At 38.1% G+C, this 144,179-nt stretch overlaps 10 protein-coding genes, 2 long non-coding RNA genes and 1 other non-coding gene across 18 annotated transcripts in view; 5 read left to right on the forward strand and 8 right to left on the reverse strand.

The window, feature by feature from the left end:
- The first annotated feature begins 9,277 nt into the window (after window positions 1–9,277).
- LOC110885425 (leucine-rich repeat receptor protein kinase EMS1) lies at window positions 9,278–12,859 on the forward strand. The gene is made up of 2 exons (XM_022133120.1): window positions 9,278–9,474; window positions 12,112–12,859. The coding sequence occupies exons 1-2, from the start codon at window positions 9,278–9,280 to the stop codon at window positions 12,857–12,859; spliced, it is 945 nt and encodes a 314-aa protein (XP_021988812.1).
- Window positions 12,860–20,262: 7,403 nt separating this feature from the next.
- On the reverse strand, window positions 20,263–21,211 carry LOC110901833 (protein IQ-DOMAIN 14). The gene is made up of 3 exons (XM_022148610.2): window positions 21,125–21,211; window positions 20,566–21,006; window positions 20,263–20,490 (listed from the first exon to the last, which is right to left on the reverse strand). The coding sequence occupies exons 1-3, from the start codon at window positions 21,209–21,211 to the stop codon at window positions 20,368–20,370; spliced, it is 651 nt and encodes a 216-aa protein (XP_022004302.1). The 3' UTR covers window positions 20,263–20,367.
- Window positions 21,212–24,095: 2,884 nt separating this feature from the next.
- On the reverse strand, window positions 24,096–24,179 carry TRNAL-CAA. The gene has a single exon. It is a non-coding gene; the product is annotated as a tRNA-Leu (tRNA).
- A 1,636-nt stretch (window positions 24,180–25,815) lies between these two features.
- LOC110909683 (trihelix transcription factor ASIL1) lies at window positions 25,816–27,666 on the reverse strand. The gene has a single exon (XM_022154510.2). It carries the CDS (start codon window positions 27,175–27,177, stop codon window positions 26,005–26,007), a length of 1,173 nt encoding a protein of 390 aa, XP_022010202.1. The 5' UTR covers window positions 27,178–27,666; the 3' UTR covers window positions 25,816–26,004.
- A 1,851-nt stretch (window positions 27,667–29,517) lies between these two features.
- On the forward strand, window positions 29,518–33,475 carry LOC110909671. The gene is made up of 5 exons (XR_002575529.2): window positions 29,518–29,848; window positions 29,920–31,294; window positions 31,556–31,652; window positions 31,969–33,116; window positions 33,220–33,475. It is a non-coding gene; the product is annotated as an uncharacterized LOC110909671 (long non-coding RNA).
- Window positions 33,476–35,546: 2,071 nt separating this feature from the next.
- LOC110909649 (nuclear pore complex protein NUP50B) lies at window positions 35,547–39,303 on the forward strand. 2 transcript variants are annotated; one of them, XM_022154494.2, is made up of 2 exons: window positions 35,547–35,700; window positions 37,810–39,303. In XM_022154494.2, the coding sequence occupies exon 2, from the start codon at window positions 37,833–37,835 to the stop codon at window positions 39,108–39,110; it is 1,278 nt and encodes a 425-aa protein (XP_022010186.1). In that variant the 5' UTR covers window positions 35,547–35,700; window positions 37,810–37,832; the 3' UTR covers window positions 39,111–39,303. The 2 variants fall into 2 exon arrangements, with proteins under 2 accessions (XP_022010186.1, XP_022010191.1); XM_022154499.2 differs by lacking the exon at window positions 35,547–35,700 and adding an exon at window positions 35,716–35,845.
- A 2,807-nt stretch (window positions 39,304–42,110) lies between these two features.
- LOC110909629 (centromere protein C) lies at window positions 42,111–53,284 on the reverse strand. Of its 2 annotated transcripts, none has more exons than XM_022154484.2 (12): window positions 52,979–53,284; window positions 50,622–50,800; window positions 49,597–49,685; window positions 49,400–49,493; window positions 49,159–49,322; window positions 47,805–48,400; window positions 46,889–47,041; window positions 45,358–45,457; window positions 44,417–44,502; window positions 43,707–43,791; window positions 42,611–42,718; window positions 42,111–42,499 (listed from the first exon to the last, which is right to left on the reverse strand). In XM_022154484.2, exons 1-12 carry the CDS (start codon window positions 53,117–53,119, stop codon window positions 42,366–42,368), a joined length of 1,929 nt encoding a protein of 642 aa, XP_022010176.1. In that variant the 5' UTR covers window positions 53,120–53,284; the 3' UTR covers window positions 42,111–42,365. The 2 variants fall into 2 exon arrangements, with proteins under 2 accessions (XP_022010176.1, XP_022010181.1); XM_022154489.2 differs by having other exon boundaries at window positions 46,889–46,996; window positions 52,979–53,281.
- Window positions 53,285–60,307: 7,023 nt separating this feature from the next.
- Window positions 60,308–61,170, reverse strand: LOC110885413. The gene is made up of 2 exons (XM_022133106.1): window positions 60,589–61,170; window positions 60,308–60,469 (listed from the first exon to the last, which is right to left on the reverse strand). The coding sequence occupies exons 1-2, from the start codon at window positions 61,168–61,170 to the stop codon at window positions 60,308–60,310; spliced, it is 744 nt and encodes a 247-aa protein (XP_021988798.1).
- Window positions 61,171–114,918: 53,748 nt separating this feature from the next.
- On the forward strand, window positions 114,919–116,809 carry LOC110901824 (auxin-responsive protein IAA1). The gene is made up of 3 exons (XM_022148599.2): window positions 114,919–115,393; window positions 115,493–115,607; window positions 116,173–116,809. The coding sequence occupies exons 1-3, from the start codon at window positions 115,006–115,008 to the stop codon at window positions 116,276–116,278; spliced, it is 609 nt and encodes a 202-aa protein (XP_022004291.1). The 5' UTR covers window positions 114,919–115,005; the 3' UTR covers window positions 116,279–116,809.
- An 814-nt stretch (window positions 116,810–117,623) lies between these two features.
- LOC110909601 (ABC transporter B family member 29, chloroplastic) lies at window positions 117,624–125,631 on the reverse strand. Of its 2 annotated transcripts, none has more exons than XM_022154471.2 (10): window positions 124,907–125,631; window positions 124,093–124,179; window positions 123,463–123,570; window positions 122,651–122,908; window positions 121,871–121,954; window positions 120,496–120,712; window positions 119,460–119,545; window positions 118,898–119,085; window positions 118,034–118,163; window positions 117,624–117,936 (listed from the first exon to the last, which is right to left on the reverse strand). In XM_022154471.2, the coding sequence occupies exons 1-10, from the start codon at window positions 125,480–125,482 to the stop codon at window positions 117,790–117,792; spliced, it is 1,881 nt and encodes a 626-aa protein (XP_022010163.1). In that variant the 5' UTR covers window positions 125,483–125,631; the 3' UTR covers window positions 117,624–117,789. The 2 variants fall into 2 exon arrangements, with proteins under 2 accessions (XP_022010163.1, XP_022010167.1); XM_022154475.2 differs by having other exon boundaries at window positions 118,898–119,072; window positions 119,456–119,545; window positions 124,907–125,618.
- Window positions 125,632–128,469: 2,838 nt separating this feature from the next.
- Window positions 128,470–130,775, reverse strand: LOC110909579 (pentatricopeptide repeat-containing protein At2g36240). 2 transcript variants are annotated; one of them, XM_022154460.2, is made up of 3 exons: window positions 130,608–130,775; window positions 130,205–130,286; window positions 128,470–130,116 (listed from the first exon to the last, which is right to left on the reverse strand). In XM_022154460.2, the coding sequence occupies exon 3, from the start codon at window positions 130,047–130,049 to the stop codon at window positions 128,604–128,606; it is 1,446 nt and encodes a 481-aa protein (XP_022010152.1). In that variant the 5' UTR covers window positions 130,050–130,116; window positions 130,205–130,286; window positions 130,608–130,775; the 3' UTR covers window positions 128,470–128,603. The 2 variants fall into 2 exon arrangements, with proteins under 2 accessions (XP_022010152.1, XP_022010156.1); XM_022154464.2 differs by lacking the exon at window positions 130,205–130,286.
- A 5,147-nt stretch (window positions 130,776–135,922) lies between these two features.
- LOC110901818 lies at window positions 135,923–136,580 on the forward strand. Its single transcript, XR_002571010.2, has 2 exons — window positions 135,923–136,157; window positions 136,341–136,580. It is a non-coding gene; the product is annotated as an uncharacterized LOC110901818 (long non-coding RNA).
- Window positions 136,581–137,278: 698 nt separating this feature from the next.
- Window positions 137,279–144,179, reverse strand: part of LOC110909568 (D-glycerate 3-kinase, chloroplastic) — a 13,567-nt gene continuing 6,666 nt past the window's right edge. The window contains exons 8-12 of one of the 2 annotated variants that reach the window (XM_022154455.2): window positions 143,577–143,649; window positions 138,667–138,737; window positions 138,474–138,590; window positions 138,324–138,374; window positions 137,279–137,665 (exon numbers count right to left, since the gene is read on the reverse strand). In XM_022154455.2, the coding sequence (XP_022010147.1) occupies window positions 137,522–137,665; window positions 138,324–138,374; window positions 138,474–138,590; window positions 138,667–138,737; window positions 143,577–143,649 (456 nt within the window). In that variant the 3' untranslated portion in view covers window positions 137,279–137,521. Of the gene's footprint in view, window positions 137,666–138,323; window positions 138,375–138,473; window positions 138,591–138,666; window positions 138,738–138,915; window positions 142,058–143,576; window positions 143,650–144,179 lie in introns of those variants that run through there. The other variant, XM_035978995.1, reaches the window with a different exon arrangement.

Raw genomic sequence — 144,179 nt, forward strand, 5'->3', positions numbered from 1 at the left:
CACTTCATCACTAATGGATGTTTTAATAAGATTGATCACCTTCATTGGTGATTTAACCCACGATTTATAAATCATTTAGTTGGGTTTTGAAATCCTTAAAGGATTATTGTATAAGAATGACGTGCGCGATTTTAACGAATCACATCTGCCATGATTGTTAACAAGCGTACAGAGGTTAACAGGGAATCAGAATCTTTTCATTTAGGTCGTACCATCTTGACTAGATCTTAAAAGACACCAAGCTAGGTTTCACCTTTTAAGATTCTTTATCTAGGCAGATCAATATAAAAGGAATGGTTTTGATTTATTTTATACATATTAAAACAAAACTCATAACATACATTTCATAATCTCAAATACAATTACATATTGCCCTAAACGGGTCTTTCAAATAGTACATACCTCCTTGGAGGTATAAAATAAGTGACAAGTCCACGCAGGGACTAATACAAGATAGGTGTCCATGTAAGGACTAAAAGATAAGTCCACGTAGGGACTGAAATACGATAAGTGTCCACGCAGGGATTTATTTCAAAGTAGAAATTACATTAGTACAACTATTAAGGGCTAGTGGTCACGTTTCTTCTTTTTGCCCTTTAGTAGGTTCGCCAAGCCCTTGAGAAATCCTCGGTGGCTCTTTTTCTCTTCTTCGAACTCTCTCTCCACACGATCTAGTCGATGGAGTATCTCTTCCTGTTCAGGAGGAGAAAATCGTGGTTGTGGCGCGTGTTGCGGAGCTGGAGGTCTGGGAGGTATTGGATACCCATGAGCTGAGTAGTCCGGTGGTCCCGTGTTTCCATGTGCTCCGTCAGGGTAGCGCGCATTATATCTTGCCGACACCACATATGGGTCGCGCTCATAGCCGTAGTTGTATTGTGCTTGTGACGGTTCGAACGGGTTGTAAGCCGTTGGACCCGTGTAAGCAGGTATGGGTTGGTCATACCCAAATGGTGGCGAATTTTGTGCAGCTGGTGCGGAGTTCGCTTCCTGTATAGGACTTGAAGGTCCTTCTTCTTGTAGTGGCGGATAGTGGCTACTACTAGAATGTCGAGGAGTGCTGAAGTGGATACCCCCTCCTCCTCGTGTAGACATACGAGCATTTGTCCTCCTACGCCTTCGCGGATCAGGTATTACTGGTTGCGCCAGTGGCGGAGGTGGTGGCGTAACTGCCACAAAGCGTGAATCCTCAGAGGGATCCTGTGGATGTCGCGGTTGTTGTGAGGTCTGTTGAGGTGGCGTGTAGTACCACTCATGTCGGTCGAACAACGCTTGGAAACTGTCTGGCCCCTGATAGGGTGTGCCATGGAAGGATGACCCATCAGAGACTTCTATCGGATGCGTGGGCGTACCACGAGCAGGTTCAGTTGGATCAGTATCTTCATCCATATGGTCCTCGGAGAAATGATCTTGTGGCCCTAGTGGAACAAAACCTGATGGTTCCTGTATGTAGTCAGCCGGATTAAACTGACCTATGTAGTAGGGAGTAGGGTCGTCGTAATTTCGGTGCGATACCGAACGTTGTAGAGGTATGAAGGAAGGTTGTGGGTTGTTGGGATCATTCTCTGAGTTTGGCCCAAAGGAGTGCCGATAAGATGGCGTCGAGCTGTGCGAGGTGGAATGCCTCGCGGGTTCGTAAAGATCTCTTTGTCGTTGTGGTTCTTCGCTCCTTGTCATTGAAGGATGTCTTGTACCAGATGGTCCAGCTTCGTTGTCGTGATGTGTCACGACATCTCCTCTGCCTCTTCTTCCCCTTCCTCTTCCTCGGAATATAACAGGTGGCATTTTCCTGCTCCAAAACTTATTAAAAATTGAAATGAAAGTAATGACAAAAAGGAGTATTAATCCGAATTTGTCCTAAGTTATTGTCTAGACTCAAGTATGTGCAATTGTGTCATTGAGATTAAACACAATAGGATAGTGTTTAATTCGCTCAACGTTGGCTCTGATACCAACCTGTCGCACCCCGATTTCCACGTGTCTCACCAGTGGGCCCGGTGGGGGATTACCGTGACGATGTTGGCAACAATATAGTCAAACCACACAATTATATAAATGCACAGCGGAAGCTTAAAGATAAATATATACTTCAACCTCTGGTTGTAATATTAAATGTATTACAGAAGTCGAATATATCCACAGCGGATCAAAATAATAATAAAATATTGTTCATTCAGATACGGCATCGAGTTTGCGAGACTATTCGTGATGCTTAGGAAGCTAATACCAGCCCATTTCGTATAGTACCTGCACTTAATCTTTTTTGGGGAAAATACGTCAGTTTACACTGGTAAATACATTCAACTGACACATTTGAAAATGTTTATTAAAATTGATTTGAATGCACAAGGCACAAACTCTTTTATAACTTGGGAAAATTATTAAAATCTTGTGAACGTTTTACATGTTCTTTTATGCGTTCAGTAGTCCGGGTCGTGCCGGGTTAAAGATTTATAGACACACCACATTGCGTAAAACCGTAGTATAAAAACCAACGGCTACGTCTTCTAATTTAATGTCGACAATATATACCGGGTGTACGCCTACACCGGGATGTCGATGGTCGTGGCCATTTCGTAAAATGATGCCAAGGATATCCGGGACAACGGTCATTAAACCCCCCAAAGGCTTTTAAGAAACAAAACTGTTTAAATGAGCCAATCATATTATTTAATTAACCACCTAAGCGATGGAAGAATATAGTGCTCAATCAAGCGGTATTAATATACCGTAACCCAAGCCCATATAGGGGAAATAAGTTAAAGTATTTACCTTTGCAAGTGTATTTCCTTAATTTGGATTAAATCACCAATAGCTTTTACTGGGGCTCCTAATCTGGAACGAAGGTTTTAATTAACCTCTTAGAATCCCAACGAGTCGTTATAATGGCCGTAGCCTAGACCGGTTGGTTCCGATATGTGAATACGGTTTAATCGCGTGAAAAAGGCGAAAACCGAGAATGGAGTGTGATTCTGACCCAACAAGTTCAGAGACTTGTTTTATATGGGTTTATGGTTCACACTCTGGATTTTGGGGTCCAAATAATATAATTTGACCCGTATCGGCTAATTTATGAAAACTAGTTTCATAAGCCGAACCGTGCGCGCAATAGGCGAAACGGTTAACCATGAGAGTCGTACGCTTATTTCCTAAGTCAATATGCCTTAAAGAGGTTGTGGTATCAATAGGATACCTTCCGTGATGCCCGTAACGAGTTTAAGTTAATATTATGCCCTGTAGGGGCTTTTCGGTCATTTTAAAGACTTTTAAAGAGCTTTTCGAGTTCTACAGGAAATCTGAGTTTCCCGAACAGTTTATAAAGTCTAAAATACTTTATTTATTATTTAAAATCAGTAGCAACTGGAATCGGGTCAAAAGACCTTGTAGAACTCATGTTTTGGCTGAAAAGGGCATATTCGGTATTTACCGAACCGTGGCCATAACCGCAGGTTATGAGCGAGGTAAAAATTATTAAAAATCTTTAAAATTCCCAAAATATTATTTTAATACAGTGGGTAAAAGTTTTGGTGACGAAATCTTGGTTTAGATAGGTGTTATGCTAATTGCGCCGTTAATTACAAAAGTTTATTTTAATTGCGCTATTTAGCATAGCTCTCATTCTAGACCTCGGATTGACGTGAAACTTTAAGGACATGCTTATATTTTAATAAGCAAGGTTCTGGTCTGTTCACGTGTCCGAAATACTCGTTTTATTTTCAAAATGGCGTTACGGTCAACTTTTAGGCGATTAACGGAAATGCGCAAAAGACTCGGATAACTCATGAACCGATTACAGAGGTTTATACCATCATGTAACCTGGTCCTAAGAGAGTCCTAAGGTATATCTATACCTCACTAAAACGGGTCAGAACTGAAGTCAATGCAAAAGTCAAACTTTTGCGACATTCGGCTCCGAACCGGGTCAATATAGCAAATGGTCGATTCAAACGAGCGCAAACAAGTTTATATACTTAGTATCATATTTTATGAGTGTCAAAACAGGTTTCATAACGTATACATTGCAGATTATGTAGAAAACGGCAAAATGACTTTCTGTTGACTTTTTAAGTGCGCGTTTGACTCGATATTTGACATAGTTAGAGTGGTGATCAGAGGGAACCCTTTTAGAGGTTTATTACCCACATAAATACCAACTCATAACCACTTTTGATTCGTCATAAGACTGAACCATTTGCAAGTTATTGTAATGACAACCGTTAGTTACGATGGTTGTGTTTATAGGCTAAAACTATGGAAATGTGAAACCACAAAGGGTTAGATCACTTACAGAAGCTTGAGACTTGTCTGTAGAGCAAAGAAGAAGACTTGGATGCTCTTGAAATGATCAGATAGAAGTGTTTTGAGTTGTGATGAACTTATGGACATAACCTTGCTATTTATAGCCAATGTCATGGTCCAAGATCATCACACAAGGGTCTACAAGTGCACTTGGATGAATGGCAGGTGTCTTGGAGGATTATGGGTCGAGTAGGGGGCACCCATGCCTCATTTATTGGTTCTTGGTCGTTCATAATGCTCAAAAGGCAAGATGTTACAACTTTCTGCATCTGGGCGTCCCACGCGGCCCGCATGGGAGTTCCATGCCATTTTAATGCGGGTCGCCTGATATTCAAATATCAGGCGCGTATAATAGGAGGCTCGCGGCCCGCCTCAACTTATCCCTAACCTTTACGCGGGTCGCGAGAGGTTATAAATTCAGAAATTTTAAATCTTTTGTCATGATTGCGAAATCCTGGTAATTAATAACGAAATCTTTCGTAATGATTTACCTGACCTTTCGGGTTTGAAGGGGTAACTTTGCGGTTTGGCCCTCGGTTAATTACAACTAAGGACCTCGTGTTATTTACCCGCGTTGTTAAGTCCCCGATTAGTTTATTAATTATTCAGAAAGCCTTAACTTTCATTATTGACGCTTTTAACCCTTCTCATACGGATTCGATCGTAACTTTCTCGTTTCATAACGAAACTTCGCGAAATTTATATATTATATTTTAGTGAGCGTATAATACCGTTACCAAGCCTTGGGAACGTTAAAGGGTCACTCAGAGGTATAATTAAACATGTTGACACAGTTAACCCCTGTAGCTTGTAATCTCTCACTTTCTTTCGCGTTTCGATTCCGTACGATCTAAGATTCATTCGTTTGAAGGTTCAAGCATTTATTTAGGGTTACTATACAGTATATTTACCCTTGTTGACATTTATAACCCTCGAATTTATATACTTTCAAGGTTTGTCAAAATTGTCCTTTATTTAATATCAATGCCACGTGTAAACAATTGACACGTGTTAACACATTATTGGACACAAAAATTCGAGGTGTTACACTGTTCGAGTGGATTGTTTCTTCCTTTGAGAAGGATGTGTTTGTGTATGATGGTTTGACTTTTGAAGTTTTCGTTGTAGCATTTGAAAACATTGAAGTATCTTTACCTTTCAGGTCGGTCGATTGGACGGCTGTTCGATCGTCCGGCAGCCCGCTCGGTTAGGTACTTCTAGCAAGACAAGTTCTCAGCAGGGTGTCACCTGATCGGACGACTTTTCGATCGGGTGGCACTCCTAGTGCATTGAACATGTTGAAAATCGACTAAGGGTTGAAGTATAGTATCTCATGATTCGAAGAGTAATCCGATCGGACGGTAGTCCGATCGAACAGCTGTTCGTTCAATACTAGTCCTCAAAATGGGGCCATGTGCTAGCCGATCGGCTGACTGTCCGATCGGCTGGCTGTCCGTTCGGACAGCAGTCCGATCAGTCAGCATCCTGACCTGATCAGCCTGTTCCTTTAACACTTGGCTGTTCTGATTGTTTGTCGTTATATCGAGGTGTTTTGACAACGACTCGAACCATAGAACCCTCGTTCTTACTTGTTTCTCCTGATCGGACAGGAATCACCCAAATCCGGCCAGTGAACTGTTTGGAACAGAGTTTAACGTTTAACCCGAAATCGGTGAACCTCGTGGATAGAATCCAGATCTTGAGTCATGCAACCTTCGGAATGATTTGCAAATCGGCACAAGCTCCGTTTCTACCGGTTTGAAGGCATTGAGTGTAAAAGGGTTGAAAGAAAGTTGGAAAACCATCTTCCAATCCTTTTCACCGTGTAAATGTTTAGATCCATGAAAGATCTTTGTTGGTTTATGTGGAAATCGGCTAGATCCAAGTTATTCTTGGTGGATTGAGGCCAAAACATGAAGTTCTTCAAGAACACCATGATGACATCATCCTAGAACACTTGAATCTTGATGATTTCACGGTTAGAAATCAAGATTTGAAAGATAGAAAGGTGTAGGAGTGCGTGTAGATCAAGAAAGTACAAGATTTAGGATGAAATCTTACCGGAATCGGGAGGAATCTGAGAAAAAAGAGGGGAGCACGAGCTGGTTGGACAGAGGTTTCCAAAAGTAGAAAGTTTGAAAGTGACAAGGGGTATTTATAGGATGCCATAAGAGGAAAGTGTTGGCCGATCGGCCAGGCAGCTCGATCGGACAGCCTGTCCGATCGGACAGCAGTCCGATCGGCTGGCTGTTCGACGGCTGGTAACCTGATCGATCAGCTGCACGATTCGAGTGTTCGGTGCGACGATTTTTGATATTTCGATCTCGATTGCGATTGATGAGAATAGAGTTCCCTATTCAAATTACTTTTAATCCCAACCACTATATCTAACATACAATCATCTATATCTCGCGCTATCTCTTCTCCACCAATTATCATGATTCGATTTCTATTGAGTTCGATTGGATTTTGATTTCGAATCGAGTTTCGATTGATTACCACACATAACATAAAGTAAACATGCACAAGTAACACATAAGGCACACACACGTATAATAACATCAAGGTTGCACAATTCGAGTTTCGAGTTCGATGATGATTAGATTAGTTCGATTATTGATTAATTGACTTTATCGCATTGTTACTTCCTATTATTCACAGTCGTAAAGCGGTTCGTATCGATAAATAAACTTCGATTAATTCGATTGTATTTAATCACTCCACATAATACAACTAACATAAACATAAAATAGACTAACTATAGTCAAAGAAGTCAATCTTGACTTTGACTTTGACTTTGACTTTGACTTTCTAAAACACGGGGTGTTACAGAATCTAACCAGATTAACCGAGCTTTAACCAGCTTTGACTGAACCGAATCTGAACCATAACTCAAACCACTGACCTGACCAACCACCAGCATCACCGCCGTGGCTCCGGCCGCCACCATCAAGATCATCGGAAACAGTCTCGTCGTCGGTTGCCGTGCGTCGTCGCCAGCCGTCGGCACCTCGCCGGCTCTGCCAGCTCACTCTCTCTTTCTTCGTTCTCTCTCTCTATCTCTTTGCTATCTCTCTCTCTCCCTCTGTCGCTGCCTGGCACCACCGTACGCCACCACCAACCGGTGGTGGCCGCTTAATCGAGAGAACAGGAGGGTAGTGTGTGGTTCATCGGAGAAGAAGGAGAACGCAGAAGGGGGGGGGTGTTCGGGTGTGGATCGGACGGTGGGATTGTGGGTTTGATGTGTGCGGGTTTGTCGGAGTCGGCACCGGCCGGAATCACGAGCTCCGGTTATCTGTGTGGTGATCGAGAGAGATGAGAGGGAGCTGTCTGGTGGTGTGCGCGCATGTTGATTAGGGTTTTCAAATGAGGGGGGTGCTGGTTAGTGTTGTGTTATATAGCTAGGTTTATATGTGGGCTTGGGCCCAGGGCCCGTTAGCATGATTTAAGCGGCGCAATCATTTACGAGGCCCGTTTTTGAACCCAAAGTTGCGTAAAGTGTCATAAAATAACATTTTAGAGTCAAAACGCTAGAAATTTTGTCGAAAAATAATTTTTGACGCGATCGTGCGTTGGTCGCGTAAACTGCGTAGTTTATCGTTTTTAAATCTGTTTCTCGATTCGTTTTCAACAGCGAACCTTAAAATTCGAAAACGAAGTTAAATATACCGTAATATATCAGTTTTGAGGGAAATTCACGCGTCCGATGCTTCTGTTTCGTTGCCGGTGCGCTCCTGCAATTACGTCTTCGTTCACGTTTGCGTTTTGAGACATTTGAAAGCGTGAAAATTTCTCAAAACGAAATCCATAGGTTTAAATCATGCGTATAAAATTCGTATTTGTCGGCGTTGTCAGTAGTTCATACGGTGTCATTTCGTTTCCGTGTATCGTTCCGCAGATTTCTCCAGAAATCACCATACGCGTACTATTACGTCTGATAAGCGTTCCTAGGCATACCAAGAGCCTAATTAAGTTAATTCGTGCCTTAAACACTATCAATCATTGCCTTAAATGTTTGTAAATCGCGTAATTAGAAGCCGTTAATTACCGGTTGTCACAGTATAGGCCTATACGCAACATATATAAAGGATGTATTTTTTTAGGAAACAATTTTATTCGTTATTTATCGTTTTAGCAAAGTTCTATACTAAGTACTTTAAAAAAAACATTTTTAAGTATCGTATCGTATAGTATAAGTCTTGTATAAACATGGTATAGGCCTATGGATGTAGTATCGTATCGTATAGTGTATAGTATAAGTATCGTATAGGCCTATAAGGGACCTATACTACGCCTATAGGATTATACGAGTGTTGTATGGTATCATATAGCATCGTATTGTATTTCATCATATCGTATCGAATCTAAACCTTTCTCTTCGACATCGTATAACTTATAATCTTGTTTTTTTACAACTCCTTTTCAATTTAGATCAACCCTCTTACATATCTTTCTTTTCTTATAGATACCTCATCAACCCATGGACCTGTTATGTCGACCTGAACACGACCCGTTTTAGCTAAATGTGTTCTTCGTTCGACCTTAACATATCCAAACCAAGATAAACTAAACTAAACTCAAACCTACGTATTTCATGTTATGCTCAAGTCATGATTTTGTTAACTGTCAGAAATACACACCTCTAGCTTTTATTAAAAATAAGTTAAAATTGTCTTTGCTATAACACTCTATAAAAAAAATCGTTTACTATATCTACAATAAATCCAGAATTAGCTTTCCTCAGTCAGTATAAAAATGGCCATTCCCTTTACCTACATCACACATTAAAAGTTGAGATTGGTTGTTGTGTCTTAGAACCACAACCCCCCCCCCCCCCCACACACACACACACCATTCACATTTTCTGTCTAGCTTCTTATCCATGGAAGCCACCTTGAGGTGGTGCAGCTCCGGCTGCCAGAGCCACATCCGACGACAATACAAGACCGACAACCATGTGTTCATCACCGTGCGTATAACCATGGGTTTAAAAGCACCCATTTGGAGAATTTTGTGGAGCAAGATGAAGAAAGAAAAGAAGAATACTCATTTTAGTTATGATCCATGTGAGTATGCTCAAAATTTCGATGAGGGGTTAATGGTGAATGATTATGATGATCTCTCGAGATCGTTTTCGGCTCGTTTCGCAGTCCCGTCTACTGTTGTTTTCGACAAGGAGTTTATTGTTTAATTGACGATCGAATGTAGTACTGCAATGCAAGATGTAATGTCAATGTTTTCTAAGTTGTTGGAAAATAACAATATTTTGTTTTCATTTAAGTGTCACATGTCTTTCACATTGATGGTAAAAATGTTAATTGTTTACCATGTTATCACGTCATGACACGCTTGTTTTTTAGAGTAAAATGCACGGATAGTCCCTGTGATTTGGTGAAATTTCACCTTTAGTCCCCAATTTTTCAGAATTACATTCTTAGTCCCTGTGGTTTGACAAGTTGTTACTCGGATAGTCCCTAAAGCGGATGAAGGTTACTCAGATAGTCCATGTGGTTTGACAAGTTGTTACTCGGATAGTCCATGTGGTTTGACAAGTTGTTACTCGGATAGTCCTTGTCATTTCACACCCACTTAACAAGAAAAACTAACCTTCATCCGCTTTGAGGATTATCCGAGTAACAACTTGTCAAACCACAGGGACTAAGAGTGTAATTTTGAAAAGTTGAGGACCAAAGGTGAAATTTCACCAAACCACGGGGACTATCCGTGCATTTTACTTTTTTAAATATATACTCTTCTACAATTTATTTATTTAGTAATTTTTGTAATTTCTATACAATTATAATTAGGTCTAAAATTTTTAAATTATTTTCACTACTATCTAGTGTATATTGGATTTTTAATTAGATTAGTGGCCTTCACACTTCGTCCTTAGTTATCCTTAGGGACGAATTTGTGGACAGACAAAAAAAAAAACTCCAACAAGAGAAATATATGTTGGTGTTCGTGGATCATCCGCGTTTATCCATGAACTCAGCGTTACGGTGTTATTAATTATGTTTTACGAACATATGTGAATCAATCACGTGAAAAGAGGGAAAATATGAAGTTAATGTGACTGAAGTATTGGACCACCAATGTTGTAAACCAAAGTGTGTAAGATTTCCTTTTAAGTGTATGATTGATACCCAATGCTATAGTGCAAAAATAGACGAGTGAAACGAGTTAGGTAATGGGTTCAAACAGATACCTGTAATGCGAGTTAAAATAAAACTGATAAGGACTAATCACGAAATCGTATTGTAATTTTATAAAATATTTAAATAGTTAATGTTTTACATAGGATATCAAAAGCCATTCGATTTATTCATGTGTAACTTAAGTAAAAAAACATGTTACCCAATCCAAGTGAATATGAATGTTACAATTATTGGAAATTTGGAAGATAGAAAATTAAATTTGAATTGACCCCTACCCAAGGAAAAGGTCATTGTAATGTGTACTAGCTTTAAAGAGAGCAAAACAAAAGACCTTAATATAGGTTGTAAATATCATGCTATACTAGACATTATGAATATATATTATTCAAGATTCATGTCTTTTAATTTGTCATAATTTGTTTGATGGGTATGTGAGACATACTTTTGTTTGTTTTCCGATCGTAAGATAAGGTTTTTTAGGTGATGTTTGATTTGTAGTTTTGTTTGTTTTCCGATAATGCGATAAGGTTTTTTAGGTAATGTTTGATTTGTAAGTAAAAACTTAACGTTGCAGAAGGGTAAATTGCATTTTACGTCCTTTAAGTTTGAGCAAAATTGCGGACATTGTCTTTTAACTAATGAAATTACACCGGATATCCTTTAGGTTACAATTTCTCATCATGTGGTGTCCTTTTGCCTTAACCCAGTTAATTTTTTATGTTAACTCTTAGCATGTGCCACTCACATGAGGGTATAATGGTCATTTTCACTTAAATATATCTTCCTCTTGAAGTTTCATGAATAATTTTTTTGATTTAGTTATCAAGTGAAAATGACCATTATGCTCTCATGTGGTGGCACGTGTTAAGAGTTAACTAAAAAAATTAACTAGGTTAGGGCAAAAGGACACCGCATGATGAGAAACTGTAACATAAAGGACATCCAGTGTAATTTTGTTAGTTAAAGGACATCGCCTGCAATTTTGCTCAAACTTAAAGAACGTAAAATGCAATTTACCCTGTTGCAAAATGAGAAGAAAAACGATTTCTAAACCCAATGACTTGTGTCGTCCTGATTTTGAGCCCACTGTATATAATACAAACATAACTAAACAAATATGAACGATGAGTGTTCGTGTTAGTTCGTTACCTTTTAACCAGATAGATAAACAACTATAAATTCAACTTTACGTATATCATCGTGCGTAATGAATTTTAAAACTTGTAATATAACTTTTAAAGTTCGCCTTCTAGCATACTTAACTTCTAAAATCTATCTTTTGAATGTGTGTAGCTCTAAAAACTATATGAATACAAACTGATGTTGCGTTACATTTTTTTAAACCAAAGTAAAACTATATGAACACAAATGGATGTTGCTTTACATTTTTTAAACCAAAGTGTAATCATTACATATTGTTTATATTAAAATAAAGAGAAAAATGCCCGGATAGTCCCTGTGGTTTCGCCTTTTTTCACCTATAGTCCCCAACTTTCTAAAACTACCTGAATAGTCCCCAAGTTTTACAAATTTGTTCTCGGATAGTCCCTGGCGCGTAACTGGGTTAGTTTTTAATGTTAGATGGGTGTGAAATTACAAAAATACCCTTACTAATAAATTTTTTTAAATTTTAATATTAAAAGAAATATTTAAATAGGTCCCACTGTCATCATCTTCATCACCCCAAACCTTATCTCACCATTATCATCTTCTTTACCCAACCCACCTCCAATCTTACCCCATCACCATTACAAAGATTGGTTTTGAGTAACAACAGGTTTACAGGGGGTATACCGAAGGAAATTGGAAGTTTAGCTTCACTTTCGGTTCTTAATTTGAATTCGAATAATTTTTCTGGTGTCATTCCTGTTGAAATCGGGAGATGTAGTTCTCTTACTACATTGGATCTTGGTAACAACAGGTTTAATGGGTCGATTCCGGTTGAGATCAATGGTTTATCTCAGCTGCAATGCTTGGTGCTTTCGAATAATGATCTTTCGGGTAGGATTCCTTCTTCGAACGGTTCGAAGTACTTCAGGGAAGTTGGTATTCCCGATTCGAGTTTCGTTCAACACCATGGGTTGTATGATCTTTCGCATAATCGGTTGACTGGTTCAGTTCCGGATGAGTTAGGAAACTGTTTGGTTGTGGTGGATCTTTTGCTTAATGATAACATGCTTTCCGGTGAATTACCGAAATCTCTAGCAAAGTTGGCCAACCTCACGACGTTAGATCTTTCCAACAATGTGTTATCCGGTGGTTTACCTGCTGAATACGGCCGGTCGATGAAACTTCAAGGTTTGTATCTGGAGAATAATAACCTGACTGGGAGTATCCCGCCTGAATTAGGCCAACTCCATAGTTTGGTTAAGCTTAATTGTCTCTCAATTATATATGTTTGGTGATGGGGTAAGATTGGAGGTGGGTTGTATGTACTGGGTTGAGTTGATGATGGGGTAAGATTGGAGGTGGGTTGGGTAAAGAAGATGATAATGGTGAGATAAGGTTTGGGGTGATTAAGATGATGACAGTGGGACCTATGTAAATATTTCTTTTAATATTAAAATTTAAAAAAAATTATTAGTAAGGGTATTTTTGTAATTTCACACCCATCTAACATTAAAAACTAACCCAGTTACGCGCCAGGGACTATCCGAGAACAAATTTGTAAAACTTGGGGACTATTTAGGTAGTTTTAGAAAGTTGGGGACTATAGGTGAAAAAAGGCGAAACCACAGGGACTATCCGGGCATTTTTCTCTAAAATAAAAGTTATGAATTCTAATTACTCTATATCTTAAAACAAAAGGTCGATGACTACCGCCTTTACTTTTATATATAAACACTCTTTGAGCTAAGGAAAACCAAATTAAAGTTTGGTTTGGTGGTTGCTGCATCTCAAGCTGAAGAAGAGCTCACGAGTTCGACTCTTCATCCTTCCCTGAGTTTAAATTTTATGTGATCATTATTACTCTTGAGTCAAAAGTTACTAAAATTAATGATTTACATATAATTTAATGTATCTTAAAAATAAAAGTTGGTCCCTACGCATTTTAATTTGACACCTACACCCTCTACTCTTTAAGTAAGTTACACATCCAGTTCTATTTTTTGGTAATTGATAACTTTGACCCGCCACCCTTTCTACTTAATAACTTGACGTCTCATTTTATTTGAATTGCATTTCTCTTGTTAAAACAAACACCTTTTTATTATTAGGCTCAGTGGTATGGTCTTGCGCCCTTGCCAAATCAGCCTCTATAGCGCCTATCTTTCAATTTCCTAGATGCTAAAGACTTTATACCACACGTCCACACCACCCATGTTTATTTTAGCTTGCATGTTGCAAAGCGCTCTTGTCTTCTTTATCGTTTTCAGGTTTTGCCTCTTAACATGTTGACATTTAGTATATAATATATCTTTGGAAATGAAGAAAAAGTCAAAGTTGATGCTTTGAAATTTGAATGAAACATTGTTAGTAGGACCTTAGGATGGGTCCCACCAGTCACGATCCAAGATATAGTGCAGGTTAACCATGTGCTTCAAGGAAGAAAACTAATTGCTTGCTACCTGATTTTTACGTAACTAAAGTTAATATTATATATCCGTGAGTTAATATTCATACACCACTTCCTTTATTTTTCTATACATACATACATATATATATATATATACAAAAAGAGATAAGATGTGAAAATGAACGTGAAAATAAGATTTAAAGATGTGAGAATAGTGAAAGCCATATATACACGTATACATACACTTGAGACTTCTATAGAAGAAAATGATATATACGGTGTTTCAAGCGGCGATTTGGTGTATATGGAGATCTCTGAACAATGCAATTTTCAGGGGCATGCAACCAAAGCTCGGGAGTATAAAAGAGAAGATCAAAGTGCTGAGTTTTCTTTGGTGTAAGAATAGGTCGAGAGGCGTGAGATTAACTTGGGAGAGTTGGTGTAATTTCGATTTAATGTCCTTTGGTGTATGAACATGTAATCTCGTTGTTACTGTTTTTGGGTTAATTTTGTTGTTAACCCAATGCGCTTTTGGTTTATACGACTGTGTTTTGTTTGACTGTTCAAAAAAAAACATACACTTCTATGGATATTCTATTAAATTTATTTATGTTTGTAAACGCATCGAACGTTTAGTCGTGAACTCTTTGACCAAGAAAGTTCGTTTAACTTCGTATGAGTATTCAGGAGAAATGCAAAGGAGTGATTTAAACATATTTTCAAGGGGTGTGGTAAGGTTTTTTGCCTAAAAAATATACTAAATTTATTTTTTCAAGGAGTGTGCCCATCCACCCGGTGCTCTACCTAGATCCGCCCCTACTCATATAAATATAAATATAAACAAATGAACATAGACACATTTTCCCTTCGGTTATGTTGATTTTTCTAGTTATTAGTATTACTAATTGTCCCATTATGCACAAGTCCTATAGAAAATCATTGGGTAATCAGGTGATGTTATTGGTTTTTTTTTTTCTTTTTTTAACGGCTAGCGCAGTTGGTACATCGACCAAACTGCTACTCACACAAGTCACATTCGATCCGTGGGCAGGCGCTAGGCATTGAAACACCACGAACCCTACAATTACGTGCCAGTTGGTTGTGGGTCGGCCTTGGAGTCGAACTCGTGACCACCCGGCCTTGATTTTTTTTTTTTTTCTAATTTGTTGGTTCCTTTAGTGTTGAATCATGAGGTGACAAAGTTATTTAATCTTAATTTTGATAATGTTTACTTTTCACAGGTGTTTGTTTAGAGTATTAACAAACGAGTATAAACAAACACGAGTATAAGCAAACATGAAAACGTTCATTTTCCAAGCAAAAGAGCACAAACAAGAAAATCCTAAAGTTCTACGGACGTTTATAAAAGCATATGAACAAACAGGATTTGTGTTGTTAAGTGTTTAATTAAATGGCCAAAAGATATAGACAAAAGATCAAATACAAATAACTTTAATGTACGAATAGAAGGAAAAGACAAAAAAACGCGGTGGCATTTCGTAATTATCAGTAACTATCAAAATTACTCTACAAATGATCCTGTAGAGTAATTTTGATCTTTTGTAGAGTAATTTTGTAAAATGTTCTTGTAGAGTAATTTTGTTCTTGTAGGGTAATTATCAAAATTACTCTGTATCAAAATTACTTTACAAGTGAATCAAAATAACCCTGCAAGTTTATCAAACAACATACAATTCAAAATTACTCTACAAATGATCATGTAGAGTCATTTTGATCTTGTAGAGTAATTTTTGTAAAATGATCCTGTAGAGTAATTTTGATCCTGCATCAAAATTACTTTATGTGCATCAATTCTCAAATAATTTACTGAACGTCAGTTTAGTTTTAAGATGATTACCAAAAGCGCATCTAACTTAATGGTATCAAGGTGTTAAAATAGTGCCCATATCTCATAGTGGCGACGGTTCAAGTCCCACCATAGACACGGGTATAATTTAAAACTAGCTGCTGTGAGTAGAGCTGAAAATGAACCAAACGTTGGACGGACAGTTCGTGAACCGTTCGGTGGGAAGTTCGTTTGTGTTCACTTGTTTATTGAACAAACGAACACAAAGAACAAATTTCTTTCGTTTAATTAAATGAACGAACATGAACAGAGGCTGTGTTCGTTCATATATGTTCGTGAACATGTTCGTTTGTGTTTGATAGTTCATTAGTGTTTTTAGTTTTTATATTTTATTTAAATACTTCAAAATTCCGACAATAAAATATTTAATAAGTGTCAGTGTATTATATATTCTTTTCATGAACGTTTTGTGTTCGTTTGTTTCCATTTGTGTCCATGAACAATTAGTTTGTGCTCATTTGTGTTCATCAGCATTCGTTTTTGTTCGTCGCCTTAAATTAACAAACAAACACAAACGAACACGAACAAGTTCATTTCCTTAACAAACAAACACAAACATAAAATCTTGTTCGGTAAGCCGGAAGCATTTATAAATAGTTCATAAGCACATATATTTCTTAAGAAACAAACATAAAAAGCTCTTATTCGTATTCGTGAGTTTACAGGAAAAAAAAATTAACACCAATATTTTTGTGTACAACAATACAAAACCTTCCCTAATATGATGGTATGGCCATATGGGATAAGCAGAATAGTCTGTGTGATTGGTCCCCTCTCATTGAGTTCATACACTGGCAAATCTAACCCAATCAATAAGTCACATCACTTTCCCTCTATAAGATAGTACAAGTGACTAATGCATGGGACATTGTTGAATTGTACATTGTACAAGTGGTTGATGCAAGAATAGGGGACACTTTCAGTATCAACGGTCTCAGGCCCTCATCTATCAAGACCACTTAACTAACCTCATTAATGATGTCCAACCAAATCTATTGCTTAGATTTTTATCATAAATTGGCAACAAAATATATGTCTTTAAGTGTGTTTACTTTATTTATTTTTTTAAGCAATTTGTATACATAAATATCATTTTTTAACAACTTAAATTACATTAATTCGTCTTCGACGAGACTTGAACTCTTGACCTCAAGAGCAGTGGCGCAGCTTAGTTATGTTCCGAGGGGGCGCCCGACCCCCGAACTTTTCGATGCGTAGTGTTATGAATAGTACTTTCGTATAGAAATTTTTTAGGTATATACGTTTCCGCCCCCTGGTTTCGGAAAATTTGGGGGGGGGGGGGGCAAGCTTCGCCAATGCTCAAGAGCATCAACACCTAACTACAGTGGTTTTGCAAATTGGACCCAAACCCCCACCCACATAAATATCATCTAACCATGCATATGTAAGTATCGTAATTAAATTCACTACGCTTTTGTATGGGATAACGCTAAAGCAGTAGGTTATGCTAATCAAGTGCGATTAAACTAAATGAAAGGTGTATATATCTTAAAAAGAAAAATAGTCCCTTAATTGATCCTAGTTTAAGTCTCAATTAGAGCGAATTCTATAGTGGGGTTTAAGTCTATCACAAGCTTAGCATGATTAGGTTATCGAACATATTATTATAAAAATATAAAAATAATATTTTTTATATAAAAGTTGCACATTAAATTTAATATTATATATGGTAATAGATAAACTATACATATTTGTTATAAATAAAATTATATATCAGATAATTAAAATATTAATGCATATCAATAAAAAATAGTTAATTAATAAACAAATAACAAACAATGGGAGCAGATACATGTAATGTTACTTACGAGTCAAAGTGGGAGAAAGCTTGAAACGAGCTGAGCTGAACTCAAACTCTCTTAAAGCAATTAAGTTGAGCTCCGATTTAATGAGTTCTAGACTCGACTAGACTCATTTCTACTCGTAAAATTAAGCATGTTCCTTACTTGGTAACAATATTGCTACCGTCATGTAAGTTATAACAACAAACTCAATTTGTACTTAACCATTTTTAATAAAATTTTAGGCGGAAGTTTTTATTTCCATATCAAAAGTTATCGATATGTTTTATGATTGTTATTAATTGTGTTGGTGATTTCATGCCTTTCTGATACTTACATAAAATTAAGCTTAGTTCGTGAGTAATTTGAATAGCTTGAGCTTATCATGGTGCCTTCTTTAATTGAAAAAAAAAAAAAAAAAAAAACCCATCTTACTTAAGATCGACAATAAATTATAAACTTTGTTAAAACCTGAATCCAGCTAGAAGAATAAATTTCAATACAGTAATTATGCATGCATATAACTCTTATATATGTCAACCATAAACTATATTATTTATTTTACTAGAGGGTAGGCCCGTGCGATGCACGGCATGACCAACAGTTAGTGTCCTTCATTTTGTGGTGCGTTCGGGAAAAATGTTTATGCATGGATAAAAGGTAATTAGCCAAAAGACAATGTATGAGAAGCCATACAAAACGTCATAAGAGCTTGTACCATAAGCCGGCCACACAAAATTTAAGGCGTGCATAGCACAGGAAACTTTGTTTGCGGAATGTGTTTAAGAACAAACATGTATGCCAAGTCTGAAAACATACATTACAGAAAAAAAACTTAAAGGAGTTCATAAAGCTTCCGGTTTTATTCAATAATTCACGAAATCTTCTGCCGCTAATGCATGCCCATGTAGTCGCCCTTCCCCTTAGTAATCAAATCAGTCATTATACATCTTACTTATTCGCATCATTAACCGTTATACCCTCTAACCCGATCCGAATCACATCAATCCACTTCTCAACATCACCCCCTGCAACAGAACTATCATTGAGGGTAAACTAAAAAAATTCCCATAGTAAAACCTTTCTTTAATCTAACATAAGAGAATTCTAATCAGTCACAATTTACAAATTATCTTTCTACGTGAAAGGTGTGCTTTTTTGGTCATATTATCTATTAACTTCTTAAATAATATTAATATTTTTTTGATAAACCCTCAAAAATCTGATTGTTACAACCTCAAACACCAGAAACACATCAAAAACACTATCTTGTTAATTATCCATATCACTTTATCCCTTTCAAACCATAAATCCAAACACCCTTTACGCGCTACGCTCACAAAAAAAAAGATAAGAAACGAAAACCAGACCCACATACACACACACACACACACACATATATATAGAGAGAGAGAGAGATAACCTGGGCGTTTACTGCTAACTCTCAAACTGAAGATCGAACTCTTGCAGCTCTTGTCATCCAAATTCTCGCCTGACAAACAAAGTTGTGAAGTAACAGTAAATCAACAAACAAATATGAAACGAAAAACCGAAGAACAAAATAGCATAAAGTGCAAAAAGGGGTAACGACCATGAAGTGGGAGTGGTAAATTAGTGTTATCCGGTCAAACGTAACAGTAGCCGGAACAAAAATCAAGGGCCATCGGAGTACCTGTATCACCGGTTGACCTTGATTTCTCCGGCCCGTAGAACCAGAAACTTAATGTGTTCATAGTTCATACAATAAACATGAACCGTTAGGCAATGAACTATAAAAAAGAAGATAAGATAGTAATACCTTTAATGAAGCACCACCCAGAAGTAATCCATTAATGTCTTCTTTTTTCGCCAGCTAAGCCGAGTTGCCTGCATTTACAGATTATGAGAAGGTAATTAAAATTTGGATTAACAAAACTAATCACTCATGTGCAATAAGTATTAGCAAGCGGCTAAACAGGTTTAAAATGACCCCTCCCCCTCCCCCCCCCCATTACTTACAAAATATGCCCTCCACCTATTCCTCTTTGCTAAGCAGAGTCGCCCGCATTTACAGATCCTCGATGTCTTCAGGTACCGTGACTCGGTTCAGCTGGGTTCGCACCTGTTCCTCTTTGCTGTTTTTGGCATTTATACAAAATATTCCCTTACTCTCGTAGATTAATGCCAAGTGCCCGTTGGGAAGATCTACAAGCCAAAGTTTAAGATGGTAAATCATTCCCATAATTTTATCTTCTACAAAGCAAAATTTAAAAGATTGTAAAAATATTGCAATCATACAACCTTCTTGGGCTTTGAGTATATTACATGCACTTGAGTGTACAAAACTGGTATTTAATAAATATTAACCTCAAAATTGACTTCAGCAACGATATAAAGCCTCAAGAAATATTAAAAAATATAGAAAATTAAAATGATGATACTTTTATAAATTCAGTTGTAAAATGACCACTGTTTGACCTAAAAGTTGATCGAGAAATGCCGCAATATCTAACCACTTACAATGGGAGAAGGCAGCAGCTGCAGCAAGCAAGGCAGCATCAAATAGGGTAATGTCAGCATCCAAACAGTATATATCCTGAAAAGGCAGTATCATATTATGTCAAAAAAAATAGTATCTCCAATGTAGGATTTCATGTTACCAAGCTCTCGCTCGCGTTTTTGCATAAGCTGTCTTTGAAGGGCTTGGTTTTCTTCCGACATTCTGATCCTCCTGGCTCGAACCTGAGACTACACACAGGCTAGAGTCTGCATACATCTTAAAGTGGTTATTGCTTGTCGTTTGACCGATTGACTTTGAACCAACACTTTTAATCTCACAAGCCCTTTCAAATCCCGCAACTTTCTTCGTGCCTAATAACAACCAGAATCTTTGTGTCAGCATATTTACAACACAATATTAAGTGGAGGCTATATAGAAAACACTACCAAGAAACGCCGAAAAGCTGTCTGAACCTTAATGGCGGCTAAATCTTCCTTGGATTTACCTAAAAACCGTCTAAACGCTGCTGTTGCTACTGCTACCCTTGAGGTATAACCAGGCTTGCTCGGTTCATTCTCCGGTTTTGTGGTCTTCTTCGGCTCAACCTCTGGTTTTGTGGGTTTGCTCAGCTGATCTTCAGGCTTTGCGGGCTCGTTTGGCTCATGTTCTGGTGTTATTGTGGGTTTTGTTAGCTCGCTTTCTGGCTCCGTGGGTTTAATCATTTCGGCCTGTGATTCTGCAGGTTTGTCATCATCGTCATGTTCGGATGGAGGAGAACGAAGCGCAAGGGTGGCGAATGCAGATTCGGGTGGTTGTGAGGATTCTGATTCGACATTCGTTTGCCTTCCAAACCATGATTTCTTAGAAGCAGTTTTCTGAGGTGGTTTCTATACTAAAACATTAGACATAAACAAGTGTTAAAATCACATTGGCATTTCGTCGAACGCATGGTGTGCACAAAATAAACAACAAGAAAATTGATAAAATCAAAAAAAAAAGAAACACCTTTTCTTCTGTATTTTCCTTTGAATCATTACTATAGACATATGCCTTCCTCACTGCAGAAAACCATCCACCCCCTTTCTTCCCCATTAACTCTTCCAATCATCTCTGAAAAATTGAAAAAATTAGTTAATTTCAAAAATTTTAAAATCACAATCGAGATCAAAACAGAAACAGAGAGACCCATGAATTCAATACGGAGAATATGATCAATTAACGTAGATTTAAGCGAAATACCTTAACAGAAAAACAAAATTTGCAATCTTAGTCTCGAAGCAATTCTTGTTGAAAAGATTATTAGAGGCAGAGAAACCAGAGTGGGGGGTTAATACCTAACGGCGAAAGAAGAAAACCCCTTTGTAATCGGTGCCGTGGTAGACCGGCGATGATGACGGTGAGAGAAATAGCAGGGAACAGAGCAACCGCACCCAGAAAAGTGATAAGGAGTCCCTTGCCGGAGAAGTAGAGGAGGAGAGCAGGCGGAAAATGCGGATGTCACTTCACTCGCATCACCCTGGTCGTTCTTCGGAACCGTAGTCTCGTCGTCGTGTCCTGAGTAACAGAGGGTCACCGGATAATGTAGCCGGCGACTGTGCACTCTCTCTCCAAGCCCCTCTCCCCCCCCCCCCCCCGATTATCTTTCTGGAGATTTATTCTCTCTCTATCATGAATTGAAAAACATGATTGAAGGAGGTGAATGGATTAGAAACCGATGCATTCAATAGGAAGGCTGAAATCCCATAATTTAAAAAATTATTCCACTTCCTATTCTACCTGCTTAGATTTATTTGTACATACTGATTCAAAACTTGTACATACATAGATTATAGATTATTTTAATCAATATTATAAGTACTGTATTTATAACATCATAAATTTTGACTTTAAAACAGAACATGCAACTAAATTTTTGATTATATATATAGATTGTTCTTAAAAACGAATAATGAGATGGTTGTTTATGTTATCTATACTATATAATAAAAGAAATCATTTTTGAGACACTTGTCATCATATTAGGTCATATCTTATGGATAATTATTATTTTAGTTTAGTCTCTTCTAATTAATTAAAAATAATCCTCCTACTAAATATTATTTAGTTTAATTATTACTTTTATTTTTATCTATTTACTTCAAATTCAAACTTAGTTATCTTATATTTATCTATTTACTTCAAATTCAAACTTAGTTATCTAATTTGATATTAGAGTAAATTACGACTTTGGCTCTGTGGTTATATCACTTTTACCCTTTTTGCACAAAAAGAAATTTTTTAACATCTGATCCCTCAACGTCTTTTTTTCTAACCCTTTTGGACCCCAACGTCTTTTTTTCTAATCATTTTGGACCTCCAACGTCATGTTTTCTAACCCTTTTGGCCCCTAAAAGTAAATGGATGGGGTTAGTGTTTGGGGCCAAAAGGATTAGAAAAAAGACGTTGGAGGCTCAGATGTTAAAAGATTCATTTTTTGGCTAAAAGGGTAAAAGTGATATAACCACATAGGCCAAAATCGTAATTTACTCTTGATATTAACTATATATTTAAACGTTTTGTTTAGTTTGGTATCAAATAGATTTTACGAAATTTAAAATAAAATTAACTAATATTATTTATCATTTCTACATTTACAAGTTTTAAATAAATGGTTAAATTTATCGAGACTTCGTTAACAAATCTTACTACAATATAATAATTTATTTATATCAATCTAAATAAATATCTATTCTATACTATATAATAAAATATTAATGTGTGACATATATCATTCATTGTAAGCATTTATTTTATAATTTTCTCGGTTCACTTCCAAATTTATCTTATACCAATTAAATAAATAAATGAATAATAAGCTAATATTAAATTTCATCCTACTTTAAATTTTGACAACCATTCTTCTATTTTTCTAATAAAATATTATTCTAAAATTTAAGTTGTTAATTTAAGATTAAATAAAAGAAATTATTTATCAGGAAAACCAAACTTTGTATTAATATATGAAATATTTTTATTTTCATTACTAAAAAAAATTATTATATCAATTTTATTACATAATTTATAAATCAATTTGTTCGGAATTGGTACCAATATTTTATCACTGAAATAGATGCTGATTTGCTTCTTGAATAACATATCTTCTTTTCAAGAACCATCTTCACAATCACCAAATACATCGTGTATCGAGTATTATCCATTAGTATATTGAAAGATATGACTTTTTTTTATTATTGGTATATAAAATTAGATTTATTAAATCCTTGTAATACACGTAGTTTTTTAAAGATATACATTTTTATTATTTACTATACAAAATTACATTTATTCGACCCGTGTAATACATGAGGTTTTTTAAGATATAACTTTTTTATTATTTGATATATAAAATTAGATTTATTCAATTCGTACAATACATGGGGTTTTTTAAGGATATATATTTTTTATTATTTAGTATAGAAAATTACATTTATTCAACACGTGTAATACACATATTTTTAAAGATGTAGTTTTTTTATTATTTGGTATATAAAATTACATTTATTTAACCCGTGTAATAAAGGAGGTTTTTTAAAGATATATTATTTTATTATTTGGTAAACAATATTACATTTATTCAAAACGTGTAATACACATGGTTTTAAAGATATAACTTTTTATTTGGTACATAAAATTATATTTATTTAACCTGTACAATATGGTTCTTATAGATATAACTTTTTATTATTTAATTTATAAAATTATATTTATTCAACTCGTGCAATAAAAGAGGTTTTTAAAGATATATTGTTTTATGATTTAATATATAAAATTCATTTATTCGACCCGTGTAATACACGGGGTTATAACCTAGTTATTTAATAAAATAGGTCAGAGTTAAGAAGTTAAAGTCGTTTTAATTTAATAGTTAAATGGTAAAATGTTTCTTTTATTAACGAAACATTGTATATTTTTTGAAAAAAATAAGATGAAAAAGTAATGTCAGAAGTGGGATTTGAACCCACGCCCCCTTTCGGAGACCAGAACTTGAGTCTGGCGCCTTAGACCACTCGGCCATCCTGACTGTTTGTTGTTTATTTGTGCCTTCATATATTTATCCCATATACTGCTAAGAACATTTACTACAAACCCCTACTCAAACAGAACCTTAATATCATTTTAAAATAACAAAAAACTGTTGTCAACCTAAGTACTTTTTTTTTTCACTTGGAAGAGTAGTTTGAATAGTAACTTTTAGATGGTTAACTTGTGCTAGATGGTATTATTGTATTAGTAATAAACCCGACCGTTATCTAACTCCGTTTAACCACTTTACCTATGTATCGTTTTAGATTCTAGATTACCCACTAATCTCTAGACGAGCTCTCATTAATATGATGACGCATTTCAATTCATTCAAGATTCACCTTGGTGGATCGTTCATTTATGTGGCGTTAATCATTAAGACCACATCTATTCACGTTTGTTGGTGTTAAGAATGAAAATCTATGGATAGGCAACTTCACCATAATTCGTATTTCACTCGAGTTTGTTCCCAATAGATAGGAATTAGGGCTGTAAACGAATCAAACGTTCAATGAACAGCTTGTGAACCGTTCGTCTGAAAGTTCATTTGTGTTCGTTCGTTTATTAAACAAACGAACACGAACAAAAAATTCAGTTCGTGTAGTTAAATGAACAAACACGAACAGAGGTCGTGTTCGTTCATTTATGTTCGTGAACGTTTGGTAACGTGTTTGTTTGTGTTCGATGATTCATTGGTGTTTTTAGTTTTTATATTTTATTTAAATACTTAAAATTCCGAAATTAAATATTTGATAATGGTCAGTGTATTATATATTTTGTGAACGCTTGTTTGTTTCCATTTGTGTTCATCAACGTTCGTTTTTGTTCGTTGCCTAAAATTAACAAACAAACACAAACACAAACGAACATGAACAAGTTCCTTTCCTTAACAAACGAAAACGAACACAAAATCTCGTTCGGTAAGTATTCACGAACAGTTCGTGAACACATATATTTCTTAACAAACGAACATGAACAAGGTATTGTTCGTATTCGTTCGGTTCGTTCGCCGCCCTAATAGGAATAATAGGATAGTCGCATGAGCGTTCACAAGGTCTAGTACTACTAGACGTTCGTGTCGCAGAAAGGCAAAGTGGTCAATTTTGTCAGGTTTTACATCAGTTTCGCAAATGCTTTAAGCCGATTGCCTCATCCCGTATCTCTTAAGCTACAACGTCCCACCAATCCTCTGCATACGTCCACCTCCTAAACATAGTCGGTCACCTAAACCTGACATAAACCCTGGCAAGGGATCGGACGTTTTGCATTTTGCAACTGATTATCGAACTATAACGACTATTGTTATACCAAGAAACAGTTTTTGATGTTTCTACTTATGATGAACCGATCATAGGCAATCACATATTAGACGATACCAGTTCTTTTCAACGTCTTTTCCTTCACTTTCTCGGCGGTGACGTCCAAACGTCACCAAACTCAGCACAAACTATTTCATCAGTAGTAATTGTCAGACAACAAAGAGTACGAACATATCTCACGTTATCTTCAACAATCCGCTTAAGTTTTTAATACAACCGATTAGCTAGTATCACATAACCACGTTCAAATCACACATCCAAACACCATTTTAACCCGTATTGCAGTTTTTTCAATCAAAGTTTCTTAGTTTTCGGTACGGTTCAAAAGGGACATCTTTAATAATCATTAATCAATCTTTCCTAAATCTTATTGCCTTAACATTTTAGAAGCCATATGGAGTAAGTAGTAACAACTCACATATTACACAACAGCAATAAGTCAACAGTAAGTTTTCAAATAAAAAATGTTAGTCAAAACGAGAGGTATTTTACCATTTTACCAGTTTACCCTCTGATATTATCTGCGGAATCATCATTCTCTTCATGATCTCCTTGTCTGATTTTCGCAATCTCGTCTCTTGCTCTATCAAGAATCTTCTGTTTTTGTAATTCCAAATCTTTATAAAAATCCATCCGCATTTTCTCTAATTCCATCATCTGCTTTCTCTTCCCGTTTTCGATCTTCTCGTAAATGTCACTAAACCTGTTAATGGAGTCCGCAAGCAATTTAAACGAACCACCATTGACTTTCTCCCTTACGTATCTTGACTTTTTCGGTGGCAACAAATCCAAATCATCATCGTCGTCATCGTCTTCATCACCGTCTTGAGAGTTTGCGTTACCGGGGCCATCCCTTGTTTCACCCAACCCATTTGCGCGATTTAAATACGCGTTCGGATTCATCAAAACAAGCTCCCTTGAATTCGCCTGTTGAACTGGTGTTGCCACCATTAACATATTCATTTTCTTGAAATACACCCATTTTGTATCTGAAATCTTGTTTTGTTCCAACAAAGCTTTCTCCTTTTTATACTTCTTTTTCAACGTGTCCAGACGGTTTCTACACTGAGTGTCGGTTCTTTCTAATTTCGACCCTTGCGAAACTTTTTCCGCAACTTCTTGCCATTCTTCCGATCTGAGACTTTTTCTACCACGTTGAAGAAACCTTTCGCCCCACGCGTCAAGAAGAATAAACGTCTCGCGTTCACTCCAGTCCGTAAGTGTGTTTCTTCCACCAGACTTACCGGCAGGCGGTGCTAATCCTACCTGCGGCGGTGGTAGCGGCACTCGTGGTGCTAACTCAAAACTCGACGATAAGCTCTTCAGTTTCCTCTTTTTGGGATGCCTATGTATATTTAAACCGTCACTTCGTTTATAATCTTCACCACCACCATCACCATCATCGTCATTATTATTATCACTATCATCACCGTCACCATAATCATTGTCACCATACTCACCGTTCCGCTGAACCGAACCATTCATTCCACCATCACCATCAATGGCTTCTTCTTCATCCTCTTCAACATCATCATCCTCATCAACATAATTCTCAGCAACCAGCTGAGACTGAGGTCGAGGCAAATTCCGAACCGAAACCTTGGGTCGGGTCGACCCGTACCCTTGACTCACAGCGTAATTCGACAAATATCTCGAATCTCCCTCACTTCCATCCATCAGAACACACCAAATCCACAATCAAGATCCAAATCTCCCAAACAAATCAACCAGAAACACTTAATTCAAACAAACTACACACTATTTCTCCATCCAAAACCCTAATAATTCAAATTTCCCAAAATACACACTAAAAACAACGAAATTGAAACCCTAACTTCTCAAATTCAACTAAATTCACTTGAAATAATAATAATTTTTCAAACAATCTGTACCTGAAACGCTAATTTCAATAAGTATGGTAAAACGGAGCAATTTTTACCTTTAGCGTGTGGATTTTTGGAACAAGATCTCGAATTGAGATCGATAATCGACCATTGATGGGTTAAATGGGATGAGAGAAAGACTAATTTGAAGGTTGATGAAGAATTAGGGTTTGGAATTGAAGAAATTAGTGCGGGTGGTGAAATTAGGGTTTGGAATTGGGGATATTGGAAAGTGGACAACGTGAAGTGGTCATAGATTGATTACCTGAAGAATGAAGATTCCGTGATGCTAAAATACGCTGGGGAGTGTAGTGTTTTTTGATAGATGACTAGGTGGGTCCTACCCGTGTGTTGTAGAGTGGGTCCGGGAACATTCAAAGGCCTAATTAATAGTCCGCTTGTAATAGACTATCGGGTGTGGGGCGTTTTATGGGGCGGGGATGTCAGGTAATGCTTGGTAACCCACACCGTGGCAGCGTTGGTCACGACGTTGCCTCGCTAGCGTGACTTTGAAGTCCGCCGTTGGGCGGGAGGCGGTCTCAGCTAGTTAGCTAGGATTGGTGAATGAAAGTGGATCGTTTGGGGTAGCTATTAGCCAACGGCTAGTTTATTTTTTTTTAAAAAAAATTATTTCTTTTTTATATTTATAAATACTACCACTTTTTTTACAATTTTTTCTAATTCTCTACATCTCTACTTCTTCTATCTCTATATTTTTTTTTATAAATTTAACTCACTTAATCCTTTACAATGCATCAATTTAACCAAAACTACGACCCAGACAACCCCTTCTATCTCTATATTTTTTTATAAATTTAACTCACTTATGTAGTTTTTTCTTAATTTTATTTGTAGTTTAAAAAAACTATATATAATCTTCTATTTTAGTTAAATGAATTTTAAATAGTAAAAAACTAACAAATTACACATGGCTGGACACGCCATCCGAAGCCACGCCTACCCACACCCAACCAAATCCCTGTCACACCGCAACCTCCCTTGTGAATCCCACACCTGCCACTTGTCGAGCAATATTCTAAGTTATCTTCATTCTTCATACTCTTTTATGACATTCAAGTCTTGAATTTAATATTCTAAATTATTGGAATAAATATAAATTAAGTGCATAGGAAATAAACTTAATAAATAATAGCAAAAGAAAACTAATTGTAATAATTTGTTTTAAATGGATTAATAATAAGCTTTTTAAATTTTTAACGGCAATTTCTTTATTCTCTGCCATCTATGAGACTTGAACTAAAAAATCCCTATTCCAAAATATCTTAAGCTTTTTAAATAAGTGAGATAGGGATTGAGATTCATATGGGGACTAAACCCTTTTAAATGGGTAATAATTGAGATTGGGTAGAAAAAATAACATGTTTTTTTTTATAAAAACCATGATCTGTTGCTTCTTCTATATTTCAAACAATTCGTATAAATAATTGTAGTTATACTCTTATAAATTACATTTGTGTTTTAGAAAAAAAAAAAGGATAATGAATAAAGCTCAATTTATAATAGACACCTATGTAAATTGGATTAAGTAACAAAAATTGAGAATCTATACTATAAGCTAAATCATATATGAGACACGTGACGCTCTATGGAGTTATCTCATTTATATTTTCCCGTCTAATAAAATAGATATAGATGATGTTTAAAAAATAAACCTAACAAAATTTATAATTGTTACGAGAATGTTCATTTTCTTAAATACATATTTTTACAATTCAAACAAATTACATTATACCTTATTCAATTATTATTCAACCATGCAATGCATATATATTTTTTAAAACATTATTTTTATTATTAATCGTATAACATTACATTTATATTAACTCATTTATGTCAATATGGTATATAAATGTCTTCGTCTGTGTTTTGCATTTACAGAAAATATTTATTATATAGTTTAAATTGTTCAATCCGTGTAACACACGGGAACTAACCTAATATGCATATAATTGATAATCAATGACGGGTCTTCAAACATACTCTTTAAATATATTCCACAATGTCATTGATTTAACGGAGTAATGATATATTGAATTAGAGTACACGTATAATTAAATAAAAATAATCACCATCACTACTGAATTAATATCTATTAATAGATGGGAGGAAATGAATAGTGTTTTCTCATTCTAGAGCATTGTTATTGGCAGAGTTGGACGGTTGTTCATATCTCTTTCTTTCCCCAACCTCATATTTTCCATCAGAATACCACCTGCTTCACCGACTTTCCTCCACCGCCTGCTTTCCACCTCCCACCAGATCAACAGGTTTTTCTCTTTCTCATGAAAACCCTCTGGTTAGATCCAGCAGCGACGCAACATGAACAGACCAGATCAACAAAGCCTTGAGATGTTAGGGTTTGGTATGGGATTATGACGGCTAGAACTCGGTTGATTTCGACAAATTCCGGTTAGCTCCGGTGAGAACCGGGTGACCTGAACCAGGTATCAAGAATTATCATCTTTCTATCATTTAGGATTTTTTTTATATGATTTGGATTTTTATATGGTGGCAGGGCCTTGGCGGTGGCCAGGTGCATTTCGGCGCCTGGTTTGCCTTTCTGCTTCAACTCTTGGTTTTCTCACGCCAGGGTTTGACACCTATTCAACATCACATGTTCATCGTCTTATCCCGTTGTTTATACGAGGGATTAGGATTTTGAACTTTAACCCCTGCATTCGGTGGGTTTTGCTTCTTCTCCGGCGAGAATTCCGACGATTATAGTTGAGCATCGTTTGATGCCTGTGTTTTTTTATGCATGTTTGTCTCCGACTGATCTTTTGTTGGTCATAGTAGACGCCTATGTTTTGGTTGTCGCTGGTGGCTTTGTAAATCGTCGTGTGTACCACTCTAAAAGGTAGTTCAGGAGGTGATGATTCAAATGGTGGTGACGCCATGGTTTTATAACTGGCGGTGGTGGTGTTTCTGACCAGTCACCCTCTAACTGTGGCTAGGGTTTCGCCGTGATGTATTTTGCGGCTACTCTGGTGACGATGATGGTACAACAATGGTTACCTGAGTCTCTTTGGTTTTGGTGCTTACGCTGCTACTATGGTGGCGGTAGTGGCGATACCTATGGTGGTGGTTGTCATTGTTCTGGTAATAGTGTTTTTCTGTAAATTTGTTTATAGGCTGTGATGATCGGGAAAAAAACGGGACAGCAAAGATCGGAGTCGTACCTTGGCGGGGCAATATCCAAATGGCATAGTTGATATTTACTGTGACTATGCAACTGTGAATTTGCAGCCATGGCTTAACCCAGATCTATTTTGTTCCAATTCCACAATTACATATCTGAGCCTATTCGTTTTGTTTCCATTTATTGTGTCATACACCTTTTTTGAGAAGTTGATAAAAAATCTTATTCCTAAACTATCAAAACAGATGGTATTAATAGTTTCTTTGTGTATCAAATTAACCTCATAATAGATAAAAATTAATGAATGTTATGCTATTGTTTCGCTATTGACTGACTGTAGTTCTTTTGAATTTCAGCTTTGTAGACGCGGTTTAGCGTCCAGTATTTTGGTTCTTGGGTTGGCATGCGTGTACATATACTCTTTATGACTTATAAAGTTTTCTTTTTTTGCAGTTTTCGATTTAGTAGCTATAGCTATAGTGTTGAAACTTTGAAATTCGTTGATAACCCAGTGACCCATTTAGACGCGCATAAAAGTGAACTCCTTTCGACCCAATCCTTTAACTTTCTAATAATGTTTATTAGAAATCTTGAATTGCCGGGAGGTTGAGGCAGGTTTAATGGAGTACAAGCCAAACATTATCATTAGTGCTATGTCCTTCAGAAGAGGTGTCAAAGTCTAGAACCAAACCAAGTATGCGTTTTTGAATTGTCTGTTCGGCCCTCTTTTGCCTGTGCTGTTCTCAACAAGGTTGCCACTTTTTTCTTAGAGTCAAAGTCAATATTTACCAACCGTCCAGCACTTCTGTGACTGTCAAATAATCATATACCATTCATATATCTTCACTTTTTAGGTCATGGTTGTCTTAAGTGTTATAAATTAGATATTTTAAGCAACTCTAAAATTATTTGATTCTATCAGCCATATGATACACATAATTTATTAAATTACAATACGAACTTTATCTTTTTTTTTTCTTCTTTTATTAATTAAATGTTGATGACAATTTAGGGAAATACAAGTGGACAACATATTTGGTCAGCACTCAGCATGATGAATGAGTTCACAAAGCGTTTGTGTATGCGGGATGTGGATGTTTGCTTTGTAGGTAAATTTATTTTCTAATTTTTATTTAATAAACCTCACTTTATAGGTATTTGGTGGGCATGGTTAATGACATCAAACCTAGAGGTGGCAAAATGGGTGGGTTGGATTGGGTTGGTTATCGGGTCAGGATGGGTATGGATCAGGATGAGTTTGGGTTAGGATGGGTTTAGTAAAAAATAGGTCAGGATGGGTAGGCAAGATGCTTGATTCAGGATCGGCAATTCATTTAGATCTTTTGAAAGTTTAGGCCTTTTTATTAGCATGTTTTTTATCCTGGTAGTTCTGGTTTTCTTAAGGGTAATATGGGCTTTTTACAGAATGACTTACGAGTAGAGCTAGAATTGGATCCGATACTACCTGCCGTTTGTTAATGGGAAGTGAATTAAGTCAACTTTCCCAGCTGCATCCCGTGGGCCAGAGTTGAAGCGTACGCAAGCAGGTCAGTAACCAAACTACCCATTTCGATTGAGGTGCAAAAAAGGTCAGTAGGGTTAACGGGCCTGGTTGGGTTTGAAACTGAAGATCCTTAAATGTAGGTTTTTTAAAGCATAGTCCTTTTAAATATAATTGCCAGGGGTGAAATGGTGCTAGCAGGTCAGTAACCAAACTTGCCATTTCACTAGCGATGCAAAAATGGGCGGTCCCAAGGGGTATTATCGGGTTGGGTTTCATACTAAAAAATTCTTAAATCTAGGTTTTTAATGCTTAATTCCTTTTTAATATGATCTCTATAAATGAAATGGATGCAAGCAACTAACCAAACTTAATACTTCACTAGAGGTGCAAAAATGGATCGTCCCTAGGGGTCTTAACAGGTCGGGTCAGGTTTCACACTCACGATCCTTAAATTTATGTTTTAAGGTATAATTCTTTTTAATACAATTGCTTGGATGCAAGTGGGTTGGTAACCCAACCAAACATTTCACTAGAGGTTTAAATATGGATGGTCCCTAGAGGTCTAAACGGGTCGGGTAGGATTTCAAACTAAAGATCGTTAAATCTATGTTCTTAAAGCATAATCTTCTTTAATACAATTGCTGGAAGTGAAATGGATGCAAGTGAGTCATTAACCAAACTTCTCATTTCACTAGATGCACAAAGAATGAATGGTCCGGGGTATTTCCGGACCGGGTTGGAGCAAGTTTGAAACTTAAGATATTTAAATATTGGTTTTTACATCATAATCCCTTACTAAAGCACATTCCTTTTTAACCATAATCATGTTATTTAACAGTCAGGAAGGTAATGTAGATCATCGACTTCATTAAATAAAATGGATTGTTTATCGAAAAATAGTGATTTTATTGTTACCAGATGTTATCATCTATCATTAACCTTTTTATATGCTTTAGACTTTTTATATGCTTTAGACGAGATTCGTATTGAGAGCTTAGTTCATATTATACCTAACAAAGCTAGCAACACATTGAGCATCATTGATGGTGGAGGTGGAACGCCAAGGCTGGTGAGTAACAAAAAAAAATGTTGGCTATACATAGCTTTCTTTATGTATTTAAATATTATGAAAGCAAGGCTCTAATGTTGCCATGGCATTACCTTCAAATTAGGTGAACAATCTTGGTACCGTTACAAGATTTGTCCCTGGGATTTCATGGAAGCTATTGTTGGTGGTGCTAATGTTGTCTCCATGGCGAATTACCTTCAAAGAGTTTCAAAGAGTTTGAAGGAAGTAACAACTCTTTAGGTTCCACTACAATAGTTAAAATTTGTGAACCATGTTGTCTCCATGGCGAATTCCCTGGTTACCAATTATTTTTTTTCTCCGAAAAGTATATTTTTATCTTCGTCTCGATATATTTTATCTCTTAGATCATGTTATGATATCAAACCGAGTGATTTGGTTTCGCACATGGATAAAAATCGGTTTAATGCGCCGCAACGCGCGCGGGTATAAAACTAGTTATATAAGATAACTGACTATTTAATTCGATCCCGGGAGAATCAACCTCCTCTTTTCAATTCTATTACCGGGGTTTTTGTAACCGTATAATCTGAACACGTAATGTCTTAAAATTGAAGTGAACCTTAGTGAATCAAATCTCACCGTCCAACCATTAAAATCACCAATCTAAATGTTGTGTTTCTGCCGCTTCAGGGGTATTCCCATATTTTTTTAACCGTGCAATCATACAATATAAAAAAATGACAATAAATAATTAAAATAAAACAAATACCTAACTAACTGGGCCACAATTTCAATCATATTATTAATAATATGGGCAATTGGGTCACTGTTTGAATCGGACTCCTTTATTCTATAAGTTTGGGTTGGTTAGAGGTATTCGTGTATTATTTTAGGGGTATCATTGGCAATGTTGTAAAAGTCGCTAGGCGGTCCCTAGTCGGCCGACTGGGGAGTTGGGAGTAATCGGAGTACTCGGAGAGTACTCGGGGAGTGCGCGGACATGGTAAATATAAAGAAAATTAATTATTATATATTATTTATGTGTTAAAATAAGCATAATTCATGTCAACTGACTATAATTTAAAATGAAACATGTTTAAAGTTTAAATATTCTGAATACAAGTCCGACTAGTCTGAGTACAAGGCCGAGTAGTCCGAGTACAAGGCCGAGTAATCCCGAGGCCGACTAATTGGACCGCCTAGGAGGAAGTCGCCTCGGAGGGGGTCCGAGGACCGAGTACTCGCCGAGTACTCGGCCGAGTAATCCGACTTTTACAACACTGATCATTGGTATAAAACTTGGAAAAAAATATACTATGAATACGCACTTGAATCGTAGCCCATACCACGGCTGCTAAGACCGTGGGGTATGGTGGGGCTTGGGTTGGGGGCATGAGTTGACATGTGGAGTTCAAGCCCCCACCGGTGAGTGACGTGTCTGTGGGGTATGGCGGGGCTTGGGTTGGGGCGTGACTTGGCAGTTTATTAATAAAAAAATACAAAAAATTTAAAAAATACACACAACACTAAAAAGCTTAAAATGTTATTAAATTCTTAAAAGTTACATAATTCCTAAAAATTACAAAAAAAAAACCTAAAAACGATTACAAAATAATAAAAAAAACCTAGAGCGTTAGGTAAATTTCAAAAAGCGTGAGCTTGTCGAACGGCCTTCGCTCCTTGCCCCGAAACTCAATGTTCGCCACCGCCACCCGGTCCTCGTGGCTTAACTCACCACTCGGAACGGCTTCGTAGTAGGCCTTGAAACGATCAAGCTTTGGCCGTAGCTCGCGCCATTTATGTTGGCACGCGTTTAAGTTGTGTCGGTCGTGTCCAACGTTATGTCGGTAGCTTGCAAAGGCTTCCAGCCAATATCGTGTTTGATCGGGTTGTCGCCCCTTCATTGCGTCAACGACGCTTGTGACGAGAGCTAGCTCTTCTTCGTGGGTCCAAGAGGCCATCGATCAGGTGGGTTGGGGTAGCGGTGGACAGCGATGGTTTGGGTTTTGGTTGGGGTAGCGGTGGACAGCGATGGTTTGGGTTGGGGTAGCCGGTGGGGTTGGGGTTATATTTATAGTGGATGTTGACTGTTGGGTTGGGGACTTGGGGTGACCGCTTGACTTGGCCAAACGGTTACAATTTAAATTTTAAATTACCCCGCTCCGCTATGACATGGCCAACAAAGCGAATAGGAGCTCGCCACATATGTTCGCTAGCTCGGCCCACGTCCGGCTTCAAACTCCCGCCCCTTGGGCTACGCCCCAACCCCAGCCTACCCGAGGTGATGGCTTGAACGTTTTCAGTCAACTCACGCCCCATACCTCACAGTGTAAAGCATTAGGTCCGCCCCTCTCATGTAATGTGATGTGTGATATGGTATTGAAGTAGAGGAATACCAACCAAACAAAATCGATACCATAAGATTTTAACTTTATTTTGGTTAGGCGGATGATATATATACACACATATTCGGCCCCATATAAAAACGTCGATGATTGATCACCCACCGCTACAAAATCAAATCAAATCATTGTGCTCTAGGGTTCATTCATTCATATACATCCTCTTCTCCCTCACCGACCTTAACAACACAACCGTAACGCTACCTTCTAACGCTTTCAAGGTACTCTTCTTCATTATCGCTCGTTTCTATCGTTTCATGCTCAGTTTCCGTACAGTAGCTCTCATAATCGTTGAACGTATATGTATTTATCATCGATTAGCCTATATTCACTGCTAGATTCACTATATTCTGCATCCTTTTGCAGGTAATCTTCTCAATATTTCACAAATATTGTTTAAATTAATGTTCGTTTCTAGGTTTTCGATTAGTGTGTTGATTGTTACTTATTACGTTGATTAGGTTATTTTCTGTGCTAGATTTACTGTATTCTGCATCGTTATGCAGGTAATCATCTCAATGTTTGACGTATATTGTTTAATTTTTGTTCGTTGATTCGGTTTTGATTGTTGCCTATTATGTTGAAATATGTGTTGGTGATTGATTAGGTTATTTGCTGTGTTAGATTTACTATATTCTGCATCGTTATGCAGATAATCGTGTGAATGTTTGACGTATATTGTTTAATTTGTTGTTTTGTGATGTTTGCTGATTCGGTTTTGATGTTGTATTGTTTACTTTGCGAACCGTTTCTAGGTTTTCGATTAGTGTGTTGAATGTTGATTGTTGCCTATTACATTGAACACTTGAACTTATATGTGTTTGTGGTTGATTAGGTTATTTTTTGTGCTAGATTTACTATATTCTGCATTGTTAAGTTATGCTGGTAATCATGTCAATATTTGACAAATATTGTTTAATCTGATGTTCGTTTCTAGGTTTTTGATTAGTGTGTCGATTGTTATTTGTTGCCTATTACGTTGAACGTATATGTGTTTGTGATTGATTAGGTTATTTTCTGTGCTAGACTCGCTATATTTTGCGTCTCAGTGTTTGACGTATATTGCTTAATTTGTTGTTTTGTGATGTTCATTGATTCGGTTTTCATGTTGTGTTGTTTATGTTGTGATCGAATTTGACGTTCGTTTCATTTTTCTGTTCGTTTCTAGGCTGTTTTATTATTGTGTTGATTGTTACTTATTAAGTTGAACGTATATTTGTTTGTAATCAATTAAGTTATTTTTCGTGCTAGATTTACAATATTCCGCATCGTTATGCTGGTAATCGTGTCAATGTTTGACATCATGTTTAGTTTGTTGTTTTGTAATGTTCTTTGATTCGGTATTTGTCTATTTGATGATAAATCGTTTACGTTATGAATAATTATGATGCGTGTTTCGGTTTTTTCTGTTCGCTATTAGGTATTCGATTATAAGCAAGTATTACCTGTTATAGACTGTTCAGAGTTAGGTTATGGTGTTTTAGGTTTTGCTTTTGTTGATTACTGGAAAAACTGTAATCAGGTGAAGTTATTGGTAGATCTATCTGTAGCCTCAAGTCATATGGTTTTACTCATAGATTACAGCAGGTTTCTCAAATTAGGATGCGTTTAGTGCTCAAATAGTCATTCTGTGTTGATCGACCACCGGGTGCATCATTAAAGAAATATGCACAAGACAAAGTATAGATATAGAAAAGTACAATCAGTGTCATATTAGTGAGAAAAAATGTAGTTATATTTTTTCATCAAATGCATTTATTGGCTCCTGTGTGATATTGTATATTTTTATTGAGTTAATTACTGTTTTTGCCCCTGTGGTTTGTCAAAAATCACTATTTCAGTCCATTAGTTTAAAAATGGTGATTTCAGTCTCTGTGGTTTCACTTTCGTAACCATTTCAGTCCACCTCGTAACCATTTCAGTCCACCTCGTAACCATTTCAGTCCCTGTACTAACAAAATAAATGGATTGAAATAGTTACAAAAGTGAAACCACAGGGGCTAAAATGGTTACGAAAGTGAAACCACAGGGACTGAAATCGCAATTTTTAAACTAATGGACTGAAATAGTGATTTTTGACAAACCACAGGGACGAAAACAGTAATTAACTCCTGTATTTAACAGAATAATGGATTGAAATGGTTACGAAAGTGAAACCACAGGGACTGAAATGGTTACGAAAGTGAAACCATAGGGACTAAAATCGCAAATTTTAAACTAATGGACTAAAATAGTGATTTTTGACAAAACACAGGGATGAAAACAGTAATTAACTCTTTTTTATTTAAAGAGCCTTGTATATAACTCTTTCTAAAATGTTCTTATTGCAGAATCACATTTTTTTATAATCTATATGGGGGACGCAGACAACGCTTTTCCACCTAACAAAAAACGAGCTGCTGGTAGAGAATTGTCTCGGGATAACCCGGGTCTTGATGATGAAGAAGAGGTTCCGGGGGAAGAAACGGGTACATTCAAAAGGGCGAGTGATGAAGTGCTGGCAAATAGAAGAATAGTCAAAGTCAAACGTGGTCAAACATCATCAACCCCCTCTGCATCTTCTAATCCTTTCGCCGCCATTCGTTTGGTACCCCCTGCAACTTCCACTCCTGCTTTTGCACCCTCCGACAAGTCTCAAGAGATTGAAGACCCCGCGTTGAGAAATGACGAAAATGCCCCTGCAGCCGAGAAAGAGAATGATGGGGAAATGGGAAGCTTGGTGGGAAATGACGGAACTACCCCTGCATCCGAGAAAGAGAACTGCGAAAAGGGGGACACAGTGGTTGGAAATGACCACAATGCCCCTGAAGCCGAGAAAGAGAAGAGTGAGAAAAAGGAAAACTTAGTGGAAAATGACGGAAATACCCATGTGGAGGAAGAGAAAAATGAAAGCAAAGACAAGTTAGAGGGAAATGACGCAACTACCCCTGTATCCGAGAAAGAGAACAAAGATGGAAATGACGAAAAGACCCCTGTGGGCGGATCAGTTAACTCATTTCAACAGCTTTCGAGTAGCCAAAACGCGTTCACGGGGCTTGCCGGGACGGGTTTTTCAAACTCGACCTTTTCGTTCGGGTCGATCCCGCAAAACAACTCGCCTGGTTTCTCATCGTTCGGTTTCGGTACAAACGGAAACTCGTCTCTGTTTGGCAACACGGATAAGAAAACTGAGGGAACCAAAATAACACCGGCTATCATGCAAGAAGTACAAGTGGAAACCGGTGAAGAAAACGAAAAGGCGGTTTTCACAGCCGATTCTATACTTTTTGAGTTTATCGATGGTGGATGGAAGGAACGCGGGAAAGGAGAACTAAAAGTCAACGTGTTGACTTCCGAAACAAGAAAAGCTAGACTTGTGATGAGGGCTAGAGGGAATTATAGATTGATTTTAAACGCTAGTATTTTTCCCGATATGAAGCTGACTAATATGGAGAAAAAAGGGATCACGTTTGCATGTTTGAACAGTACCGGTGAAGGGCAAAATGGTCTTTCGACTTTTGCATTGAAGTTCAAAGATGCATCAATTGTTGAAGAGTTTCATTCGGTTGTTATGGCGCATAAAGGAAACCAGTCGACCGGTGCGCTAAATTTGAAGACGCCTGAAAATTCACCAAAAGAATCGGAAGAGTAGATCGGAATCGGAATCGGAATCAACGAAAGGGTAAAGAGGTGAAAGTTTGAACTCTATCTAATGTTGGACCTTGTTGCAGAGTCTAAATGTTAGGACTTTCATATCTTTATAGACATTTTGTTGTGTAGGAGTCTTATATAACTTTTGTATGTTATAGTTAATGGTGTTTTACTTGGGAGTCGAGTCTTCATCACCCGAACGCACAAATGCAGGTTGCGTCAGCTCATCGGTAGTTTTCTTTAATGTGAAAACCGGGAAACTTACGAGTCTAATTGGATCATGACATTGGTCTTAAGGTGCGCAAAAAAACCGGTTCCTACCCTACTCGAAGGGTACATACTAGTTCCAGACCCAGGGTTGGAAAAAGAACCGAACCAGACCCGACCCGACCCAGTGGAATCGAACCAGTTCCACTTCTACCTGGTCAAAATCTGGACCTGAACCAGCCAAAACCCGGCCAACCCGGTAAAAACCCGAACGTACCTGGAACTGACTTGGTTCTTGACTTTGTTAACCAAACACAGAACCGGTTCCTACCCGGTTCTTGAAAAACCCCGTTTTGTGCATCTCTAACATGTGGTTTAATGTTAATCTTGTTATAAATATTGGAAGGTTGACCTGGAGTGTTGCGTCGTTTCGGTCCTAAACCATGGTGGGAAGTTGGTGATTTGAGCATTAATCGACCATGTGCTTGTCGGGCATTTCATGTGCTAAAGTCTTCAAGTAAAAGGTTAAATTTAAGCAGCTTGAATGTTTAGGGTGTACGGGGCGTTCGCGGGGTGGGGTTGCGGTGACCCTTGTCCCCGATCGGGAACACCGCCGCCATCAAAGCGGGGACCCGAATTGGGGGGGTCGATCGGCGTGGACTTGCCGCTTGCTTTGGCACGATTTTCGAAAGAAGACCGTTTGACAACGGTCGTTTTTATTAAAAAAAAAATTCAACTTTTTTAAACAATATATATCTAACCAACCTAAATCAATTTTTTTACCGTACTTACCACTCTCAAACTCACACCAAAACTCTCAAACTCAAATCTTTCAAATACAAAATGGATTCCAAGCTTCCGTTTCTTTCTACCCTACCCGACTTTCCCGACGATGGAGATGCATCGTCAAGCGATAGTAGCTTAATTTTCTTCCAAAATCTCATCCAACAAGCGGAGCTACTAGACACGGCATCGTCTAGTAAAAAAAATTATGTCCGTCGAGATCGTGAGGGGGGGCCATGAGACACTCATGGCTGATTATTTTGATGAAAATCCAAAATTTAATGACGATACTTTTCGTCACAGATTTCGTATGTTCAAGTCTTTGTTCCTAAAAATTGTTAGTGACGTGGAAGTGTATGACGAGTGGTTTAAAGAAGGCTTAGACGGGAGAATGAAGAAAAGTTTCACACCGTTGCAAAAGGTTACTTCGGCAATTAAACAACTTGCAACCGGTAACCCACCAGACGAGGGGGACGAGTATTTAAATATGTCTGAAAGGACCTCTCGTGAGTGCCTTGAATATTTCTGCGAGACGGTCTGTAAAAGGTATGGCGGTGAATTCCTACGTAGACCAACGAGCCACGACGTCGCGCTATTGTATCAGGCTCATGAGGAGAGGCATCACCTACCTGGTATGTTGGGTAGTCTGGATTGTACACACTTCGTCTGGAGAATGTGCCCCACAGAATTGCGTGGACAATACATGAGAGGCTATCATCAATACCCGACGGTTATGTTAGAAGCGGTGGCGTCTCAAGATTTGTGGATTTGGCATGCTTTTTGTGGCCCGGCGGGTTCACAAAACGACATCAACGTGCTGCAACAATCTCCATTATTCCTTGCTCAACGAAACGGAACGGCGCCAAATTGTCCATTTCAAGTGAACAACCACTTATACAAACGCGGGTATTATCTTACTGATGGGATCTACCCTACCTGGTCCGTGTTTGTGAAGTCTTTTCCATATCCACATGACCCGAATGAAAAAAAGTTCAAGAGGCAACACGAGGCCGCAAGAAAAGATGTGGAACGGGCGTTTGGTGTGTTAAAGTCGAAGTGGGGAATACTAAATCGTCCAATGCGTTCGAAAACGGTGAGAAAGATAAGGTCCATCGTGTATACGTGCCTTATTTTACACAACATGATTATAAAAGACGACGGAAGGGCGATAGCACCGGTACATATTCAAGATCCTCCAGTCGAACCCGTCTTCGATGATACAGCTTATACGGAGCTCATTGACGAAGACACGCATTGGAGACTAAAACACGATCTCGTTGAGCATCTCGGAAGTTTAGATCTGCCTCACCTTGAAGTTGATTCGGACGACGAGTAGTTTGTTTCTATATTTTTCTAGTTTGAATGTATTTTTTTTTCTAGTTTGAATGTATTTTTTTTTTTTAATTTAATGAAATGTCTTTTATTTAATTTTTATTTTTATTAATATTTTTTTAATTTGTAAACATGCATAATTTTACAAAAAAAAAAAAGAAAAAAAAAAAAAAAAACCCAACTCCCCTAAGAGGTGAGTGCCGCCATCAAAATGGGGTGTTAGGGGAGTTTAAGAGGGGAGTTGACGTGGCACTGATTGATTGGTTGGGCGTAAGAGAGGGGACTCACCTCTTAGGTGAGCACCCCTTACATCCTTACAAACAATTAAGAATCAAGGAAATCAGCCGTAAATGATTTGTGTTTAGGATTTTAATGATCACTTTAGAATGCGCAAATCTTTTGGAAAAGTTTACCAGAAAACAAGTTTTTGAACAGTTGGTAATGCACATTCGGGTTATGTTTCCGTACATGTATATAATATAGTCAAATTAGCGTATGTTGAAATAAAAAAAGATCTGTTAGTGAATGTCAAGTGGCATCCACTGATTGGTTAACCGCCTATATGACTCAATTACAACAAATCACTATTCATTCAGCTGCTATATATATAATTGTATAATGTATAATGTATAATGTATAATTGTATAATGTATAATGTATAATTGTATAATGTATAATATAATATAATATTCATACGACTCACATTCAACCCATGCGATTCGTTTCCTTTTAAACTGTTGGTTTAACGACATAAAACATAAGCCAATTCAGTCCAGCTGCAAGGATTTCTAATCACACTAAACCTTACAAACATAATATAAAAAGGTCGATTGAACTAACTAATACAGACGCATGTACACTACATACGTATTCTTAAATGACCGGATTACGTTGTACACATATCTCCAACAGAAACAAAGCTTACAAGAAAATGCTAATGCAACGAAGTCAAGTCAACAAGATCTTTGTACTCGTCCGCTACAAAAGATTCAACCTTAAAACCAGGTTTCCCGTTGCTGTTGCTGTCGGTAGGAGTGATGTACTTCACACCGATAACCGTTGGCAAACCTGCAAAAGTTCATATATATTAATAATAGAATTATAGTTAGGGGTGTCGAATCGTAATGGATCACGTTCAAGGTCGAAAGTGAACATTTATTGTCAGAATGAAGCTCTTACTGTTATGGACTCGTGCATACAAGAGCCTTTCGCCCCTCCAGTATTCCAAGGGTTTAGTTTTAATTCTGTTACTTCTTCTTACGCCAGCTGTCCAAGCAGACCCGCCCTCTGCAAATAAAATAAATAAACGTTTCATATTATTAGAATTAGTAAAGTACAGGGATGGTCCCTGTGGTTTACCAAATTTTTGGGTTTAGTCCCTAGTTTTTTAAAAGTACACAGATGGTCCTTGTGGTTTGCACTTTGGACGCATTTAGTCCCTCACTTTTTCCATAAGTACATATATGGTCCCTGTGGTTTAGTCTGGTTTAACCACATGGACCATCCGTGTACTTTTGGAAAGATAGAGACCAAATCCAAAATTTTGGTAAATCACACGGACCATCTGTGTACTTTACTCTATTAGAAAACTATAAAACTTATGTTTAGTCCCTGTGGTTTCACAGGGACTAAATAGCAGGTATGCTCCCTATGGTTTGTTATTTTGTTACTATTGCTCGGATGGTCCCTGTGGTTTCACATTTTTTCACGTTTAGTCCCCACCTATTGAAAATAGCAGGTATGCTCCCTATGGTTTGTTATTTTGTTACTCGGATAGTCCCCTGAGTAGATGTCAGTTAGTTTGAAAATAGCAGGGATGCTCCCTATGGTTTGTCATTTTGTTACTCGGATAGTCCCCTGAGTAAATGTCAGGGGACTATCCGAGTAACAAAATGGCAAACCATAGGGAGCATACCTGCTATTTCCAAAAGGTGGGGACTAAACGTGAAACCACAGGGACCATCCGGGCAATTAACTCTAAATATAATTAACCAACTTTCACCAAAATACAAAATGAAGTCCTCAAAGTTTGAAATATATGCATTATCCAAACATGGATAAATCATAAAACAGTTAAACGTTTTTTACCGGTACCCAAAGTTTTTTGCCTAATTCAAAAATCAGATCATGCAATCTATGTCTGAATAGGAAAAATAAAAGTTTAGAGATTTAATTGGTAAAATAAAAAAAAAAGTCAGTCAATTAAAAACTTAAAATTAACATAAACCCATAAATTAAACGAAAAAATGCATCAATAAATGAACAAAAAAAATACCTGCTAGGCTATGGCGCTTCTTTTTCGTATCAATCTTAATTGCTCTTGTCTTCTTTCTCTTATTCATTGATGTCTTCGGGGGTTCCTGTATTTTTGAGAGAGTTAATTTCTTGATAAATTAGGTTTGTAGTATGAAAAAGGTTATATTATTACATGTGTCATGTGTTGACTATTTTGTATAGTTTATTAAATATCTACAATAAAACTCAATATTATTATTATTATTATATATAAAAGGTATCATTATAAACTTCTCTTTAAGACTTTTAAAATGAGCCTATTGACAATTGTGATATTTAACTTACATTTGATATCCATTTATATAACTGTTATTAGTCAGTATTATAGCTGCTTAAGTTTTTGCTAAAATACTAAAAAAAGCATATATATATAATGAATAAATTAGACAGTCTTTGACCAAAACAACTGTGATCAACTGAAAGGTAGGATTGCTACAAAAATCGTAAATGAAATACGTTATCTTTAGCTCGTAAATAAATGCATATATAATCTTTTTAGTAAAAAAAGATTTGGAGTTAATTATCTCGATACTTGAAGATAAAAGAGCTATAGATGACCTTAGTCTTGCCAGGGAGTGTAAAGAACTATTGCATCAAGAAAGACTAAAGTTCATGTTATACATTTTTAAATCACAGCTACTAATATTTGTTGATAAAGAAAAAAAATGATTCCAAAAAGTAAAAACACACCTCGTTTTGTTGTTCGGGAACAATATCAGGATTTCGAACAGGTAGACTTGCATCGGGAACGTTGAAAGAAGTATCATCCGTTTGAACTGAAAAAAGTAATCAAAATTGCATTGTAGTATATATTAACGTGTCACTATAATCGCAATAAAAATCTAAAGCATAGTAAACACTAATTTGTATGCAATAAAAAGACCTCTACCAACTTTCAACCCATTCGCCTCATTTGAACGGTTTATATATTAGAATATACTTTTGTTCACTTCATTTAAGATAAAACACAACCCATCCATAAGTAAATGTGTCAAAAATGCACCTTTGATCGGAATATCATATGAAGGCTAAACATTACCATCCGAAAAGAGAACAAAAATGAAGGAAAATGTTTTTTTTTTTTTTTTTTTGAATAGCACTTACGGATACATCAAAGCCTCGCGGAGGGTTTTCAAGGGTAAAGTGCCATTTTCGACCCCGAGGCTTGGCCAGTTTTGCAACTTTCGTCCAAAGGTTTGTTTTTCCGCACCTGGATCCAAAAGATTTAAAATCGTGTCATTTTCATCCGGCTCGTTAACTCCATCCACTTTTATTGTTAAGTCAGGGGTATTTTCATCTTTTTTGTCAACTTAACGGGCAATTCCATCTTTTTCACTTTATGTACAGGTTTTTAGCATAATGTACAAGCATTCAAAAGACCGAATTGCCCTTTAAGTTAACAAATAAGGAGAAAATACCCCTAAGCTAACGGAGATATGGATGGAGTTAACGAGCTGAATGAAAGTGGCAAGATTTAAAACCTTTTGGATCCAAAAACAAACCTTTGGACGAAAGTCACAAGACTGGTCAAACTTCAAGGACGAAAATGCCATTTTACTCTTAAAAACCTTTGCGCAATGTAGAAGACATACTTAGCAAAAAAAAAAAAAAAGAGTAAAAATAACAAAAACCTGAACGGAAACAATTGCTTTCTGATTCTTGTGCTGTAGTGATCTCAACATTTTCTTCTGGTGGACAGGTTGGCACCACCTTCTCTGTTGCATCTTCAATCTGTTATGTCAACAGATGGGACAGTTAGAGTCGATAACTCGATTTTGTATCAATCCTCAAAACTAGAGGTGATAATGTCAGCTCGTTATATAAACACAGGTCAACTCAGGTTGTATTTATGAATAATGAGTCAAACACGTAAAGTAAAAAAAAAAATACTAAAAATGGGCCGAGCAGGTGGAACACAGGTCACAAGTCACCTAATGTGTATTCAAATACTTGTGAAACCCAAAGTTGTTCTGTTTAAATGGAATATTTTGAGAATATAGTTTTTGTAATCACAATTTAATATAATAACTATTTAGAAAACCAAAAAAAAAATTTGTTATAACTAGAATTAATTCCCCGCGTCGGGGGATCGGTTTTTTTAACGTGATTGAGCGTGCAAAATTCTTTTGCAATTGCTCATCTATCAGACGTATTATATTTGACATATCGACCAACTGAAAACGTAAAAAAAAGAGTTAATTACTGTTTTCGTCCCTGTGGTTTGTCAAAAATCACTATTTCAGTCCATTAGTTTAAAAATTGTGATTTCAGTCCCTGTGGATTCACTTTCGTAACCATTTCAGTCCACCTCATAACCATTTCAGTCCCTGTACTAACAGAATAAATGTATTGAAATGGTTACGCAAGTGAAACCACAGGGACTGAAATGGTTACGAAAGTGAAACCACAAGGACTGAAATCGTAATTTTTAAACTAATGGATTGAAATAGTGATTTTTGACAAACCACAGGGACGAAAACAGTAATTAACTCTAAAAAATAAGCACAAAAACATATTATATTTGACATGACTCATTCTAAAAAAAATACGTCAAAACGTAAACTTGAATTTATACCGACACGTACATAAAAAGCACATACAACTTGTGGGGTTCAAAATGTCAATACATCGAAACGTAAACCAACTTGAATTTGTACCGACACGTACATAAATGTAAAAACGTAGACCAACTAAAAATGCAAATAAAAATAAGCACCAAAAAGCATATATCTGGCATGACTCATGAAACGTAAAGTAACTCAAATTTATATAGTCTAATGAAAACGTATTATATTTAAAATGACTCATTTTTTGAAAAAAAAAACTACGTCAAAACATAAACCAACTTGAATTTATACCATCGCGTACATATATATAAGCACGTAAAACTCGAGAGAAGTCAAAATGACATTTCACAAAGTTTTTAGAAAGTTGAGGGAGTGTAACTGTCGATATTTGAAAGTTGAGAGGGGTGAGGTTAAAAAAAGAATACAGGGTCAAAGTTACTGTAGCTAAGTGGTCAACCAATTTTATGTACTACATTGACCCACAATTAAAATTACTCGTTTGGACCGATATAAGCGTTGACCCGTTACTCAGCCCGTTTCACCACTTCTACACAAATGACTGTTGTGACTTGTGAAGCAAATAAACAGAACTTACATTCTCATTTTCCCCTTTATCTTGTTCACAGTGAAGATTATCTGTAACATCTTCAACGTTTAAGTTAAGTTTTGTAGGAGATGCGGGTTTCTCCACCATGTCTTCAGCCTGCATGTTGTCGGAATCCATGGTATTCAATGCTAAACTTGTGAACTACAATGATATAATGATAGTTTTATGCGAGTCAAAACATAATGGGCCAAATTAGGTTGACGCGAAACACCTTTTGTCCAAAAAATGATTGGGTTCTTTTTTATTTTAGCGGAAACATGATTTGAAAAAAAAAGTTCTATTGTATCAATGATAAAAGATATTGAAGAGAATGATTGAATATAATACAATTTGGATGACTTTAGATCCGTTCCATTAGAGACTTAAAAAAAACATAACCTGAATCAAAGAGTGCTAAACGGGTCGTGTTCGCGGGTTGGCAGGTTCAACCCGAGCCGAACCCGAAAAATTTAGATGAACCCGAACACGACCTGAACCCAAAAATCGTGTCATACATATGAACCCGAATATTCGTGGGTTGACCCAAACACGACCCGTTCAACCTGATTTTATTTTACTTTTAATTTTTTTTCGTAAATTAATATACTGAAATTAAAATATTACTACTCGCATTTTAATTATAAAATCTTATGTCAATTTCTCCTTTTTAAGTTCTAATAATGGCATAAAATAGAGACCCAATTTAATTTATGACATAAAACATATTGTATAAAATTCAAATATAATAAAAACGGGTTAAATGGGTCAACCTGCCAACTCGACCGCGTTGACACAAACCCGTTAGGTTCGTGTTGGGTTCGTATCGTGTTTTCGGGTTGTGTCAGAAATTCACACCCCTATCAAAGATCCATATATAAGTAATCGGGTCAATTGCAATATCTAAACGTGGTATGAGAAACCTTACATTTCCATGTATGTCATCATCCATTTCTTCCACATTATCGTGCTGCTCACGGTCTTCAATGCCGATTAGAAGTTCCGAGAGATTGTCCTTGTTGGCAGAAAACGAAAATTCCTTGTCCTTGCTGGCATGAGTTGCGGGCCCACTAACGACTTCAGAAGTTTTGGTGGTGGGAAACAAATCTATATCACGGGACGAGAACGGATCAACCGATTTTTCAATCGATTTCGACATAAGTTTTCCAAACGTCGAAATAGCGAAAAACGGACTTTTAGGTGGTGTGGGAGAAGAAGATAGAGGATTAAACAGTTGGTCAGGTAACTTCTTCTGTTTCGCTGGTGTGATCTCATTTAAATTATCCGATAAAGCGCGTGTATCGGGTAATATGTTCTGGTCTTTTATCGAGTTGACTGATGATAAAAGGTTGACTGTAGGAATATCATGGAAGTTAGGAAGTTGTAATTTGTTTATCGAAACAGGTTTGATGTTCAAACGATTTTGCAAATAGGACAGTGCTTCATTTCCGTCTAAATCCGCGATGTTACTAGACATTAAATCATCGAAAAGCTTGTCTCTGTCCTCAGCCTTGGTTACTGAGCCTGTTGACACAACATAAAGGAACAAACAATCCAGTAAATTACACAGTATATGAGTTCAACAGAAAATATTCATAAATAAAAGAGCTTTTTGAATATATTACTTTAATTTCCTAAAGTTAACTAGAAGATATACCATTATATTATGATCTCAATTCACTTTTAAGTCTTAACGAGCTTTTACCATTCAATTTGTATCATTTGCACATAATATATAAAAAACGCCTGATTGTAAACGAGCAGGCTCAGCTCGATCTGTAAACAAGCCGAGCTTGAGCTAGGCCTGACTTGGCTCGTGAGCCGGCTCGAATTATTCTATTTTATATAGATTAATTTTATTTTTAAATGTATTAAAAGAAAAAATATGTTGGAGGGGTGGAAGTGTTGGCATTTTAAGTTTAATTAATCAATAACATATAAAAATACGGGAAAAAACAAAAATTATACATATAATACTTTTAATATGTCTTTCCTCTTTCAATCTTTAAAATATTAGAAAAATGTAAATAATACATGTAAATGTATGTGTAATTTCTATTTTTTTTTTATGTTAACAACATTTGTTAAAAAAAATTAACAAACCAGCACGGTTAGGCTCGAGTTGGCTCGAACATTTTACGAGCCGAGCTCGACTCTTCAGCTCAATAAAATAAACAAGACGAGCCGAGCTGGCTCGTTTAAGTTCGAGCTGGAGGTTAACCTAGCTCAACTCAACCCGGCTCGATCACAGCCCTAATTGAACTTCAAAGGCATAAGCTCACCGGCTACTTCTTTTTCCTTGGGTTGATTGTTGGGTGTGACTGCTTCATGTTGAGAATCATGTATAGGTTGACTTTCAACAGTATCTTGCAGTGCTTCTTGAGAAGATAACACATCATTTTCAGGCTGACTGGAGTATACATGATGCTGATAACTCGTTTTTCTCCTAAAGTATGATTAACTTTACACCATTAGAATTTAAAAAGAACACAATTCAGTAAAATAAAAAATTTGCAATAATACCGTGGTATTTCAGGACGACGTTGTCTGGCAGTAGTGGGAATTTGGGGCTCATTTGGATCTTCACCTCTCTGTTTCTTCAATTCTTTACGGGTGTCTGGAAATTAATTTTAAAATGGTATAGATTAGTGGTGTAACAGTGTCACACTATCTAACATCAATTAACATTGAATCACAAAGATTAGAGAAGAGTAATGTACTTTCGAACTTCTCATAGGCTGCAAAAAAATCTGCAGGGTCATGCAGCTGATCCATTTGAAAAGTCGGTTCGAGAATTGTCGAAGACTGGCTGTCAATAGTATAGCACATTAAGCACAATCCAAATTTCTAAACTAAATATATGTGTACTTATGTAGAGTTAACTGAACTGGCAAGATATTGTACACGTTCTAATAATAAATTGCAACATACTTTGAAAGATATTAAAAGTAGTAGCATACTTTATTGGTGAAAACAAATGGCATTAGGGCTGCAATTCTGCAAACGAACTGAACTTTTAGTAAACAGTTCGTGAACCGTCCGACGGGAAATGAACGAACACGAACAAGAAATTTCGTTCGTTTAGTTAAATGAATGAACATGAACACAGGTCGTGTTTGTTCATTTATGTTCGTGAACAATCGGGAACGTGTTCGTTAATGTTCATTTGTGTCGATAGTTCATTAGTCTTTTTAATTTTTATGTTTTATTTAACTACTTCACAATTCCGACAAATAAAATATCTTATAAGCATGAATGGTGTTCATGAACGCTTGTTTGTGTTCATGAACATTAGTTTGTGTTTGTTTGTGTTCATGAACGTTCGTTTGCGTTCGGTACCTAAAATTAACATACAAAACGAACAAGTTCATTTCCTTAACGAACGAACATGAACAGAATATCTCGTTCGGTAAGTTTCTGCACTGGAATTTAATTGAACTCGTGCATGCCCACACGAATGCAGCTCCGAAAACCCCGGGCCATAAAGCGACACATAGTCGCATCGCCATAAATGAGTTTTTTAACCAGATTATGCATTTTTTGTATTAAAAATCCCAGACGACATTAAAAAAAAAACCAGCTGTCGCTAAGTTCGCTATTCATCGCCATAACCAACATAGCGACACATAGTCGCATCGCCATAAAGCGCGGTCGCTATTAACAACTATGTTACATACATACTGATTTCAAACAGCCGACCCTATTCATGTGAGAGCATAACAAAGTAAGTATGTATAATCTTTACCTTGTATCAGGCTTCATTGAGAACTTAGCACGCTTCCGGGACAAAGCTGGTCTATTCTTTTGAGGGTTTTCATTCTCCTTCATATTATCTTCAGAGTTTTCGTTAGTGTTCAGGAATCCTGAAACACTATCTATAACTGATTTTGCTTCCTCAAAATGCTTGTCAGGGTTTTGTAATACCTTAAACAGAGAACAGCATTAGTAAGCTCAGTATCACCTGATAATTCAGACTATATTCTACCCGCTACAGCAGTTTCAATTTTACTTCAATCTCTTGTAATATTTAGTACTCCCTCCATATCGAAAACAAAGTCAAAAAAGATTAAAAATTGTTAAAAACCCTCAGCCCAGTCAGCATTGACTCAAAGATTTCCTATATAACTAGGGATGAGCAATTGGTATAAAATACCGTCCCGATCCCGATCCAGAAATACCGATCCCGAATTTTTTCGGTACCGGAAACGGTATCCACTTTTTGGCATTTTCGGTATCGGTATCGGTAAAATACCGAATTTTACCATCAAAATACCGATACTGTACAGTACCGACATATTTCGGTATCGGTACCAAGTTTACACAAAATTCGGGATCGGGACGGTATCGGTATTTGCTCATCCCTATATATAACTACGTGACGCATTAAATGCATTGATCTTCCATTAACTGATTTATGTATCAGATTTCATTCACAGCATGGTTATCGCCTGATACATAATTCTTTGCTAGTTTGCTAGCTAGCCACATTTCTTTTTTTACACTGTCTCTTCATCTACGTTCCACATAATAAATTCTCAAAAAGATTACAGCAAGTGTTTTGTTAATCTCCCCCGCAACTAAAACATTGGGTTAACTGGAAGTTAAAAGGCCCTCATTAGACACGAAATGCCAGAGTAGAAACTTTCACAAACAGTATAACGATTACTTAGCTAAACTATACTTATAAAGATGTCCTAACCAAGATATCTAAACCATAAACAAATAAAAAACGCCGGTAAAGTCTATATAGAACATCTTGAGGCGAGAATCGAGATATAGCTCTAAGCAATCAAACCCTGATATAACTTAGGTGCTGTTTGTTTTTGCAGACATAAATTGTCTGCAAGCTGATTTCATCTGTTTTTATGTCTGCAACTGAAGATGTGGTCTGAAGATCTACAAGCTGAAAATATAAGACTGTTTGTTTTTATAAGTTGATACCGGTCTGAAGCCCCACCACCGTCATCTTCAAGATTCAACCAAAAATACCATAATGATTGATTTTACCCCTCTCCCCACTGTAAACCACCGCCGTACATCCAGCTGGCCACCACTTACAAATCTTACGCCTTCAATCTTTACTGGTACCCAAATCTTCGTTTCATTATTATAATAATCTCACCACTTTGTTATAATAATACTAATAACAATTTGGGGTTTTATTCTATTGTGTTTTTTTTTTCAATGTGGGTTACGCCTTCAAGGGTTTTTGCAGATTGCATTCAAGGTTTCAAGTGGGTTCATGTTTTGTATGAGTGTGTGAATTAGTGTGTGTTCAATGGATACCCATGGAAGACTGATTGCTGGTTCACACAACAGAAATGAGTTTATTCTAATCAATGGGTGGTGGTGGTTGAGGGGGTGAAAGGAGAGGGAGCGGTGGTGGGTGAAGGTGCGGTGGTGGTGGCAGACGGAGGCGACGGCCGGCGTCGTAGCTTCCTCTGAAAAAGGCCTTCATGGTTTTGTGTGGAATTGAGAAGAAGAGGAGTATGCTGGAGATGTTGGTAGCATGATGTTTGAAGGAGTTGTGTGAAGATGTTTGAAGCAAGGGTTTATAGCTTTTGTTTTAAGATGAAATAAGCCATTTTCAGATCTGTTTAAAAAAAAAAACAAACAGTCTTCAAGGGAAACGTCTGCGCGCCTGCAGACAATAGTTCCCTTGAAGATGTTTGAAGAAAAAACAAACACCCCCTTAGCTTGTTCTCACTTCTCAGAGTGGAACTACTACATGTAAATATAACTTTTCAAGCTCTAACGTCGATCGTACTTAACAATCACATCAAAACACATGTGCATGTCTGTGTATGTATAAACATAAACATAAACATAAGCATAAATCCACACCTATACGTATACATTTTTTCACACAAATCCACAAATACAATCTGTACACACCAAACCATGGCAATCTACACCTCAAAATCATTACCTTATCACATCCAAATCAAACCTCATGCTAAATCTAACATCTCCAAACCCTAAAACCCTAACCAAAACCCTATAAACCAAAATTACTCAATCCTACACAACAATATCCACAAATTATCAACAAATAACGCACAAAACTAACAGAATAAGTAGCGAATAAGCTTAAACAGTTACCATTGCACTCATATGCTGGTGAATTGCTTCTAAAGCGTTCGATTTCAACGAGAGTTTGGAATCTTCGAACGTTCGAGGATGTAGAGAGAGAATAGACCTTCCGTGAAACGGATCGACAGGTTTTGAGGCCTGCGATTGCATCAATTTGGGGGTTTTTGTGATGAATTTGAAACCCTAGATTGATAGTAGATGTGTAATGGTGATTTGAAATTGGGAAATTAGTATGCCAGGCGGGATGCTCTTCTAGTTCTACTCCTTGAAGAAAAGAAAAAAAAAAAAAAAAAAAAAAAAAAAAAAAAAAAAACCTAAAAGCTTGGTTTTAAAATACGCGCATCACATGATACGGCAATGATGAGATTGTATCGAGCGATGCGATTTCATGATGCAAGTTGAGCAATGGGTTTGAGTATTGAAGAAATTAGAGAAATAATTGAACAAATCTGACTAGCGATGATGAGTATATATTATATTTTAGGTAAAAGGTTTACATACAGAGGGTTGTTAACGCACAACGTTTAAAAAGGAAGCTTAATTTTCATTTGTTATTTCTTTCATGCGTAATTTTGAGTTCCTTTATGCGTAATTACTTTTTATACTTTGTACATTAACTTACCCTTATATTTTAGTATTTAAAAGTTAACGAGTTAAATATTATCTATAACAATATTATAGTATTTTCAACTGCAAAAGCAACATACGTGATAGAACCGAACACAAAAATTTCCGGGTAGGTCGACAATGCTTGGGCTGAAAATGCAAACATTTTTTGTTGTACTGTTGTGACTTCTTTTATACAGCTACATTTTAGATTTTACCTATAGGTTCACACCAGTTTGTTCTAAATATTGTCTAATAAAATTTCCAAACGCAATGGTTTATCTACCAAGCTCGAACTTAATTGAGCCATCTCGGCTCGATTATTTTTTCGAGCTGAAAAGTCAAAGCTTGGCTCGTAAAAACTTCGAAAAAAAAAAAAACCATGGCATTATAGCCTAGTGGTATTTTGGTGGTGGGATAAGGCTTATGACCATTAGATCATGGGTTCGATTCCCACAAAGGGGGTTTTTCCCAGATTTATTGGGTTTCCTCCTGAATTGGTGTATAGGCATTATATTGCCTAGTGGAGATGGATATGATCGGGTGGTTCTGCTGGTGGCACGATGATACTCCAGTGGTCCGTCAGTGATCCAAATTTGCCGTTCAAAAAAAAAAAAAAAGTATGCCAGGCGGGAGGTGTGATTGTTTTAAGTTTTATCTGGATTTGTTGCGGTTTTGGACCCTGTAGTTTGTTATATTGCATCCTACCACCCCTAGAGTTGTGTCAATAAATGAGTATTCATGGTTCTAAGTTACGGATTGGGTCGAATTGGCCAAACCAAGTAGCTTTCTAGTATCAAAGTAACATAACCTCGTCTAGCCTCCAACACTTAGTTAACTCTTTCCATGTTATATTGGCTCACCCGGGGTAGGACTTACTTGGCTACTTGATGATGTATTAGTTAGTATACATATGATTGACTTAGCTTAGGATTATTATAACTATATATATATATATATATATATAAACATGGCTGAATTTATGATGATAATCAACTGATGATTATTCGTCATAAACTTAGGCTACTTTATCTACGATTCTAAGTCTCTCGTTTTTTATTCTAATGGGCAAACTAGGATCCATGAAATCAAATACAACTTAATGTCAAGACGAGTGCATATATATACTTTTGTACTTTAAATTCCAATCTGAATCTTCCGTTTAATTCCGTTACTCACATGCCTTCATTTACCCCATGTAAGGTGACCTCGATGTTCCATCCTCCAACTCTCAAACTCTTCACGGAATTTCAAAGGAAAACTTTGCAAAACCGTGAGTACACTCGAACGCCCTTTTTTTACGTTTTACACTTTTTGGTGCATATGTTTAATCTATTAAAATCACAATCGCACTTATACTTTATGCAAACACAAACGATCCATCATACATGGTTAAATACGTGGGACTTGTTTTGTATACTTAAAAAAAGGTTGAAGGAGGGAACCCCTGGCTCCAGTACCCTATTAACTTCGTACGAGTCTCCCCTTAACATGTATAGCGTTATAGGAGTAACGCACCGCCCGTAGTCTTGTGGTCATGCTGAGTTTATTTTATGCGGTAATCAGAGGGTTGACTTGTTAAATTGCATGCCATGATGCAATTATCTAGTTAAACTATTTTTGCCATGTGGATTCGGTTAAACCGTTTTTTCGTACTTATGCTATAATAAACTTGTGTGCTCACCAATGTTTTGTTTGTTGAACTATACTTTTAAACATGTTGCAGGTTGATGATGATGATATGACGAAATCTAGTAGGGACGACTTAGAAACACACTTAGGAATGCTAGATTTTCATGCTGTACTTGTTATTGAATTTTGTCACACGTTATCTTTCAATGTTGTACTTTGATTTCCATGTTGTAATTGACAATTATTATTATGAAATGAAATCGGTTTTGAATTAATTATTGTCGCAAATAGTGTTATGAAGTCTCGAGCAATCTCGTTCGTCTCACTACGATGTTTCCGCCATCGGTTGGGGTGTGACGCAAACCGTTTGGATCTCAAACCAGTAGAATTATAGCGGTTTAGACGATTTGGTTGGTTTCAATGGTTTGTGAACAGTTCTAACGGGATATGTGGATGATTTAGCAAACCAAATATATGAATTATAATACGATATCAGGTCGTACAAGCCACACACAATGTAATACCCAGGCCGCCAATTCAGTGCACCAATGCCCGTCATCCAGTAAAGCCCATGAGACATATGAAGATCTAGTTGGGCGCCATATAAGAATCACCCATCGTTCTCAACATCTATGGAATGAGAAGTTATCCAAGTCAAGCCACGCCTTACTTTTTATTATGCATGATCCATCACTTAATTTTTTTGTTCGTTAATTTTTTTAAAGTTTACTATCGTACTTTGTTTTTTGAATCAGTGAATATTCAAAAAACCGCCCCACCCCATGTCATTCTAAATCTTAATTCTTTGAGACTTGCCATCTCGAATCTGTTCTTATACGATTCAGCTGAAGCTATCAGGTTGGTTTGATACTTTGTAATTGGCCAATTAGTTTAAACATAAAGTATGTTTTATGTCATTTTAAGTTAAAGGCAACCACTGAAATCTAATATAAACATAAAGGATGAAAAATGTAATTTAGCCTATATTAAATTATTAATAATTGGAAATTGTTCTCTTATTTCTTTCTACAAGTACCTTTAATAACTAGGCATTCATCTTAAAATCATTGTTTTTATATAAAAGGGTTCATGAAGTCTTGGTGGATGGATGTACAAGATCGAGAAGGAGCAGAATATAAAGAAATGAAGGTCGAGATCGCTAAAATGGAATTATGTATGGAAGAAAGAAATTTGGATGAGGAAGAGGTGTGGGTTTATGAAGAATGTAAAAAAGGCGTTGATCTTATGGAACACCGGCGGGTTTTAGACATTAAGCAAAAGTCTAGGGTCCGTTGGGCGGCTAGTGGAGATGAGAACTCGGCATTTTTTCATTGTATAGTTAATGGGAGAAAGGCCAAAAATAACATTCCGGGTTTAACGATTGGTGGGAAGTGGGTGACGAAGCCGGCTCTTGTAAAAAAGCATGTTTTTCAATTTTTTCGGACTTTGTTTTCTTCTAATATTGCAGGTAGGCCAAGATTACAATGTGAAAATCTGAAAGTTTTGGCTGAAAGCGATAAAAAGGGTCTTGTAGCTGGTTTTTCAAAAGAAGAGATTAAACAAGCGGTGTTTGATTGTGGAGGTGATCGAGCCCCGGGCCCAGACGATTTTAACTTCTCTTTTCTGAAGCACTTTTGGGCGTTTTTTTTAAGAAGATTTCTTTAATATCATGGCGGTTTTTTATGATACGGGTTCTATAAATTATGGGTATAGTGCGGCCTTTATTACACTTATCCCTAAGATTAAGAATCCGGTTGATTTAAAAGATTATCGACCCATTATACTGATTGGCATCATGTCAAAAGTCATCTCCAAAATCTTATCGAATCGTATTAAAAAGGTTATGAGTTTTATTATTTCTGAAAATCAGAGTGGATTCCTTTCTGACCGGTTCATTCTTGATGGTCCCCTTATTATTAATGAGATGGCGTCTTGGTTGAAGCGGAAAGGAGAGAAAGCTTTTATGTTTAAGATCAATTTTGAGAAGGCTTATGACAATGTGGATTGGTGTTTCTTGATCTCTATTTTGAAACAAATGGGTTTCCCGGATCGGTGGTGTATGTGGATTGAAGGGGTCTTGAAATCGACTAGATCTTCTATTTTAGTGAATGGCTCGCCTACTTTCGTGTTTCAATGTGAAAAAGGATTGAGACAAGGCGACCCCTTATCTCCTTTCCTTTTCCTTATTGTAATAGAGGAGTTTACGAATCTTGTTAATAAAGTCGTGGCTATTGGCGAGTTTGATTGTTTGCATCTTGGGAATAACGGGCCTCATATCTTCCATTTGCTTTACGTGGATGATACTCTTCTTGTTGGGAAATGCTCAATGAGGAATTTCAAGAATATGATTCGGCTGCTTCGCGTTTTCCACTTATGCTCCGGATTAAAAATAAATTTGTTCAAATCGACTATTTTGGTGTTAATTGTACCGAAGAAGAGCTTAAGGTTTTTTCTGAGGTGTGTGGGTGTAAGCATGGGTCTCTTCCTTTTGATTATCTTGGAATTAAAGTTGGAGCGAACATGAATCGAATCCGGAATTGGGAGTCGGTGCTAAAGAAATGTAAATCTCGGCTAAAGTTATGGAAGGCTAGAACTTTATCTATTGGTGGGCGTCTTGTGCTCATTAAATCGGTTCTATCTAGCTTGCTCATATATTATTTTTCCCTATATAAGGCTCCGATCAAGGTTATTGAAGATATGGAGATTATTATGAAGTGTTTTTTGTGGGCGGCCGACGAAAATATTAAGAAGATTCATTGGGTCGCTTGGGATGTTGTTACGACTCCTAAGAGGGAAGGGGGTTTGGGCATTTCTAAATTAGCAGAAGTTAATATGGCTTTGCTGGTTAAATAGGTTTGGAGGTACAAGAATGAAGTTGTTTGTCTATGGCGAAAAGTGATAGAGGTTTGTCATGGTAAAAACAAAAAATGGCATATCCTTCCTGTTAATAATTCGTAAACAGGAGGCTGGAAAGCGATGGTGTTATGGCTGAATAAAGTGGTTCTGCAATCCAGAAATGTAAAGTCCCAGTTTCGAGCTGTAGTCGGCAATGGTTCTGAGGTTCGCTTCTGGATAGATAAATGGCGAGGGGACTTGCAGTTTAAAGACGCCTTTCCAACTTTGTTTAGTGTGGCAAAGGACAAATATGCTTCGGTGGCTGAATCATGGGATAATGAGGCTGGAATTTTCTGCTGCAGGTGGAACAGGAGCTTGTCGGATGCTGCTGAGTTCGAGCAGGCTGATCAGATAACTTCTCTACTGAACGGTTTTGTGTTTACTGATTCGGACGACCGTTGGGTATGGGAAGGGAATAATAATGGAGATTTTGCTGTGGTCGATTTCAAGAAATTATTGGTTAAATGGAGGTGTCAAAAGAGGGATTTTTGTATGAAATGGATTTCGTGGGTTCCTCTAAAGGTTAAGATTTTTGTTTGGCGGCTCGAGATGGACCGTATTCCGACCTGCACTGCTCTTCGAAGAAGACATATCAACCTCCAAGATGTTTCATGTGCATTGTGTGAAGCGGAAGAAGAGACGTCGTTACATCTTTATACCGGATGTGGTTTTACGTTTGGGGTTTGGTCGGCGATTGGTGCTTGCTGCAAGATAGACCCTATTTTCGCTTTTGATGTTAAAGTTTTATTAAAGCTTGCGAATGGGAGAAGAATTAAGGAAGAAAAGAAGATTATTCAAGGTATTGTTATAGTTTCCATGTGGGTTATTTGGTACGTGAGGAATGAAAAGATCTTTAGAGACAAAGGTGCGAAAGTTGGAGAGCTAGTGGCGTTTATTAAGTCTTTGTCCTTTATTTGGCTAAGGTCAAGATCTAGGTTTAAAAAGATTGTTTGGAAGGATTGGATGGTGAACCCATTGTATATGTTGTAGTTTGTGCGTCGGTCCTTGTTTTGAGGGCCGGTCGCGGTTTTATTGAAGTTTACCTTTCAAAAAAAAAAAAAACACTTATGTATCTAAAATTTTAATTATAGGGTGACTTTATTGAAGCTCATGGTAATAGGGGCAACAAAGCTCTATAACGAAGAATTGATTTGCTCGCGTTAAAAAACCAGTCATTAAATTTACATATTCAAATTTAAAAAGAATATAGTATATGCATTCCCTAATACATTTACATACATGATTGTATAGTTTCATGTAATGATGGAGATTAAAAAAATTGTGAAATGGCTTTTGGATGTGGGTGAGGAAAATGTTGGTGGTTCGAATGATAGAGAAGCAACAATCGAAATACCACCGGATCTTTTAATTGACAACACATCTGACCCAATTTCTAGTCTAATTGATTGCGTTTATCCGTCAATCTTGGACAACTTCAATGATCGTAATTACTTTACTGATAGGGCTATACTTGCGCCCTTGGTTTTAAATTCTGTAATGCGCTCTGATGCGTTTTGGTCCAAAAATCTGATGCGTGATGCGCAATGCGTGATGTGCACGCATCACGTACACTGGACGTCTCTTAGTATAAAAGTACCATAAAATAATCATACATATAAAAACTACTTATAACAAACTTATAAAACATACTTAATCTTTAAAATAACAAAACGTTAATAAACGTACTTAGTCTTTAAAATAACAAAACATTAACAAAACATTAATAAAACATACTTAGTCTTAGACATAACAAAACACTTAAAAGTTAAACATACACTTAAGTCTTAACTACTAGTTTCTAATCAATTATCATTAAATCATCAGAAGTACCACCCAAATGTCCATCTCTTTCATCATCATACTCCCCGATATCTTCTTCAATCTCATTTTCATCATATAGAGCATGTCGTTTTCCTTTATCACGTTGTGATGGCCGGACCCGTCATCCCTTGCTCTAACATTTGATGCTCTAGTATTATGAATGGGCTCTTTTGCTCAGTAGCTTTGCTTACTTCACTCCATCTCAAATCTTCACCTTCAAAAACAAAATCATCATCATCATCAACTTGAGCATCATCTTCCATTCTCCCCCATTAACCACTCATTTGCTATCATCTGTGTCTTCCTATTCGATTGGATTGGAGGTTCCCTCACTTTTATGTCGACGGTCTAATGCACGATTGAATTTCACATACACCATATTATTCAATTTTTCTTGTGCCAATCTATTTCTTTTCTTGGTGTGGAGGTGTTGGAAAATGCCCCAATTTCTTTCACAACTTGTAGCGCTACAAGTGAGGCTAAGAACTCGTATAGCAAATCGTCATAAATTAGGAGTCGAAGCTCCAAATAACGCCCACCACTCCGCTAAAATATGCCAATTTTAAAAGTGAGTATGCAATGCATAATATTATTTAGTAATATATGAGATAAAAGCATGCATGTTTGTAATTACTAGGAGCTTTGCTGGTCCTTTGGTTAATAGCCATTTTATTGCCAAAAAGCCCTTCAGCATTTTGATATCGAGTAAGTTCTGAGGTGATCTTTTTTTGTTCTTCTTCTCCTCCATGAGACAACCTTTCAATGCATTCAAGTAAACCATCGATAACTTCTACATTCTCCATAATTTCTATTTTATTCTCATAGAAGATAGACGGGTTTAAGTAGTGTCCCGCGGCATGCAATGGCTTGTGAAGTTGACATTCCCATCTTTTATCTATAATATCAAAAGTTTTAACATAGAGTTCATTTTTCAAGTTAAAAGCCTTTTCAATAGTCGATTTAGCATTCGCCATGGCCGCATAGATGTAACCCATTGCCGGCTTTCTTTCACCATCAACCATTCTAAGGACACTAACAAGAGGACTTGTTAACTTTAAAGTATACAAAATATTCCTCCAAAACATTTCATCTAATATGATACATGCAACCTTTTTCCCCTTTGGATCATCTAACCACTTGGAATCTAACCACTCTTGAGAAGTGATCATTTTTCTCAAATTATTTCTTTGCTTGTGAAATTGGAGAAGCGTGATGAACGATGTAGCAAATCTAGCGATTGCGGGCATGTGCAAGTTCCTTTGGTTTGTAAATTTTCTCATTAAGTTCACAAGACCAACAAAGTTGTAAATGTATCCATTTACAAACATTGCACTCTTTAAGCAACTCTTCACTCTCGGTATTTATTTCCCGATATCCTCCAACATAAGATCTATGCAATGCACCGCACATGGAGTCCAATAAAGATGTTTCCACTTCTCTTCTAACAATGTACCCGCTGATTTGTAAGCTGATGCATTATCGGTTACAACTTGGATCACATTCTCTTCTCCAACTTCCTCCACCATTGCATCAAGAACCTTGAACAACAAAGATGCATATTTGGAGACGTCGGAAACATCCATTGATCTCACAAACACGGATCCCTTTGGAGAATTAACCACAAAATTAATAATATCCTTTTGGACCACTGAATCTCGCCATCCATCGGATAAAATAGAACACCCTTTGCTTGCCCACTCTTTCTTGTGCTCATCAACCTGATTGTCAACATCTTTTACTTCCTTAAGAAGTAAAGGAACGCTCAGTTCATACATACTAGGCGGTTTCATCCCTGGACCAAATTGTCTGATGAATTCAATCATTATGTTGAAACTATAATGGGTGGCCGCATTGAAAGGTATGCCCGCATCATAAAACCACCTTGCTATATTTCTAAAAACTTTCTCCCTTAGCTCCTTGTTACAAACTTCGTTGATAGTTTTTTGTCTCCCACTCCCACCACTTCCACCCTTATCCTTATATCGAGAGAAGAGTAAGTCCACAGCACCTTTTGCCCGCGGTCTTTTGCGTTGAAGTCGAGTCATATTCCTACCGCCTACTTCTTCACACACTTGCTCATCATCAAGATCATAGCCATCAAGGTGGATAGTTGAGTTTATAATATTTTCCACCTTCGCCATTTCTTTTTTCTCCATAAATGTTTTCATCTCCTCCCGTACATGAGATGGACATTCCGGGCAGTCAACAACATCCCTAAAACCTCCTACAAAATGTTGTTTCAAACGAGAAACTCCCCCTTTGACCACTTTCCCGTAGAAATTACAAGTGATATTATTCTGAATTTTAGGGTCTTGGGTTCCATACTTTCTTGTCGGGTCACCAGACTAAGATGAACCCGTAGCCATACCAACTGAAGCAACAAACATAAACCGCAATATAAACAAATATTGTAAAAAAAACAAACACAAACAACAACTAAAAAACAACAGACACAAACAGAAATACAAGAAACAGCCAATAGAATACAAGAAACAAATACTTATACAACAAACAAGAAACAGAAAATTCCATCTTTTCTAACGAATAACAGTTAGATGCATGATCATTCTTCCTGTTTGAGAAACAGAACTACTGAAACAATAACAATATATTAAAATATATAAACATTTTGTAATTGAGTATGGATTGTGAAACTTTAAACATATATACTTAAACATAAACACTCTAAACAGAATCAGAAACATCAGAACATAAACACTCTAAACAGAATTAGAAACATCAGAACTGTTCTCGTATATAAAATCAACATCAATATGTACAATATATAAACATCAAGAAACACAAAATTACAATAGAAAAAAACAATGAGAAAGTAGTGTACCTGATTCTGTTTGGAACTTGGAACGACTGAAAAAAGATGAACCCAAGAACTTTTGAAATCGTATGGAAGGAATGAAGAAGACGATAGCACAATTCTAACTCACGTGTGTTTTTCTTAAGAGAATGATATGTATAAATAGAGTTATTGAGATAAAAAAATTATAATAAAAAGATTTTCTTACCTAACATAACTCAAAAGTCAAAATTCCAATTTCCAAGGCTTATTTTCCAGAAAAGTATCTTTTTTCCAGCTGTGTAAAGCTGTGTAAAATAAAAAAAGGGTGACTCTTCATTTTCCCTCCAAAGCCAAAATAAAAAAATCCCTTCATTTTACATGTTGCACGCATCAGACCGCATATTGCAATGCCTCGCATCATGCGATATCACCGCATCACTGCCGCATCACGTAATAGTCTCGCATCGTTACACCTGATGTGCTATTTCAACCGCAACGTGCGCATCACGCATTATGCGCGCATCATGCGCGCATTTTAAAACCAAGCTTGCGCCTAAGAATGAGGTTGTGCATGAGATTAATGACAAATTGTTGTTGCTATTCCTAGGTGAAGAAAAGGAGTACCTTAGTTCTGACAGTCTTTGCCCGACTGAAGATGCAAATTCTACACAACAAAGAATATATTCAACGGGTGTGCTCAACGGTCTTAAAGTATCCGGCTTACCAAGTCACAGGTTAGGGCTTAAAGTCGGTGTTCCGGCAATGCTATTACGGAATATTGACCAACAAAATGGTTTGTGCAATGGTACAAGGTTAAAGGTTACAAAACTGTACAACCGTGTAATTGAAGCCAGGGTCGTCTCCGAAAATGTTCGAAATCTTTAGGCCCTGTGTGAACAGAAAATACGGACCCCTTAAATATAAATTTTTAAAAACAATATATTTAAAATATTTAAACTTGACAAAATTAGGCAATCAATGTCATTTGCATTTAATAAATAGATAAGAAACAAAAAGAAAAACAAAACTGAGAACGCCAAGACTAGAAACCGTGTCTTCTTATTATTAAAGTGACTTTCAAACCACCAAACCAAGTGCTTCAGGATGGTATTTTTCCGATTCATTGTGTTTATATTCTAACTTTACAGTGTAAAACTAATACATGTTTCTTTGTTTGAGTGGACCATTGGTCGCGTATTGTAGAACTTGCAACTTTTGATACGTTCGAGACCATAGATCGAATACAAGCACGAGAATGATTAAGGCGTTAGGTAAACCTTTTTCTTTTACACCATTTATCCATCCTTACCCAAATAAATCCCCTAGTCGCCCACTTTGAGCCTAATCCTTTCGTTTGACCAACCCGTTTAGCCCGTAACCGTTAAACCTTTTCTTTTAGACCCGTGTGATGAAAATTCGATTGTAGGATTATTTGTTTGTATAGTTGTGTTTGCAAAAAAAAAATCAATCAGAAAATGTTGCGGAAAAAAAGAAGAGGAAAATTGTTGAGAAAAATACAAAAATATGAAGTTAGTAGTTGTTGAATAAAAGGCTAAAGTTGTTGCCTTGTATTTGATGTTTATAGTTTAGTTTAGTTTAGTTTAGTTTAGAGTAGTCGTTTGTAATAAAAATCGAATTTTTCATCACCTTAGCCATTTAAAAAAAATCCTATTCCATACCCTTAACTTAGCCCCGTTACAACCCTCCAAAGACCTTTTGACTTGTGCTTAGTATTCGTGTTCGGTGGTGGAGAATGGTTGAGTAGCAAGCCTATACGGGTACGTGTTGTTATCGGTTTGAGTGATTATTTTAAAAGCGCTAATGCATCAATTATTAGCCAATTTTAAACCGAGTGGAGAGAACATTGTGAGGGATGTGCATGATTTATTGGTTTCAAGGGCGGGTTAATCTTGGATAACCATTTTATATGTGATTATTCACTTTACCGTTAGATGTTTTGTAAATTGTAAAAAAATTTGAAACGGGTATGACTTTAGACCTTAACCTTAGTCTCGGGAATGGGACGTGTGTTTCTCGTTCGACCCACGTGAAAGTGAAAAGCAGATTTGCTTGAGGGCAAGCAAATGACAAGTGTGGGGATATGATGGGTTGGCAAATTTCCAAAGCTTAACGTGTTTAATTTTACCGATTTATGCGAAATTGAGTTTTAGAATACACTACTTTGAGATGGTTTGTATTTTGCAGGCCTTGACATGTTTAAGGTGTATTTTGGAAGCTTAATGGAGCTTGGGAATGAAGTTAGGAAGAACGGGAGCGAAAAACGGAGCTAAACGGCGAAAACCGGACAAAGACTTCTGATACCGGCGTCCCAGACGCCCAGACCAGCGTCCCAGACGCTGGTCCCCAGCGTGAATTTGGGGAAAACTTTAGTTAAAACCCAATTTCGATTACCTAGCTAGGGGAACTCCATTCTGGACTTCCAGAGGCGATTTGGAGACAATTTTTAAGGTTCCATTTGATCCACTATCATATTCTATCAAGTCTTGAAGATTAGTCATCAACCATGAGTACCTAATTTCTTCAAGATCATCCCCGGGTGAAAGGTTGTGAGTTTCTAGGGTTTGTTTTTCATGTTCTGATTTGATACAAACATTTGTTAATCATTGATTGAAATTGTGTGAATCATTTGTTGGTATTGCTTTGAACTCGAAATTGTTAAGTTTTCTTGCAACATTGACGTTGATAGATGATTGCTACCATTAAGTTGTGATTTATGCTAGGGTTTGGTTTTTGTTCTTGATTAATAAAGCATACTATTGTCTCATATTGTGATGGTTATCTTGCACCGGTTGCGTATGATAGACGATTGTTGATGTCTAAGATTAGGATTCAAATTAACAAACTCAAGAAGTCATTGGTGTTCATAAAATAATCAAACCATTCATGTTAAATAACTCTAGATACTTATTAATCCGAACCCCGGGCGTGATTCGTTTTCTCATATAGTATTTTTTTAACTAATCAATTAAGTTTTGTAATTTTAGTTAATAAGTAGTAATATCAATTTGTCGGTTCACTCCGATTTCTTTTTAAAATCAAACACACTTATAAACATTAGCAAACTTCATAATTACTTTGTACATTTTTGTAAATAGTCTAACTAATCGAACAGGTCGTGCAACACTGACCACATGCTCTTCGTGGATACGATACCCGACTTACCCTAGCTACCTAGGTTAGTTGGGTTTTTGACTGATCGGGACGACACGGTCACGTCAAAATGGCGCCGTTGCCATGGAGCTAGTGCGCTTAGTATTTCATTGCTTGTTCGATTTTAGTTTATTTTATTTTCTTTCCTTTTTCTTGTATATTTGTGATTTTATTTCGGGTGATCGAGCTTGTTTGTGCAGGTACATGTTTTGCAGGTACCATCTTCCAGTATGAATTGGGTAGATGATGATCCGTGTGAGTGTTGCGGAAGCGGAGAGCACTATTTAGAGGATTGCTCTGTTTTCTACGAAAAAGTTCAGGCCAACAAGGAACGGGAAGACTACCTCAGCGGATTGTTTGAATATAGGAGGGCGGATTATGAAGATTTCAATGGTCCATCCTCATATTATCCATACGATAATCCATCACCACCACATTATCAAGAGTACTACTATGAACCCGAATTGCCACATTTCTCAAGTTACCGGGAGGTGTATGATGATTATTATAATGAATACCCTCAACCGGCATACGAGGAACCTCAAGCCTCAATAAGTTCCAAGCTCGATGCCATCATGAATGCTCTTACCAACTCACATCATGAACTTAAAACTGAAGCGGAATTCAAATCAAGAAATTAAAATTGAAATGAAGAAAGAGTTTGAAGTAAGAGATAAAGCTCATGAAGCCTTGGCAAAGAAAGTGGGTCAACTCGCCGAAGAATTGGCTCAACTTAGACGAGACCAAGAGGATTTGGCTAAGGGTACAAGGGTGGATGGTGATGTGGTGGAAGAGGTTATAGAACTTCCGGAGCAAGAAAATGAATGTTTGAACCAAGAGGAAGACATAACGCCGCGAGACGGGTCAGAGCCAAAAGAAGCCCACGTTCATATCGATCTCTCTCCCATACTTATCACTCCAACCAACAAAGTTGTTGGGGATGAAGGTTCGGGTATAAGGATTCGAAGGGTGGTATTGCAAGATATTGGCCGGTTTGGTAAGAAGCGACCCCGAAGTTGTACATAACACATGCCGAATAGAAGAAAAAGAGAGTGGATTCGGCATGCCAACTACCGAGCGTATGTTGGAAACTCGGTAGGCAAATGTGCACTTCTGTGACACCCCAGGAAAACCAGTGAACGCTATAACTTGCCTAGCTTCCTCAGTGAGTGCATACCAAATTTCGGGACGAAATTTCCAATTAGTTGGGGATAATGTGACAACTCGAACTTTAGACTTGCTCTGTGTAACGATACGTGTTTATGTGAACCTTATTTGATTGAATGAATGTTACATGTTACGGTTAAATGTTTAGAATGTTGCGTTATTGGACCACACAACACTACACCCGATCCATAAATCAATTGGGTTTTACTATTGTTTGCAAACCCACTCGGTCCATGTAATGGACTCGAGATCACAAGACGGCCCAAGTGAGGTCTCGGCCCACCCTCACCTCACACGTATATGTACATACACACATCTTAGGGTTTTAGTTTTTTCTCACTTTTGCAACCAAGAACACACACACACACCAAACGCTCTCTCTCTCAACTCGGAACCAAGGGCTGCCGAAGTGATACACGCATCGAAGCTTATTGAATCCGGATCCCTTCTCTCCATCTCGGTTAGTTTGAGTTTATGATTTCCTGTTTTGTTGTGATGTCGTGTATGGTTTGATCAATCGGTCCAAGTATGTGTTAAACCGATTAGAGTGGCATGATATTAAACTAGGGCCGGTTAGATTGTTGGCCGATTTGATTATGTTGTTTATGCTTGGTCCTCGGATTGATTGTATGATGATTGCTAATCAAGTTTTGTATGAATGATAACCGGCTAGGTTGCATGATAGTTAAGGATTCGGTATAAGGCTTGTATGGTAATCCGATTGCATGTTGTTACTGTTCTTAATAATATGAAATTTGCTATGAACATGATCTGTTATTAATATGAAACTGTGAATAAATTTCTGTGATTGATCTGAAATCCGAAACTGCCTTAGTTGTTTGCTAGAATCACGGAAAGATTGTTGCAGGAATTATGGTAACCAGTTACACACACGGTTGCGACTCGGTATCACTCATTGCGAGTCGGAACCCCACTCGAGACCACAACAGCACAAGCCGAGACCATGGTTGCGAGTCCCGTTGCGACTCGTAACCAGACCATGATGAGCCGAAATCACCAGTTGCGACTCGCAACCTCCTGTTGCGACTCGTAATCTCCGGCTGTGACTCGTAACCGGGCCATGATGAACCGAGACCACCGGTTGCGACTCGAGATCGCTGGTTGCGACTCGAGACCTTCTTTGCACGTACACTGTTTGGGCCTACACTGTCACGGGCCCAACCTTATAACTGTTATGTTATTGGACTTGTTTACATAGATGCTAATTGGACTGCTTATGTTAATTGGGCCGACTACTTGGACTCGTTACATGATATGAACTGCTGATACGTTTAGGTGATTTGCCATGATCATACTTGATACCATACGTGATACAGACGTGCTATATACGAACCTAACTTGCATAAGTAACCATGATAGGACGTGGTTGATCTCTTACTGTATATTTGAGCATTTTAGTGTCTGCCGAGCAAACCCAAGGTGAGTTCACACTCCTACTAAGGCATGGGATTCCCGGGTCGTGGGAATGGGATAAAGGTTACCATTGACTAAGAACGTACATATGCTTTTCCTAGACTATCACCTACCATGATCCTCGGATGTCAGGACGGTTCCGTAGGTTAGGATAACACCTACGTGGTCATATGCCAATTACTGCCTCGGATGTCAGGCACGCACGTAAAACCTACGTGTACGCATCACTTACTTCTATCCTCGGTACAAAGGATACGTACGTGAAACCCACGTACACCCCCGCGTCTCCTATCCTCGGTTGTGAAGGATACGTGCGTAAAACCTACGTACACCTCATACGAGCTACTGTTCTCGGAAGAAGAACAGGGATGATACGAGTAGTTGATACGAATAGTCTAGTGGTCACATAACATGGGAAGCCCCCACCTGTATAACTTACTATCGGCCCAGTAGAGCCACCCGTTACTTACTGTTACGCACTTATTTACTGTGAACTCGCTCAACTAGTTGTTGACTCTCTGCTGCATGCCCTGCAGGACCTTAGGTACTTATGGAGCTTGCACTGGAGAAGCCGGTCGTTGTGGACAAGGATCGTATTGCTTCGTTGGACACTTATGACTTTTCAGTATTTTAACTTGGGTTTACAACAATGCTTCCGCTACTTAAACAATGTTTGGTTTTGAAACATCAGTCATGTCATGATGAATTACATTAACTACTTTTATTATTAAATGCTATGTTTGATATGAATGATGGCTTGATCCTGGTCACGTCACGCTCCCAAGCGGTGGTACTCCGCGTGTGGATTTTGGGGGTGTGACAGATTGGTATCAGAGCCATTGGTTATAGAGAACTTGGTTTTAATACGGGAAAAAGTTTTTATTAAAACCAGACTATAACCAGAACAGTGCTCTCAACGATCCACAACGACGCTTCGCTCCACGTGCAAGACTCGACATTTTAGGTAATAAGGTTTATGTTTATTGCCTACTTGCTAGAATTACTTAGAACTTTGCTCGCGGTATGCTTAGACTACAATGCTCACTATTTGCTATTGCTTAAGAACCCTTACGTGCTTACACTTTTCTGTCATCGCACTATTCGCGAACTTTTCTCACCTATTTCGCCTTTGACATGAAGATCAATGGCTGGAAGAATTAACATGACTCAAGCCCAGCTAGAGGCTCTCGTTCAAGCTCAAGTTGCTGTGGCACTTGCAGCTGCTCAAGCAGGTAGTATACCCGGCAGTATAGACTCACACTAGGATCTTTAGATCCTACGATAACTCTCGTATCTAACTTTGTCCTATTCGTACACAATAGGTCAACACGCGCAGCAGCCTGTCTGCACTTTCAAGAACTTCATGGACTGTCGTCCAAATTCCTTCAGTGGCACGGAGGGGGCAGTGGGACTCCTCCATTGGTTTGAAAAGTTAGAATCAGTATTCGAAATGTGCGAGTGCCCTGAGGCTCGCAAGGTCAAGTTTGCCACCGGCACCTTGGAAGGAATCGCGCTAACCTGGTGGAATGCGCAGGTGCAAATTCTGGGGTTGGCAGCTGCTAACGCCACACCCTGGAACGATTTTAAGGAACTTATCAAGAGAGAGTATTGTACGCGTGAAGATATTCACAAGCTAGAAGACGAGCTGTATAACCTGAAAATGGTTGGGTCGGAGATTGAAGCGTATACTAAGCGGTCAAACGAGCTGGCCGTGCTGTGTCCAACTATGGTGGACCCTCCATACAAGCGCATTGAGATGTATCTCAAGGGATTGGCGCCAGAAATCCAGAGCCATGTTACCTCGGCTAATCTCGACAACATCCAGGAAATCCAGCGTCTCGCTCATCGCATCACCGATCAGGCAGTGGATCAGAATAAACTGCCTAAGCGTGTCAGCGCTACTGTTACAGTCACTCCTTCAGCTACTCCCGTTACCCTCAGTGACAACAAGAGGAAATGGGAGGGGGATTCAAGCAAAGCATCAGTTTCGGTTCAGTCCCAGAATCAGCAGCGAAAGACCGACAACTATCAAAGCCCTAACCAGCAGTCGTCAGGTAGCCACAGGCAGGGTGGATATCGCGGGAATCTTCCAAAGTGCAACAACTGCAACAGGCACCACAACGGCCAGTGTACCAAAGGTCGTTGCCAAAGATGCCTCAAGATGGGTCATGAGGCCAAAGACTGTAGAAGCCTTCGTCCTGCGAACCAAAACCAGCAGCAGCCTCACGCTCAGCCTAACCAACAACAGGGCAACAAGGGATGCTACAATTGTGGTGCTGAAGGCCACATCAAGAGACACTGCCCACAGCTCAACAGGAACCACAACAACAACAACAACAACCAGGGCAACGGCAACAACAACAACGGAGGAAATAACAACGGCAATGAAGCTCGTGGTCGTGCATTCGTACTAGGTCGTGGCGACGCAGTGAACGATCCCAACGTTGTTATGGGTAAGTTTATCCTCGACAATATTTACGTTACTGTTTTGTTTGATTCGGGTGCGGATACAAGCTATATGTCTGTGAAAATGTGTCAACTGCTAAAACGTGCACCAACACTTTTACCTACCAAACATGTAGTAGAGTTAGCTAACGGTAAAAGTTTAGAAGCCACGCACGTAGTTCAGGGTTGTAATCTTATCCTAGCTGGTCAAGCCTTCTCTATCGATCTCATTCCCATAGTTTTGGGTAGTTTCGACGTCGTAATTGGGATGGATTGGTTATCCCAACACCAGGCAGAAATTATGCAGTGAGAAGATCATTCGTATTCCACGTTCTGGTCAAGAACCTCTCGAAGTCCAAGGCGACAAGAGTGGTGCTGTGGTTGGCATCATCTCATTCTTGAAGGCTCAGAAGTGCTTACGTAAAGGTCACACAGCCATTTTGGCTCTTGTTTCAGACGCATCAGTAAAGGAGAAGAAATTGGAGGATATACCAGTTGTACGTGATTACCCTCAGGTGTTTCCTGAAGATTTACCTGGCTTACCGCCTCATCGTCAGGTTGAATTCCAAATCGAGCTCGCTCCAGGAGCAGCACCCATAGCTCGCGCACCATATCGTTTAGCTCCAACCGAACTGGAAGAACTGTCAAAGCAACTACAAGAGCTCTTGGAAAAGGGTTTTATTCGTCCAAGCTCATCGCCTTGGGGAGCTCCAGTACTATTCGTGAAAAAGAAGGACGGTACCTTCAGGATGTGTATAGATTACAGGGAACTCAACAAAGTGACGGTGAAGAACCGTTATCCTCTTCCGCGCATCGACGACTTATTCGACCAGTTGCAGGGTTCGAGTTACTATTCCAAGATAGACTTGAGGTCAGGGTATCATCAGCTGAGAGTCCGGGATGAGGACGTCTCCAAAACCGCTTTCAGAACTCGTTACGGTCACTACGAGTTTCTTGTCATGCCATTTGGGTTAACGAATGCGCCTGCCGTATTTATGGATCTGATGAACAGGGTGTGCAAGCCGTACTTAGACAAGTTTGTGATTGTCTTCATCGATGACATACTGATTTACTCCAAGAGTCAGGAGGAGCACGAACATCATCTGCGATTGATCTTGGAACTTCTTCGAAAGGAACAGCTGTACGCCAAGTTTTCCAAATGCGACTTCTGGCTTCGTGAAGTCCACTTCTTAGGCCATGTAGTGAACCAGGATGGGATTCATGTTGATCCATCCAAGGTAGATTCGATCAAGAACTGGCCTGCACCACGTACACCAACAGAAATACGCCAATTCTTGGGTTTGGCGGGTTACTACAGACGATTTATAAAAGACTTCTCCAAAATCGCACAGCCTCTTACGCTACTGACACAGAAAGGTGTCACCTATCGCTGGGGAGAGCCCCAGGAGACCGCTTTTCAGTACCTAAAGGATAGGCTTTGCAGCGCGCCTATTCTCTCATTGCCAGAAGGCACAGAAGACTTCGTAGTATATTGTGATGCATCCATCCAGGGTCTTGGATGTGTGTTGATGCAACGTGATAAAGTGATAGCCTACGCTTCTCGGCAACTCAAGGTTCACGAACGAAACTACACGACGCACGATCTAGAGCTGGGAGCTGTTGTTTTCGCGCTTAAGATATGGCGACACTACCTGTACGGTACCAGGTGCACGATTTACACCGATCACAGGAGTCTCGAGCATATCCTTAAGCAGAAGGATTTGAACATGCGTCAACGAAGATGGGTCGAACTACTGAACGATTACGAATGCGCTATCAAGTACCATCCAGGCAAGGCCAATGTTGTGGCTGACGCCCTCAGTCGGAAAGACACTCTACCTAGACGCGTACGAGCCTTGCAGCTCACTATTCAGTCCAGCCTTCCTGCACAGATACGAACTGCTCAGATAGAAGCTCTAAAGCCCGAAAACGTCAAGGCTGAAGCCTTACGTGGCTCAAGGCAACGAATGGAACTAAAGGAAGACGACGCCTACTATGTAACGGGGCGTATTTGGGTCCCACTTTATGGCGGTCTACGCGAACTTGTAATGGATGAAGCTCACAAGTCTCGCTACTCGGTACATCCAGGGTCGGATAAAATGTACCACGACATCAGAACTACATACTGGTGGCCTAGTATGAAGGCCCACATCGCTACTTACGTCGGCAAGTGTTTGACATGTGCAAAGGTCAAAGTGGAATATCAGAAACCAGCGGGTCTACTTCAGCAGCCTAAGATACCTCAATGGAAATGGGAAGAAATTTCCATGGATTTCGTTACAGGCCTACCTAGATCCTAACGGGGGAATGATACTATATGGGTGATCGTGGATCGACTCACCAAGTCTGCACACTTCATAGCTATAAAGGAAACGAATAAGTTCTCCACTCTCGCAGACATCTACCTTAAGGAAGTTGTTTCGAGGCACGGAGTGCCCACTTCCATCATTTCGGATCGGGATGCACGATTCACGTCAGAACTTTGGCAAGCGATGCATAAATCCTTCGGCTCACGATTAGACATGAGCACAGCATATCATCCTCAGACGGATGGGCAGTCTGAGCGAACGATTCAAACTCTTGAAGACATGCTTCGGGCATGTGTTATCGATTTTGGCAACGGCTGGGAAAAGCATCTCCCTTTGGTGGAGTTTTCGTACAATAACAGTTATCACACCAGCATACAAGCCGCTCCATTCGAGGCATTGTACGGGCGTAAATGCCGGTCGCCTCTCTGTTGGGCAGAGGTGGGGGATAGTCAGATTACGGGTCCAGAGATTGTAGTGGACGCCACAGAAAAGATTGCACAGATACGACAACGCATGGCGGCAGCACGCGACCGTCAGAAAGCCTACGCGGAGAAGCGTAGAAAGCCATTGGAATTTCAGGTCGGGGACCGGGTTTTACTTAAAGTTTCACCCTGGAAGGTTGTGGTTCGTTTTGGCAAACGGGGCAAACTAAATCCGCGGTACGTTGGACCGTTCGAAATCATCGAAAAGATTGGCAAAGTAGCCTACAAGTTGAACCTACCAGCCGAACTCGGAGCAGTTCACAATGTCTTTCATGTGTCGAACCTAAAGAAGTGCTTATCAGATGAAACCCTCATCATTCCTTTTAAGGAACTCACTATCGACGAGCAGTTGCAGTTCGTCGAGGAACCAGTAAAAATCACGGACCGGGATGTGAAGGTCCTCAAACACAAGAGAATCCCTCTTGTTCGAGTTCGTTGGAACTCCAAACGTGGTCCAGAGTACACCTGGGAACGCGAAGACAGGATGACTGAAAAGTACCCCCAGTTATTCGAAACCAATGCTACCACTACTGAGGCTGAAGCTACTACTTCGGAATTTCGGGACGAAATTCCAGATCAACGGGGGGAGGATGTGACACCCCAGGAAAACCAGTGAACGCTATAACTTGCCTAGCTTCCTCAGTGAGTGCATACCAAATTTCGGGACGAAATTTCCAATTAGTTGGGGATAATGTGACAACTCGAACTTTAGACTTGCTCTGTGTAACGATACGTGTTTATGTGAACCTTATTTGATTGAATGAATGTTACTTGTTACGGTTAAATGTTTAGAATGTTGCGTTATTGGACCACACAACACTACACCCGATCCATAAATCAATTGGGTTTTACTATTGTTTGCAAACCCACTCGGTCCATGTAATGGACTCGAGATCACAAGACGGCCCAAGTGAGGTCTCGGCCCACCCTCACCTCACACGTATATGTACATACACACATCTTAGGGTTTTAGTTTTTTCTCACTTTTGCAACCAAGAACACACACACACACCAAACGCTCTCTCTCTCAACTAGGAACCAAGGGCTGCCGAAGTGATACACGCATCGAAGCTTATTGAATCCGGATCCCTTCTCTCCATCTCGGTTAGTTTGAGTTTATGATTTCCTGTTTTGTTGTGATGTCGTGTATGGTTTGATCAATCGGTCCAAGTATGTGTTAAACCGATTAGAGTGGCATGATATTAAACTAGGGCCGGTTAGATTGTTGGCCGATTTGATTATGTTGTTTATGCTTGGTCCTCGGATTGATTGTATGATGATTGCTAATCAAGTTTTGTATGAATGATAACCGGCTAGGTTGCATGATAGTTAAGGATTCGGTATAAGGCTTGTATGGTAATCCGATTGCATGTTGTTACTGTTCTTAATAATATGAAATTTGCTATGAACATGATCTGTTATTAATATGAAACTGTGAATAAATTTCTGTGATTGATCTGAAATCCGAAACTGCCTTAGTTGTTTGCTAGAATCACGGAAAGATTGTTGTAGGAATTATGGTAACCAGTTACACACACGGTTGCGACTCGGTATCACCCATTGCGAGTCGGAACCCCACTCGAGACCACAACAGCACAAGCCGAGACCATGGTTGCGAGTCCCGTTGCGACTCGTAACCAGACCATGATGAGCCGAAATCACCAGTTGCGACTCGCAACCTCCTGTTGCGACTCGTAATCTCCGGCTGTGACTCGTAACCGGGCCATGATGAACCGAGACCACCGGTTGCGACTCGAGATCGCTGGTTGCGACTCGAGACCTTCTTTGCACGTACACTGTTTGGGCCTACACTGTCACGGGCCCAACCTTATAACTGTTATGTTATTGGACTTGTTTACATAGATGCTAATTGGACTGCTTATGTTAATTGGGCCGACTACTTGGACTCGTTACATGATATGAACTGCTGATACGTTTAGGTGATTTGCCATGATCATACTTGATACCATACGTGATACAGACGTGCTATATACGAACCTAACTTGCATAAGTAACCATGATAGGACGTGGTTGATCTCTTACTGTATATTTGAGCATTTTAGTGTCTGCCGAGCAAACCCAAGGTGAGTTCACACTCCTACTAAGGCATGGGATTCCCGGGTCGTGGGAATGGGATAAAGGTTACCATTGACTAAGAACGTACATATGCTTTTCCTAGACTATCACCTACCATGATCCTCGGATGTCAGGACGGTTCCGTAGGTTAGGATAACACCTACGTGGTCATATGCCAATTACTGCCTCGGATGTCAGGCACGCACATAAAACCTACGTGTACGCATCACTTACTTCTATCCTCGGTACAAAGGATACGTACGTGAAACCCACGTACACCCCCGCGTCTCCTATCCTCGGTTGTGAAGGATACGTGCGTAAAACCTACGTACACCTCATACGCGCTACTGTTCTCGGAAGAAGAACAGGGATGATACGAGTAGTTGATACGAATAGTCTAGTGGTCACATAACATGGGAAGCCCCCACCTGTATAACTTACTATCGGCCCAGTAGAGCCACCCGTTACTTACTGTTACGCACTTATTTACTGTGAACTCGCTCAACTAGTTGTTGACTCTCTGCTGCATGCCCTGCAGGACCTTAGGTACTTATGGAGCTTGCACTGGAGAAGCCGGTCGTTGTGGACAAGGATCGTATTGCTTCGTTGGACACTTATGACTTTTCAGTATTTTAACTTGGGTTTACAACAATGCTTCCGCTACTTAAACAATGTTTGGTTTTGAAACATCAGTCATGTCATGATGAATTACATTAACTACTTTTATTATTAAATGCTATGTTTGATATGATTGATGGCTTGATCCTGGTCACGTCACGCTCCCAAGCGGTGGTACTCCGCGTGTGGATTTTGGGGGTGTGACAACTTCGACCACCATGAGAGGTAAATCAGGTATGATTGTTGTAGAGTTTGTACTAGTATTCGTTTATTTTATTTTCTTAGTTAAATGAACGTTGTGGGTGTGTTCCCTATATAACCCTCACGAGACCTACTCGTCCTCCCGAGCTATCGGGTGGTTTAAAAGGGCTTGTTGCATAAGCTAAATGCAACCGTGATTCCTACGAAAGTGAGTTAGGTTTGTTGTTATTGTAAATTATTTTTCCACATAAATCAAAGTGAATTAACGTATGACTTGGTAATATTTTCATAAAAGTGGTAGAACTAAGCTAATAAATTTTAATGGTTGTGAGAAGCATGCTTCTACACAAGGGTTAAGATTTGTAGGTACATTATGTTCGTGGGACGACCGCTTTCTTGAAGAGAAGAAGAGCACATGACGAATGAGCTCCAAAAATCAGGTGCATATGTTCCCTTTTTACTTTTGATTTTTTTAGTTAGCAAATAAGTGGATTGTAAATTGTATTTTATTTTCCGGGGTGAAATTTTGGGGAGATTAGCCATGTCACAACTCTTGTGCGTTTTAAAACTCTAGTTCTTACACATTGAGGACAATGTTTGCCTCAAGTGTGGGGATAGGGGAGTTAGTAAAAGTTTTCGATTTTTGACCCATTCATTTAAACACTACACATTGAGGACAATGTTTAGCTCAAGTGTGGAGATGTGGGGGAAAATTTCAAAACAAAAAAAATCAAAAATGTCTTTGTTTGAAGCGATCTAAAAAGCACAAGTAACTAAGTCAACGAGGGATGGCACAACCCATTTGGTCTTTTGTCATGGTCAAGTTCGAATTAATAGCATGACGGGTATTTAGCGGGTAGTTATTTGGGAATAATTCGCCTAAGAAACTAGTACATTATGCATATCACATACCATACCCTTATACGTGAGGTTTTGAGCCACTTTTATATCATAGATTTACATATACATGTTTCTTTGTTTGAGTGGACCATTGGTCGCGTATTGTAGAACTTGCAACTTTTGATACGTTCGAGACCATAGATCGAATACAAGCACGAGAATGATTAAGGCGTTAGGTAAACCTTTTTCTTTTACACCATTTATCCATCCTTACCCAAATAAATCCCCTAGTCGCCCACTTTGAGCCTAATCCTTTCGTTTGACCAACCCGTTTAGCCCGTAATCGTTAAACCTTTTCTTTTAGACCCGTGTGATGAAAATTCGATTGTTGGATTATTTGTTTGTATAGTTGTGTTTGCAAAAAAAAAAAAATCAATCAGAAAATGTTGCGGAAAAAAAGAAGAGGAAAATTGTTGAGAAAAATACAAAAATATGAAGTTAGTAGTTGTTGAATAAAAGGCTAAAGTTGTTGCCTTGTATTTGATGTTTATAGTTTAGTTTAGTTTAGAGTAGTCGTTTGTAATAAAAATCGAATTTTTCATCACCTTAGCCATTTAAATAAAAATCCTATTCCATACCCTTAACCTAGCCCCGTTACAACCCTCCAAAGACCTTTTGACTTGTGCTTAGTATTCGTGTTCGGTGGTGGATAATGGTTGAGTAGCAAGCCTATGCGGGTACGTGTTCTAATCGGTTTGAGTGATTATTTCAAAAGCGCTAATGCATCAATTATTAGCCAATTTTAAACCGAGTGGAGAGAACATTGTGAGGGATGTGCATGATTTATTGGTTTCAAGGGCGGGTTAATCTTGGATAACCATTTTATATGTGATTATTCACTTTACCGTTAGATGTTTTGTAAATTGTAAAAAAATTTGAAACGGGTATGACTTTAGACCTTAACCTTAGTCTCGGGAATGGGACGTGTGTTTCTCGTTCGACCCACGTGAAAGTGAAAAGCAGATTTGCTTGAGGGCAAGCAAATGACAAGTGTGGGGATGTGATGGGTTGGCAAATTTCCAAAGCTTAACGTGTTTAATTTTACCGATTTATGCGAAATTGAGTTTTAGAATACACTACTTTGAGATGGTTTGTATTTTGCAGGCCTTGACATGTTTAAGGTGTATTTTGGAAGCTTAATGGAGCTTGGGAATGAAGTTAGGAAGAACGGGAGCGAAAAACGGAGTTAAACGGCGAAAACCGGACAAAGACTTCTGATACCGGCGTCCCAGACGCCCAGACCAGCGTCCCAGACGCTGGTCCCCAGCGTGAATTTGGGGAAAACTTTAGTTAAAACCCAATTTCGATTACCTAGCTAGGGGAACTCCATTCTGGACTTCCAGAGGCGATTTGGAGACAATTTTGAAGGTTCCATTTGATCCACTATCATATTCCATCAAGTTTTGAAGATTAGTCATCAACCATGAGTACCTAATTTCTTCAAGATCATCCCCGGGTGAAAGGTTGTGAGTTTCTAGGGTTTGTTTTTCATGTTCTGATTTGATACAAACATTTGTTAATCATTGATTGAAATTGTGTGAATCATTTGTTGGTATTGCTTTGAACTCGAAATTGTTAAGTTTTCTTGCAACATTGACGTTGAGAGATGATTGCTACCATTAAGTTGTGATTTATGCTAGGGTTTGGTTTTTGTTCTTGATTAATAAAGCATACTATTGTCTCATATTCTGATGGTTATCTTGCACCGGTTGCGTATGATAGACGATTGTTGATGTCTAAGATTAGGATTCAAATTAACAAACTCAAGAAGTCATTGGTGTTCATAAAATAATCAAACCATTCATGTTAAATAACTCTAGATACTTATTAATCCGAACCCCGGGCGTGATTCGTTTTCTCATATAGTATTTTTTTTTAACTAATCAATTAAGTTTTGTAATTTTAGTTAATAAGTAGTAATATCAATTTGTCGGTTCACTCTGATTTCTTTTTAAAATCAAACACACTTATAAAAATTAGCAAACTTCATAATTACTTTGTACATTTTTGTAAATAGTCTAACTAATCGAACAGGTCGTGCAACACTGACCACATGCTCTTCGTGGATACGATACCCGACTTACCCTAGCTACCTAGGTTAATTGGGTTTTTGACTGATCGGGACGACACGGTCACGTCAGTCTTGAAGCTCAGCTGATCTATCTTCTTTTAGATCCATTTTCTTGATGGCATCCTTGAAGTACTCAGCTTCCTTTTCTTTTGCATCTTCACTGGTCAATGATTTCCCTTCTTATTGGTTTGTCACAAGGATAGGATTGTCTACTGATGAGACCAGTGATTGAAGAGCATTTAATTGTTGTTCCAGCTTATTGTAGTCGGGCTTGATTGGAGTGCCTGAGACAGTTATTCTCCTTTTCTTAAGCCTTTCATAAGCTTCATCAGTGTACTGCTTTGTCCATTTTGCTATGGTAGTGGCAGTATCCACTTTTGCATCCACCAGTTCTTGCTTCTTTCTTTTATATTCATATGTGAGGTCAGCAATGAGCTTTTTGTATTTGATCCAATTTGGAGCTGTCTTCTTCTTTCTTGGATCATTTTTAATTCTTTCAATCCTGTTTGCCTCATGGTTTAAAGCAACTATTGGCCATTCTTCAAACTGTTTTTCTTCAGCAGGATAGAATTTTTCTTTCATGATATAAGCAAGATATCCTTTTCTTAATTTATTTCGTTGATCAGCCTTTTCTTTGCTTAGTTCTTGTGCAAAATCTTCCATCTGCTTAACTTTTGTGAGCAAGAATTCCAGTTTTTTAGAGATGGCTTCGTCACTTTGACATTCACATTCAATCTTGGCTCTTATCTTAGCCTGCCTTGCTTTGAGCTCAAGATATTCATCCATGTCTTCTGGGACTATGAAGCCTATGAGTGAAGGGAATCTCCTGTTTGAAGGATCATCATCAGTGTAGAACTGTCTCATCTCATTTTTTATAGCTTCTAGTTCCAGTGGATATTTTGCAGCAATAGGATCGTATTTGTCCTCATTTGCCTGAGTAAGTTTTCTTTTTCTGGTGTAAAGCTTTGCTGGTTGTGATGTATGAATGGTGAGAGCAGTGGTGGATGGTTGACTAACAGCTGTTGAAACAACAGGTGTTTCAACCTCTGTTATCATTACAACTACTGATGTGTCAGTAGATGTCTTCTGCTTTTGAGCAGGGGTTGGAATGGTAGTGATTTGAGAGGTGGTTTGTGGTTGACTAACAGTTGTTGAAACAACAGGTGTTTCAACCACTGTTGTCATTACAGCAGATGTTGTAACATCTGCTGTCTTCTGCTTTTTGGCAGGAGGTGATGATGGGGTGGCTGTTTTTGGTGGTGAATTTGGTTTTGGTGATGGTGATGTGATCACAGATGATAATGATGGTGGAGCAGTGGTTGTGGTGGTGTGTGGCGATGTGGTATGTGTTGATGCTGCAGCTTTGGTTTGGCTATTCTTTTCTGGCTCAATATAGATACCATCTTCAATTCCCTTCTTCTTCCACTTGATCTTCTCCCCCTTTTTGCCATTATCTGGGAAAGGTTCATTCATGAAAAGGACAGTGGGAGGAATTTTTCCAGAGGTACTTTGGATATGAGCCTTGATAGCTTTGATGTCTGCCTGAGTATCTTTAAATCTTGATTCCACCATGTTTGTCAGCTTTTGTACATGTATAGCATGCTGCTGATCAGCCATCTATTTTTGTCTTTCCAGCAGTGGTTGGAACATATTCCATAGCTCATTTGCAGCAGGTGCAGGTTGTGCAGGTGCTTGAGCTGGAGCAGCAGTGGATTGTGCTTTTTGAGCTTTTAACAACTGTTGCACCATATCCTTTATTTCAGCAACTGAGGTCGCCAGATTATCAACTCTGCCCGTTAATTCCTGATATTTTGAATCATCACCCAAGTTAATAGGATCATCTGAATCCCCACCAGCAGTGGTTGTACCAATGTGTGACTTAGGAACTGAATCCAAAAAGTCATTCATTAATGCCCCTTGTTCTTGGTACTGGTGACTTCTTTCTTCAGCACTTGATAGCCTTTTGAGGGTACCAGTGGGCAGAACAACCTCACTGGTGGTTCTCAGATGTGCTATTGAAGAAATTGCCTTCAAGGGAGTCTTATGAATGAAACCACTGTCCAAATGTAAACCAGTGGGTTCAATTTGTAGTGGCTGCTCCACTTGAACTACTGACAGGAGTTACTTGTAACTCCTGCAGTGTAACCTGCTCAGTTGTTGTTGGGATAACAGAGGTATAGACATCAGACCCAGTCACTTGTGGGAGTATACTCTCAGTGATAGGTGATTGAGAGGAACTGGTTTGTGTCTGAGCTACATTCACTGCATGCAACAAGGGTAACATGGATTGTGGTAATATGAGGGGCGAGGATAAAGGAGTTGAAAGAGACATGTCCTTGGGATCAGGACTGTGGAAGATGGATCCGAGTGGGTCTAGAGCTTCATATTGTGGGGTCCTTGTGTTTACAACCTGATCATTTTGTGAGGATGCAGGAGGAGTTTAAGGCAATGGTGGAGATCTTTATTCCAACTGCTGTGAGGAAGTAGCAGCAGTGGTTATTGGTGACATTTGTGTTGTCACTGGCAGTGGCTCTGGGATCTCATCTTCCAGAGGTGCCTTTGTTTTTGGTTTGGGGGGCTTTTTGGATGTTTTCTTTTTGGTCTTTTTGGTGGTGGCAGGTGTGGGTTTCAAAACAGTGGGTGTGCTCAGCAGCCGATACCTGAGGAGCAGTGTCATCTGCTAAATTCTGCTCAGGTACCTCTGCTTTTGTTTTTATAGGTGCCATCATTCTAGAGAATGTTTCAGGCGTTAAACCATTTATTTTAAAGTGAGCACCTTGTTTGAGCAAATCTGCATTTTCTTTTTCAATTTTTTGTTCAAAATAGTAGCTTAAAAATCTTGGAAAGAGCAGAAATGCTTTGATATCAAAATTTTTTACCAAGTCATAAAAAATCTCCTGGGAACAATTAAAATTTTCATTATTTAAAATTGCATATCCCAGACATTGAATTTTTGATGGTATTTCGTTAAATGCAGTTGTTTTATTAGAAACACACATCAACAGAGTGTGAAATAAAAACCTTGGTGTAGAAGGGAAGAAACCTTTTTGTAAGGTATCCCTTTTTGGTTGCTCTGCATATCCCCTATTCATGAAATCCTTTTTCAACTCGGTTTTAGAAAAAGAAGTTTTACCTTTCAGATCATCGAGTTTAAAGACTTCTGAAATTGATTGTGGAGATATTTGAATCTCTTTACCCTGTATCGAGGAGTTGATAGCTGTGATAATGTCACATTGTTTCTCAAGGGTAGCCTTTTTCCAGAACTCTCTCTGGGTCTGTGGGTAAATAGGAGCATATGCTGTTAACAAAGTTGTGTACTTTGATGCAGATAAGATGTTGATGATGGAGTCGAAAGTGTTGTTGGAAGTGGGTTTTGTGAGTATACCCAAGTAGTTGTGAGGAGATTTGAGTGGTATTTCGTTTGGTTCAGTGGCCATTTGAGTGGCGTCTTTAGGAGCGGATGAAGAAGATGATTTTGATTTTGATTTCGATTTTGATTTCGTCATTTTGATGAGGAAGATCGAAGAGTGTTTTTGTGAAGAAGAGTGGGAAACTGCTTTGAAAAGAGAATTTTTGGAATTCAATTCGACAGTGTGAGCCCCTGTTTGGGTTTAATCAGGGTTTTATTTAGGGAAAAAGTGAGTGCTGATGTGGCAGTAGTTACAATGATCTGATGGCTAAAAACTGAACACGTGTCAACCTCTGATGAGATGATGAATAATAGAGGACAGTTGTTTAGAGAGCCACTGACGAAGCAAACATCAGTGGTTACAACGGTAATAAATGGAACAGTGGGTGCTTTTTACCATCAGTGGTTAGCATATCAGTGGATACAACACTGATTTTGAACAACAGTGTATATCATGAAAATGAGAAAGCAGAGGTTGACTTTCAGCAATGGACAGTGTTTAAAAACCAGATGTTTGATTATAACAGTGGTAGGAAAAATGGTGAGTTTTGAAAGACTATTACATCAGCAACTGTTAGTGCAGCAGTGGTTGAACTTTTGACAAATAATTTTAGCATCTGCTTGTTCAGATAATGGAATTGATTTTGTCTTGTGTAAACACAATATCATGTCCAACATCTGTTGAGCTGCAGAAATGCTATGCTTAACAAAATACATTTTAGATGCAGATTATCAAGTTTAAATTGTCAGCAGTTATCCCAGAAATTTTTGTTCAAGGTTTTGCCACATGTTCATTATTCCTGACAGTGGTTCAGCATCCCAGATGATGAAAGCTTCTTTACTAAGGCAACTCATTTTATGTCTAATTATTTGAATTAGAACATGAGTATCTCAGTAGTTTAAAATCTATTTGCAATCAATTTTTTTGATCTGTGATAAACAGACTTGAGCTTAATATGACATTGACATATGTACCATTTCCTTTTGATCTATTTTTAGGGAAAATAACTTCACACAAAAATAAGGAAATTACATCCTGACCGGTGAGGAAACTTTTACTATTTTTACTATCAAAAATGAGTAAAAGTACAAAATATATTATTCAGAAAAAAATGAATAATATATCCGGTTTTATTGGAGAAGAACACCTTTCTAAAATTAAAGGTATTTTGAAAGTACATCAAAAGGATCTGGTAACTTCCCAAAAAGGCTCATGATCACATCATTCTCAAGTTATTATGACCACTGTTTAGGATCATTTTTCTTGTCAAATGATTGCAAATTCTTCTTTTAAGGTCAATCACTGGAGATACCATTTTTACCTGAACTTTTCCTGAATTAATGAATGCACACAGTTGCATGATGACCATTGTTCACCCAACTTTGGACTCATAAGTGTTTTATGTTTATACTCTTTTCTTTTGACTTCAAAAGTTTTGAGATAAACACACCTTTGTGTTTTGTATATTTTCTTCTTCCCTTTTTACCCTTCCCATGCATAAGTACAAAAATACTTACTGGGAGATTTTATTGAGGAAAAACTGAATCCAGAATCATTTTGCAGTAACGTTTTGAGAGATCTGGCCACATTTGTACATGTTTTATTACCAAATCTCACATTACGTATGATTTGGACTGTTTTGACCCCTGATTTTCTTAATGTGTTTTGACAGGGTTGATTCGGTCCTTTTGAGGATTCTCAACCTGCCTTTTTAACACATAAGATTTCATGTCTAAAGTTTTATTTCCCTCTTTCTTTGCTAGCAAAACACTAATGTTTATATGAACATAGGTTTTGTTAATCTGAGGTTCATACTTTAGCATTAAACATGATGAGATCATCACAAATTTCATAACAACAGTTGAAATCAATTTTGAAAGATGATAATCATACCATAGTTACCAGATATGTTTTTAGATCTGAAAACTATGGGTGATTTGTGCCTGACATCAGTTATTGTCTGAAATTTGTGAATCTTATGACATCTTGGTTGTTATACAGAGTGACTGAATAAACATTTTGAACATGATTTCTCGTTACTCTGTTTTTCAACAAAATACAATCAACCTTAGTATCAATGAGTTTTGAGCTGAACTGTTATGTCAAATTGATTGTTAGATCGAATTTGACTGTCCGTGCTCTGATACCAATTGTTAGGATCGGAGGCTCTCATGATTGTGTTTGTTTGTATAATTTGTATATTAAGAGAGTATGAAATAATGTAAAGTGCAGCGGAAATGAATACAAACTTTGTAAACACAATCAAAGAAGAGAATAGTTTGATAAACAAATGCTTCACATTAAGTTGAATGATTCAATTGCAAAGCAAATGATTACAAGCATGCTTACAAAACTAAGCTCCCCTTCATCCTGATACTCCAGGGTTGGTTGCACAAGATGAAAGGATTAGATATGAGGAGAAGAACCCATTCAGTCAATCAAATGTAACAGTACAGGGCACCGTTACATTTATAGGCAAACCAAACCACTAAGGCATCTCAGCTGACGTCACCATGATAGTGACATCTAACAACCTAACAACCTGTAAACACTGTTCTATACAAACTACTGATGTCTAACAACTGATTATAAGTAAAATACAAAACATAGGAAAACTACTGCTTCACTTTCCACTGATGTAGCCTAAGCACTGATGTTGAGCATCAGTGCTTTCTTCAAAGGTGATCAGTCTTTGAATGAGCAGTGCTTGTGTCTTCAGCAGTACTTAGGAAACAACAGTAGATAGAGCGTCAGTGTTTGTCTTCAGCAGTCTTTAGAGTTTCATTAGTGTTTGGTTCATCAGTTGTTCTATTGAGCAGTACTTGAGATCTATCAGCTGTTAGATAACCACTGTCAAGGGGAAAACTTAAAGTAAACAGCTGCTTATTTAGAATCCACAGTCATGATCCGGTTTTGGCTTTCATTATCTGTTCCTCTGGTAGGGTTCAATCCCAACAATTTCTGTTAATATTTAAATGCATATATAATTAAAATATTTACGTTAACACTATTAAAGTATACATCTTTTTTGTGTAGCCAGCCGTGTATGACACGGATACTTAGACTAGTATGATAATAAATTATATTATAAAACTACAGAATTCACAAGTTGGTGGACATTATTTTTCGGGGAAATAGCCAAAATAGACAAGATTTTTCCTAAGTTTCAAGAATAGCCAATTCAAACGGCTCAATAAGACTTTTCCTCAAACCTGAAACGTCTCAAACCAAAAGTTAAGAGGTTTCCTCATCAACCACCCACCGAAAGTCACATGTCCACAAGTGCTGAAACGTCTCAGAACACTGAAACGTCTCAGAACTTTGAAAACAGCAGAGACGTTTCATCACCATCTATGTTCTCTCTACAAACACTCTCTGTCTCTCTCTTTCCTTCCACGTGCCATCACCATTCACCACCATCCACCCCACAACACAGCATCTGCTGACACTCCCACGCCACACCACAGATCTCTTTCGTCTCTCTCTTCCACCTACCACCACCATCTACATCCATCACCAGCCCACATGCCATTAATCACTATTAATACCTTCACCACAACTACCGGCCCCACCGGTTCATCCCCATATTCACAAATTCAAGAAATGCAGTTCAGATCTCACTCGCCAGAGTCTCTCTGGTTCACCCCATCTTCACATAAATGAAAAGTGTGTTGCTTGACTGAAAGTCTGAGATTAGCCACCGCCATTGTCGTTTGCATCAGCTGAAACCCTAAGACCAGTCACCACCATCGTAGCTCGGGTCTTGAAACAGAGAGATGAGGGTGGTTGTTCTCCGCCAATGCTCGTCGGAAAGGCGGCGCCGACAGGTTTGCCGGAACCCTAATCCGACCTTCACCCCTTCACATTTATTATGTTCAAGGATGTCACACCCTGGCTTTGCGGAAGCGTGGTTAATTTGGTGTGACTTCTTAATACCATAGCTTAATCATAACAAAGCTATATGAATTAAAAACATGCAAGATCATCCATTAAGTTTTAAAAACCAAATACAATACCATTGTCTTAACGGGAAAACACCCTAACAACCATAACATTGTTCAACAACACAAACATGATATAAACACAGTTTAAGGACTGTGACTTGTCCAGGAAAGAGTCACATTCCCTAAACCCCGGATGACCTCGTACTAGTGCAGCGGGAAAACGTGCCATACCGTGCCAGATCCCTTAGTTCCCTGAAATACATGTAAGTTGAAAACTCAACAATAATGTTGAGCGAGTTCATGTGTAAGTGAGTATAAAACCTTTGTATTTATCATAATCCTGGTATGTAGCAAATAAGGAAAAAGAGATCACCAATGGTTTGAAAGGCCATTGATATGTGTGAAATGCAAGTAGGAAAGCTCAAACCTAGCAGATTTATGCGTCGGGTACAAAGTCATCCCGAGGTCCGTTATGCTGGGCCTGGGACTGGGCTCGCTACACCCAAATAGATCTATCGCTCCTGCCCCTCGGTCCTACCCTGAGGATTAATGACTTCAAGTTTCCGCCTACCCATTCACATGATCTAAGTAACAAACCTCCTTACGCTAACCATACCATGTATAAAGTATTCATAAACATTGTAACATGTATTTCACCCCCGCAGTTTAGAAAACTGAAAACAGTTAAGAGAAAAGGGGGACATGAACTCACAGTCGGTGCGTCTCTACCAAGTATACTCCAAGTCAAGCAGTTGTGCAACGACCTACATGTACTAACTCTATTAGACGGACGACCGTGCCTTAGCTTTATGGTTTAAGTTCTTGGGAAATAGTTAGACAACTATTTCGTGTTTACTTTTCGTATATACTTGGTAGTTAATCTCCTTCCCAAGGATGGGGGATTTAATACATGTGTGCTCGAAATATATTATTAAGTCTTACTTAATATATATATTTATTTTCCAATTCCAAAATATAAATATTTTTCTCAAAAATATTATATTTTCATTTCACATAATTTCCCCAAAAATAATACGTCGACAAAATTACGCGTTCATAAATATTTCCGTATAATGCGTAAGTTACGTTTTAACAATCGAGCGGTAATAATAATTACCGATGTAACTTATATATTTATTGTGAAAGCTTTCGTATTATTTTGGATTAGTTAACTTTCGTAAATATTATTTTTACTCTAAAAATAACATTTATACACTTCACAAAATAGTGACAAATAATGTTGTGAGAAAATATATTTACTAAATAAATATATATTTATCACGTTTAATTTTGTGAAAATCCCACCTCCGATATTTGTAAATAAAGTCGTGGCGAAACTTATATTTCGAAAACATGTCAAAAAGTATTTCTAACACTTGTAGTGAAAATATTTCTAAGTGTTAGGTTTTTGGAAAAATTTCGCCTGAGTTTCCTCTGTAACTGGAGGTGGCCACGCTTTCAAGCGTATCATTTTCTTTTACAAAACAATTCAACAACTTCTTTATTCGATCAAAACAATTTTCAACGCAACAAACTAGTTAACAAGTATGTAAATTGCAGAAATCACATGAACTTGTAGTTTTTCCAAAACTATGGTGTAAATCCTCTTATATTTAGTGGATCTTCATATAAAGTAATTCGATCTCGTAAAAACCTCGTTTTTAGAGAAAATCCGTCTTTACAACTTATCGTCATTTTTACAAAAAATGTTATTTTGTCGAAACTTTTGTGTTACACAAGTGCTTACACACTTGTGTGTTCTAAAAATCATACTTGTAAGTGTAAGATCCGTTTTTAGAAAACATGATTTCTGTGATACGTGGTTCTTTGAAAATACCACCTTCAGATACGTAGATCTGCTAGTTTTAAATATTATTTCACAAGTAAAACACTTTTACACAAGTTCATGATTCGTGTGTGGTAGAGTTTCACCTTTTAACCCTTGTTCTATTCAAAAGATCCTTATGTCATGATCCATGATCATGACCAAGCCGGGTTAAACGATGATCCGAGCTACCACAACATAGATCGGGTCCAAATAACCTCACAAAATAAATACTACAACATTTACACAACTAGTAAGCTTTTAACCATCATTATTCATGTTTTTAGTAAACTTTAAAGCTTCATCTAGCAAGATTTCGAGTTTTAGCCGTTACACAACATATTAACCACTTTAGATTAGTTCAAGAAAGGGATTTAAGCATCATACCACTAGCTCGAGGCTAGGGAAGAATCTAAGCTAGAGAAAGAGGTCCTTCGCCTTCCGTTTGCACCAAGCTTCCTAATACGAGATCCTTAACACTTGTGTATGCTTGGAATTGGATGATCAAACTCGAACAATGGATGTAGGGGGAGGGAGGTGTTCGGCCGAGAATGGTAGAGCAAGAGGGAGAGAGTTTTTGGTGGGTGTTGAGGTGTGTTATGTTCATATGTGCCATCCTAGTGTTTTATAGACAAAAGTGTGATTATCGTCCAAGGGTTCTTATGTCATTAAGATATTAAACATTTGGATTATAATAATCAAAAGAAATCAAAGCTTGTCTCCCCTAGTTGGGGCCGATTTCAATGGGGGGGGGGGGGTTCTAGTTGGAATGTAACTAATAGTTAGTTAGTTTAGTTAAGTAAGTTAGTTAAGTAGTTAACTCGGTTAGTTGTGTGATGTGCTTTATGGCGGGTGTTAGGGTATTCAGGGACCCTAACTGGCTTAGAAAAAGATAAATAATGTTTATGGTAATATTTTCATGTCCCGGGTAAAGTCCGGTTGTTCGGTTGGATAGTAATCCGTTAAAGCGCTTAACATAGCTTTTAAGTGTTGTTAATACCATTTTTAGTGACACAACTTATTCCCGACACTTTGGAAAGTGTCTAGTAATATTTTTCTCATGTTTTGGCACTTTATTAGCTAGCTAAACGCTGAATTGTTAATTAAAGTGCTGAGTTTTGTGCTTAGTGTATGTCCTAGGCACATCTTGTCATTGTAACTTATTCCTAGAGACGCAGTTCTACAACCCTTGTATCCCTACACTCACTATGGGTGTAGTGAAATATTTCTGGCTCATACAGGCCTTAGAGGCAATATCTGCCTGATGCTGGCTTTATCAGCATGTTCAATAGGTTATCCGTTCATAGTGCTACTGTGCTTTTGTGCATCATGTTTGTCACTAGAGTTCAGTATGTAAATAATGTAGTGACGGAAATAAAAGTATGATGCAGATATGTACAAATATCAGGAATCAAGTAGCAGTTCATCAGTAAATTTAGTTAAGCACAGTAATCAAGCAGTAATTAATTATTAATTAAGTCGTACGGATACCTGGTTTAGTGAGGGTTGTCACATTCTCCCCCCGTTAGAAAAATTTCGTCCCGAAATTTTAAGTTCTGCTTCTAGTTGCAGGGTTCTTGGGAAATAAGTGGGGGTATATCTCTTTCATCCGGTCCTCACGTTCCCAGGTGTATTCAGGACCATGTTGTCACACTCCAACCGATGGCGGAAACATCGGGATGAGACGAACAAATTGCTCAAAACAACATAACACTATTGCGACAATATAATTAAATTTCATTTATTAAAATTGCTAAGTTTCATACAAAATATCATAAAAGGGAAATAACAAACATCAAACATAGTTTATTGTAATGTGGGTTTCTAAGCCATCCTAATCAATTCGTCAACTCTTGAATCCTCATCCTGCAGTATGCATTAAAATATAATCAACAAAACATGTTGGCGAGTATACAAGTTTGATAATAGTATAATATGTTTGAAATAGATTAACATGCTCAAATCCACATGACTATATGATTTCATATTAACAGTTATACTCGTAACGATGAAATCTATGTGTTCAAACCAAAGTTTAACGCAATTAACATAGCCTAACCCTAGAAGGGTGGTAAATGAGTAACATAGAATAAACCTAACAATACCCATAATATTATGGGAGGGGCGTTTCTCAACCTACAGCGCTGCCATTGTTAGGGGAGGCTTGCAAAGTTAATGAACACACAGTCATAAATGTTTAACAGTAGCATAACATGATTAACATGAGTCAAATAGATTCACATGAAATGTGGATTGATAGTGCAAAAATGTTTAACATAGTGTGTTTGATATAGAAATGCATACAGCACTCAAAATGTGATAAAATAGAAAATGGGTCATGTATACTCACATTGATTGCGTTGCGATTTCTTGTAAAGCACACGAGTAAAGGTGGTGAATTCCAAAAGAACGAAATGGTTATCCTAAATGTTAAAATAATTCATAACGAACTCGTTAATAGTCGTAGGTTATAAAATGTATAATTCTAAATCTATTGCTTAAACTTCCATTAATCAAATCATTAATTATTTGTAAATAATAACTTATCTCAATAATCAATATTTAGTGTTTATAAAAGAATCATAGTAATTTGTTTATTACTTATGATTTAGTTTAATGGATCTATCATAAAGGAAAATGAATTTATAACAATAATAATAATAATAATAATAACACTAATAATAATAAGTTATTAAAAAGGAATTGAGTTTTTAATTCATTTTTACATGATTAGGTTGAACCTTCTTCTTTAAAAAAAACAACATACGTACCTACACTGTTACATATAAAATCTATATATTTAGTTGAAATGATTCAATTATCTATGTTAAGATTAGAGTATTTGAAATGAATATGCATGACAAAAAGGTAAATGATTTATCCAAGTTTTATTAAACACACAAAGTGTTTGAACTATGTCTTCTTCGCCATGTTACCCGAACCGAACATCCAGTCAACAAGCAACAACCCACTGATTTTTTTTATAACGTGTTGTTCACAGTTAATACGATAAAGAAAAGTATACGAAAATATAACGAACCGATAAAGAAAATATACCGAACAAAGCTTGCGGTTTTCAATCGTCTTCTCCGATGAATATCGTTTGCTCCGGTGATGTCTCCGGTGGGCTCCAATCTCCGGCGAACGTCTTCAGACTCCAACGGTGATTAGATTTCTCCGACTCGAGCCCAACGTAACTCCGGACAACGACTAGCTTTCTCCGGCGAACTCCGGTTGTGCACGTGATATGCGAACGGTGGTAAGTCAATGAGGGAGTGGTTGTCTCGAAATGAATGCTTGATGGCCTCGAAGACGGCTTGTATATGGGTTATATGGTTTGGTTTTGAATGACATGAAGGATCTGAATTTATAAAGGAAAACTTTTAAGGTTACCGAAAAATAAAAGGATGTATTTGTTTTGAAGAGAGGCCAGGTTCATGATTGGTTCTTGTAACGGAAACTCGGAAATCAATTGCCAATCACCGAGTAATCAGCGAGTAACCAAAATGGAATTTATGGCTAAGTTATTGCTGGCACTAGCGAGTAACCGAAATAGAATTCATGGCTAAGTTATTGCTGGCACTATCTGGCGGCAACTTGTTTTAAAAGAGAATTTCAAATGTAATGTTGCTATACATATTCCATAAGAAATGTTCAATAGGCTTTAATTGAGAATTCTACGGCTGAATGGAAGTCAATTTGTGGTTATAATATTAATTTTTTTTAATATATCCAAATTAAAATCAAATGAAAGAAAAGCATAATATGTCAATTATATATATATGGATACACTCATTCATTACTATGATTATTAATATATTTGATTTTATAAAGTATTAGAAATAACCCCTTAACTATAGAAGACTTAGTTAACTAGAAAGGTTAACTCGGTTAACTTGTATCGCCTTAAACTAACTTTAAAATCTAACGAGGCTGACTAGATTAATATTTAAAAATAAAAGAATAAAACTTTTAAATTGTAAAAAATTAATTAATTGAATTAATTAACCAATAAATAAATAGATACCCATATTTATAACGAATTAAGGATAAAAGGTCTTTCGACGATTAACCCTTTCGCGAAGCTTTCGAGTTTCAAGGATTATCTGACTTTTAAAACGGGTCGGATTCTGAGAATCCAAATTGACGGATGTTACACATGTCTGGCATTCGAACGAACCTTGACGAGCTTGACACTGCTCCGGCGGGTCTTGTTCACTTTCCAATCCGTAACCTCGACGGGTTCTTCAACGAAGTGGAGCGTGTCGTCAACATGAATCTCGTCGGTAGGAATGACAACGGTATCTTGCGTTGGACTTCTCTTCAGATTGGATACATGAAATGTATCGTGAACTCCATTCAGTTCGGCAGGTAGGTCCAACTTGTATGCTACGGACCCAATTCTTTCTAAAATTCTGAACGGGCCAATATACCGCGGATTCAACTTCCCACGCTTCCCGAAGCGTGCCACACCCTTCCAGGGTGATACCTTTAACAAAACCATATCACCAACCTCAAACTCCAGAGGCTTCCTTTTTCGATCCGCGTAGGCTTTCTGACGGTCACGAGCCGCACTGATGCGATCTCGGATCTGTGCAATCTTATCTGTGGTTTCCTGGACCACATCAGGACCAACCAATTGCCTGTCACCTGCGTCAGACCAACAGAGCGGTGATCTGCACTTGCGGCCATATAGAGCTTCGAATGGTGCAGCACCAATACTGGCGTGATGGCTGTTGTTGTATGAAAATTCGACCAAAGGCAAATGCTTATCCCAGCTACCGCCCAAATCCATCACACATGCTCTCAGCATGTCTTCCAAGGTTTGTATCGTCCGTTCGCTTTGACCGTCGGTCTGCGGGTGAAACGCGGTGCTCATATTTAATTGCGAGCCAAAAGCTTCTTGGAAGGATTGCCAAATCCTTGAGACGAATCTTCCGTCTCTATCAGAGATGATTGAGAGAGGTACTCCATGGCGTGTAACAATTTCTCTCATGTAAATTTCGGCCAACTTGCTCGTATTATCCTTCTCTCTGATAGGTAAAAAGTGTGCTGACTTCGTCAATCGATCCACTATTACCCAAATAGTGTCATGGTCTTTTGGCGTTCTTGGCAACTTCGTAACAAAATCCATGGAGATTTGTTCCCACTTCCACTTGGGAATCTCTGGTTGTTGCAGAAGTCCTGAAGGCTTCTGGTATTCCGCTTTCACTTTAGCGCATGTTAGGCATTTGCTCACATAAACAGCCACATCGCCTTTCATCCTAGGCCACCAATAGTAATCCTTAAGATCTTGGTACATCTTATCCGCTCCAGGGTGGATAGAGTACCGCGACTTGTGAGCTTCATTGAAAATAACCTTCCTTAAACCTCCAAACAAAGGAACCCATATCCTTTTCTCAAAACCTAACGTTCCTTCCTCGTTTGGTATCAATAACTTCTCCATCCCACGGAGATATTCCTCTTCAAGGTTTCCTTCCTTGAGAGCTTCTTCTTGCGCGGCACGAATGCGCAAGGAAAGATCGGTCTGAATAATCATCTCTAAAGCCCTAACCCTTATGGGCTTGATCCTCTCTTTTCGACTCAGGGCATCGGCGACCACATTCGCCTTCCCTGGGTGATACTTTATCTCGCAGTCGTAATCATTCAACAGCTCAACCCATCGTCTTTGTCTCATATTCAACTCCTTCTGGTTGAATATATGCTGTAGACTCTTGTGATCTGTGAAAATTGTGCACTTCGTACCATAAAGGTAGTGTCTCCAGATCTTTAAAGCAAAAACCACTGCGCCTAGTTCCAAGTCATGTGTGGTATAGTTCTTTTCATGTACCTTCAGCTGGCGTGACGCGTAAGCAATAACCTTTTGGCGTTGCATCAACACGCAACCCAATCCTTGACGTGAGGCGTCACAGTATACCACAAAATCATCTGTACCTTCCGGTAGTGCTAAGATTGGCGCGTTGCAGAGCTTTTCCTTCAATATCTGGAATGCTTCTTCCTGTTTGATTCCCCAATCAAACTTCTTATCTTTCTGCGTGAGGAGTGTCAAAGGTTGAGCGATTTTTAAAAAATCCTCAATGAATCTCCGATAGTAGCCAGCCAAACCCAAGAGTCGAATCTCGGTTGGCGTCTTTGGCGTTTCCCAATTCTTAATGGCTTCAATCTTTGTGGGATCAACATGAATTCCATCTCCATTTACCACGTGCCCAAGGAATTGCACTTCTCGTAGCCAAAACTTGCACTTAGAGAACTTGGCATACAGCTGTTCTTTCTTCAGCAGCTCTAAAATGGTTCTTAAATGCTGTTCGTGTTCGGCCCTCGTCTTTGAATAAATCAAGATATCATCGATGAACACTATCACGAACTTATCCAAATACGGCTTGCAAACTCTATTCATCAAATCCATGAATACTGCAGGTGCGTTTGTCAACCCAAACGGTAAAACCAGGAACTCGTAGTGTCCATATCGAGTTCTGAAGGCTGTCTTCGGGATACTCTCCTCCTGTATCCTTAACTGATGGTATCCAGATCGAAGATCGATCTTTGAATAAAAGCTTGATCCTTGCAGTTGGTCAAACAGATCATCGATTCTTGGCAGAGGATATCTATTCTTGATCGTCAGCTTATTCAACTCTCGGTAGTCAATAGACATACGGAAACTACCGTCCTTCTTCTTGACAAACAAAACTGGAGCTCCCCAAGGCGAGAAGCTTGGTCGGATAAATCCCTTGTCTAAAAACTCTTGAAGTTGTGTCGACAGTTCTTGCATCTCAGACGGAGCAAGTCTGTAGGGTGCCTTAGCCACAGGCGCGACGCCTGGAACTAGATCGATGCGAAGCTCTACTTGCCTCTGAGGCGGCAATCCAGGCAAGTCCTCTGGGAAGACTTATGGGTATTCCCTCACGACAGGGATGTCTTCGATCTTCGGTTCTTCAGCTTTCTTATTTACAATGTGTGCCAGAAAGGCAGCACATCCCTTCTGTAGACATTTTCGCGCTTTGAGGCAGCTGATAATCCTTAACGGCGTATCACGCTTTTCTCCGTGAACCACAATGATCTCAACATCTTCAGTTGGGATACGAACGACCTTTTCATGACAAACTATCTCTGCCTTGTTGCCTGATAACCAATCCATTCCTACCACCACGTCGAAGCTTCCCAACTGGACTGGTAGTAGATCCAGAGCAAACTCACGCTCTCCCAATTCGATCACACAACCTCTGATAACCTCGTTGGCTTCTACCAACTTTCCATTTGCCAATTCGATCGAGTACGGAGCATCTAACTTACTAGCGGCTAAACAAAGCATATTCTTAAACTCTAACGACACGAAGCTATAATCGGCGCCAGTATCAAATAAAACGGATGCATAGCGTTGGTTTACAGGGAACGTACCAGTGACAACATTGGGATCCTGGCGCGCTTCCCTTGCTTCAAGGTTAAATACTCTACCACGAGCTTGATTTAACTCCGGGCAGTTCCTCTTGTAATGCCCAAGATCACCACAGTTGAAGCATCCGGATCTTTGCCCATTTCCACCAGCTTGATTATTCCTCTGATTACGATTCACAGCACCCGCTTGATTAGCATTGTTAGCTCGATTTCCATCACCTCCATTATTCCCTTGTGGGCGATTTCCATTTCCACCCCGGTTGGTGTTTCTGTTTCCAAAACCTCCCTGGCCTCTCTGGCCCATAGTGGCCCAACAAGAATCCTTCATATGGCCAGTCTTTCCACAAGCTTCACAAACTTTCAAACCACAACGGCCAGAATGGTGGCGCTGGCAGGTATAACACTTGGGCTGAGTGCCCATGTACCCCTTTCCTTTCTTCCCACTACCAGCTGTAACCGGAGCTGGCGTGCTTGACTCCCCTTTCTTAACCATACTGCTAGTGCCTTGCTTGAAGTTTGAAAACTTTCGTTTGTTACCTCCCGATGACTCCACATGAGTCTCCTTCTTCTTTGGCTCAACATCATCAAACTTGTTCAGGTGAATAGCCTCCTCTGTGAGAGCCACGCTCAAATCAATCGCCTCAGTAATAGTCGCAGGCTTGGAGGAGGTCACCATGCTTATGATTTGAGGAGCTAATCCCCAAATAAAACGTTCAATCCTTTTGAACTCCGGAGTGACCATGTAGGGTACCACATGCGATAAGTCGTGGAACCTCTGAACGTATTCTGCAATCTTTGGACCTTCCATCTTTAAATGCCAAAACTCTGTCTCCAATCTTTGGATTTCAGCGCGGGAACAGTACTTTTTGCGCATAAGTTCCTTCAGTTCGGTCCAGGTCAGCGCGTAGGCAGCAGCTTCACCAAGCGTCTGTACTTGCAAATTCCACCAAGATAGGGCTCCATCCAAGAATAGCCCAGAGATATAGGTGACTTGCTGATCCAGTGCGCATTTGCTCATGCGAAGAACAAATTCAGTTTTCTCAGCCCAACGAACAAAGGCGACAGCACCTCCTGTGCCATCAAAGTTGACTGGCTTGCAGTCTAGAAACTGTTTGTAGGTGCACCCTGCACGTACAGTATAACATGTGAACGCCATTAGCATCTTTGCTATAGATATCCCATTAGGTCATGATATGTCTAAATGACTTAGTATTACCATGAGGTGGGTTGTTGTTGTTGCCACTGTTGCCAGAGTTGCTTCCACTCATTCCTCCTTGAGAGGCAGCATATTGTGCGATGGCAGCAGCAATGATCTGCTGGAGTTCTGCCTGATTGGTAGGCATTTGCGGTTCTTGACGTCTTGGCGGCATCTTCTAAAGATGTGTTTACGTCGGTCAGGCCATAATAAAACGCACGTATATAATAATAGTAATAGTACATAACATCTCATGTTATCAGTATATCATTCACATATCATTTCTTGTCACAAATATTATTCACACAACATCCCATGTCATCAAAACATAAATAATCAATCAAGCATCCAATATGATGAGAATACTGCGATTGCCATATGTCGAGACCACATAGTAAGTGTATCAGTACATCACAGTGTCATACAATCATCAATCAACTAGGGGCTACATCACCCCTGTCCAAAAACTACATCAAATCAGTGTCACTACATCCCATGTACAAAATCAACAAAAGTCATAATCAGAAAGTAGTCTCCAAAAATGCTGTGCAGTCAAAAGCAATCGCGGTCCTCTCACCAACGTCTACCCAAACGGTACTGATGAGCTCTATACAGATGGCGGTGGAGGAGGGGGAAAGTGAGTGTAAAACAAACGACGTAACTGGAGCCAGTCCTCCTCCATGGCTCTCTGAGTACGAATGAAAGAAGCAACCTGCTGCTCTAGGACAAAGAGGCGTGCAGCATAATCTGGGGGTACAGGTCGAGAAGGCTGCAAAGGAGAGTGTGTCTGACCGTGACACGGACATGGTGGCAGCTGAGCTCTTTCAAGCTCCTGAATGCGCTGCGTGTGTGACTCATGCTGAAAAACGAAAGACATCAACACGTCCTCAATAGTGTGCCCCACATGGAAGGGATGGTAGGGGTCCGTCGGTGGCATGACAGGCGGTGACGACCAAAGGAATGGCGCACTGGTGGGATCAAAAGGTGCCACATGAAATGGGGAAACAGGGGGTAAAACAGATGGAAACTGTGGCATGAAAGGGACAGACGTCGGCACATGCCCAAAGGGATGGGCCGAAGAACCCTCTCCAGGTCGCGCTGGAGGTGTAAACTGAGGAACTGGAAAAGAGAAATCAACATGTCGTGCATCAGTGATGGGAGGGGGAATAGGTGGAACATCCTCATCAGCAGGAATCCACCCGTGCTGTGCGTGCTCATCTGGTGGATCCATGTGTGCCGCGAACAGTGCATGCTCGGGCTCTAGTGGAATGGGATCAGGTGGGGGAGCAACAAAAGGGTGAACGGGTGCAAGGTGATCAACAGGATGGTCAACAGGTATATCAACAACAGGTGGGGGATCAACGGGATCAGCAGCAACGACATGATCGCCCTCCAACAACGGAACATCCACAGGGTGATCATCAACAGGTGGGTCAGCAAACACAGGCTCAATAAGGGGTGCGTCAGCATGAACTGGGTCATGCTCAAACGCAGGGTCTAAAGCAACTGCCTGCTCAGGAGCCATGGCAGGCTCGGGATCATCAAAAGCCATCTCAAAGTCAAACTCGGGGTCGATGGGATCCACTGGGTCAGCTGGGTCTACTGGATCCTCCATAGGCTGATCCATAGGTATAAACTCTATATCCTGATCCGGATCGAATCCCTGGGGGAAAGATAGGATCAGAATCCCCCACATCATCATGGTCGAACACAAAACTAGGAATAGGAGCAACAGAGGATGCCTGGTCAGGATCTGAACCATGCGAAAAGTGATGTGCGCTCAGAGTGTGGGAAGGTGCGGATGCCACAGACTCAAAGGAGTCTGGGACCGGAGAGTGTGCGGGTGACTCCTCTGCGGGAGCATCTGCGATCATCAGAAGATCGCCAGCAGGAAGAAGGGCCTCGCCCTGGATCTCATCCTCGATGGGCTCATCATCATAAAGATCAATGTCGCCGTCAGCCTCGGCGTCAAGAAGTAAATCATACGCAGGATAAACAGCTAGGGGTATGGGAGCAGGAATCTCCACTAACGGTAGGTACTCAACAAGAGGGCCATCGGCGAGCTCATCAGCCCCGTCAGGTAGTGCGAAGGGCTGGAAGTCGTCCTCATCCGTGCTAGAAACGTCCGACGTGTGCACCTCGTGCTCTGAAGATGCTAGGTCATCAGATACTACAGGTCTAGGTCCGGTGGTGTCTGAGTCGCCTGTACCGGGCGAGTCCATTAGTCTATAACATAGACACAAATATGCACAAACAATCAGTCATACAATCAAGCAAACACATTAGTCACCAAGTAAGAAATCACATAATTTTCCTAGTCCCACTAGCCTCCCAGTCTCTAAGACTGCTCTATCATCTACCTCGACCTCCTAGATCGAGCCTCGGCCTCCATGACTGAGCCTCAGCCTCCATGACTGAGCCTATTCTCCCTAGTCCAACTAGCTATCTACCTCGATCTCTTAGATCGAGCCTCGATCTCCAAGACCGAGCCTTAGCCTCCAAGACTAAGCCTACTCATCCTAGTCTCACTAGCCATCTACCTCGATCTCCTAGATCGAGCCTCGGCCTCCAAGACCGAGCCTCAGCCTCCAAGACTGAGCCTAAAAATAAATAAATAAAATGTGCTCAACATTTGTTTGTAAAAACGTTTTGGATCTGGACTTAAGTGGTATGCAGTAAAAATGTTTTCGTGAGAGCCCTAGTGATCATAGTCTAGACTCGAGAAGGAATCCTAGTTCGCTATGATCAGAGCTCTGATACCAAGCTGTCACACTCTGGCTTTGCGAAAGCGTGGTTAATTTGGTGTGACTTCTTAATACCATAGCTTAATCATAACAAAGCTATATGAATTAAAAACATGCAAGATCATCCATTTAGTTTTAAAAACCAAATACAATACCATTGTCTTAACGGGAAAACACCCTAACAACCATAACATTGTTCAACAACACAAACATGATATAAACACAGTTTAAGGACTGTGACTTGTCCAGGAAAGAGTCACATTCCCTAAACCCCGGATGACCTCGTACTAGTGCAGCGGGAAAACGTGCCATACCGTGCCAGATCCCTTAGTTCCCTGAAATACATGTAAGTTGAAAAATCAACAATAATGTTGAGCGAGTTCATGTGTAAGTGAGTATAAAACCTTTGTATTTATCAAAATCCTGGTATGTAGCAAATAAGGAAAAAGAGATCACCAATGGTTTGCAAGGCCATTGATATGTGTGAAATGCAAGTAGGAAGGCTCAAACCTAGCAGATTTATGCGTCGGGTACAAAGTCATCCCGAGGTCCGTTATGCTGGGCCTGGGACTGGGCTCGCTACACCCAAATAGATCTATCGCTCCTGCCCCTCGATCCTACCCTGAGGATTAATGACCTCAAGTTTCCGCCTACCCATTCACATGATCTAAGTAACAAACCTCCTTACGCTAACCATACCATGTATAAAGTATTCATAAACATTGTAACATGTATTTCACCCCCGCAGTTTAGAAAACTGAAAACAGTTAAGAGAAAAGGGGGACATGAACTCACAGTCGGTGCGTCTCTACCAAGTATACTCCAAGTCAAGCAGCTGTGCAACGACCTACATGTACTAACTCTATTAGACGGATGGTCGTGCCTTAGCTTTATGGTTTAAGTTCTTGGGAAATAGTTAGACAACTATTTCGTGTTTACTTTTCGTATATACTTGGTAGTTAATCTCCTTCCCAAGGATGGGGGATTTAATACATGTGTGCTCGAAATATATTATTAAGTCTTACTTAATATATATATTTATTTTCCAATTCCAAAATATAAATATTTTTCTCAAAAATATTATATTTTCATTTCACATAATTTCCCCAAAAATAATACGTCGACAAAATTACGCGCTCATAAATATTTCCGTATAATGCGTAAGTTACGTTTTAACAATCGAGCGGTAATAATAATTACCGATGTAACTTATATATTTATTGTGAAAGCTTTCGTATTATTTTGGATTCGTTAACGTTCGTAAATATTATTTTTACTCTAAAAATAACATTTATACACTTCACAAAATAGTGACAAATAATGTTGTGAGAAAATATATTTACTAAATAAATATATATTTATCACGTTTAATTTTGTGAAAATCCCACCTCCGATATTTGTAAATAAAGTCGTGGCGAAACTTATATTTCGAAAACATGTCAAAAAGTATTTCTAACACTTATAGTGAAAATATTTCTAAGTGTTAGGTTTTTGGAAAAATTTCGCCAGAGTTTCCTCTGTAACTGGAGGTGGCCACGCTTTCAAGCGTATCATTTTCTTTTACAAAACAATTCAACAACTTCTTTATTCGATCAAAACAATTTTCAACGCAACAAACTAGTTAACAAGTATGTAAATTGCAGAAATCACATGAACTTGTAGTTTTTCCAAAACTATGGTGTAAATCCTCTTATATTTAGTGGATCTTCATATAAAGTAATTCGATCTCGTAAAAACCTCGTTTTTAGAGAAAATCCGTCTTTACAACTTTTCGTCATTTTTACAAAAATTGTTATTTTGTCGAAACTTTTGTGTTACACAAGTGCTTACACACTTGTGTGTTCTAAAAATCATACTTGTAAGTGTAAGATCCGTTTTTAGAAAACATGATTTCTGTGATACGTGGTTCTTTGAAAATACCACCTGCAGATACGTAGATCTGCTAGTTTTAAATACTATTTCACAAGTAAAACACTTTTACACAAGTTCATGATTCGTGTGTGGTAGAGTTTCACCTTTTAACCCTTGTTCTATTCAAAAGATCCTTATGTCATGATCCATGATCATGACCAAGCCGGGTTAAACGATGATCCGAGCTACCACAACATAGATCGGGTCCAAATAACCTCACAAAATAAATACTACAACATTTACACAACTAGTAAGCTTTTAACCATCATTATTCATGTTTTTAGTAAACTTTAAAGCTTCATCTAGCAAGATTTCAAGTTTTAACCGTTACACAACATATTAACCACTTTAGATTAGTTCAAGAAAGGGATTTAAGCATCATACCACTAGCTCGAGGCTAGTGAAGAATCTAAGCGCAAATGAGGTGGATAAAAGCTAGAGAAAGAGGTCCTTCGCCTTCCGTTTGCACCAAGCTTCCTAATACGAGATCCTTAACACTTGTGTATGCTTGGAATTGGATGATCAAACTCGAACAATGGATGTAGGGGGAGGGGGGTGTTCGGCCGAGAATGGTAGAGCAAGAGGGAGAGAGTTTTTGGTGGGTGTTGATGTGTGTTATGTTCATATGTGCCATCCTAGTGTTTTATAGACAAAAGTGTGATTATCGTCCAAGGGTTCTTATGTCATTAAGATATTAAACATTTGGATTATAATAATCAAAAGAAATCAAAGCTTGTCTCCCCTAGTTGGGGCCGATTTCAATTGGGGCGGGGGGGGGGGGGGGGGGGGTTCTAGTTGGAATGTAACTAATAGTTAGTTAGTTTAGTTAAGTAAGTTAGTTAAGTAGTTAACTCGGTTAGTTGTGTGATGTGCTTTATGGCGGGTGTTAGGGTATTCAGGGACCCTAACTGGCTTAGAAAAAGATAAATAATGTTTATGACAATATTTTCATGTCCCGGGTAAAGTCCGGTTGTTCGGTTGGATAGTAATCCGTTAAAGCGCTTAACAAAGCTTTTAAGTGTTGTTAATACCATTTTTAGTGACACAACTTATTCCCGACACTTTGGAAAGTGTCTAGTAATATTTTTCTCATGTTTTGGCACTTTATTAGCTAGCTAAACGCTGAATTGTTAATTAAAGTGCTGAGTTTTGTGCTTAGTGTATGTCCTAGGCACATCCTGTCATTGTAACTTATTCCTAGAGACGCAGTTCTACAACCCTTGTATCCCTACACTCACTATGGGTGTAGTGAAATATTTCTGGCTCATACAGGCCTTAGAGGCAATATCTGCCTGATGCTGGCTTTATCAGCATGTTCAATAGGTTATCCGTTCATAGTGCTACTGTGCTTTTGTGCATCATGTTTGTCACTAGAGTTCAGTATGTAAATAATGTAGTGACGGAAATCAAAGTATGATGCAGATATGTACAAATATCAGGAATCAAGTAGCAGTTCATCAGTAAATTCAGTTAAGCACAGTAACCAAGCAGTAATTAATTATTAATTAAGTCGTACGGATACCTGGTTTAGTGAGGGTTGTCACAAAGGAAATACTATGCTCATCTCTGTTTGATTCAGTGATATTGAAATGTCAATTTAACATTTAAGTTTCCAACACAAACATGAAGAGCAAGCAACTATAAATAGACCAAAAACACAGGCCATATTATACTCGTTGTATAGATGCAAAATAAACAAGCTTGTTGTATAGATACAAAAGTAAGTTAACTAACAGGTTGCTGGACATTATTTGTGTTATTTGTTCACACTTTCCCTCATTCTCATTCTAGTGGTGGCTAGGAGAGAGAGAGCATTTAGAGAGAGAGAGAGAGTGTTTATTAGAGAGAGAAACGTCTCTGCTGTTTTCAAAGTTCTGAGATGTTTCACCTGAGACGTTTCAGTGTTCTGAGACGTTTCAGCACTCGTGGACACGTGGCTTTCGGTGGGTGGTTGATGAGGAAACCTCTTAACTTTTGGTTTGAGACATTTCAGGTTTGAGGAAAAGTCTTATTGAGCCGTTTGAATTGGCTATTCTTGAAACTTAGGTGTAACACCCCGTGTTCTCGAATGTCAAAGTCAAAGTCAACCTTTGACCCTTTATTTGTAATTAGTCTATTTTAATTTTTGTATTATGTGGAGTAAGTGTTGTCTAATCAAAATGAATCGAATGTTAATCGAATGCGAATCGTTAATCGACTTTGAATAGTAGGAAGTAACAATGCGATAAAGTTAATCAATCAGTGATCAAGCTAATCGAATCAATCATCGAACTCGAAACTCGAATTATACGAACTTTGGTGTTGTTATACGGGTGTGTGTGCCTTATGTGTTACTTGTGTGTGTTTACTTTATGTTGATATTGTGTGGGGTGATCAATCAAATCGAATCGAAACTCGAAAAGTAATCAAACTACCGAGATGTAAATTATAGATGCTTATATGTTAGATATAGTAGTTGGGATTAAAAGTAATTTGATTAGGAAACCCTATCATACTCGAATCATCGTTCATCAAAATCGAAATATCAAAAATCGTCGCGAAACACTCAAAAAGGGACTTCCTGATCGAACAGGAGTTACTGATCGAACAGGCTAGCCGATCGAACGTGCTGTTCGATCGAGCAGCCCATTCGACCAGGAATCCTGGCCGATCGGTTACACCTTTCCTCTTTTGGAAGCCTATAAATAGGGCTGTCATTGCCTTCATTTCCACTTTTGGAAAGCTCTGACCGAACCAGCCTTGTTCTTCACCTTTTCTCCGATTTCTCTCCGATCCGGTAAGTTTTCACTCTAAATCTTGTATGTTTTTGTTCATTACACGATTCTACACCTTTCTATCTTTCAAATCTTGATTTCTAACCGTGAAATCACCAAGATCTAAGTGTTCTTGGATGATGTCATCATGGTGTTCTTCAAGAACATCATGCTTTGGCCTCATTCAACCATGAATAGCTTAGATCTAACCGATTTCCACATAAGCAAACTAAGATCTATGATAGATCTTAACATATCACGGTGTGAAAGATTGAAGACAGATTTTCCCGACTTCCTTTCAACTCTTTTTACACTCAACATATTAGAACCGGTAGAAACGGAGCTTGAACCAGCTCACAAATCATTCTAACAATCACACGGTTCAAGGCTCGGATTCTAACTACGAGGTTCACCGATTTCGGGTTAAACGTTAAACTACCGTTCCGAACAGTTCACTGGCCGGACTTGGGTGATTCCTGCCTGAACCAGTGAAACAAGTAAGAACCCATGTTCTATGGTTCAACTCGTTGTCAAAATACCTCAAAATCATATCAAAGCAAACCAAAACAGCCAAGTGTTAGACGAAAGGCCGACCAGGTCAGGATTGCTGGCCGAACGGCTAGACTGTTCGAACGAACAGCCCAGCCGAACGGACCTACCAGCCGATCGACCGGGCCAGCCGATCGGCTGACACATGGTCCCACATCTTTTCAATTTCATGAAGTATGGTATTGACGAAGTGATGTTCGATCGAACATGCTACTCGATTAGTAAACATTACTCTTCGGATCATGAGATACTGTGCTTCAACACCTAATCGTTTTCAAACTAGCCAAGCCTTAGAATGTTGTTCGATCGGATACACCGCCCGATCGAGTGACCATTCCTTGAGGACTTGCAACTGAAGTTGACTAACCGATCGGTTGGGCCGACCGATCGAACTACCCGTTCGATCGATCGATCGACCTGAAAGGTAAGAATACTTCAATGTTTTCAAATGCTGCAACTAAAACTTCAAAAGTTCAAACCATCATACAAAGGAAGAAACAATTCACTTGAACTGTCCAAGCCGATCGAGCCATCCGGCCGATCGAGCAGACTATCCGAACGGTTAGACCAACCGAACGGATAGGGCTGTTCGATCGAACCTACCGTTCGATCGACCAGACCGTTCGACCCAATTTCACACTTGTTGCATTTCCGCGTTACTCATCGTTATACTATCGAACTATTCAGGCTAACCTACTCTCAGCGCTCCCTTCAATCCATAATCAATCACTGTGAGTATACTCGATCCCTTTTTGCTTTAGCACTTTTGGGTGTTACATACGTTACCTATCAAAATCACAATCAATTACACTATACAAACTATTTGAACGCTCACCGATCGCATGTATTACTTGACTAAATGAATGCTTGTTTATTATGTTTACACGTGGAGTGCTATCTACCTGCCTTAGCAACATAGTACTATAGTTTGGACTCAGCACCCGTTCACACGGGGGTTGTTAAGGACAATTACTTGCATGGATTACGGTGGTAATCATGTATTGCGAACTGTCTCGGACAGTCAACCCGCAGTCGTTGGTACCGATGGTCCCATGTCGATAATTAACATGCTTCGTTTTCCTCTGTGTACGTGTTGGTTATGCGTAAACTATTCGAACTCTATATGCTATTATCAAACTTGTGTACTCACCTTTACATTATTTGTATTGACTTTATTTTAACGTATGTGACAGGTGTTTAAGGTGTTTGCTTGCTAGGAAAGCGAGGCTAGAATAAGTTTCTAGAGCCCCCAACAAATAGTTCTCTAAGCAGGAGTCTAGGGCTTAGCTGTCTGTAGATCTTGTCCAGACGGGTCTTAGAAACGATTAAACAATATTTATTTGGTTTTGTAATAATTAAATCTGAGTTGTCGGAACAGGATATATTGACTAGATGCTTTCTGTAATGACTTGTTATTTATTTGGGGTACGGTATGGGACGTATCATTTAACTGAATTTGTATAATAGTTGTTGTGGAAACTTCTGGACAATCAGTGCCGCGCCCCGATGATTCCGCCATCAGTTGGGGTGTGACCATGGTTGCAGAAATCGGTCTAGGCGGCCGATTAATCGGCGCCTAGGCGCTAGGCGGTCATCTACTGCCTAATTTTGAGCTAGGCGGTCAATTAATCGGTCATGGTCAAAAATCGGTCAAAATCGGTCCTAGGCGGTCAAAATCGGTCCTAGGCGGTCAAAAATCGGATTAATCGGACAATATTAGTCGGTCAAAATCGATCAAAATCGGTCCTAGGCGGTTCTAGGCGGTCAAAATTGGTCAAAATCGGTCAAAATCGAACCATACTATCTGAAACTTGAAGTATTTATGTGAATTTTGAAGTGTTATTTTTATATTATTGGGTATATATATATAATTTTGAAAAAATACATATAAAAATCCCATTCCGATTAATCCTGATTAATCCCGATTAATCCCTAGGCTGTACCTCACCGCCCGACTAGCGCCTAGCGCCTTCTACAACATTGGGTGTGACATTAGGAAAGGACTTGGCTATTTTGGCTATTTTCCCTTATTTTTCATTGATTGATTAGTGTGGCCAGTAGGCCCACTAAGTGGAGGCAACCAATTGGCATCCACTTATTTCTTTTTAACTTTTTTTCCTTTTTAACAAGATATTTTTATTTTTATTTTTTATAGATCATTAAACACAACTTATCCGCAGGGTACCGTGGCTTAGGTGCTTGATTGATTTCGAGGAGATGTTGGTTCAATTCCTATACCCACATTTTTGCTCTTGATTTGGTTTCTTTTAGGTTGCTTTATTTAAAACAAACGCTTTTAATGTCCAATAGTTTTATAATATGTTATTATTTAAAAAAAACATATTTGTTGTTAATTTGATTTTTAGAATATATTATGTTGTCCGGTTTTTAACAAATACGAAACTTCTTTTTATGAGAACTTTGGAAATTTTGCTTTCGTTATTTTTTTCTAAACAAAAATTACGTGGTTAATTTTTTTCTCAACGCTTAGATGTAAATTTTATTAAAAATAGAATTGTACTCAAAATAAAATATTTTTTTTATTACAAACAAAACAATCTATCTATCTAGCTTCTTTGTTTTATGTCACATATGTGATAGTTTGGTACAAAAACACGTGGATGTCTCACATAGTTAAATACAATATTACAAACACCATATTGCTTTCAATTATAGATAGTGTGATTAACAAGTTTACACATAAACTTTCAGTTTTGCATACTAAGTTGTATGTTCAAGTTTTAAAAAATATTTTAAGTATTTTTTTTTATCTCACACCTGTATTATTTATCATGCCCCGTAAATATCAATGGAATTAGCACCAGTATAGATATAAATGTATTTAGAGGTATGTTTATTAGATGTATTATAAAGAAAAACATAATTACTTCAACAAGTTTACCCCCTCTAAAAAAATAAAAAATAAATAAACAAATAAATAAAAATAAAAGAGTTAATTTAACTATTTATGTTGGCAACCGTTCAAATAGAACATGTAGAACGGGGAACAACCATGTCCCCTCATGCACATACATTAATTTATTAATCATACTCTCCTTTCATCAATTGCTTAGTAGATACTTATGTAGTAAATATTTAGCCTGTTCTAGTAAATGATTCATCTTTTAATTGACTAGTTTAATTAAAGGAATCATGTTGGGTTCATATGTTTCATCCGCTCAATCAAATAGTTTGATCGATCTATATGTTTAATCAAACACGTCAACTTGCTATTCTGTTAACTCATTTTTATAACCCATAGTCCTAGTAACATATTTTAAACTTAATTACTATCGAGCAACATGTTCAACTTATTTTTAGAAATAATTTAAGTTATTAAAGTTGTCGTGTTTAGGTTAATGGTTTTTACAGATAAAAATATAAGTCATGTTCAGTTTGAAGTAACAAATCAATCCGTCATCCTAACATAATTGAAACACCTACTTTATACCCACACAAGTACTTACAACGAGGACTGTTCATGAGTCGAGCCAACTAGGATTTGAAACCAAGCTAAAAATCTAAGCTCGGGCTCGAGTTGGTTTGACTCAATTTTAAAAAGAAAAATTAATACATAACTCTCAAAATTCAGTGGTCTAAAATACTACTCAATAATTCAAAAGAACATATCCAAAACAAATTCAACCTAATACATTAGAAGCCAAAATTAAGCTCAACAACACAAAATAAGTTTTGAATTTCATTGAAATACAATATTAGTTCATTAGGATGATAATCAACCTTCAAATATGCGTAGATATTAAATTACACTCCTAAATACATGAAAATAATAATCAGCTTTTGATAATATATTATAAGGTATATAAAAATAAAATATATTACAAGTTAAATAATCCGAGCTAAGCCGAGCCGAGCCAATTCGACTTGTTACGAGCCGAGCTAGGTTCACTTTTTAATCAAGCCGGCTCGACTCAGTTTCAAACCAAATCCCGCCGAGCAAATTTATTCTGAGTTAAATTCGAGTCACAAGTTTTTTTTTCACAACCCTAGGTACAACTATACAAGCAGGCAGAAGTAAGTGTGGTTTACACATGCATTCCTACACGCACACATATTCATGGTGCATGTACATACACACCTATCCATGGTGCATGTACATGGACACATACATGCATGTACATATACGTGGCACTCACAAGCATATGAATTTGTGTGTAGATAGAGACAAAGAGAGGTGGTTTAATTAATAAAGTGGAATTAACGAGCATGATGTCATTAGAATGCGACATACGACATGTGTTGTGTGGGCAAGAGTTAATCCATCCACGATGATTACACACAAATGTAAATAATTATGCAACCATATGTAACTAATTACTCACACTATTACGCAACATATATAAATTCAGTCCATATGGTTTGGGTCATTTTGACAGTTTGATCCAAATGTTTGAAACGTTGTCACTTTAATCCAAATAGTTTCAAACATTGCCATTTTAGTTCACTGGGTTAACTCAATCCATTTTTCCGTTAACTAAAAGAGCAATTCGGTCATTTTTTATGTAGTTCTGCTAACTAGAAGGGCAATTTGACCATATAAAATGACCGAATTGCCCTTCTCGTTAAAAGAAAAAATGGATGAAGTTAACTCAGTGGACTAAAATGGCAATGTTTAAAAACTATTTGGACTAAAATAACAACGTTTCAAACCTTTGGACTAAACTAGCAAAATAAACCAAAACACGAGGGCCAAAATGGCATTTAACTCTAAATTAAGTATGCAAACATATTATGTAGTGTATATAGATAGTTACACGACATGCATAAAAATTACACAAGTTATGTGCTTAATGTTATAGTGTAAAAATAAAATGTAAATGGGTCTTAACATACAAAATGTCCTTAACGTAAGAAGTGAAGAATTTTTTTTTCGTACTCGCTAAAAATGATGTCTAATAGCAAAATATAAAAAAACCCATTATACTATATAATTACCATACGATAATTACTATACTAGTGTAAAATCACGATCTTTTGGATTCTCAGATTAAAATACGTGCTTAATAAGATGGGACAAAATAAAAAAAAAAATCCCACGTTTACTTCTCATGTTAAGTATGTTAAAGCTCATTTATATAATAAGTTACCCTATGTTTATAATATGCACCGACATTATAGGCACAATACATCGACGCTTTTTTATCATCGTTTTTTAAAGGAAAAGTATAACAAGACTATACTCGAAGTTAAGGAGAATAAAATGCTCGATATTATGGTAATTATTTTTTCTAAAAAAATAATGTTGTATAAAAACTTATTTTCACTTGCAAATAAAAATTACTACAAATAACGTCAAATTTAGAAGGGCCTAAGATTGATACAATTAACAACATCAAGAGTAAGTATATATAAAACAATAATAGATATATCATACCCATACCATATATTAAGTATTTGGCCTACCTACCAATTTCTAATATTTATATAAACAATTAAAACCATGCAGATTCATTCATGTGTACAGAAGTAAATACTCGATAATGTCGGGTGGATGCCCAAAGTTGAGACAACCATGCTGGAACCAGGGCATGCAAAATATCACTTAACTTATAATTTATTGTTTTATACCACCAAGCAAATCTTATTTGTTTTAATTATCATTATAAACAAAAGTTTTCTAAGGGCTTAAAAGAGTTAATTACATAGTTAGTCCCTGTGGTTTGCCCAAAGTAACATACTTAGGTACTAATAGTTTAAAATCACATTCTAGGGTATTAACTTTTCATTTTGTAACGTTTGGAGGTATTAACGTTATTTGTAGGTTTAAAATCACATTCTATAAGTACCTAAGTATGTTATTTTGTGCAAACCACAGGGACTAACTATGTTAATACCCTAGAAGTTAATACCTCCAAACGTTACAAAATGAAAAGTTAATACCCTAGAAGGTGATTTTAAACTATTAGTACCTAAGTATGTTATTTTGTTCAAACCACAGGGACTAACTATGTAATTAACTCGGCTTAAAATGGAACTAGGAACCATTACCAACCACCTTGGCACCTCGTCAGATCAGTTTTAATGCGTCTCAAGGAACATGGTGTAGTGGTAACCGGTAGGATGTCTCTCCTATATTCAGGAGGTGGACGACTCAAATCCTGCAAGGTGCAGGTATTGGAGTATTTTAGGGGTATATTAGTTTTGTCGTTAGAAAAAGATCAGTTTGCACTTAGCACGCTGGTCGGTGAAAGTTGCGAAAAATTATTATATCCCAATTAGTGCTAAGTTAATCACTTATATATAAATGTGAAGTTTACAAACTATCCAACATAGATATAAGTAATGTTAAATATTAGGTCTATTAATGTTTCAATTTAAAGTTTGTTACCACAAATGAAAACGTGCCAAAGTTTCTTTATCTGTATATAAACAAACAAGCAACCAAATTATACAAGAATAAGTAATAACAAACAAATATACGTTTAGAAAGTTGTATATAAATGTTAAGCTGTTCGTACTAAGGTTTTGAAATCTAGACTATTACTTGAGCGGATGACTCCTTGGTTCAACTTGTTGGTCTATAGTTTTTTTTTTTTTTTTTTTTTTTTTTTTTTTTTTTTTTTTTGAAAATTAAACTTCATTAAAACAAACCTACAACCCAATCGGGCGAAAGGTCAAACAAACAACAGAACCCCCGACCCAAACGGGCAAAGGGCAAAGAAATTACAACATGTACATTTACACCAATCCGTCCATATATCTAATGTAATTACATGTAGATCTATTTTTAGCCCAAGCACAACCTCTAGATTTTACCTCCCCTATGATATCTTGCGGGCTACATCTTTTTTTTTATTAAAAACCAAATCATTCCTTTCTTTCCATATGCACCAGCATGCTATCATAGCCAACCCGTAAATGATCGTCTCCTCCTTCTTACCACACTTAATGAATTTGTGAATATCTAAAATGTCTTTGAATTCAAAAAAGTAAAGCGGTGGGATGTTGCACCACACACTGAAAACCGACCACACCCTCAAACCTACCAAGCAAGCGGTGAACAAACGCTCCACCAATACCTTGACATCGTTGATCGTTTTCCACATGTTTTGAGTGGTTTTGGTATTATCTATATATTATCTATATATTAATTAACAAAACATGTGAGGTAATTTTACCATTCAAATTTTTACATATTTTCAAACACATAGTACTATTGGTAATGCATGAGTTTGTGTTTTTTTTAATAATTAAAGTGGGCGATCATAATTTAAAAAAAAAAAACTTACCATTTTTCAAATAATTTTATTAATACATTTTATTTTTTTTACCTTAGATGTCTATGTTAAATCATTTTCAGAAATTCAGTTTTATACTTGGTACTTAATTCAACGTGCGTGTGTGATTCAACATTTTTACGTCTATTTTTTCCTTTTTAATAGCCACATCGCAACGCACGGGTCCTAAATCGAGTTAGTTATTCTTTTATACGGTTTACGCTTTGGTCTAATTTTACGAATTAACACATTGTAAGGTGTGTGTGTATTTCAAAGTTTTTACCTCTACTTTTTGTTCAATTTAATGGTCCCGACGCAATGCACATGTTCTAAGTACTAGTTGCTATTATTTGCTAAACTACTTTACATTTGTATCTTGTATTGGTTCACTCAAACATCAAAATTACTAACTAGTCGTAATCGAACTAGGCCAAAATTTGGATCAGTGACGGAACACTGGAGTATCATCGTGTCACCAGCGGAACTACTCGATCATATCCATCCCCCCTAGGCAATAATGCCTATACATAAATTCAGGAGTCAACCCAATAAATTTGGGAAAACCCTCATTGTGAGAACCGAACTCAAAACCTAATGTTTTTAAGCTTTATCTCATCTTCAAGATGTCACTAGGCTATAATGTCATGGGCTTGCGGATCTATTTTAACCTATATATAAATTCTAATCCATGGCTCTTATGAGAATTGAAAGCTTATATGAAATGTTATATTAAGACGTTAGGAGAATAGTTATTATTAGAAAGCACACGTGTCAGGGTTCATTTTGTCTGGAAAGTACAGTTAAACAGCACACAAACATCTTTACATCCTTGTCTCTTGTTTCATCATCTTGTCAGCTCTCTTTCTTACTATATATGGCGGCCACATTAAATGTATATTTGTACTCCCTGTATGGTTTTCTTTAGAAAATTATAACTATATTATTTTTATATTTCTGTTTTATGGATCATCAAAATATGATCACAATATATAATTTGATTCTGAATTATCCATCTTGTTATATTACTTTCAATATTCCATTTTAGTTTTTTTTCCCCAAAAAATCACACATTTTCCCACTAGGGTTTTAATAAGAAAGCGTTTCGCGGCGGGCTTGGGGCAACAAATGTTCTGCATTCTTCCGCGTAATGCGATGTTAATCCGGTCGGTATATAGATATTGTTTTTGTTTATTATGGTATCCTTATAGAATGAAAGGTAATTAATTAAATGGAAGTATGATAACGTTGTAAAAATTTAGGGGTAAAGAAGTAAGTTGGTGAAAGAAAAGAAAAAATACTCGAAGGCCAAGGGGTGTGGTATACCGCTCCTGGCCACATCACCACTTTTAGCGTCCTCTGTCCATCCCCTATCGCAAAAGGAGGGGCGCCATCGATGCTTTTTTGACCGTCTTTAAGGGTAACAAACTTAAAAAAAATTAAGTTTTAATTTATAAATTTAACACTATATATATATCCTACCTATTTTACTCAAATCTCCATCCATTCTCCATCTACTCTCCATCTAAAAACTTTACAAAACTTTATCATACTCACACAATGTTTCCAACAATCAAAACCCGTGGGACCCCAACAATCTGTTTTGGGGTAATTTAGCAAACAACGAGCAAGAAGAACAATACCAAAGAAACCCGCGAAGGCACGAATGGGTGAGGTTGGGTATATAAAACTTAGATACCTTTTAGTTAAATATCTTTTCAAGTTTAGTCTGAAGTAGAAGTATTTATTAAGATAAAGTTACGGAATAATAACCAAGTTTTATAATTTTTTTGTTAAGATAATTTTATTTAAACTGCTTATTATTCTATAATTTTACCTCAATGATAACAACACCCTTAAAGGTGGTGGTTACCTTATACAAAATGGATAAAACTATCATATTTATACTTTAAACATAATCATCTCAAGTTGGCTAATAATAAATGATTATTTTTATTTTTAATCATACATATAAATAAGTATCTAACTTCTTAATTATATTTATATATATTTTAATTAAAGTAAAAGCTTTACTTATCATTTCTAATTTTTTATTTAATAAAATTCTGTACACTACAACTTCAATTCCCGGACATTGTTGTATCCAAAAAACATTTTCCGACAAGACAAAGAAGACACCAGGGACCCACAAAAAACCCCACGGTTTCAGGTTCACTCACCAGTAACATGCTGACCACTCATCGCATTACACGTGTCAATCTTAGATAGTTATAATAAATTTAACTTAATATATGTGTGTATATATATATGTTCAACATCCACCTCAAAACAACCAACACATTTGTATCTAATTTGCATTTCTCAAAATTCATTTCTTTTTATTCTACTTGCAATTTTACTCTAAATACCACCTAACCGAGCACTAGCCAATCACCGTATACTTGCAGAGATTTGAAGCCACACACTGTAATATTATAATAAGTTAATAACCAATGTCGCTAGACCACAAGGCCATAGACTGGAACGACCTCATTTCAACTGGAGAGTCGGATTTAACGGTTGCAAGCGGCCTTCGTTTCGATGAAATGGAGCTAACCTTAGGGTTACCAGGGGGTTCAGGAGAGAGAAAATCCGGAACAAAAAGAAAGTTTTTGGATATGGTTGATTTGGAACTATCGGTAACTAGTTCAAACTACAGGGAACGACGAGTGATAGGGTGGCCGCCAGTGAGAAAGAACACGATGAACACGAAGAACAACAAGTATGTAAAGGTGGCGGTTGATGGAGCACCGTATCTTAGAAAAGTTGACTTAACATCTTACACGGGTTACCAACAACTTCTTAGTGTCTTAGAGGATATAATGTCATCCTTCAATACCCGTAAGTAATTTCGATATATATATGTAGTTGTATAATTTTGTTTGGTGTATATGATTCAATATATATGTTGACTATTAACATATTTGATTAATTTTGCAGAAAATGTGTTTAATGAGAAGAAGTTGAAGGATAGTGTAATTAGTAGATGGGAGCATGTTCCAACATATGAGGATAAAGATGGTGATTGGATGTTACTTGGGGATGTTCCATGGAAGTAAGTTTACATATATACCTATACGTACATGCAGTGGCGGTCCCATAAATTATTTGCTGGGGTGCGGATAAGTGGTTCAAGCATATGTTCAAGGGGTGCCGTCGGGTTTTTTTCCTAAAAAATATACTAATTTTTTTTTTTCAAAGGGTGCGCCTGCCCACCCACGCAGGCACTTAGGTCCGCCCCTGCGTACATGTATTATACACTTTTAAATATATAGAATCATGTATTACTGCAGGAAATTTGTTATTTAGTGATATACCAAGAGAGTCATGATATAAACCAATATTAGAAAAAAAGAGCTTCAAGTATTTTAACTATATATATACATATACATGTGTAAATAGTATTGGACCCGACCTGCCGGTCCAACTGCTTAAATTAGGAATCGCGAGTGTCACCAGTTGATTATTAGCTAATGGACTAGACACAAATAAAACGACCTATTTTGAGAGAATTAGACAAAACCAATGAAAATTTGATGATGCTTCCTCCTCTTCCGTTTGCTGGCCAATCTTGTCGAGCCATAATATAATTAACGTAACCATTTTGTGTTGTTTTTCAGGATGTTTGTCGAGACATGTAAGCGAATAAGATTAACGAGAGGCTCAGAGGCTATTATTAACCAGTTAGGTGTTCATAACGTTTGTTCTTCTACGCCATTCAAGTGACTTCAAAGTTTGATCCCATATGCGGAGATCGACTTGCTGATCGATCATTAATAGCAAATCGCAATGCAACTCCAAGATCACTTTTTACATGTGTAACCTTGAGTCGGTTAAGAGAAGTTGGTATGATGAACGGCAACTAATGTGTCTAGGCGTCGAAGTAGACAAAACAAAAATATTATATACCAATTGCGAGTTAGGAATAGATATGGTACTAGTATAGATGCATGGTGTTTTTGTTTTTCTATCCGTGCAATATATACGCTTTGGCAAAATTAGCTTCGGTAAGAAGCGTTTTATTTACTCGCATTCGGATATAAACCCTGTCTGGTAAAACCACCTCTAGCATTATAGAACTTTGTTTGGGAAGAAAATATTGTCCGTACACGTTTAACTAATTATTAGACGCTAGCTTATTACAACCAGACGCCAGGGGCGGACTTACATGTAGCCCAAGGTGGACGGGCGCATCCTCGGAAAAAAAAAAATTAGTGCTATTTTCCGTTGAAAATCCCGTCTGCACTCCTTAGATTTTTTCATCCGCACCCCTTGAATTTTTTCATCCGCACCCCTTGGAATTTTTCGTCCATACACTTTAGGTAAAAAAATGTTTTCGATTTATATTTTAAATTTTTTTAGTAAACTCTAATTAAAAAATCTACCTAAATTATATAAACTTATACTACCCAACTTAACCCAAATACCCAATACCTTAACCCACTATTTCATTAAACATAATTAGCCCACTAATTACTTGCCCAATAACCAAACTCAACCTAAGTTCAAACTATAATAATTAAAATAAGCTCAATAGTCCCTTAGAATTCCTCCCGCTCTCCCTCTCTTGGGTCGTCTCCTACCAGCGATCATCGAACACAACAACAGCAACCACAAGAGCACGTCATCAGCAGCCGCGAACCACCGCCGTCCGACACCAAAGGGTAACAAAATTCTTAAATAGGTTTGAAATTTCATGTGTTTTGACGTTGTTTATGGTTGTTTAGATGATTTTTAGGGTGATTACACACGATTTCTAGGGTTGAAAATTAAAATTGAAACATTATGTTATGGAGCGATGAACTTATGCATCAATTTGTTTGTGATAGGAACCATGAGTAAGGACGTTATGGCGCAATTTCTTTTGTTTTACATGACCCGACCCGACCCGATTTTTTTACTTATATACCTAGAGGCCTAAAATTTTTAAAAATGTTTCGCACCCCCATGAAAAAATTCCTGGGTCCACCACTGCCAGACGCTAACTTATTAGACGCTACTATTTTTTATTGTCATTCGTGTACATCCGTAAAAATGGAGATGCTCTAACACATTATTTGTAGCACCAAAAAAATAATAAGCAACATATAGATGATAAGATTAGCACTAAAAAAACCCACTACACAAAAAAAAAAATAATAATAATAATAAAAAAAAAAAAAAAAAACAAAACAAAACGTACTCACCACCACCCAAAAACCTTCATTTCATTCTCATTCCCATAAACAAAACACTACCTAAATCACAAGGCCACTTGACGCCAACGAATCATGTCGATCATCTTGAAGAGACGAACGAGAAATCTCTTGCGCTTTTCCTTCCTTTAGAAGAAAAACCCGTTCAGCCATTAGAACAGTTTCCAAACGATGTGCAATGACAATAACCTACACGAAACAAAAAAATGAAATAATAACACATTGATCATCATTAACACTAACAAGTAACAACTGATGGCGGCGGTCATCACGAACTTGTACTTACTGTTCTATCTTTCATTATTCGTTGCAAAGCTTGTCGAACCAACATCTCAGACCGGGTATCGAGAGCTGAAGTTGCTTCATCTAAAACCAGAATAGAAGGATTTTGATATAGAGCTCTTGCAATAGCCAATCTGCATTTATACATACGTGTGAATTTGGTACGTAAGAACATAAGTTACACGTTTATACTATAACTTGTAGATAATGTTAATTCTTAAGCCCCTTTTAAGACTCCAAAAAAATGTTAGGGTCAAACGCTTTCACAATGGTCCGGGTTGACGTGCTAAAAATTTCAATATAAAATACTGTAAAATGTCATTTTCGTCCCTGAGGTTTGGCCAGTTTCGTCCAAATGTTTGTTTTTCCGCATCTGGATCCAAAAGGTTTGAAATCTTGCCATTTTCATCCAGCTCGTTAACTCCATCCGTTTTTCTCCGTTAAGTCAGGGGTATTTTCGTCTTAATAATTTAGTAAGGGTATTTTGAATACTTGTACATTATACTAAATGCTTGTACATAAAGTGAAAACGACCGAATTGCCCTTTAACTTAACCAAAAAGACGAAAATACCCCTGATTTTCGTCTTTTTTATTTATTAAGGGTATTTTGAATACTTGTACACTATGCTAAATGCTTGTACATATAGTGAAAAAGACTGAATTGCCCTTCAAGTCAACAACAAAGACGAAAATACCCCTGACTTAACGGAAAAAATGGATGGAGTTAACGAGCCGGATGAAAATCGCAATATTTTAAACCTTTTTGGATCCAGATGCGGAGAAACAAACCTTTGGACAAAAGTCGAAAAACTTGCCAAACCTCAGGGACAAATATTCTGTAGTTAGGTCTAATGTTAAGCATGGTACCTTTGCCTTTGACCACCACTTAAAAGTGAGCCTCTAGGTCCAATATTCGTTGCATATCCTTCAGGTAGTGATTCAATGAATTCAACCGCATTCGCAATTTGTGCTGCGTGTTTGACTTTCTCCATATCAATTTTCGTCAACAGATCTCTGTACCCAATGTTTTCAGCAATTGTCCCTGAAAAAAGTGTCTGATCACAATTCTTTTGTCAGGGACAGAAATGGTAATTAACTCTATTACTTATGGTTGTAAAGTCCCGCCTAGGCTCCGAGTACTCGCTACAAGGTAGGCTGCCGAGGCCCGAGTACTGTTCGCTTAGACCCATTACTCCCCGAGTAATCTCCACCTAGGCCAAGTACTTCCCGAGTACTCCCGAATCCGACTAGTGAGCGCTATCCGACTAGTGAGCGCCTAGCGACTTTTGCAACCATGCTAATACTAATTAATTATGTTTTTATAAATAGGGGTCAATAACAACACAAAATAGTAAAAACACTATATAACTTTTTATATTTTACTTACAGCTTAAAGAATAACGCATTCATCGTTTATTCACGTACTTACTGTGTCCTGAGTGACAAGTCCAACATGTGTCCTTAAACTTTCCAAAGAGAGACTCTGAATGTTATGGCTATCGATAAGAATATGACCTGTTGACAAGAATATTCCGTAAATATCAAATACATAAAACAAAAGATAATTAGTTTTTTTCAGGGTATTAATCAAAGATGGCATAATATGGGTTGAAGTCAAACGGGTTAAATAGCAAATTATAACATTTGACAAATAATAGACTTTTTTGGCCTATAAATGCTTTAGAAGATTTTATGCATCAACTTTTTACCCTAAATCACTCACTTCATAGCAATTTTTTTAAACTTTACCTTTTTTATAGGTTAGTAGGGGTGTAAACGAACCGAACGTTCAGCGAATAGCTCGTGAAACGTTCGCCGGGAAGTTCGTTTGTGTTCGTTCGTTTAATAAACGAACAAACGCAAACAATAAATTTTGTTCGATAAGTTAAACAAACAAACATGAACGAAGGTTGCGTTCGTTCGTTTATGTTCGTGAACGTTCGGTAATGTGTTCATTTGTGTTCGCTCATTTATGTTCATTTAAAAGTATTTTATGTTATATTTTTATTTTTATTGACTTTAAGTTTTAAAATTTGAAACCATAGTTATACTATATATACTACGCCTCCGCCAACATCCCTCATTTGATCATTTCAATTTCAGTTTGTGTTAAAGCTTGTCAAACTTCTTAATTTTTGTGTTAATTATGTTAAGTATTTATTTAATTTTGGTGGATTCTTCGTAATCTTTCTGATGAAAATTGCGGATTGTATTTTTAAATGATTATATAACGTTCGTTTGTGTTCATTTATATTCATGAACATTTGTTTGTGTTCGTGTTTGCGTTCGTCTACGTTCAGTAAGTGTTCATGAACATGTTCGTTTCCTTAATGAACGAACACGAACAACAAATCTACTCCTACAATCCACCTAATGCCCACTTTGCGTTTGACCCGAAATTAAGTAAATGAGTTGAAATTGTGACCTTTGACTATATACTTTTTTTGACCTTGCAAATGTCTTACCAGATAAAGGATCGTATAGGCGAAGAAGTAATTTCACAAGGGTGGTTTTTCCGCCACCTGAGGGCCCCACAAGAGCAACTGTCTCACCAGCTTTTATATAAAGATCCAATTTGTTTAAAATAAGAGGCGTGCTATCACCATATGCAAATGATACGTTACAGAATTTTACTTCTCCTGCAACAGACTCTACACGAACTTCGTTTATTTCCTTAGTTACCTATGCACATATCATACACGTTTAAGTAAAGAATAATAGTCAATTTTACCTACCGTTTTAACTGAGGGCAAACTGCATGAAAGTACATTTAGTCCCCAACTTTTGCCAAAAGTACATGGATGGTCCCTGTGGTTTGCACTTTGTAACACATTTAGTCCCCAACTTTTGCCAAAAGTACATGGATGGTCCCGTGGTTTGCACTTTGTAACACATTTAGTCCCCAACTTTTTCCAAAAGTACGTGGATGGTCCCTGTGGTTTGCACTTTGTAACGCATTTAGCCCCTAACATGGACATGCTAAAACCTTTAGATTTGGTGGCTGGGAACTAAATGCGTTACAAAGTGCAAACCACAGGGACCATCCGTGTACTTTTGGAAAGCTAGGGACCAAATCCAAAATTTTGGTAAACCAGAGGGATCATCCGTGTACTTTACTCTTACCAATTTTAGCAACCAACCTCAGTTAACTGATTTAACTGTAGATTGGAAACACTGATGTTGCACTAGTTGATGCCATCAGATGCCACATACAAAAAGATGCTTATGTGTAAAAAAAAATTAAACATGTATTTATTTCAAAAGCGATTTTTTTTATAAAAGTTAATATTTAGAACTATCAATAACACATGGCATATACATTTACACTAAAGTGACATAACATGTCACATCAAGCTATATATAATCAGCAAATGAACAACCTTCATTTGTAGCGACATGTGGTAATAAAATGAAACTTGGTTGCGTAATAAAATATAGAGTAAATTACGATTTTGGCCCCTGTGGTTATATCACTTTTACTCTTTTAGCCCAAAAAAGAATTTTTTTACATCTGAGCCCCCAACGTCTTTTTTCCTAACCCTTTTGACCCCGAACATTTAATGGATGGGGTTAGTGTTAGGGGCCAAAAGGGTTAGAAAAAAAGACGTTGGGGGCTCAGATGTTAAAAAATTCTTTTTTGGGCTAAAAGGGTAAAAGTGATATAACCACAGGGGCCAAAATCGTAATTTACTCTAAAATAAAAGTTTGTTTCTCTTTTGCAGCGAACTTAGAGTTGACTGCTAAAATCGGAAAAAATAAACGCACATTTAGTTTATGTTGCGTGCAATTTTCGACTTTTCCCTTTTAACTAGTTTATGCACATTAAGGTTTAATATTCACCTTGGGTTTAAAACTTGATAGTTGAAACAAGCGTTCGATAGCAGGCTCTCCTTGTTTTAGCTCGTTGTACGCTTTTCCCACATCCTGTTTAATTTTTTTATAAAATTCAGAATAACAAAATTTAAACGTAAAAAAATGCCTCGTAGGCTGATTTTAATGATAAGAATTAATATATAGCAACTGAGAATAGGGCTGCGAATGAAAAACGTTCGGCGAACAGTTCGTGAACCGTTCGTCGGGAGGTTCATTTGTGTTTGTTCGTTTATAAATGAACGTTCATAAACAAGAAATTTCGTTCGTTTAATTGAATGAGAACGAACATGAGCAGAGGTCGCGTTTGCTCATTTATGTTCGGTAACGTGTTCGTTTATGTTCGATAGTTCATTAGTGTTTTTAATTTTTATATTTTATTTAAATACCTCAAAATTCGGATAAATAAATATTTCAATAAGTATAAGTGTATTATATATTATGTTCATGAACGATTGTTTTAATTTGCGTTCATGATCATTAATTTGTGTTCGTTTTCGTTAGCATTCTTTACCTAAAATTAACAAACGAACACGTTCATTTCCTTAACGAACGAACACGAACAAAAAATCTCGTTCGGTAAGTGTTCATGGACTAAGTGTTCATGAATAGTCCATGAACACATATATTCCCTTAACAAACGAACACGAACAAGGTCATGTCCGTGTTCGTTCGGTTCGTTTGCAGCCCTAACTACAATCTATTATCTTAATGAAAGTGAACTATGAAAATAAAAAGTTCGGGAATGACCTGAATTGGTTCAATCAAGAGAACCAATGACGTTATGAACGAAATTACACTTGACAAATCACTTGCAGCAATAGATGAGCCGACAAATATCGCAAGTAGCACCGCGAACAAGGTTAACTGCACTATTTGTGGAACCAATGTCTTCATTCTTTTTTTATTTAAACGTTTATATAAGTCATCATGTGCAAGTCTCTTGAATCTCATACACTCGTTGTATTCTGCGTTGTTTGCCTTCACAAATAGAATAGCTGGCAGGACCTTCATCACAGCAACACTTCAAATTTATAAAATTTATTTTATTTTTTTTGTTTATAATTTATATGTATTTTTGTTTTTATAGTTTGTTTAATAGAGGGGTATTTTAGTCTTTTCACCAAAAACTTAACGGTGGGTTGGATGGGGTTAGTGGGGGTGGGTCCAATTGAAACGAAAAATGAAACCACTGGTATTGTTTTGGCAATTTTTAAAGTAATGGACTGTAATAGTTATTTTCAGCAAACCACAGGGACAAAAAAGTAATTAACTCTAGAATTAATAACTAACAAAATAGATTTGATCGATATTCGACAGGTAAGCTCTCTAATTATGCAAAATTTAATTCTTTACTCTCTTTAATAAATCGAACTAAAAATAATCAAAATTGCTGTCACAATCCCTATTTGCGAGAGTCCCTACTAAGAATCCTAACCCCTACTAAAATTACTGATATTAACCTTAATCGATAAATAAAAACCGATACTTACGACAATAATCTGGCACCTAACAATCTACCAAAAAAATAAAATACTAAGTGGTGTGTTCATGCAGCATACCTCATTCAAATAAGCCGAAACAGCTGCAATACTTAAATTTGCTTTAGTTGATACTTCACGAAGCTCTTCACCAAAATATGCACTTACCAATGCCATCAAAGAAATCACCTACAAATATTAAACTGTTAAATGATACAACTTTGTAATCATACTTGACACATTAAAAAGTATTTATAGAAATATTAAAAGAGTAAACTGCCATTTTGATCCCTGTGGTTTGGTCAATTTGCCACTTTAGTCCAAAACTCAAACCTTTTGCATCTGGTCCTGTGGTTTCAGTTTTATTGCCATTTTGGTCCAAAAATGAAATCATGTCATATTTGTCTTATGAAATCCTGTTATTTTGTCATTTTCCGCAGGGGCAAAATGATCATTTCTTTTTTATAAGACAAATATGACCTGATTTGCCCCTGAGGAAAATGACAAAATTGCAGGATTTTACAAGACAAGTATGACCTGATTTCATTTTTGGACCAAAATGGCAATAAAACTGAAACCACAGGGACCCAGATGCAAAAGGTTTGAGTTTTGGACTAAAGTGGCAAAAGTAACCAAACCTCAGGGACCAAAATGGCAGTTTACTCATATTAAAAATTTTGTAACAACAAACGAAGAGATGCTTCTGCTTACCAAGGCAGAAACGAATGAGAGAACAGGGCTGATAGCCACCATCTGAGTCGCCATTGCAAATAGCTGCAGTGAACTGGGTACAACTGTCTACAGATAAAAGAACGAGTCAATATATACGCTCCGGTTCACAATTCAGTTCTAACAGTTTGACGGTTTATGGTTCAGTTTACAGTTTGGAACCTGCAACCTGCCGTTGAACATTGCTTATTTATTTTTTATTTTTTTCGCTTTAGGTACAAAAAGTTGTGTATATATACTATATTCATTAACAGTCCTTATCATTTTTTAAACTTAATACAATATCATGCTTTTGACCGTCTAAAACTGTAAAACCAACCCGGCCAGTCAGTGTTTTTCCAAGACACCGGTTGGCGATTCCATCATTCCACCTAAAAAGTTGATCAAAACCGGCCGAACAAGACAGTGAAACACCCCAGAAACTCACATTCATCCCACTCAACTAAACAAAATATCATCCATAAACTCACAAACATCATGATATCAACAACCGGAAACAAAGTTGACCAGTTCGAAATATATAAGGCTGTGTATATATATTATAGTATTCATCAACAGTCCTTATCATTTTCAAGTTTAAACACAATTTTTCGCTTTTAATCGTCTAAAATCATAAAACCAACCCCGCCAGGCCGCCAGTCAATCTTTTTCCAAAACCGTAGTTAGCAATTCCACCCAAAACTTTCATCAAAACCGTCCAAACCAGACCGTAAACACCCATAAGGCCATAAAACCTCACATTCATCAAGTAAACTAAACTAAACTAAACCAAACAAACAAACATCCATAAACTCACATTCAACAAAGCAAAAACAGTATCAGCAACATCAGAACCCTCAGCAGTAATCCTATAACTCACATCTCCAACCATCTTCCCCTCCCCCCCTTCCCAAAACCCTAACTCCCTCCTCAAAACCCTCTCAAACACATAAACCCTAACCCGATACACCGATTTCAACGCCGCTTCCCAAATCAACGACTGCTGCATATAATTCGCAACCAACCGAACCAACCACAGTCCCCCAATCACCAAACCCTCGGTCCTCAACTGTTCAACACTCGTCACGGCAGATAGTTTACCAACTTTTGGAACAATTTTGGATAATGTATAGACTGAAACAGCGCTGCAAATCCAGCCGTTGATGATTGTTTTCCATTCGGATTGAACGTAGGGTTTGAGTGAGGTGAGTAGGTTAGGGTTAGGGTTTGGCTTTGGGTGAATTGAACGGAGTGAAGATGATATGGAAGTGAGATGATTGCGGTATGTGAAGTGTGGGTTATTGGTGGTGGTGGTGGTGATGATGAGGTTAGGGTTAGGGTTTATAGGGGTGAATTTGGGGAATGAATATGAGTGTGGGAGTAAAAGGATCATCGTGTGAAGGTGGTTTTGTTGAAGAACTGAAACGATTGTTATTCTCGAAGGAAAACCACCGGCGACGATGATGATTCCGGCAATACTGACAGGGGCGTAAAAAGGTGACAAATTATACCAGTGTCACACCAGTGTCAACGACCACCACTGAAGTTGGGCGTGTTAAGGCGAAGAAATTAGACCGAAACGTAATGCATAGAAAATATTAACTAGGTCGATTTAGGACTGCGTCTTGCGACGAATCTGTCAAACGAGAAAAATGAACGGCGTAAAAACGTTGAACCACACACGCACGTTACGTCATGTTAACTCGCAAAATTTAGAACAAAGTGTAAAACAAAACGTAAAAATGCATAGCCACATACACACGTTGCGCCGTGTTAACTCACGAAATTTAGAACAAAACATAAAACGGAAATTTTGGGAAATATGAAAAATATAAGAGACCAAAGTTGAAAGCAAAAAAGTTACGAGGATCACTCTTTCGCCTTAAGAATGGAGCTTTAGCAAATGGATCACTGAAAAACAGAACATAGTGACCCGGCCCATCCACTCGAAAAAACCCGAAAACTCTTGGTTCAATCTGGAACAAAATTTGTCCTAGGCGAGACTCTAATCCATGACCTCCCATTTGAAAAGTTATGGGTTACTTACTATTCAACTAGAAGGGTCGGTGGTAACTAGTGAGATTAAACTATTTGTTGTGGCGGATGGGAATTTAGTGAGTTTTGATGAACTCAATAAATATATCAACATGTATATGAAGATCCAATTAACATCACAAATAATCTCATACAACCTTATTACTATGACTCAATCAAGTTTCTAGCTATTGTTGATCGTTCACTTATTTTCTCTGCCAATCATCGTACTTTGATAGCAGGTATATACAGTGCCCCTTTTATGAATAAAAACTTAAGCCTAGCAAAACGGATGAGCGGATTATGGGTCAAAACGGGCAGGTCAAAATGAGTTCGGTTCCTAAGCAAAATGAGTTTGGGTCAAGACGGACCCCATACAACGAAAAAAACATAAATTTTGGTCCATGTCAAAATAAGCGAAAATGACCTCGGGTTGAAATAAGACGTTTTTTTAAAGTGTTATTTTGATCCACATCATATCAAATATTCTCTACATATACAATTCTCAATTGCTTTCGTCAGCCGGCAATAGTGCCGGCATTCAATTGGACAAAAAGGGCGGCCGCCATAATAGTGCCAGGCACCTGCCTGGCACTTCCCTATTGGTCAAAAAAATTTACGCTTTTATCCCTTTTAAAATTACAATTTTGCCATCAGTTAAAAATTATGTTTTCGTCCCTGCTTAAAAATAAATTTACGCTTATGCTCCCAGCTAAATATTTCAATTTTGCCCCTGGTAAAAAAATACGAATTTGACCCGTTTCGGTTTACACTTTTGCCATTAGTTTTTTTCCCTTAAATATATGATTTTGCCATCAGTTCAACGTTATGTTTTTGCCCACGCTTAAAAATAAATTCACGCTTTTACTCTCGGCTAAAAATTCTAATTTTCCCATCGGCTAAAAATTACGATTTTGCCCCGTATAAATTGATACTTTCGCCATTATTATTTTTTCCTCACAGCCAGGTTACGATTAATTTTCCCATCGGCTAAAAATTACTTGCCCCGTATAAATTGATACTTTCGCCATTAGTTTTTTTTTCTCACAGCCAGGTTACGATTTTGCCCTCAGCTTAAATTAACATTTTGCCTTCCTGGTGACATTACAAGTTTGCCCCCAGTGCAAAATCACAGTCGTGCCGGCAACTTCCTGGCACTCGCCCATTGGTCCATTTAGTTTACGATTTATCCCTGAATTAAAATTATGATTTGACCCTCAGTTAAAAATTACGTTTTTCCCATCGTTTTAGTTTTTTTTTTTTTTTACCAAAACTATAAAGGTTTTTGTTTTAATTGGTTTACTCGATTTTATTTTTTTTTTCGTGTCAAGGTGTTGCCTAACACTGGCTCATTAGTCCTGAAAAATTACAGTTTTCCCCTGAGCTCAAAATTACGGTCTTATCATCGTTTTTATTTTTTTTCCTAGCAAAATTATAGTGGTCTTTTTTAATTGGTTGTAAATTATTCGGCCATCGCCCCGCAAGGCAGGCGGGGCATCTACTAGTTGAAACCAATTTGATCAATCTTACAAAACTAACCCATATTTCCATGTTGATTGCCATTGACTATAACACCCTTTGTCCCTTACCCGTTGACTTTTGTTTGTTTGACACCTTAAACACTATAGAGAAGCAAATAACTAACTGGTCTGGGAGCTCTTTTGGGTGCTTGCAAGATTCATAAGAAACGAACCGAACGAACACGAACAAGACCTTGTTCGTGTTCGTTTGTTAAGAAATACATGTGTTCGCGAACTGTTCACGAACACTTATCGAACGGGATTTTATGTTCGTGTTTGTTTGTAAAGGAAATGAACTTGTTCGTGTTCGTTTGTGTTTGTTTGTTAATTTTAGGCAACGAACATTGACGAACACAAAGGAGCACAAACTAATGTTCATGAACCCAAATGAAAACAAACGAACACAAACAATCGTTCATGAACATAATATATAATACACCAACACTTATTAGATATTTAATTTGTCGGAATGTTGAAGTATTTAATTAAATATAAAAACTAAAAACACTAATGAAGTATCGAACACAAATGAACACGTTACCGAACTTTCACGAACGTAAACAAATGAACACGACCTCTGTTCATGTTTGTTCATTTAACTAATTTAACTAAACGAACGAAATTTCTTGTTCGTGTTCGTTTGTTTAGTAAATGAACGAACACAAACGAACTTCCCGCCGAACGATTCACGAACTGTTCGCTGAACGTTTGGTTCGTTTGCAGCCCTAGTGATTATGCTTGAGCTCATGAAGCCTGGTAATTATGTTTTGTTGTCAAATTTATACACTGGAAGTCAACAATACAGAAGGTATTTTACGCATACTGGTTGCGATAAAAGCGAGCCACAAGATCTCCTCGATTCATCAAACTCAAACACAGCGCCAAATCGGCTCATAAATTATTAAATTTACAAACCCATTTATGTTGTTTAGTATACAAAGAATCTGCATAACATATTCATCATCTAACACCAAGACCTTTCATCAACCTATTATACGTACCAATATCATGTATAAACTCCTTATCCAACATCTCATCCACTATAGCTTTCCCCTCTTTCCTTTTCTTTTCTTTAGTAAATCCAAACACTAACATGTTATAACTCACTTCATCAATACACACCCCTTTTTCGGAAGCCAACATCCTTAACTTATCCGCCTGCGATGTTCTTCCCGAATAACAAAGATCGCTAAGAAGACAATTAAACGTCACACCATCGGGAACTATATCGTGTTTAAGCATCTTATCCATTAACTCATGTCCGGATTCAACATTCCTAATCTTCCGTAAACCTTCGATCAAGATAGTACAAGTAATGGCGCTCGGAGCATTTCCGTTTTCCCATAACTCATCTACGATTAATCTTGCTTTAACCACGTTTCCTTGATCGCAGAGTCTTTCGATTAAGCCGAAATAATCGAACTTTGTCGGTAAAACACGTTTTCGTGAAAAATCGAGAACGAGATCACACGCTTCGGAAACCCTCCCTTCTTTCGTAAGCCCGTTAATCAAGATCTCGCAAGTTACGCTTGATAAACCGCATCCCAATTCGATCATCTCGAGCGCCATTCCAATTCCTTCTTTAAACTTTCTTTCTCTAAAGAACCCTTTGATTAAAGTATTAAACGTGACCACATTCGGAACACAACCCTTGACCCGCATTTCCTTAAACACCTCTAACGCCAACTCGAATTTCGAATTGCGAAAATACCCGTTAATCAATATGTTAAAAGTGATCACGTCAGGTTTGACCCGATCATCAACCATTCTCTTGTAAAACTCCAAACCCTTTTCGAACTTATCATACTTTACACAACTATGAATCATTGTGTTGTAGATAGCCACATTTGGTTTGCCGTCAACTAACTTACGCATTTTATCAAACACCTGGCGTGCATCATCAAGCCTCCCAACGTTACAAAACGCATTTATCGCGAAACGAAAGATGGGTTCGGTACGATTGCATGAAAATATGCCGTCGGAGCACGGGCAAGGGTTCGAGACGATGAAATCAACGACGGATAACAGGGGGTCCAACCGGTGTGTGATGGCGAGGGTTCGAACCATCCATTCGTAGGTGGAGTGGTCGTGACGGAACGAGTCGAGGGTTGCGGCGTGGTGGAAGACGTGGAGGTCAAGGTGTGCGAATTTCGGGTGGTGGTGGAGGTGGGTTTTGAGGAATACGAGGAGGTCGTTAGGGGTGAGGTTGTTGTTTTTGAGGTGTGTGTTGATGAAGTTTGTGAGTTGAGATTGAGTGGTTGAGTTGGACGGGGTGAGTGAGAGGGTTGGGGAAACGGTGAGTGAGGTGTCGATTGGTGGGGGCGGGGGGAGGAAGTTGCCGGCGGTTGACGGTGGTGGTGGTTGACGGGATAGTAGTGGTGGTTTATAGAGTTTCTTGAAAGTCATTTCTTGTAAGAGAAATCAGTTAAGGGTTGGAGAAGGAAATGAAGTGAAAGGCTTGAACCTTAACATCCTGAAAAACAAAAGGGTGAAAACTTAGTACAAAAAACAGATGAAACATACGCAACTTCTGGTCGTAAATAACGCTTATTTAATCATACATCGAGTAGCGCTTCCTGCCTTGCCTTTTGAAACCAAAACGCCTCGAAGCACGTCGCGCTTTTTTAACAGAATAGTCTCAAACTGTTGATCCAAAAACACACTAAGTAGTTGGTGATCAAACCCACAAAGCCCTACCCCAAACTCAAACAGAAGCACAATTTACAACATATTTAAAACAATATGATCGATAATACTTATCACTATATCTGTTTAAAGTAGGGTTTTGTTTAAGCATTTCATCGAACAGTTGGTGTGCATGATAAATCTAACACGTTAACATGATCAAAATCGAACTATATAGACACAAAATGCATAATATTATCTGAATACAAGATCAAATCAGCACAGAAAGATAAAACATTTCAGGAAATTAAAAGAACGTAAGAAAATTCTGGTCTAAACCTGTGCGTATTTTTCGGATTAACTCGAAAGCAACAAATTGATATTAAAAACTGCATCGACAAGGCGTCACGGCGCGACGGATCAGAGCGGCGGAGACGGCAATGGCAACGGCGACGGCGACGGCGACGGAGAGCAGAGAAAGGAGATATGCGAGTTTGTCCGGTTGGATTATAATAACAAATGAATTAAACTAAGAGTTAAATTCCATTTTAGTCCTTGGTTTGGTTTATTTCGTAAGTTCAGTTAAAAGGTTTAATTTTTTTTGTGCATTGGTCTGAAAAGGTTTCACAGTTGGCATTTTAATCCAACTAGGATTTTGACCCGCCGCGCGTTGCGGCGGCGTCGAAAGCTAAAGTAACTCGTATTTATACTGTATATTTGACCCGACTCTTTACTTAAAAAAAATTACATCGCCATCGAATGAAAACGTAGTATATTTGACCCGACTTGCTTTCAAATACAGTTTACGAACGTACACAAAATAAGTAGAACATAGATAAAAAAAAGTATTGTACACGTTGCGGTGTAAAGTCGTAAAAGTCATTTAACCAAAGGAGGTGTCAAGTTATTAAGTAGAAAAGGTTAAGAATGTCAAAGTTGTCAATTACTGAAAGTTAGAAGTGAATGTGCAACTTACTTAAAGATAAAGGTTAATAATGTTTAATGTCAAAAATTAAAGGTGTAAATTGGAAAAAGTTAAAGTGTAAGAGCCTTAAACAAATGGAAAAGTAAAAATTTGAGGGTTAAAAGAGAAACGTCTTCACCGACATTTCACGTTAATAGTATATAAATTTGTATCTTTTCCTTAACCAATACTTTTTCTTTTATATTTTCTTTCGATACTTTTCTATTTAACTTGTTAACTTTTAACTATAACGTATTATATATGACCTGACTGGTTTCCTGAAAAAGTTTATGTCGAAACGTAGAGCAAATCGGATTTATACCGACACGTACATAAAATATGCAATTAAAAAATTAGTCTTTCTTAAGTAAAGGAGATATAGCGGTAAACTTGAAGCAAAGTATTAGTAAGAAAATTAATAGGTTAAATATGTTCGTAAAATCGTGCCAAGTAGCACTAATGTCACGTCACTGTTAGCGAACACAAACATTAAAAGCTTATAAATATAAAATAAAAAAAAGTATAAAATAACACCAAACAAAAAACCGACGTAAAATCATTGAACCACGCACGCCCGTTGCGGGGTGTTAATGCGAAGAAATTAGAAACGTAAAACACAGAAAATAATAACTAAGTCGATCTACTTTTAACTATAACGTATTATATATGACCTGACTGGTTTCCTGAAAAAGTTTATGTCGAAACGTAGAGCAAATCGGATTTATACCGACACGTACATAAAATATGCAATTAAAAAATTAGTCTTTCTTAAGTAAAGGAGATATAGCGGTAAACTTGAAGCAAAGTATTAGTAAGAAAATTAATAGGTTAAATATGTTCGTAAAATCGTGCCAAGTAGCACTAATGTCACGTCACTGTTAGCGAACACAAACATTAAAAGCTTATAAATATAAAATAAAAAAAAGTATAAAATAACACCAAACAAAAAACCGACGTAAAATCATTGAACCACGCACGCCCGTTGCGGGGTGTTAATGCGAAGAAATTAGAAACGTAAAACACAGAAAATAATAACTAAGTCGATCTAGCACTCGCACATTGCTACGAACTTGTCAAACAGAGAAATATATTGTCAAATAAGAAAAAACAGATGAAAAACGTTAAACCCACACGCACGTTATGGCGTGTTGACTCGCAAAATTTAGAACGAAACATAAAACGAAAAATTTGCGAGAGATGAAAAGTATGAGGGATCAAATTGAAAATAAAAAAAATATTGGGGTTAAATTGCAACTTTTGATAAAAAGTAAAAAAAAGTCATTGGGGTTAAAATTCAAAAAATAAAACCTTTAGGTTAAAAGTGAAAAATGCAATTTTTTTTTGAAAAACTCCCATTGCATATGTTACAACAACATCAAGCATGAAAGTGTTGCTTATTTATATTTTGGAAATGAGTTAACTTCATCCGTTTTTCCTGTTAACAAAAAGAACTTCGGCCATTTTATATGTAATTCTTTTAACTAAAAGGACAACTCGGCCATATAAAATAACCGAACTGTCCTTCTCGTTAACAGAAATAATGGATGAAGTTAACCCAGTGGACTAAAATGCCAACGGTGAAACCTTTTTGGACCCACAAGCGAAAAATGAAACATTTGGACTAAACTGGCAAAATGACCCAAACCACAGGAACTAAAATGACATTTAACTCTTAAACTAAAAACGGATATTGGATTCGAAAAACCAAACTTTAGCAATCCCAAACTAACTGAACCCTAACTCAGTTAGTTTTTTGCTGATGTGGCACTAGTGTGTTGAAGTGGAATTTTTGATGATATGGTCGCGGAGGTGGCAGTTGACATGGCTTTTTTGATGACGTGGCAGCTGATGTGGTGACGTGGCAATTGATGTCAGCTAACTAGGTTAGTGTTGGGTTAGTTTGAGAATGTTATCGGCCTATAAGTTGAAAGTTGAGAGTTGTGTGCTATAAATCGAATGTTGGGACTGTCATCGACTAATTGGTGAAAGTTATGGTTATTTAAATTCAGCATGTTAGGATGGAAGGGGCATATGCGGTAAAGATGTGCGGGGTGTTGGGATGCTGCATATGCACACCGCCGTCGGCACCCCTTTGGGTTCGGTGTGTGGTGAAAGTGGTGTGTAGTCACTGAGTGAAAAATTGAAAAGGTATCCGTTAGCTAGCCGTTGAATGCATCCGTTGAAATGCTTTTTTATAGTTTTAAATAAAACAAAATAACAATTTTCTTATTTAAACAACATCATTTCTCATTTCCCTTATCACAATCCAAACTTCTATCAACAAAATCCTTTCTTTCACAATCCAAAAATCTCACCCTAGTTTTTAAAATGGTGGATGACATACCGTTGTTCATTCCATACGACACTAGCGAAGACGATGATTCTTCCTCAAACAATAGTAGCTTAACTTTTTTTTTCAAAAATCTCATGTAGCAAGCCGAACTAGAAGACACATACACATCTAGTGATTTATAAAAAAATAATTAAGAAACTTGTTTTTACTATCCAATAAATTAACCTCTCATTGTTTTATTACTCCAAACAAGTTTTTTACACCTATAAGGGTGAACGGAGTGTGTGCGGGAAAGGGTGCGGGGTGGGCTTTCCCCGCACGGCAACACTGTAGCCAGCCCTTCCCTCACCACTCACCACGCGGTAGGGGTGTACAAAAAACTCGTGGCTCGCAGCTCGCTCGAAACTCGCTCGAAAAAAGTTCGAAAAGAGCTCGGCTCGAAATTGGCTCGGTTGTAAACGAGCCAGCTCGGCTCGGCTCGATTTGTAAGCGAGTCGAGCTCGAGCTTGGCCTGGCTCGGCTCGCGAGCTCGTGAGCCAGCTCGATTAGGTTTACATCCTTCATATTTTTGTCCCACATTGCTCAAAAGACAAAAACTAAGGGAGTATCTCCCCTATAAAAGAAGGTAAGGAAAATGTACAAAGAGATTTAAGTATTTATACTTGCATATTTAGCCATTTGGTTAAATATAATTGCAATTATGGCCCTTAGTCTATGAAAATATTCATTTTTAGGGTTTTTTAAGTAGTAAATTTTGCGGTTTTTTGTTAATTCGAGCTAGATCGAGCCGAGCTAGATCGAGCCGAGCCGAGCTAGCTCGAATTTTAATCGAGTCGAGCTCGAGCCTCAAATCTCAGCTCGATTTGAAATTCGAGCTCGAGCCGAGCCAGCTCGAATTGAGTTCGAGCCGAGCTCGAGCCGGGTCGAGCTCGGTTCGACTCGGCTCGTTTACAGCCCTACCACGCGGAAAGTCTAAATGGGGGAGTATTCACCGCAATAGGGGAGAGAAGGGAAGGGGAGAGAGAGGGGTGTATAGTGGGTCCCACTATCTTCCAACCAATCATACATTTTTTTAAAAAAATGGTTTGAGTGAAACCACCCATTATGATTGTTTGAGGGGTGACATGGACGAATTTCATTAGCTCCGGTAAGGAGAACTAAGGAGAGCACCCCTCTCACCCTAAACGATAAACTTACATGTATACATATATGTAGCTTTTTTATTTTCAAATTGTAGTGTAACCACTAACCAAAATACACCTTCGTCATGTGTATGTGTACGTTGCATTTTAATAATGATGGTAGTGTAACAATTTTTTTTTATTGTTATTGGTTTTTGATCGAATTCACGATTCTCACTAAATCTCACTAAATATGAGTTCTCATTTGATCTAATCTAACACATTTATCAAACACCATCTGGTCATCAAACTTTTTTTTTCCTTTTCTTTATTTTCTTTGCCACATAATTTACCATCAAATCCAAAAAAAAACAAAAAATTCAACTCACGGCAATAAATCATGGTATTTCAACTATTTTTTTTTGAACGGGCAACAAACTCAATCCCGAGTACTCTCGGGGCACCCACTGGACAAACGGAGTACGAGAGTAACCCGAGTCCACCACCAATTCCGGGGAAAACCCGGTAATCCACCCGCCCGTAGGCACGGCGGTGAAATTACTGGTAAAACCCGTTTGGCTCAAGGATCCAACCCAGGTTTCCACATATCATTGTCCACCAATGCCTCACTCTGCACCAAGTGGGAGTCGAAGATGAAAGTAATATTGTGCTATGTTCCTATCAAAGGCATGTTATATACATAAAAACTATATAATATACTGATATTAAATTTTTTATTTGTTGAAATTTTAAATTATTTAAAAAAATATAAATACTAAAAGCACTAATGAACTATCCAACACAAAGAACACGTTACCGAACGTTCATCCATGAACATAAATGAACAAGCGTAGCCTCTGTTCATGTTTGTTCATTTAACCAAACAAACAAAATTTTTTGTTCGTGTTCGTTTGTTTCGTAAACGAACGAACACAAACAAACTTCCGACCGAACCGTTTACGAATTGTTCGCCAAACGTTTGGTTCGTTTGCAGCCCTAGGCTCAGGGGTTATGTCGTCAACCAATCGGTTATTACTTATTCGGAGGAATGAAGGCCATTGGCCGGGGTAGTATCGATTGTTAGAGGTTTGTTAGGATCTTCTCTCTCTCTCTCACCTCATATTCTGCTAATTCTCTCATCACTTTCTGCACTTGATTTCCTGTAATAGATTTGGTTTCGTAGTTTGCTGGCTTGATTCTTATTTATATTCAGTTGAGCAACTCATTTGATAAATTAAAGATGACATGACATATGGTTGAGGGGTTGGGTGGGGGGCTAAAGCCTAATGCCTATTTTCGGTTGATAACCACCAACTACCATTCTCATTAAATTCTGTCACACCCTTCTTTATACCCTTATTTATCCTTTGCTTCTCTTTTATGTTACAAGAAAGTTAGATCCAAACTGGCAAAACAATGTCTGAAGCACCAAAAACACAACAAATGTCATACAATGATACCCATCATCGTATCCAACATCGTCGGGAGGAACGCGGTTGTCTATATGCATGGTTCGTATGCCCTCGTAACTTTTTTATTTCATTTTTTTTTTGTCCAAGAAGTTGTTTGAAACTGTTTATCCGATTATTACGACTCAAATAAACAACAATCGGGTTTTACTATATGACTAAATAGATCATGTTGTCGATTTTATATCCGTCGGTAAAGTAACATGCTTCATATTATTGATGCAGCTTCTTCACAATGTTCTGCTGTTGTTGCTGCCCCAAGAAATGTGAAGGGTGTTTGGATGGTGATTGTTGCTGTTGCAATTAGTTACACATATAAGTCTATAAGTATATAACTGAGCTGGGGCTAGCTGTGTGCATTTTTTTTTACTTAATAATTTTTGTTTCTTTCTATTTGCAAACACCAATCTTTTGCATCTAATATTATTTGTTGTGAATTTTAATTAAGTTATTGCCCTTATTCTACTAGAGTTGCCAATGTCTAATTTGTGGTAGAAGCATCTCCTACTTTTGTTAACGGAAAATTTGGATCACTGACGGACCACTAAAGTATCATCGTGCCACCAGCGGAACCACCCGATCATATCCATCTCCACTAGGCTATAATGCCTATACACCAATTCAGGAGGAAACTCATTCAACCCATTTTATTCTCAGCACTTCACCCATTTATCTAATCTAAATTGACCCGTTAAAGTAAATGCCACCAAGTATAAGTTGATCCTTATATATAGGTTCTTTGTGAAAGAACGGTGATCAAGCTCTATGCACTCTACTGCAACAACCCCTTTAGCACTTGTATATAACTTATTGATTATGTTTATGAAATGAATGTCCCTCAGGGGCGCGTTCAATACAAAACCACTTTTAGATAGAGAATTGCAAGAAGCATATAAGACACTTATACGGTTCTCACTGCGTGTATCAACCACGCCTATTAAGCATCTCTCACTACCTGTATATTAGGCGCACCTATTATGTGGTTCTCACAGTTCTCAACATATTCTTGGTTCTAAATTGAATGCCCCTTAGGGGTGCGTTCAATATTTAACCACTTTAATACACTTATACGTAGTGCTTTGCTGATTTTACAAACAAAGAAAGAGAGCGAGGTCGGTAACATGGCCATCTTACTCATTAAAGTTAAAGCAAAAACTCCAAAAAGTACAAGCATTTATGCGGTGATCTCGCAATTCTTTACTTAAAATGGCTCTGTTTTGACCCTATATGTACATATATAGATAGATATACAGATAGAGAGAATTTTATCAAGTAGTATGTAGCCAACATTTACATTAGAACAGGATAAAAAGAATTGGAATTATTTATGATACATGTGGGGTAGGATACAAAATATACAAATTAAACTCTTAACAGGAAGATGAAATAGTGGTTACCTGTATATATTAGCCAGCAAGGATTGGATTTCTTCCTTCATCAATTTCAACAACAAGGGTGCGTTCAGAAACCGATCCCTTCGGTCCTTCAGTGTAGAGTGTAGGCAGGTATGCCTTGTATGCTGGTAAATATCTAGATACAAAATCCAACACCTGCAACTCCCATCATCAATTAAAATCATGTTACCCATTTACTTAGGTACAGGTGTCGGTTCAGCTATGTTTTATCTCTAACGGGTCAAACATATAAAGTAGAAAAAATAGCTTAAGGATACCTCCTAAATCATTTTATTCACAACATTAGATTATTATTATTATTGTAAGAATAAAATGCCGTTTTCGTCCGTGAGGTTTGTCCGGTTTTGCGACTTTCATCCAAAGATTTTATTTTCGCATCTGGATCTAAAAGGGTTGAAATCTTGCTAGTTTCATCCGGCTCGTTAACTCCATCCATTTTTCTCTGTTAAGTCAAGGGTATTTCCGTCTTTTTTGTTAACTTAAAAGGGCAATTCGGTCTTTTTCACTTTAGGTAAAAAGACCGAGTACCCCTGAAAAAGACTGAATTGCCCTTTAAGTTAACAAAAAAGACAGAAATATCCTTCACTTAACGGAGAAAAATGGATGGAGTTAACAAGCCAGATGAAAATGGCAAGATTTCAAACCTTTTGGATCCAGATGCAAAAAAAAAAAAAAAAAAAAAAAAAAAAAAAACTTTGGACGAAAGTCGCAAAAGGGGCCAAACCTCACGGACGAAAATGGCAGTTTACTCTTATTGTAATAATATAGTTATTATATGATATAAGATGCAGACCTCCTCATCAGTCATCCCGGGATTTCCAGCTTCTCTCATTTGAATCTCCGCCTGCAAGATTTTCCCAAAATAATATAACCTAACGACTCATGAGACTATAAAAAGATGTAGGAGACTAGGAGAGTATTAACTATTAAAACGATGACAAACCTGTAACCGCCATTGGTAAACACAACTCGGGTCTTCAATTTTGATAATAATCCATGATTTCACAAACTGGTCCCATGCATCATAATAAGCCTCTAGGTTTTTATTCACTATTTCTAGCTGCATAAGAATTTTCAAGTAATGTTAAAATTTCTGTAGAAAAAAAAGTACGGATGTGTGATCTTAGTGGTCTAACCTGCGGGTCAACGGTTTTGACCACTTCAGAAGGAACAGGCTTAAAACCAAGCATCCAACCTTCGAACAAAACTAACAGCAAATATGGTTGATAAAGTGAATGAATATTATTGATAAACAAGAGCCCTATATATAGGGAGTCATACAACCAATAATAAGGAAAGGATATATACAAATAATACAAAAGATTATCTCTAACTAATCACAACAATCTATTCCTAAAATAATGATAATAATCGGCTGGCTAAGACACCCCCTCAGTTTGAGCGGGCGGAGGACAAACGCTCAAGCTGGACCGAAACGATTGGAATAGTTCACGAGATAATCCCTTAGTAAATATATCCGCGTACTGCATGGAGGATGGGACATGAAGAACTTTAATGTGCCCAAGACGAACTTTCTCGCGTACGAAATGAATGTCAATCTCGATGTGTTTTGTCCGTTGATGTTGAACCGGATTATTGGACAAATAGACCGCTGAGACATTGTCACAAAACACCACTGATGCACGTGTTAAAGGGGTGTGAAGTTCGAATAGCAAATCATGAGATGAGGTTGTCACCTAGGAAAACACAATAACCCGATGTGGAGCGTCTCGAATCTGGGCAGCCGCCCCAATCAGCATCAGAATAAGCCACCAAATCAGAGGATGCTGATCGGACAATCCGTATGCCATAGTCAATTGTACCTTGCAGATAACGGATGATACGTTTCATAAACGCAAAGTGAGGATCTCGAGGCTCATGCATGAAGAGACACACCTGTTGAACTGCATAAGACAAATCGGGACGAGTAAAAGTCAAATATTGCAGTGCACCCGCCAAACTCCGATAGAGCGTTGGATCCGAGAATAGAGCCCCATCGGTAGCACTCAACTTAGATGAAAGATCAACCGGTGTAGAGCACGGTTTACATGAGGACATCGAAGCACGAGCGATGATGTCCTTTGCATATTGAGCTTGCGATAAGAAAATACCATTCTTTTGCTGACTAACTTTTATCCCCAAAAAATGATGTAACCTGCCCAGATCAGTCATTGCAAACTCTCGAGAGAGTGTGCTAATAATGTTGTTTAAGAGACGGTCATTAGAAGCGGTGAGAACTATATCGTCCACATATAACAATAAATACGCAATATTAGACGAGCCCTGTTGATAAACAAATAAGGACTGATCACACGTGCTGCTGCGGAACCCTTTGGAGGTGATAAAATTAGCAAACCGGGTGTACCAAGCCCGTGGTGCCTGTTTAAGCCCATATAGCGATTTCTTCAATCGACAAACATGATGAGGAAATCGTGCATCATAAAAACCCGGCGGTTGATGCATAAATACCGTCTCGTGTAGTTCCCCATGTAAAAAAGCATTCTTAACATCAAGTTGATGAATAGACCAAGCCCGAGATACTGCGAGAGACAAAACGGTGCGAATGGTGGCCGGTTTGACCACAGGACTAAATGTCTCATCACAATCAATACCAACTGTTTGGGAATTACCGTTAACCACCAACCTAGCCTTATAACGCTCCAATGACCCGTCCGATTTAAATTTATGCCGAAATAACCACATGCAACGAATGACGGGACGGTCAAGTGGGCGGGGAACAAGCTCCCATGTTTCATTATCTTGTAATGCCGTAAACTCAGTCTGCATAGCATGCAACCAATTAGGATCAGTTAGGGCTTTGGAATACGAGGTAGGAACCGGTGAAAGGTTAACGGTATTGTGTATGGCCGAAGGGTTTGACCTTGATTTGGAACGAGTTGTCATAGGATGTTGGTTGGTAATCGGCTGGGTTTGGGTTGGTGTGGGTGTGGGGTTAGATGGGCCGGTTGTGGGCTGGTTTGGGATGGCAACGGAGGGGTTAGATGGGCCGGTGTTGGTTTGAATGTTGGTACGGTGACGACGGGAGTAGGTAAACTGGTACGGGGTCGGAACCGGTGGTGATGTGGGCTGGTTAACGGGCTGGTTTACGGGGCTGGTTACGGGCTGGTTAACGGGCTGGTTAATGGGCTGAGAAATGGGTTGGGTAACAGGCCGATGAAAAGAAAAGCCCGGTGGGGTAGTGTCGTCCAAAAAATCGTAGGTGAGAGGATGAGTAGGACGTGTGAACGGGAACACGGACTCATCAAAAGTTACATGACGGGAAATATGTACCTTGCCTGTGGTAGGGTCCAAGCAACGGTAGCCACGGAAGTCGGGTGGATACCCGAGGAAGATACAACGCATGGATCGATGGTGAAGTTTGTGAGGCTGGGTAGCGGATGTGTTAGGGTAACACGCACATCCGAACACTCGTAAGTGTTCGTAATCAGGGTGACGAAGGTAAAGGGCAAAGGTAGGTGTGTAAAAATTTAGGCGTTTGGTTGGTAAGATATTGTGAAGGTAAGTGGCAGTGTGTAGGGCTTCAACCCAAAACGAAGGAGGTAGATTCGCATGAATTAAGAGAGCCCGAATAATATCGTTCAAGCGGCGAATCATACGCTCGGCCCTTCCATTTTGAGAGGATGTTTGAGGACAAGAAAACCGAAAGAGCAAACCATTTTGTTGGGCAAAAGTTTTAAATGCTAAATTGTCAAATTCACCCCCTAAGTCACATTGAAAGGTTTTTATTTTTCGGTTAAATTGGGTAAGAATTAATTGATGGAATTTGGCAAAAGTTGGAAAGGTTTCGGATTTATATTTTAGGGGGTAAACCCACACGAAGTGTGAGAAATTGTCAATTAGCACCATGTAATATTTATATCCTGTTTTACTCGTGATTGGCGAAGTCCATAAATCGCAATGAATAATATCAAAAGGAGCAAAAGTAAATGTATTAGACGAATAAAACGGTAATCTTTTACTATTCGAAAGTTGACAAGAATTGCAAAGATTGTGACTTTTGTCCTTATTACATTGAAAATTAAAATTACGATTTAAAATATCTAGAACTTGCGCCCCGGGATGTCCTAAACGATCATGCCAAGGTAGATGGTGGGAAGCAATAAAGGTGGCTTGAGGCGGCAGTTGAGGCGGCGTGAACGTGTAAAGAGTCCCGGTACTATTGTGGCGAGATAGTGTCTTCTTAGTTTTGAGGTCCTTCAAAGAAAAACCAAACGGGTCAAATTCGACAGACACTTGATTATCACGAGTAAAACGTCTAACGGAAATAAGATTTTTAATTATTTGAGGGCTATAAAGGACGTTTGGGAGTATGTAGGTTCGGTTTGGTAAAGGGTGGAAACCCGTACCTGATCCTTTAATTGGTAAATACATGCCATTACCGACCAAAATATTACGACAAATAGGAGAAGAATCAGGGATTATGATTTTACCTTGCTCTTTAGTGACGTGTGACTCGGCTCCTGTATCCATAACATCGGAGTTCCAAGCCAAGTTCGAACCATTAACCTGCATATTTGCCATGGCAGCACTCAAATCAGTTGGGCAGAGGGGATTGTAGGCGGGCTGCGAGAACCCGGGTGGAGCAAACTGGGCCGCGGCATAACCAGCAGCCGGAGTGAACCCGGTAAACTGGGCCTGCTGGGCCGAAGACTGGTCTGGTTGCTTGTTGCTGGGCCACGACTGTTGGGTCGGGTAGGGGCAAGGTGGAGGTGTCCACCAAGCCCACGCCGGAAAAGAAGGCTGCTGCGGCTGACCTGGATAAGCGGACCATGGGGATTGCTGCGACCGACCCCTGCCCCTGCCTCGGCGGTTTGAAGCCCCGCCCCTGCCTCTGCTGCCGCGGCGATTTGTGGACGAATACGAGGCTTCAGAGGGCTGGTTGCTATTGGAAGAGTGCTGATTAGTTGAAGTTGGCGCTGTAGTAGCAGCTAGGACAGTGTGCGATGCACCCTTTTGAGCCTCGATACGGATGACTTCGTCATTAAGCATGACGATGGCTTGGTCCCAATCAACGCCCTGCTGATTAATCAGGGATGCAGTAGTGTTATACTCGGCTGGAAGTCCGCGAACCAGCTGAAGAACAAGTCTGGATTCGGTGACAGGCTGATCAACGTCGGCCAATTGGCTTGCTAAATCAGACAGCTGTTGACAATAGTCGTCAACCGAGGAGCAAGCTGTGAGAGTAAGATTGCAAAACTTCGTCTCGAGCGCCGCAGCGCGAGCCTTTTTGTTGCTCAAAAAAATCTTTTCGAGCTTCGTCCATGCTGCTTTGGCTACAGTTGTATCCATGAGCCGTTTCAGAAGATCATCCGAAACGGTGCTGTAGATCCACTGAAGAACCAAGGCATCCAGTTCCTTCCATTCATCATATTCGGGTGATGTAGTGGCTGGAGCGGCTGAATCATCGATGTGGTTTGACACCTTATATGCGACGGCATGAAGGCGAAACAGTTTGACCCAGGCAGTATAAGTAACCTTCGATCCGTCCAAAGTACGGATCTTGGATTGAATGTTCGATACAGAGTATGCGGGGTGGAGGGAGTTGGGTTTGGTTGATGAATCAGCAGTGTCTTCTTTTGGCGGCATGGTGACGAGACCGAACGAGTCCGGTTAGGGTTGTTGGACGGAAAAAACGAAGGGCAAAACGAGACCGAACGAGTCCGGTTAGGGTTGTTGGACGGAAAAAAAACGAAGGGCAAAAGGCAATCAAAAGCCGGTTATGGCTCTGATACCATAACAGCAAATATGGTTGATAAAGTGAATGAATATTATTGATAAACAAGAGCCCTATATATAGGGAGTCATACAACCAATAATAAGGAAAGGATATATACAAATAATACAAAAGATTATCTCTAACTAATCACAACAATCTATTCCTAAAATAATGATAATAATCGGCTGGCTAAGAAAAACTACCTAAACGAAGCATATATAAGGCACATGAAAATTGTTGATAAAATCAACTTACATTCTATTATAAATTTAAAAAACCAATTCACTACTAATGAAGTTTGACTTTGACTTACTGTTAGAGGCCCTTCAACTTCAGGCCATACTGAAGGGTCAGCTCTATCGCCTCTCCCATTGTAGGCGGACTGCATTTACGAGAACATCAAAGTTAGAAGTGGATAACTGTCAGGTATCAAATAGTAGAGGGGGGTAATTGTAATAATAGCATAGTATGAGGGTAGTAAGTGTAGCTAGTCAATTGTATGAGTTGTTAATAATCGAACTGCCTTTATTCCCAGAGCAAGTTCGCTTATTAACAACTCATACAATTGACTAGCTACACTTACTACCCTCATACTATGCTATTATTACAATTAACCCCCTCTACTATTTGATACCTAACAATAATTGAATGTTTAGCCCCGATTATTTCTGAATGGCTCAAACCCGTAAAACTCTAAGAAAAGATAGCTAAATGAAAACAGGTTGAAATTTACCCAAAGTGTATTTTCAACATTGACGGGTCAACCCATTTATCTACAACCAACCCGAACACAACCAGTTTGTTAAACAGGTTGCCCCGTCCACGTCAATGCTAACCCATATATTTTTGTGTTGTGTCGGGAACTGCCAATCCTATTTCTACTTCATAAAATCATTTTATTATAAAAAGATA

The sequence above is a fragment of the Helianthus annuus genome, chromosome 2, assembly GCF_002127325.2.
Source record: "Helianthus annuus cultivar XRQ/B chromosome 2, HanXRQr2.0-SUNRISE, whole genome shotgun sequence".
NCBI lineage: Eukaryota > Viridiplantae > Streptophyta > Magnoliopsida > Asterales > Asteraceae > Helianthus > Helianthus annuus.

Bases quoted from the DNA above. Each gene is read 5' to 3' on its own strand.
- LOC110885425 (XM_022133120.1), top strand. From the start codon at position 9,278: ATGGGTTTAAAAGCACCCATTTGGAGAATTTTGTGGAGCAAGATGAAG. The intron at 9,475-12,111 runs GTTTATTGTTTA...ATATTTAAATAG, and splicing joins ACTGTTGTTTTCGACAAGGA to GTCCCACTGTCATCATCTTC.
- LOC110901833 (XM_022148610.2), bottom strand. From the start codon at position 21,211: ATGGGGAAGAAAGGGGGTGGATGGTTTTCTGCAGTGAGGAAGGCATAT. The intron at 21,007-21,124 runs GTGTTTCTTTTT...GTTTTAGTATAG, and splicing joins AGGAAAATACAGAAGAAAAG to AAACCACCTCAGAAAACTGC. The intron at 20,491-20,565 runs GTAGTGTTTTCT...GGTTGTTATTAG, and splicing joins CAGCTTTTCGGCGTTTCTTG to GCACGAAGAAAGTTGCGGGA.
- LOC110909683 (XM_022154510.2), bottom strand. From the start codon at position 27,177: ATGGATGGAAGTGAGGGAGATTCGAGATATTTGTCGAATTACGCTGTG.
- LOC110909649 (XM_022154494.2), top strand. From the start codon at position 37,833: ATGGGGGACGCAGACAACGCTTTTCCACCTAACAAAAAACGAGCTGCT.
- LOC110909629 (XM_022154484.2), bottom strand. From the start codon at position 53,119: ATGCAATCGCAGGCCTCAAAACCTGTCGATCCGTTTCACGGAAGGTCT. The intron at 45,458-46,888 runs GTAAGTTCTGTT...TTGACATAACAG, and splicing joins ATAAAGGGGAAAATGAGAAT to ATTGAAGATGCAACAGAGAA. The intron at 43,792-44,416 runs GTGTGTTTTTAC...TCAAAAATACAG, and splicing joins TTCCCGAACAACAAAACGAG to GAACCCCCGAAGACATCAAT.
- LOC110885413 (XM_022133106.1), bottom strand. From the start codon at position 61,170: ATGCCCGCAATCGCTAGATTTGCTACATCGTTCATCACGCTTCTCCAA. The intron at 60,470-60,588 runs GCTATTAACCAA...GGCATATTTTAG, and splicing joins GGCTTTTTGGCAATAAAATG to CGGAGTGGTGGGCGTTATTT.
- LOC110901824 (XM_022148599.2), top strand. From the start codon at position 115,006: ATGTCGCTAGACCACAAGGCCATAGACTGGAACGACCTCATTTCAACT. The intron at 115,394-115,492 runs GTAAGTAATTTC...TTAATTTTGCAG, and splicing joins AATGTCATCCTTCAATACCC to AAAATGTGTTTAATGAGAAG. The intron at 115,608-116,172 runs GTAAGTTTACAT...GTTGTTTTTCAG, and splicing joins CTTGGGGATGTTCCATGGAA to GATGTTTGTCGAGACATGTA.
- LOC110909601 (XM_022154471.2), bottom strand. From the start codon at position 125,482: ATGATCCTTTTACTCCCACACTCATATTCATTCCCCAAATTCACCCCT. The intron at 119,086-119,459 runs GTAAGTACGTGA...AATTGTGATCAG, and splicing joins GACTTGTCACTCAGGACACA to ACACTTTTTTCAGGGACAAT. The intron at 118,164-118,897 runs GTACCATGCTTA...GTATAAATGCAG, and splicing joins AGTGGTGGTCAAAGGCAAAG to ATTGGCTATTGCAAGAGCTC.
- LOC110909579 (XM_022154464.2), bottom strand. From the start codon at position 130,049: ATGACTTTCAAGAAACTCTATAAACCACCACTACTATCCCGTCAACCA.